Source organism: Centrocercus urophasianus, unplaced genomic scaffold (assembly GCF_019232065.1).
Source record: "Centrocercus urophasianus isolate 14NV4802_14NV808 unplaced genomic scaffold, USGS_Curo_1.0 seq_10, whole genome shotgun sequence".
Lineage (NCBI taxonomy): Eukaryota > Metazoa > Chordata > Aves > Galliformes > Phasianidae > Centrocercus > Centrocercus urophasianus.
In genome coordinates this window covers 3,328,722-3,472,900 of record NW_024884142.1, presented here as the reverse complement: position 1 = coordinate 3,472,900, position 144,179 = coordinate 3,328,722, and the positions used below count along the sequence as shown (strand labels likewise).

Below are 144,179 nucleotides of genomic sequence, written 5' to 3'. Positions count from 1 at the left end.
TCCAAACTTTGCAGCGGGTTGGTGCTTTAGAGCAACAGTAACACTCTTTGTCTAGCTTGGTTGAGTCATGCAATTATCTCAATAACAGTAAGCACCTAGCAACAGCCTCAATAAACACCCGTGTATTTGATTAATCAGCCATTTTGAAACAGGTTTGGTAAACATTACCCTTTCACTTCTGGATTACTTCATTAAGAAAGCTGCCCACTGAGGCTGCTCCCCGCATGATGAATAACCATCAATGTCCTGCCCAGCTTGGGCAGGTGGGCTGAGCTTCCCCAGACAGTTCCACAGTACAGAGAGCAGGTACAGGACAGGGAAGCATTTTCTGTGGGGTTTCTAGCTATGAGTTCACCATTAAACTGTTGATGGTTATGTGCATTCTCAGTAAGTGCACAAGAATCTGGTGCCTATGAGAGCAGGACAGGAAAAAAGAAGCAGCAGCAGCTTAGTTTCCATGAATGTAAACATTTGCACGTGATATTTAAGGATAGCTTACAGTGGCTGGTATGTACTTTAAGTACTGAAAGGTGCTCAGAGAGCTCACAGACTGCGAGAAGTGTTTGCCATGAATTGGAATCTGGGAACAAATGGGAATTTTTGTTATCATGAAAGATATCAAGACTATTTCCAAAGTAACCCTTGATGCAACCCTGTGAAAGGGAGGCTGTGAAGTCTAGTTAAAAAGCATATACATGCATATGCATAGAAAGAAATATGCATGTAAAACCATTGCTACCTATATGCATATACAGACTGGAGGTGCCCTCTTCATGAGAATGCTGAGAATGAAGCTGTTGCCCATTCTTTCCCAAGCTCTCCTGCATAGTGGTGAGAGAACTGAACCGAAGGAACAGGGAAACTTCATTTCACAGGAAAATGTCTCCACTGAACTGAACCTCTGTCCTCTTGCCCCCAGGTAAATGCTCCATCCAGCTATATGGTTGAATGGCCTTTGCTCAGCCTTTCCAGCTGACACTGTTCTGCTCTGCATGAAATAATTAAACATAGATCTCTACTTGTTTCAGTCATGATAAAAAACTACAGACCTGCTTTTGTATCCAGGTGCTTGGTGTTTCTTTTTTTTTCATCCTGCCGTCATAAAGCCACTTAAATATGCATTATTTATCATCAATATAGAGAGATTATCTCCAGTATTAAAGTACTGTATAGCAGCAGAGTTCACTCCCTTCCCCGTTGATTCTCAATATACAAAGAAATAAACTCCTTTTATGACTACGTTCACAGCCCAGGGATTGTGCCTGTCATTGAAGCAATACAGGCTACTTTCAGATAAGATCTAGACCTAGCCTTGCTCAGCAGAGAGGAAAGGCAGACGTAGACCTCTCTCCTGCAAAACACCATCGCCCGCCTGCTGCGGGGTGAGGCTCTCAGGTGCCTCCTGATCTTCCCGCTTATCTCAGCCCGTCATCACACCTCCTTGTGTTTCCCATGCGTCACCTTTGTGCAGCGTCAACAGAGAGCCATGAGAGCCATGCAGCGCGCTTCTGTAAAGGCACACAGAGAATAACGTAAAGGAAAAACCACGCATTAAAACACAAGTGCACGCTTCGGCCGTGTAAGTGTTAATTCATGATGCATTTTCTATTGCTGAATGGATCTTATCTTGCCTGGGACCGTCTCAGGATTTGAGTTTTCTTCAGAGCTTGCGAGCTGTGTACTGTGGAGGTGTGTTGGAGTCTCCGTCCTTCAGGATTTTCTAAAAGCTGGTGTGAAAGTGGGTAACTGGGGCAAGTTTTGTGGGGCACCTTAATCTTTTATTAGACCAACTGATAAGGGTGGAAAAACGCCTTGGGCAACCTCTCCTACATTTGAAGCTGATTCTGCTCCGAGGTTGTGCTTGATAGCTCCAGAGCTCCCTTCCAAATTATACTCTTTTTAAAATAATTTGATTAAAATCAGATTGCAAAACTGACACCTAAAATGCCACAGATGACAACGTGCATGCTGCAACATACAACATGTGCTGTGTTCTACCACAAAGAACAGTGCTGTGTAGGTTGGTTAGTTGTGGCTGGGGCCTGCGGGTCCCAGTGAGCCCCACCTGAGGCTCTGTTTTTGGCACTGAACACACCATCTTAGGACATACTTAGCAGGCACGGAGAGGATGGACTGATGGTTGGATCTGATGATTTTAGAGGTCTTTTCCAAACTTAATGATTCTGTGACTTTATGAGTGGGCACAACGGTGATGGGTTTGATGGTAGGACTGGATGATATTGAAGGTTGTTTCCAACCTTAATGATTCTATGATTCTAAAAGGAAGAAAGCAAAAAGCTTTTTGGAACCTGTGGTGTGGTTATTAGGGCTGTTTTCACAGCATACCACAACCAGAATAAACACACATAGTACCACAGCACATGCAGGAAAGCAAACACAGGTACATTCTGGTTGGGACAAAGAACAAAAAGCAGAAGCGAGGCTGTGCAGTGCAGGAATCTACTTGTTGCTACTGTTCCCCCCTGCAGAGGATGTCTGTAAAGGGATAGGCATAGAAACCTACAAAAGTAAAAAGAGGGGGATGGGTGTGTGATTGCTTTTCCTAAAAGAAGTTAGACATAAAGTACAAAACGTAAAAGATGAGGAAAGTCAATAGTAAATCAGAAGAAGCAAGACTTCTTTTAACATACACTGAAACACTGTTTCTTTTTGACTACACAAGTCATTAAGGACTGCTGTTTAACGTGTGGAGTGGCCTATGCAAGTCAGGGCAGATGCCAAGCGCAGTGCAGCTTTGAGGAGTAAAACTTGGGAGCTGCACTTCCATCATGTGATTTTTCAGTTGGAAAAAAAAAAAAAAGTCATACATCGCCCTGAAGTAAAAGCTCTGCATTGGTTTCTTTCCTTGGAGATGATGACAGAATCCAGATAAAGTCAAACTCGAAATAAAATTCTCCCAGGTAGTTTCAAAGCATCAAAATTGGAGGGTGAAAAGTTCCTAAATTGCAGGAACTAGCCAGAACTTGTTAGGTTCATGACTGATAGCCACAAAGTTCAGCTGATCTTCCAGGGAACAAATAAAGTAAATTTCCATTCTGGGGGTTATATTTACCTGACCTTTCAGACTGCATTATCGCCCACTGTAATGTATTTAACTTCCATTCATGAGTCACTCTCAGACTTACTGCTTTTCACCTAAACAAATAACAAATATTCCAAACTTCTAGCCACAAATAAAGAAGGAACTTTTAGAACAGAACACTTTTACCAATGAAACATGTCACACATGACTGTATTGATGTCAGTCATATTTCCATTGAAGCTGAAAGGCATAAGAGCAGGCCAATATTTGACGATCATTTTACTAAGGCTTGAACATCACTTGAACCCAGCAGATGGCATCAATTGTAGCATCTTTACTAATTGGCCATGATACAACTTCCTTCATAAAATGTGTATACTTATATATTAAAACATTTTAAAGATGAGAAGAGTGTATAGAGTATATGTGAAAGTAATATCTATCTGCTTATTAAAATGTTTGTTCTGATATTTAAAGTTAGAAGTTAAACAGCTGTGTACTGCTTACTTACTTTACAGAATTAGCATTATTACAAATGATTAACATTTTATTAAAGTGAAGCTATGAAGATGCAAACCACATTAAACTGAGAATTATGCTGAGGCACATTTATATATTAAAAAGTTAGTATATGGACTTTGAGATGGTGAAATCCCATTATCAGGGTCCTGTCCCATGAGGGATGTTTTTAAAAAGATGCGATCTTGGCATGTGAGTTTTCCTGAGAGAAGTCAAAGCTAACAAGTAATAGATGTGGTGATGATTTGGAGCCTAATATTCAGTATGATGCGAGCTGTAGAAATCCTAAGTTCTGTGACTGGAGGTGCTCATTTTTTGACCTTGAAGTTCCTTCCAGGAGATCAGACGGGTTTGCATGCAGCTCCAGCCTTCTGCAGGTCCAGGTAAATTAAGTATTGGTCACTTCTCCCGGACTGCTAGGAGCCTGATTGTACACTGCTAATGTTTGACCTCTTGTGTCAGGAGTTGGCTGCAACTCAGAAATAAATGTTATTTCTTGATGGTCTTTCTAATGGTATTTCTGCTGTCAATCTGTTGACACAGCTAGAAGCAGTACAGCAGCAAGGTGGAGGCTTCCTGTTGTGAAAATGAGATGGGAGCCTGGAAGTCCTACAGTATCCTCCATAATCTGTTACGTGGTATATAAAATAATGCAGTATATGCACTGATGTAATGCCACGACCTATGTACACAGCACTCTTTACTCTTGGAGGTCATTGAGAAAAAATCTCTGTGTAAACCTGTGCTAAGTAAAAATCACTGAGCAAGTTCCTTAGTAGCTCATCCTGGTGTCGCAGAAAAACAGTAGGCTGGCAATGGATGCAGTGTTCCTCACATAGCTCATTACTTGCTGTTTTGGCACCAGATGCCATTTCTAAGAGGTGTTTGGTGCATCAGATGAAAAGAGGAGCGGGACTTGCCCTCTGCTCTGCCTTTGAGCACAGAGGTGAGGAGCCCTCGGGGAGCCGGAACACTGCTCCAGGCCATGACAACATCTGGGCTGACCTGCATAACACCTCAATGCCCATAAAGTTTGGGTGTAGTCAGACTGTCAGACACTGCCGTACCCTCAGTAAAAACTCTCCAGTGACTTTCACAGGAGTAGACGAAGAGCTGGAGGTGAGCGGTTTGCAAAATCTCACGTTGTTCCACTTGTGGATTGACTCCAAAAGCCTTTTAAGGAAGCTCCTGGGCTGACTGAGGCTCAGGTACTTACCCATCTTCTTTGGCAGGTTTTGCAGCTTCCCGGGAACAAAATGTTTCCAAGGCTGGATGGTTGTTGGCAGCCATTCCCACCACTGGGCAAATGGCCTGGCAGCGACGACAGGGACTGCTTCAAGTGAAGGTCCTGCTGTGAAGGACCAAAAATATGTGAAAAGGAGAGTAAAGGACTTTCTTTCCTTTTCACTACTACAATAAAATCATCTGGGTTTATGGCTCATCCCTCAGGCTTTTTGTCACACCTTTTCTGATGCTCTCAGCCTTCCCACCTGCTAAATGCCTATCTGATGGCACACGACAGACTGACAGCACATCTTTTTGTAGTTGCTCACACTGGGGAAAAAAGCCTCCGCTTGCTGAAAGATGCTTTAATTGAATGTTGTGAAAGCAATCTTCTGAACAACTGTGCTGGAAAGATGGGGCTTGCATTTGTTGCAGAAGACAGAAAGGCAGATGAGTAGGCCCAGAATGTAAGCCATGTCTACTCAGTGCAAATCATTCACACTTCATACTTTTAAGTGCCTGATTTCACATTTTCAAATGACTTCAATTTTTAAATCACTTAACAGATTGCTTCCAGTTTTGGATTATCTCTTTAGTCTCTATTAATAAATAAACCAGGCCAGGGACCATGTGCTGGCCCTGAGGAACAGTGGGCAGCACAGCTCCCATCCATACGGCTGATCTCGCTGCCCCTTTGTGAAAAGCATTGGGAACAGTCCCCAGGCCCTGGTGTTCTCTGGGAGGAGCAATGTTTAAATACTTGTAATATATGTTCTCGGGACGACAGATGGAAAAAAAAGCTGAGATTTTTCATCTATTTACATGAAGAGTTAGCGTGCTAATTTTCCACTTGTGCACTTGAGGGGGTGGCAGTGCATATGCAGAGTACAAGGTCTAGGAAAACCCAACCAAGTATAAATAATCCTGAAATTTAACACCTGCACAGCCACTGATGCTTTCAGCCCACAGAATTGTTTTATGTATTTTAATTCTCCACGTGTGGTTTTGTTAGCATCTTCCAATGGTCAAGGACCAGGACAGCTTCTCCCACGGGACAAGATAATCCTGATAAAACATTAGGAAGAAATAAAGCCCAGAGAGACCATTATTTTGCTGTTGATTCTTCACTAAACACCATAATGAGTCAGACAACTTCATATGAATAGGGGTGTAGGCAGGCGCAATTGGTTAGGTTTTGCCAAGCAGGCTTACATGGCTAAAGTTCATGGGCAGGTTCTTGGGGTACCTGGCTCTCAGGAAGCACTTAGAAAAGCAGGAATGATACACTGTTCTGCTCAGAATCTTTTCCTCTAGATTTATCCATCAGTAGCCTGGAAAGCAATTAACAAGTTCCGTTACTCCTAAAGCAGGTAACAAACACTTGGAGCGCTGAGCACATCCCAACACTTAGTTCTCAGCTATAACCACTCTTAGGGCTTCACAAAGGCTGACAGCTTGGAAATGCACTACGTATCATAGAATGGCTTGAAATCAAACTCCATGGACAGGGCCGCCAACCACCAGATCACATTATTTGCTACTGCTTTGCATAATTCACCCCCAAAAAGCCTTACTGAACATACACAATTATACTTAATGGATTACACACTGGTGGCAGAAGCGGGTCTTAGAGTAGTTCAATAGGCAAGAAGAATGAAGAGTGAGATTACAATTCATGTCATTGACAGTACCTAATACAGGGCTGTATTAGGCAGTGTCTAATACAGGGCTTTCCACACGCCACAAAAGTAGGAGTTCTCTCTCACCTGGCCACACTAGCTTGAAGTGCAGAAAATCAGGATTTTGGCTCCAAAATTCAAGTTTAAATATTTTATGTATTAGCTAGAATAGGAGCTAGCACATCCGCCAAATGAGCTGAGGGAGAAGCTGCCCCTCATCTCCCCATGTGGGCTTGCCAAGAGTCCCAATATGAGCATCCCCTGTGTTCCTAACTATGCGTGTGGTCAGAAAGCAGCCAGAGGCTTCGGGCTGAGCTCTGCAGGCTGCTGCAGTCTGCCATAAACAGCCATGCGCCCTGCTCAGTGTGGGCAGAGACCCAGTCTCCATTGGGCTGTCCCTGCAAACAGTGCAGAAGCACAGCCTCTTGCCTGCAATGTAGCAGAGTTGTGAGACAGAGCAGTACTGGCTGAAGCTGCTTGAATCTCATCACTCTGCTCTTTTTATCTCATCCTTACAAGATCATTCCTGCCTATGTTAGAAGTATTCTGAGAGCTGACAGTGAATTTTATTGGTCTTTTCTAATGTACTAAGATCTATCCCTATTCAGTCATCTAACAGGGGCTATACTAAGATTGCAGCCTTCTGTCAGTATACGCACGAATGGGACCTGCTTTCTTTTCCTATAGCTATGAAATCTATGGGAAATAGAGATCTTTGCAACTGCTACCCACAAATGTTTCTTAGCTGGCCATATGAATATAAGGTTTTGTGTGGTTGTGCTACCTGACTCATCAACACTAAGTTACCATGTCAGTCAATATATATTCGCTAGGGTGGGAGTATTTCTTAATCATGTTCATTTAATTCACTTCACCGTATTTCTAATCTCTGTCAGCATAGTGTGCACGTGTGCATAACGAGTATATACAGTGCTCATGTGACATTGTAGCCAGGAGCGCATAGAAGAGATTTAAACCATACTAGGATCCTGGAAATGCTTGCAGTTGTCCTGCAAATCAGTGCAGATGAAATTTGTGTCAACCCTTCCCCCCCAACCTATGTTGCACAGTGTCCAACTTGTTCTTCCCCCAGATTGATTTCCCAGAAGAAGCAATGAAGGCAGCCATACGTGTGACTCCATCAGCCAAGCCTGTTCCCAAAGACAGAGGACAGGACTAAGGCACAGGTTTTAGTGATTAAGACATTTGGGACTGGTATTACATTTCTCCATAATTCTTGCTCTTTAAGGACTTCGGACAACCTTTTGGCCTTCCCCCCTTGGATAAGCAGAACCATGCAAGAAAAACAAGAACATGAGAACCTGCATAGCACAGACTGCCTCAGTCTGAACTCTCTGGACTTCAAAAACCTCACACTGCACAACAACCACAGGACAGACAGACGGGAAATGGTACTGGGCACAGTGGCTACTGGTGTGAGGTTGCTCTCCTGCCCCCTCAGCAGTTTTTTTTTCAGCCTTCCTCTGATTCATCAGAAAAAAAAAAGTCACATAACAGTTGAGGTTGGAAGGAACCACTTGGGATCATCTAGGCTATGTTCATAAGATCCTCTTTCATTCTTCTCTTCTCCAGGCTGAACAAGCACAGTTCTCTCGGCCTCTCTTTGCATTACAGATGCTCCAGGCCTTTAATCATGTTCATAGCCCTTTGCTGGGCACAGCAAGGTTATTCTTGTACTGGAGAGCCCAGAACTGAGCATAGTACTCCAGATGTGGCCTCACAAGGGAAGAGTACAGGGAGAAGATCACCTCCCTCAGCGTGTTGGCCACACTTCTCTTAACGTACCCCTAGACACCATTGGCCTTTTTGGCCACAAGAACACACTACAGGCTCACAGCCAACCTGTTACAACTAGATGTTGGCCCTAAGAAGCAGCAGAACTGCTACTGACAAGTTCTTTGCAATACCAGACAAAGTATCACAGAATCATAGAATGGCCTGGGTTGGAAAGGACCTCAAAGATCATCTAGTTTCAACCTCCTGCTGTGTGCAGGGTTACCAACCAGCAGACCAGGCTGCCTAGAGACACATCCAGCCTGGCATTGAATGCCTCCAGGGATGGGGCATCCACAGCCTCCTTGGGCAACCTGTTCCAGTGTGTCACCACCCTCTGTGTGAAAGACTTCCTCCCAATATCCAACCTAAACCTGCCCTGTCTCGGTTTAAGACCATTCCCCCTTGTCCTATCACTGTCCACCCTCCTAAACAGCCGTTCCCCCTCTGCTTTATACACTCCCTTCAACTATTGGAAGACCACAATGAGGTCTTCCTGGAACCTTCTCTTTTTTAAGCTAAACAAGCCTAGTTCCCTCAACCTTTCCTCACAGGAGAGGTGCTCCAGCCCTCTGATCATCTCAGTGCCCTCCTCTGGACCCGCTCCAAGAGCTCCACGTCCTTCCTGTAGTGGGGGCCTCAGGCCTGGACGCAGTGCTGCAGATGGTACTACTAGAAATATCAATAATCATACATTAAAAAAAAAGTTAACACATTCAGCTAGCTTTAAGGTTCTCTAGCTATAACACATCCCTTCTCAAGAAGTGACCTTCACCCAGGAAACGTTCTCCAGGAAGCTAGCCCTTAAATGAGCCCAGGAAGGGGTAGAGTCACAAGGGAAGCTCAGGTGAACTGCTCGCATTTCTGCTTCCTGGGCCAGCCACCCCTTCACCAGGTATTCAATCATCAGTTCAGGTCATGACATAAAAGTTCCCCTACACCAGGATGCCCAAGTCCTCTGCAGAGCTCCGCTACAGCAGGTCAACTTCTAATCTGTACTGATATACGCAGTTATTCCTCCTCCGGTGCAAGTTTCTACACTTGCTCTTGTGGAACTTCATGATGTTCTTTTCTGTCCAGTTCTCAGCCTGTCCAGGTCTCTCTGAATGGCAGCACAGCCCTCCAGAGTATTTGCCACTCCACCCAATTTGGTATCATCAATAAACATGCTGAGGGTACACTCTGTGCCATCACCACCAACCACTCATATCTTCATGCACTGTTCTGCTCTGTGGCACTGCTTAGCTTATTCCAGAGAAGAAGGAATCCCTAACATCATTATTCTTCTTTCTTTCTGTTCTAATCAGATACGCCTCGCTTTGCAAAGGCTGTTGTAAAAATATTTCACTTCTCAGCATCAAAGTCAGCAAGTGTGGGCAGATTTGTAATATATCATAATGGTGTGTGGTGTTTCCCAATGACAGGAAGAATCTGAAGTGCATATGTAGCAAAATGTGAAATTGAATTCCTCTATGTGGAAAAAATGGCACTTACTGATATTCATTGACACTTGCTGAACACTTCTGGAGACCTAACAGTGGATGTGAGCACAGTGAGGCGGTCGGCCGTGAGCTTTAGCAGTGGCGACAGCAACAGACTTTTATAAGCATGATATTCAGGCTCTTGTTCGTAGCCCGTGAAGATGCATAGCTAGTAGTAGTGCTTATATTGAAAAATAGTGTTTGGTAGCTGAGAATTTGCTCTATCAAACAGTGTTATTGTGCTATTTGAATCCATTGTATTTTCCATGGAAATAAATAGGAGGCATTACTTTCAGAGTAACCTACTTATTTCATATGTGACCCAAGACAAATCCTCTTCACTCAGAGCTGCACAGGCAAGCCAAAAAGTTGGACACCCGTGGTGCAGAGTATATTAGCGTTTTTTTTTCCTGAATAGAAATAGATCTTAGATACACACATGATGACCTTTGTGGAAAACAGTATTACACCCTATGAGATCTAGAATGGATTGGTCCCATGTACGGCCTGATAGACATATCTGTCTAAACCATGTTAATGAGCACCTTTACAGATTTCAGACTCCATTAAAATTGTTTAATGCCATAAAGACTACTATTAGCTAAATGACCTGTAAAAGCTACTAGTTAAATGAGCTCTAATGCTCTTTCAAGATGCTCAGTGATTAGGCTTTTGGATTGAACGCATATTTAAATTAAATTGCATTTTAAGTCCTGGCCCATTTAAATTTTAAACATTCAAAGGGCTGTTTTTTACTGTGTGGAGAAAACAGTAGCTGCACCTTAGGACCAATTCGCTGCACTTTGAACAGACAGATGAGGCTGTGCTGGGAGGGGAGGTTCTGCTGTCATTATTCTCTGCTGGAAGCCAATTAACAAATGTGATTTGAGATTCAGTAGGAGCCACCAGTTTATTGAGTGGTCAGGGGCTTAAAATTGTCTTTAAATCTGCGTTGAGTTGCTGTGTATTTTCCTTTCGTTAGTTTTGTTTGTGAGCATTTCCAGACCTCAGGGTGTCAGACATGACTAATTCATTTGACCAGGTGCCATAAGCAAACTGCCTGTTCTATTCAAACCTACTTCAGATCACATTTGTACTATTGCATGCTTCCACACGTGTTAGAGAAGATAATATCCAGTGCAACCATTTAAGCAATTTGCAAGGCAAGGGACAGGACTGCAGCAATCTGTTCTGTGAATTCCTCTTTACGAGGAATTTCTGAAGGGCCTGAAAGTCAACTCAGTCATGCTTGAAGTTCCTCCAAGAGAAAACAGGGCCATGCACTTCTAGACGTTTAAAGCACCAGCAAAATGCAGTATCCAATGTACAAAGGATAATCTCACTGATTTATGATACTTCTCATGAAATCACGCAGCTCTTCTATTTCCACTTTCTGGGAGCTTGCCACCAGCTGTGACAGTTGTGTGGTGATTGAACATCAGGGATCAGCCTCACAGCTCTCACTCGAGCATGGCTGGGCCCCACCCTCGGAATGTAAAACCCAAGGCTTCAAATATCAGGCTGAAGGGTTAATCACTGATCCAACTTTGTTAATACAGGGGACAGCAGGCAGATGGTTAATATTTCACCATCCATTGGACTCGCTGCTCAAAACAGCTGCTGAGTACATGAAAGCAACCTTGTTTTAGGGGAGTAAGATGGCCCAGGGCAAAACAACAGGCAGAACCTCTTCCTCCAAACTCCACTACTTTGTGCAGTAAGTTAAGAAGAGGATGATATGTGCAGAGGTGGTATCCCTGTGGATAGTAGAGAGCTGGTAAACGTTCTTAGTTGTGCTGCTTTGTCTAATTGAAGGCACTCAGGTGACAAGATGTCTAATTATTTGTTGTATTAACCAGGTCACACATTATCTGTCTCCTGCTAAGCATTTCTAACCAAACTACATGATTATTTTGTTTAGCCAAATTTTGTGAGTTGAATGAAACCCTTTCAACCTGTGAAGTCAGCAGAACTTATTTGGTTCTTTTAATCTGGTCAGTCTATCCAACAGTTATTACTACAGTGATAAAGGGAGTTTTCTCACGTGAATGAAGAATACATTAAGATATCTCTTAAATGCAAGGCACTTTTAGCTGTTCTGTATTTACTAGTGAGATACAGTTCTGGTGCACTGTCACCAGAGCTAAAGCAGCAGTCAGGCTTGCCAAGCCAAAAGGAAATACCATTAATGAATAGAAACAACTCATTGTAATAATCATAGAATCATAGAATGGCTTGGGTTGGAGGGGACCTCAGGGATCATCAAGTTCCTCCCCCCACACCCCAGGTGGGGTTGCCAACCATAGATCAAATACTAGATCTGATTGTCCAGAACCCCATCCAGCCTGGCCCTGAACACCTCCATGGCAGTGTGAACCATCAAGTTCACAAGGGCCCACCTTTCAAGTTTATCAAGGTCCCTCTGGATGGCACCCCTTCCTTCTGCTATATCAACCTCATTGCTCAGCTTGGTGTCACTAGCAAACTTGCTGAAGGTGCTCGCAGTCTCATCACCTGTGTCACTGATAAGATGTTAAAGAGTACCAGTCCCAAGACAGACTCCTGGGGGACAGAGCTTATTACTAGCTTCCACCTGGACACAGAGCCACTGACCACAATCCTGACTGTGAACTTCCAACCAATTCCTCATCCACTGAATAGTTCACCCTTCAAATCCGTATCTTCCCAATTTAGAGATAAGGATGTGGTGGGGGATCATGTCAAAAGGCCTTGCAGAAGTCCACATAGATGACATCAGTTGCCTTCCCTTTGTCCACTGATGCTGTCACTCCATCACAGAAGGCCACCAGATTGGTCAGGCATGAACTTCTCTTGGTAAAGCTATGCTGGCTGTCTCAGATCACTGCTCATCCCTCATGTGCCTTAATATGTTTTCCAGGAGGATCTGTTCCGTGATCTGTGAGATCTGTCTGTGATCTCAGACACAGAGGTGAGGCTCACTGGCCTGTAGTTCCTCAGGTCCTCTTTCCTCCCTTTCCTGAAAGTGGGAGTGATTTTTTCAGTCCCCTGGACTTTGCCTGACAGCCATGACTCTTCAAATAGGATGGAGAGCAGCTCAGCAGTCACATCAGCCAGCTCCCTTAGGACCCTGGATTCACACATCATCCAGCCCCATGGACTCATACACATTCAATCTCATGAATTGATGTCAAATTTGCTCCACCCTTACAGTGGTGGAGGATTTTGCTCCCCCAGTTCCCAACCAGAAGTTCAGGTTCAGAGATGTGAGAATCCTGGCTGCCAGTGAAGACTGAGGCAAAGAACTCATCGAGTACCTCAGCCTTCTCCATATCTGTTGCAGCCAATTCTCTTTTCTCATTTAGGAGAGGAGATACACTCTTTGGCCTGTGTCTTCCATACCTTCTTGTTGATTTAACATCCTTCACCAAGTTCCCCTTCATCTGTGCCTTGGCTTTCCTAATCCTATCTCCCCTGTATTCTTTGGAGATGGCATGTCCTTGCTTCCACTACCTGTACCTGCCCTTCTTTTCCCTCAGTTTGACCAGCAGGCCCTTGCCAGCCCATGCTAGATCAGATTGCCCTTTTCCTTCCTGCTTTCTTATTCTGAGGGATGGAGAACTCTTGCATTCTCATAAAAGCATCCTTAAAGAGTAACCAGCTTTGTTCCACTCCTCCTCTAAGGACTTCTTCCCAGGAAGAAGCAACAATTCCTTAACCTGAAGTTTGCTCTCCTGAAATTCAGGTTCCTGAATCTACTCTTCGCCAGGCTCACGTTCCTTGAGATCACAAACTCAAGCAGGGCACTGTTGCTGCAGCCCAGGCTGCCTCCAATCTTTATATCCTTAACGATCTCCTCCACATTGGTGAGCACCAGGTCCAGCAGCACTTCACCTCTGGTCAGTCAGTTCAGTATTTGAACCAGAAAGTTATCATCAATGGACTCAGAGTAAGACTCTTAGAGTAAGACTGCTTAACACAACTTTGGGAATGTCAGTTTGAGAACTTTATCTGCATGAAACACCCACAGGAGTCTTTGGAAGGCTATGTTCCTTGCTCTCTTCAGATGTGTGTAGAGCAGGAGAATTCCTCTGGATATCAGGGGTACAGCCTTGATTTGAAAGCGTTGGTAAAGTTCCAGAGTTTTCAGACAGCTTTGGGCAAGCAGACAGTCTGTTTTGAAATGACTTTTGTACAACTTTAATTCCTCTGATCTTTCTAAGTCACTCAAAACTTTGGTCTCTACCTTAGACATCTTTTCTTCTTTTTTAAATTTCTCCTAATATAGCAATATCCCTTCCAGCTTGAAGGTTTTCAAGACTGGACAAAGTGCTTTGGCTCAGAATTTCACTTCTTGATGCAAAACTGAACAGTGCCATGGCAAAAGGCGCCTTGACATCTGAAATGCATCTGCAGAGCAGAACACTGGAGCTGTTGCACACTGACATACGTGCACTCATAGACATGCACGTCTACATGTACGCATGCGTACTTCTTCTTTTGAAATGACATTTCTCCCATTTTCACCCTCTAGATCTCAGTTTTTTTCCAAGAAATCTTCAAGGACATTCTCCAAGCAATCCCCTGTCAAGGACTTGGCCAACTAGTTGGCTATTCAAAACAATGCCTTGCTGCCAAGATTTCCAGATGTTTGCATGGTGTGCTCAGTCTTTTAACAGCCCAAGTGTTTTGTACCAAGGGCTGAACATTTATCCTCAAAAAACGGGGTAAAAATGATCTACGAAGAATAGGGCAAGAGATGGAAGTAGTAAGAGGACACTAGAAAGAAATGGATGTACAAAATGAAAACAGCAGATTTGAAAACAAAGAAGATGTTTTATGTAACAAGAACCCCCATTTTAACCTTTTTGCTTAAACATATGTCTGATCTTTCTTGCTACCAGAGGAAGACTTACAAATTCCTGCAGAAAATTGGATCAAATATGGTATGATTCTGAAGAATAATTGTACAATAAACTGCACTCTTTTGCTTAACAGGTATGTTCAGTGTATATTCACTGTTAGGAAAATTTTTTGGTTATTGAAAACATTAAGTCTTATCAAACCAATACAGCAAAAGCAGAATGAAATAAATTCTATTCCATTTTTGTACACTATCAGCTCAGTTAGGTTGCTCATGCAAAGCCCAAGTACCACCGTGTAGATACATCAGTTAGGCATCTATTAGTTCTTCAATAATTGCACTACCTCTGAACATCCAGCTAAGCAAAGAGCTGGAACAGCTGAAGAACAGAGATAAGCAGTGCCAAAGTGAAGTTCAGATCAAGAGTTCTTCTTCCTAAATTAGTCAGCAGCTTGATGAGGTTAACCCTAAGGAGAGTTTTGGAAGAGGAAAATGACAAAATCAAGCTTAACGTGCTAGCAAATTTTTCTAGCCAGGCAGCTTCCAGCGTACATCGGTGCATGGGGTTGTTTTTCCACAGGTAAAGGACTTCACAGTTCCCTTGTTGAACTTCTAAAAGTTCCTGCCCCTCCAAATCTCCAGCCTGTCCTCGCTGGCAGCACAACCCCACAGTGTCTTAGCCGCTCCTCCCAGTTTATATCATCAGCAGAACTTGCTGAGAGTGCAGCAAGTAGTGTTTATTTAAGCAGAGACATCTCATCATTTTTGCTTTTCAAGTTAAAACATCGTCAATGACTTTCATGGTGTCCTTTCAGCATTACAAAATTGGATTCTTGGATCTGTAATGCCACAGATTATTTTTTTTGAGTTCTGAACAAGAGGTATGTCTGTGTCCAGCTGTTTGTCCTCAAGCTCCACTTGGCTCTCTTTATATGTGACAAACATGGCTGATTTCTGGGGAATGAGCTTCTTTCTCAGCCTGGAGGATGACGATATCTTCTATCCCATCCTCCGGATCATGCTGAACATAGCATTGTTTGCATTCATGACAGCCTTGTGGAACTGGAAGGTAGGAGTCAGGGCTGGTGCTGAGCCAGGCGCTGCAGCACAGGGAGGGGGGTCAGAGGGGTCAGGGCCATCCGCAGGGCTGGGCTGGGGCCCTGCCTGGGAGGAGAGGCCGTGTCCCAGCGGGGCTGGCCAGGCTCGGCTGGGAGTCCCGGGGCAGGCACGGGGCTGGGCCTGGCTGTGCCCTGGGTTGGGGGGTGCCGCTGAGGCTGCTGGGGATGCTCCCCTCTCACTTGCTGCTTTCTGTGCCCATACAGGAAGAGAGACAGAGGAAGTGCCAACACGGAGGTAACCGGGAAGATTCTAGAGGTGCTCCACATCCACTCGCTCTGTCTCCTTTGCCAACGGTTTGGGACTTCCACACGTCTTCACAGCATGCGAGGATGCAGTAAGTAAAATTGCCCCCTCTTGGAGCACAGCAGCCCCCTCCAGTCACCTCCCACCAAATGGAATCCCATTAATCTGCAGCCCCAGGTGCAAGAAAAGAGACAGTGAGAGAAGAATCCCCCCATGAGGACAGGGACAAGAGGCAGCAAGCCTGAAAAATGCTCCTGCAGACCAGCAGCCAGAGGAGCTCCTTTGGCTGAGGACATCAACCCACAGAACCCCTGTAATTGCAGGAGGGAGCCCACCAGGACACACAGTCAGTAAGCAGCAGATCCTGTCACACCCTTCCAGGGAGCAGGAGCTCTCCCAAGAAATCTCTCTCTGGAAGCAATGTCACAGGTGTTCGTCTCCTCTTTCCTGTGCAGGAGCAGCAGCTGCAGCTCCTCTTCTCACTACTCAGCCATCTTCTATGGAGAGAACACAGTGGCTGTGATCTCTCAGGGATCTGATCCCTGAGGGCAGGAACCTGAGCCTGACATTCCCAGAGGCTTTCAGCATGGGCTGGGAGCTGTGGCAGTCCTGCAGGGCAGCAAAGGGCAGAAAGCAATGAGGCTGGGTGTCCACAGTGGGACTAAGAAGATAGAGGCCCCAGCACCCATTCTGCTTGCTGCTGTAGGACAGGCAGCGACCTGCGAACGGCAGAGAGATGCTTCTGTGGGCACCACCTCTCCTAGCTGTGGTAATTGTCTTCTTCAAAACCCCTGCTTCACTTCCAAAGAAGGACCTATCCCCGTTACCCCCCACACTTGTGCCAGGCTCGGGCACTCCCTGCAGCCAGAGACCTGCACGGCCATGTGGGTACTCAGACGGGGTCACCACAGTGAGGTCAGGGACAGGAAGGGATAGATCCAGGTTGACAGCAGCCACAGGCACCTGAGATGCTGGCTCCTGTTGCCTGTAGGGAGCTGGCCCGTGTGCTGCTTCCAGGTCTGCCACAGCCTCCAAATCCCACTGGAGCCAACCCCCCCAGTCCCCCACATGCAAGAACTCACAGGGTACACAAGGTGGTGATTCTGGTCCCTACCCTTCCATCCAGAAGAACTAGCAGTGCCACAGGGCAAGGGAACTCCTTAAGACTGGACTGTGAAAGCCCTGGAGTAGCCATGTCCAACCCGCAGGCTGCTTGCAACCCAACCCAGCATGTTTTGCTGCCAACCCCTGTTGTGCACCATCATGGCAGCACTGAGCTGCCCTGCCTGGCCCTGCGTGTGCAACCATCACACCCATCACTCACAGCAACCACACAGCAGTGTGCTGTCAGTGCTGTGTAGGCTGGAAACAGGTGACATCGCAGTGTAGTGCCAACCAAAGTGGTGGCAAATAATTATATGCATTTTGATACACTGCCTGAACACTGTCCTGCAAAGACTGAAAAACATGCAGTTGTGCTTTTTGTTTTGATAAAGGAATTTTTATAACAGGTTTCAAGAGTGTCAGAAAAATCAATTTTTTTGTAAATTTGCAACTCCATTTTCAGTCACTATAAATACCTTACCTGCGATTTTTCAAATGGAATATATAGAGCTGCAATCAGATATTCAATGCAAAGAAAAGTGTGACCATGTCTCTTTACCAGATTTTTATAAGCCCTCTCTTACCAGATAAAGATATCTCACATTTCACAATCATTATTCATGTCATCATTTTTTTTGGCAGTATGTACATTTGTGAGCAACTGTTTTCAAGGATGAAGTACAAGAAGAGTAAGATTTCATCAAAAATCTCTGATAAGCACCATGAGAGCTCACTGAGAACTGCACCCACTGCCATCAAACCAGACTGATGCGTTAGTTTCACTAAAACAAGGTCACATATCCCACTAGTTAAATGGTTTTGTTGCTCTTTTTAAAAATGCTTTAATAAAAAACGTTTTAAATCTTTTTCATCATGTTTTCACCACTGACTTGGATATAGGATCTGAAGGTGTACTGTGCAAGTTTGTAGATGACACTAAATTGGGAGGAGCTGTTGATGTCCTCAAGGGCAGACAGACCTTGACAACAGACTCTTGGAGCCTCCAGCCTCTGCTCTTTCTGACCTCTTTCCTCTTCTCCTTACATGGGTCCAGGGGGGCACAGACCCAGCAAACAACAAATCTCAGCCCAAATTTTTTCACTGAGGAAGGAGACAGAGTGAGGACATGGCCTCAGCAAGTGGCCATGAAAGCTGCCTGAGGATTCCCATGTTCAGTCCCCATTTACAAGGACTTCAATTCCAGAAACACCAGCGAACTGCTCAACCTTTTTAGCAAGGTCAGTTATCCCTGGCATAGTCAACAAGCAGCTTGAGTCTTAAGGAGTCTTGCTCGTTTGTATGAAAGAGGCTTTGTTGGTTGCTGACTTGCAGTGGGCCATGTGATATGGGCCTGGAGCAAACCAGTAAATTCAGAAGCCAAGCTAATGTATGAAGAGAGAATTTTCTCTTGAGAAGGTAAGGGTGGGGCAGAGGACATGGTAATTACACGCTCTTCATGAGCCCTGCTTTTCTTTCTTTGCCCAAAGCAACTTTGGAGAAAGCGTTCCTATTTGTGTATCTCGCATCAGCTCTGCCCTCCCCCCACACAAGGAAAATTCCCATTAAGATCTGTTTTTCTTCGAAGGAAATTCAGCAGCAACGGGGGATAACATAATCCATGGTTGGTTAATAAAAATCTGGGATCCTCTGCTGGAAGCCCTGGAGCACAGACTGCAGTACTTGTAGCAGGGACAAGTGCTTGATGCACAGAATGGCCACGACAAGTCACAAGGTCCTGGGGGGGATGCAGTCCTCTTTCTCTTTCCACTCTGAGCTCTTCTGCTTTACTAGCTCTGGGAAGGTCTGGAGAGCAAGGACAACAGAAATGGGTGATAATTTTCTATTGAGTGAAGAATAAGAGATGCTTCAGGCTTCAGATGCCATCTTGGTTATGAGAAAGGGTGAACTTGCTCCTCAGGCCTAAATTCGTTACAACCACAGAACCCTAAGTCATCATTTGTCACCACCTGCTTTGCCTTAGGTAGCAATGCAACAGGGTGACTAACCAAGCACTTCAACTGTGAGTGCCCACCCCAGACCTCCTGGCTTAGAAACGTTGGCTGAGTCAGCTCCACCTGTAGGACCTCAGCAGACCGCAGCGTGTGGAAGTGAGGAAGGTAGAGCTCCAGAGGAAAAGCTATGATGCATCAGGATAGCAGAGTAAACAGCTCTGATGTATGTTGCACAACGCTGAGGAAAAATGATACAGAAACTCACCTCGTTCGGTAATAAGCGGCTGACTGAAAGGCCCTCCATGTTTGGATGTGATTTTCCCATAGACATGTTTTTACAGCTGCGGTTAATGTGTGACTAATCCTCACTGTGGAGTAACCACACAACCACTCCTTGGAGCACACAGCGCTGTGCCTCATCAGTAGGGCTTTTGCTTGAAAGGAGAAATGGTGACATCTGAAAAGACTATTTAAAGCCAACAACGCTTTTGAACAGAGCTCTAATCGTTTGCACCAGGCTCCAGAAACTCTCAGCTAGGTTTAGGTATGTAGCGAAGCAACAACAAAACAACAACAAACACATAATAAATAAATATAAACACCTCTCAAGAGCAATAAACAGCTCAAAGGCTTCTGGTGTTGGGCAGCTGCTATCAAACATTAACAGCAGTATTTCAGCAGGAAGAGCAGACTCAGTCAATATTTCCAAGAGCATATGCAAATTATCTTTCCTTCCAATATCATATTAACAGCAATAGCAATAGAACCACACTTTCAGCCCCCCCAAAATGCATGTACCATAGCCACAAACCCTCCATACTTATCCTGTGCCATGCTGAGAGCAATAAACCTCCAATGAGACCTTGACCCATTCCTTTGGGTCACGGCGATTTAACTCCCAACTGCTATTTTAAGTTATTCCTATAATGAACTTCAGGCCTGGCTGCACTGAATGGGGAAGGACTGGTTCCTCCACCAGCAGGGCTGCATGCAGCATGCCCAGTCCTGCTTGCTTCGTGTGACAGCCCCTGAAGGACTGGCCAAACCCTGCTCTCCATTCAGAAGCTGCATTTCTCAGCTGCATTTTTCCCCAGTCTTTGTGCCCCATCCTTGAGCTCCAAGCTCTGCATGCAGAAAGGATCTGGCTGGCTCCTGCTCGTCCCCTCCAGAGGAAAGGCAGATGGGACTGGCTTTGATGGTGGATTTCTTGAGGTTTGGTGGTGCATACAATTTGGGAATAGTTTATGCCTACCACAGTTTGAAGACCCTAGGACTGATGGCACATCTTAAGCACAGAGCTGTCCCCACTCGGGTTTCTGGGGTCAGAAATGCTTCGATGCTCAGCCCAGAAGGAGTTCGTGTTGAGGCCATTTCTACCCAACAAAGTCACAGAGCTTAGTTAAACTGCAGCAACAGCTGTGATGAGATCAAGCCAATTATCCGAGTGTTAACCTTTATTTTTAAGTCTTACCTGCATATTCTTTGCTTTACACCATTTACAAATAATGCAATTCTAAAAGCATTGCATGTTTTCTGTTTTAAGATCAGCAGTTGCAGTTCCTGATTTCTAGTTTACACATGTGCAAATATACGAGCGTATGTGCATACATATATGTGTGCTTACACACACAAAGCAGAGTGCATTATTCCTGATTTCAGTGCTTTCCTTGTTTCTTCTCAGCATGAATTAATCCTTGAGCATATACAGAAGGTCAGTGAAAAGCTTACTAGTGCTTTGTACAATGTCACCCATCATGATGGGTTGGTCGCTTCCAACCCAAGCCGTTCTGTGATATCCATGATGGTGAAAATTCCCTATATTTGCTGGAAATGCCTTTGCCAGTACATCCTGCTTGTCTCTTTCTTCCTTTTTTTTATGTGCATCACACAGATAATTATTCTAAAACCAGCTAATTGACAGTGCCCTTTCTTTCCCTCTCTTATTCCCAGCCCAGTGCAGAATTTCCTCTTGCTGGACTCCCTTGTCCCACTGAAGTTGATCCTATTTGTTACTTATCAGAACATTCAAGTACTCTTAGTACCCCATGCTATCGAAGCCTCCAGATTCCCAGCAGTGAGTATAACCCCATGTACTCCTTTCCTTTCCAGCTTAATAAAAACATTTCAAGAAAAGCCCCCAGAATGAGGTTTCCTCTCTCTGCTAACTCCTCCACAGCCCACTCCCCACACTTTCCAGTTCTGCCATTAATCCCTGCTTCAGCCTTCTGACTGTTCATTTTCTGCTTGACACTGATAATTGCTTTCCTGAAGGCCAATTTCACTGGACTGCCTGCAACTGGAAAAAAAAAAAAAAAAAAAGCTATCAAACAGCAAGAGATCTGATTAGCCAGGTTTCATCTACTTTCGGTGAATCTGTTTTATATTTTATCCCATGTGTCAGCACCCTATCTTTTAATTTTTCTGTTCTCTTGCAAGATCCTGCATACAATCAAGGCCAGACCTTTGATTTCCTTAGCAGACACTGGACTTCATATTCTGCAGTAAAATTGCTGTCCTCTGCTTTGACAAGCTTATGAAAAATGCTGTCCATCTGGCTTCCAGTTTCATGAGCTGAACACCACCCCAGACAGCCACTATTGGTTAGCAATACCCAAGCAACTATTTGGGTTACAGCACCTTTCTTTCATCTCTTGCCATACTTAAACTATTTTCTTTTGCCACTACCTCAAGTGGAGCAACTTTCACACTGCACTTTTATTCCACTACTTGTTTTCAGCATTATACTTTACATCTTAGTCATGATGGGGTCTCAGATAAGGCATTTATACAGATCACAGATCACACCTAAAATAGTTTTTCTTCTCTATATGTCCACAGAGTGGATCTTTTTTTTTTGGGAGGGGTCCCTGATTTTCTATTTCAATTACAAGATTATACAGCCTCTTAGATTTGCTTTAGTTTCCTTGAAAGGGCCTAATGCAACCTGACAAAGTGAGAACTGTGAGAAGTCCTTCGGCTCTCATCATTTGCCTGCCTTGACACTCGGCACATTTACACCCTCCAGCTCATTTTTCCAGAACAAAGAAGGGGTCAGATTTTCTGCCAGCCACATTCTTTGCATCTCACTTATGAACAAGATCAAATGTGATAATTGCTCCAGTATGGATGAAAAGGAGTCAGGAAGCACAGTGAATAGAAACACGACTCAGGAAAACCCAGGCTACCCTGTGCCAGAGCACAGAGGCTGTCTCTCCTTATTCTCTAACACAACAAAATTTCCTTCAAGTGTTCTCTGAGGATCAAACAGTTTCATTTGTAACGGTTGGGCACAGAATTCTTCCCCCTTTTCCTGACCAATTTTTCCCCTCCTTGCCACACTAACTTCCCATATGATCGCTGACAGAGGAAGTGGAAAGAGAGGTCTTGGGAATCCCCGAAGAAGGGAACCATTCTGTTAAGATATTTACCCAATACAGGAAACTGCACTGCTCCCAAAGTAGTTTTACTCAGTTTAAGAGCCTGGTGAAGTTGGCATGCAGCTAGAAAGTGCATTGTGGTTCTCTTTTGCTATGGAAGCAAGAATACAGTTCTGAACACAGTCCCACCATCCTTCGTCCTCATCTCAAAGCCTACCAACTACCAACACTCCTCCTGACACTTTCCGTTGTGAAATGAACAGCCAAAATGGCTCCTGTGCAAGCAAAGAGAGATTATAAATTAAAAATACAGTAGCTAGCTACAAAACAAAAGTTTCTTACACATCAGAGCACTGACAATGAAAGGTATTGCAAGGTATTCCAACTGATGGCCCAGCATAGCTCATAGTACAAGGTCAAATATCTCACTTGTTTCATGTTTTTGTTGCTCTCTTTTATATTTTAGTAAATTTGCATATATTAAAAAGTTTTGTTACTTATATGTGTTAACATTATTACATATTTTATATGCAACCCAAGACAATTCCTGCTCACTCAGTGCAGCCCAGGCAAGCCAAAAGCTTGGACAGCCACAGCATAGGTGCAGACCCACCCAGACAAGCAGGGGAACTTTTGACTTCTCCATTTTGTGAAGGACATTTTTCTCTACTTCACTGCTCCTTCATCTCCTCCAACACCCAGCTGCTGCACCCAGGAGCAATTGATCCTGAACTAAATACTTAGGCCTGCTCTGTTCTCCCTTCCTGAAGGTATGATCTCCAAATTTGTCCTGCAAAGTACGTTTTAGTAGAACCGTAAAATGATAGAGTGGTTTGGGTTGAAAAGGATCTTTAAGATCATCCAGTTCCAACCTCTGCTATATGCAGGGGCACCTCCCTATAGACCAGGTTGCTCACAGCCCCATCCAGCCTATCCTGGAATGCTTCCACGGAAGGAAGGAGTTGGTATTGCCCATACTGGAGTCTTCCCTGATCTCAAAATCCTAGAGGCAGAAGCCAGGTCATAAGAGCAAGCCTTGTGGAAGACTTGTAGCCTTTTCCACCCCGTCAGGAAAGCACAGTATGATCTGCCTTCACACTGGTCTCTGCTCCAGCCTATCTGTGTGTGCACAGTGAAGCGGCTTGCCACCAACCTGGCATCCAGAGCAGGGGAGAGCCTTCCCCATTCCAAGCTGAATCTCCTTATGTTCAGCACCACACCTCACATTTCGTACTTAGAATTCAAATTCTTTAAAGGCATGGAAAGTCTCACAAACCTCATCTACTTTGTGAAGCACAATACGGAGCAACACTCACAAGCTGGACACATTCTTGCCAAAATGCCATTTATTGCAGTATACCTTTACACGGCATACAGATATCCGAATGTTGCATCTTCTGTTAGAACTTGTATTTCATTTGTACCACTTAAATAACACAGAATGTCGTGTTTGTTTCACAAACTGTCAGTTTAGACTACCAAAATATACAGTTTTTCCTTTCCCTCAGCAAGGTTCTGAGGTACAACTGAAGTTTACCATTTCATCTTCCTGTGCTTTACAAGAATCTTTTCATAGATAAACCTATCAAACAACATTTCTACATTCCTATACAAAGCAAAGAATTACAGCTGAAATTAACACCGTCTGGTTGTTGCATTAACCTATAAAAAAAATCATTCAGTTAAAAAAAAAAAGACATAATGGACTTTGCAGCTTTACTTAAAAAACAGCCAGCTACATGTATGCACAAGTGTTTCTTAGGCATCAAGAAGAGTTTTGAATCAAAAAGTGTTTTTTCTTGGGCTTGTAGGGAAGGCACTGATTTTAGCTGCATAGCAGCTCAGGAGTGTTTTATACTTCATTTAATTGTACAGGTTTTTGAGTTTTAGTGTTAATGTGCAACATTTCTACCAGCTGTCGCAATGCTCTCCAGTATTCTCCAATCATTCCCTCTGGCTCACCAGCACAAAAACGTACATCAGCTGTAAATGCTCCTCCACCCCCCATGCCTTCTGTGCTGAGTGATGTCCAACTGACCTTGTGAGGTGCTAGGCGAAGGCAGAGCAGAAGTAAGGCTTGTGCAGAACACCACACTTCTCTTCCTGCTCGGTTTGAGATGCTCTGGAGAACTCCAAACCCTCAGTGAGGCTTCGGTGCCTTCCATGTGGCAATGCATTGACCACCAAGAGCGTCAGGCATCCAGACTTCCCTCAGGAGGTGCTTCTTAACCCTTGCTAGTCTGACATCCCAAGGGTTGCTTCTCTGCAAAGTGCAGGAACAGCCCCTGAAGAGAGGCATTCCAGAGTCACGAGAGTCAAGCACATCAACTTGTATATATTTAAGGTCATCTACACTAAGCCTTCATCAGGCTTGTGTCAGATGCTGCGTTTCTCTACTCCTTAGCTGCAAAATTACAATATGCTGCTTTCTACCTTACACCCCCTGTGCCAAGGTTTTCTGTACTGTAGGAGGCAGGCCACAATCGGAGACAACTCTGTAAGCAGTGCACAGAGTGGTATGTGCTACAACGTGACATCAGTCATCTGGCAACTACACAGCACAGGTTGGAGTATTTACAGCAGGGCAGCCAAGAAGACTCAGCTCTGAAGAAGAGGGAATATCTGAGATGAGATTGCTTAGAAAAATCCATTTCTTACCAAAGCCTAGAATAGGCAAGATGGTGATGAGACAGACCAATGCAACTGGCAAAATGAAATCTCTACTTAGTTTTTGGGTCTTTAGGTTGGTTTGGTTTTAGTATACGTGCCAGCTGCATAGGAGCTGGTTCAGCATATGGGATAACATTGTGATCTTTCCCAAATATAAGTTATTCTAAACCACTAAGTCATTTGCTTACCCCTCCCCTCACACCTCCTTTCACTAGCAATCATGTTCAGCATGATGTTTCATAGGCATTAAATGCTCCAAGTATGGCAGCTAGAAAGAGCTAGAGTATTGCAGTGTACCAAACTTCTGCCCAGTGCAGCCATTTGTTACACTTAAAAACACATCTATGAGTTAAATAGGAAGGATCCCTGCAATAGAGAATTTGAGCACTGTTAATCATTTATTCTTGCCATCCCTTTCCCTAAATATCAAACGGTTCATACATACAGTGCTCCTTTATCTTCTCCCCATCGCCTGCCCAAGCAGTCTTTAAGATAAACCAAAGCGAGTTTAGGAACTTGCAGTCCCACTTCTGTTTAAAAAAAAAAAAAAAAAAGTTGTGCAAGAAAGCAGGGAACGTTCAGTGAATCCAGATCTACTTTGTAGTTATAAAATTTCCAACGGCAAGGTGGTAAGGGCAAATAACCCAATGATCATATGGCTTAAGTTCAATGCAAAGCGCACTAAGAGGTCCATGTGCAGGGAGAGAAGAGTCCAAGAAAGATGTAACGAAGTGTCCTGAAGATCAGTGTTTATGCATAGAACTCCTCTTGTTTGTGTGGTTTTTGGTATCCTCCGTTAGACTGTTTCGGTTCGTCCAGTGAATAGCTTCCTTCGTCTTTTTTCTTCATTCTGTACAGCATAAATGCAACTAGAAACACTGCGAACACCAAGCCAACCAGTCCTCCAGCAATAACACCTAGAAGGGGGGAAAGACACAGATTACTCCAGACGCCATGCCAGCTAACACTGGTATGATTGTGTGCTTCCAGGCTGTTCCTTAAAGCGTGGTCCCTGAATTCATTATATGCAAATATGAATTTGTCCTTTTGCCCCGCCAAAACAGTCACTCCTCCATTGCCAAGAGCCCACTCATCTACATGAGGTAAATAATAGAATCATACACTGGGTTGGAAGGGACCTTAAGATCATGCAGTTCCAATCTCCTGCTATAGGCAGGGACACCTTCCTTCAGACCAGGTTGCTCACAACCCCATCCAGGCTGGCCTGGAATGCTTCCAGGGAGAGGGCATTCACAACCACACCAGGCAACCTCTTCCAATGTCTCACCATCCTCATCTACAAATCTACTAAAGATCTCCCACTGGGCCATGCTGCAGAGCACCAACAACAGAGCCAGACAGTGTGCAGAACTCTAGAAAATGGACCCAAGCAGCATTAGGGCAGTTTTACAGTAATTTTTCAGTGAAGGAACTTAGAATTTCAGATAACTAGTGGTGACTGCTTTGCTATTATCAGATTAATACGTTGTCCCCATCAGGGTTTTCAGCAACACAGAATCATGAACCACCCTCATTTCAGAGAGGTCTAGCATAAAAGCTTCACTCTCATGCTCTGAGACATACTTGTAGAGCTGCAGCTTCTGCTGCCTGGGAGGCTCCTATGAGAGCCAACTAGAAATCCAGAATATCAGGTACCTCCAAGAACTTCTTTTCTGTCCATAATTCCCGAGGCTCCCGCTGCTTTGGCATTCCTCCCAGAGTCAGCCGGCACTTCAGAGTCCTGGGTAGGGACCAAGTCCTCATCTTTAACCAAGATGAAGTCTCCCTGTTGGGATGTACAAAGCAGGTTATTCATGTTTTTCATCACGTCTATTTCTATAGCTACATTTTTTTTCTTCTCTAAACCCCCCTACCAATATAAAGGATAAAACTGATCATTTGTTTGCACAAATTATCAGCCCTTCCTGCAAACCAGCCTTACTACATACAACCAGAGCAATCTGCCTGGAAAGGGTACCAAAGCTACCAGTCCTCACCGGGTCTCCTGATCCATCTTCAGAAACCTCCTCATGTGTAGGAGCGAGGTCGCCTGGAGCTGTTGTGGGAGCAGCAGCGATGTCCCCCTCCGGACGGGTGGTAGAGTTGGTCTCAGGCACATCTTTAGTGCCTGGCATCTCAGAGCCAGGGGTTTTAGGTTTGAGCTCATGGACTGTGCCTGAGGCTTCTGAAGGAATTACATGAAGCACCGAAGGGAAGCGAGTAGTAGGACTTCTTGCCGTTGTTACAACTGTATTGTCTGTGGGCTTCTCATCAGGTGAGCCCAACAAGGGTGTTTCATCCTTCACAGCTACAACTGGCTCCTCTGTCACTACACGACTAGTTGCAGGTGGAGTTGTTACTTTCTTTTCAGTTCGGCTCTCAATCTCAGGAAACAGCTTTTCATTGAAAACCCCTGGTGTTGCCAGTAATGAGGAATTAGTCGGATCTGTTGCCGTTCTCCAGGTGAGAGACTGGTCAGGCAGGGGACCTGCAAAACAAAAAATATCCCCAGACAGCTTAGAGACCTGTTGATGCTATCTGCAGGATGCTGGTCTAAAGGAGGAAGCTCAACCTGCACAGCCAATTTCTGCAGTAACAGCTATTCACTTTTCTAACTCCTCTTTTTCAGCATAGTAAGAAAGGCACAGATCAATTCCATATAAAATACAAGCACGTAGCTGGAGGGAAGCAGAATGATACCATGGCTTAGTTTCCAATAGCTTGCTTTTTCCTCACTGGCATCTCCTCAACTTCAATCCAACACTGAATGTCAAAAGGTGCCTCTCATGCCTGTAAGTAATCATTCTGACAGACTTTTTCCCCACCCTAAAAACCTTTTATAACATTTAAAAAAAAACCAAAAAACTACAGCCCATAGGAAATATGATAAATATCAGAAATATGATGAAATCTGATGATAAAGTATGTGCTGGATGTATGCTGGCAAGTAGGTTCACACACCCTCAAACGGTATCTCCTTCCAGCTCGTGAGAGAGGCCAAACACCCTTCTTATAGTCTCCTGCCTCACAAGTGAAGAATTACTGCAGTTTCATACTTCTGCAAGCAATGTATCAGCAGGGACATATGGTATACCTGCTTCTGCTCCATTTCAATACTCCTACAATTCATTTTCTCCTAATTGTTTGTCTCTGGAGCAATACAAGACAAACAGGTCAGGCTCCTTTTCTGTTCCAAAGCCAATATGCTGGGATATGTGTGATTATTCTTCCCCCCAGCCTCCTTTTAGCCAGGATGTTCACGATGTTCATCCAGACCTTGGCTCACTGGAAGGATGAAAAAACTAACAGTGCAAATGCAAGTTACTCACCTGCACCTGAACCTGAGAATCCATCATCGTCGTCACCGGAAGAATCGAGATCTTCAGGAGGAAGGTTCAGATTTGTAGTTTGCTTTAAAGAGAAGGGGAAAAGATGTTGGTGATACAATTGCTTAAACTAACTGTGCTGTTTGTGTGAAGTCCTCTAAGGGCTCCTGAAGGTTGCACAAACTTTCTCTGCTCAGACTACATTTTCTTATCATTCTTCACTCCTCCTGCCCCAGAAAAGCAGTTTGTCAGTCTTGCTGTCTCCCTTCTCTGTGCTGCGTACAGGCGGCACTTACTTTGGGAAAGTAGAAAGCAAGGAATACGTTCAGAAAGCTTCATCTTGGCAGCAGCCAATGCTCAGTCCATACACAACATAACCATGCTGCTTTAAGTTCCAGCTCCTCACATCTTTGCTGTCTACCAACCTGTTCAACTGGTGATTTCCTGCATCACTTTTAAGGGAAGGAAAGGAAGGGGAAACAGAGTACTTTGGTTTCTCTGTCTTTCTGAGCCCTTCCAATGCTGTTGTGCTATCTGAAGCCAAAGCATTTAATGAAGTGGAATGAGATTTGCTTTTAAAAAGCGTGGACACTCGTATCAAGTTCTGAGATAGAAGCCAGTCTTACCTGTAGGAGAATACAGCCCTGAGCTCTCTCCCTGCGTTGTACAAGGAGCACAATAAACAGCAGCCAAACTTAGTGCCAAAGGAAGAGGCCAAACCCCTGCTTTGTTCCACCATTGAATTACCACAACCTAACCAGTCACTGCTTCTGAATTTCATCTTTCCTCATTTAACTACATTTCCAGTATCTTCACACACAAACACACGCCCTATTTCAGAATGGCTGAGGTGAGAAGGGATCTCTGGGTGGCCCAACCTGTGCTTAAGCAAGGAGCATGAAATCTATGCCCTGTGCTCTGTCACCCTCAGGGTAAGGAATTTTCCCCTATGCTCAGACAGGAACTTCTGTGTTCATTAGTGCCCTGTGCCTCCTGTCTTGTCACTGGGCACCACTGAAAAGAATCTGACCCTTCCTCTCAAAAAGCCCTCACCATCCCTTTCCAGCCCTGCCCAGTCTTCAAGTCTAGCAGGTACTGCACCATCTAACTAAGGTCTGTCTCCCATTTTGGCTTTAGAGGGACCGTGAAATCTGAGTTCATTTACACAAAAGCAGGAGCAGGTATCCTTACTGGCCTTGCACCAGGCCCACTGTAACTCCTGTATGCATCAATACAGTGTTGTTTAGAAACAAGGCTATTTCCATTCTAAGAAGTCATCCAGCAGCGGAATGATGTCACACAAAGCAACTGAATTTCCTCATTGTCAACTTTGTTACTTATACAGCTGTATTTATTCACTCCATTTCTTTTTAATGCATTGGGTTTGTACAGTTTTCTTTCCCTTCCTTTCTGCCTTACCCATTCCAGATGCTTCTATAGAACAATTCATTCCCAAGGTGGTTAACTAGCCCATTAGATGTTTAAAAGGCTTGACGTCTCAGAACACAAATAAGCAGGCAGCCTGTCAACAACTTATTCACATCCATGACCTCACCTCTTCAAAGCAATCACTACTGTTAGATAATTTAAGGACAAAAAATAAAAGAACAAGAACACACACATTGAGCCTTTTTAGCATCCTTCTTCGGTTGCCACTTCACTATTGGTAAAAAAATACATGTTTTCTTCAGGCTTCTAGCATACTTCTAGAACAACTTCTAAGTCGTCTTTCAATCTTTTGTTCAGCTGCACATCATGGGCTGATCTGGATTTTCAGATCTGCCCCTGCTTGTCTGCTCTGTGCTTTATGCACTCATCCATGGAAACCAGGTCAGAGAAGCACTTCCTGTATGCTTTCCTGCTCCGTCCAAGGCCAGTGACTCACCCGAGCTGATCTCACTGCACTTCAAGTATTGAGTACGAACTACTGGTGCTGAAAGAACATGGAAAGACTGCCAGGCTTCCCAAATTCCACTCCCTTGATCTTTCTTCCTTTCCAGTAAGTTCAGAAGCCAAGTCAGGCTTCATAAACAACACCACTGGGGCGGACTGGGGGACTGAGAGCGTTTTTCTCCAACTTCAGTTCCATCAGCACCAGAAATCACAATCCTTTGTTCTGTCAGCCAGCTTGGCTTTGGGTGCAAAAGGGGGATACAGTTCCCTCCAAGGTTTTAGCTGAAGAATGTGACTACCAAGACAGGCTAAGATCTGACACCACAGTCTTTATCTAGGATCAGCATTAACTTCCCTCCAAATCTGAACCTTCAGAGGTAGCTTATACAGGATTTCTAAGAAACCTCAGGAGACATTACAGAACCACTTGCATGTTTTACCAGTAGGAATGCCCACAAAGTGATGTAATTCACGACACCATCCAATTTCATGACACAAACATCAAGGCAAATCTATGTAACTGTTTACTTATACTCTTCTTACTCCATGAATTGTAGCTTCAGAAGGTGTGAAAAGCAATGTCCTTCTGACACCACAGAATTTAAGCACTGCAGGAAGGTCATGCTTCTGTAATGATTTGCTGTTGCTGAAGAACTTCAGACATAAGGCTAACGTAAGACTGTGACTCAAAGCAGCACTGGAAGAGATGGAACTAATCCAGGTTTGGATTAAAAATAGAAGAGGCACCGTGCTGTTCAGACAAACACACACCTCATGGTCAAGGTTCATCTGTGACCTTTCACTGCAAATGACTTTCACCAAAGGGAGAGGTCTGGGTTAGTCAAGAGGATGAGGAGTGAAGAACAGATAGAACTGCCAGGCTGTGTTATAGAAGTTGTTATAGAAGTGCTGGAAAGAAATCAAAGCTTCACTCTGCTGAAAACTCTGCATCACACCAGCTACTGTGTGTACAGCAGGTGTGCTTTTAGAAATCACTTCTATCATCACCCAGCTGAATTTTCAGACCCCTGGAATTACTCGCAGACGATTCACATTATGCAAGAGCTGCTCTGAAAGTAATGCTTGCTATTTCATTATGTTGGCCCATGAGGTCAGAGGTGGATGTCAGTGGCATGGCAGCAGAGATCCAACCTTCCCACCAATACATCCCCATTACATGTTATTGCCATGTGACAGACAGCAGCAGAGGGGCAGTCTGGAGTCTGGAGCATGGAGTCTGACATGGAAGTGTGGATGAAGCAAAGGTGAGCAAATGAATTCCTTCAGGCAGAAAAAAAAAACGTTCAGCAGACATCAATGAATGTCAGTGCATGCTATTTCTGGAGATCAAAGAGTGGTGTGAGCACAGTGAGGCAGTGGGTGCTGCTTTCCAGCAGTGGCAACAACAACATTAAAGATAAGCCACGCTCCAGGCAGCCATGCAGATTTCTACAAGTGTGGCATACATGCTCTTGCACATCACTAACAAAAATGCACAGCTCATGGCAGTAACTATGTTGAAAAATAGTGCTTTGTAGCAGAGAATTTCTTCTATCCACCAGCGTCACTGCACTCTTTGTATCTGTTGTATTTTCCACAGAAATAAAGAAAAGGCATGACTTTTGGAGTAGCCTACATAACTGATGAGACTGGATGAACACAGTTAAGTACAGCTGTGGATCCTTTATGGACAGAGCTCTGATGGCACTTCTTGTATTCTAGTTGAAGATTTGGTGATTTTGCTATTGCACTTACAATGTTTTTTACTTGAAGAAAATAGATAGAATTATAGAATCATTAAGGTCCAAGATGAAGAAAATCATCTCATCCAACTATCAACCCCATGATTCAAAAGCTTTTTTTTTTTTTTATTAATTATTTTTAATGCATCTCATACAACAGACCAGAAATACTTGCCAAGCACAGCAAAACCCTTTGTGATTTGGTGTCACTGATCTCACAGAATGGACAGGGTTGGAAGGGACCTCAAGGATCACAAATCTCCAACCCCCTGCCACATGCAGGGCCACCAACCTCCCCATTTAATACCAGACGAGGCTGCCCAGGGCCCCATCCAACCTGGCCTTGAGCACCTCCAGGGATGGACAAGGCATCCACAGCCTTTCCGGGCAGCTGTTCCAGCACCTCACCACTCTCCCTGTAAAGAACTTCTCCCTGACATCCAACCTAAATCTTCCCTCCCTCAACTTCAAACCATTTCCCCTTGTCCTGCAGTTGTCAACCCTATCAAAGAGTTGATTCCCCTCCTGTTTGTAGGCTCCCTTTAGGTACTGAAAGGCTGCAATGAGGTCACCCCGCAGCCTTCTTTTCTCCAGGCTGAACAAGCCCAGCTCCCTCAGCCTGTCCTCATAGGGGAGGTGCTCCAGTCCCCAGATCATCTTTGTGGCTCACCTCTGGACCCTCTCCAACAGCTCCCTGTCTTTTTTGTACTGGGGGCTCCAGACCTGGACACAGTACTCCAGATGGGGCCTCACAAGAGCAGAATAGAGGAGGACAACTACCTCCCTGTCCCTGCTGGCCACCCCTCTTTTGATGGAGCCCAGGATACCATTTGCCTTCCGAGCCACAAGGGCACAACTGCTGGCTCATGTTAAGTTTTTCATCCATGAAGACCCCCAGGTCCTTCTCTGCAGGGCTGCTCTCAAGGATCTCAGTTGCATAACACGACAGATAAGCATTTTACCAGCACTTCCGATAGCGCTGAGCAGTGCCTATTAAGCACTTCCTCAAGTCTCAAGCAGCCCGTCTAGGGGAAACCCTCGGGAAGCCGTTGGGTTCTGCTCTCACTGAGGGCTGCATTGTTACACAACAATAGCTATTCAGTTCTGCTGGGACAACCAGAAAGCTGCTCGGTGGCATCTTCAATTTAATCAAGAACTTTCACAATTCATTAGCAATATTATTGGCTCCAGAAGTCTGACACACACCAGACTTGGAAAGAAAAAAATCTAAAGCATCATTCCTACCCATTCTTCAGTCTTCATCTTGCTCCCAGTCTCTACCCAAGAATCCTCCTCAATCCCTGCTCAAGCAGGGATCTATCTCAAGCACTGTCTCACGATGCAGGGAAGATTTATAGTTTATTAGTTGATTTCACCCCACCCAAACTGGGAGCCACATTTCTTTAATTTCAAGTCGGGGTGTATGTAAAAGGAAGCAGCACATTTCAAACTGCTCTTTGAGGTAAGCAAAACCACTGGCTTTGCCACAAGCTGCTACAAGCCCTGAACTAGATTAGGGGTGATTTGTATCCCACTCACATTAATCCTAGTTAGTGATCAGCCAATTACAGCAGCGTCAAAAACACCTGAAATCCTCCATTACCTGAATAATGCTGTTAAATTTGCACATTTGTTTCTCTGAGTCGTAAATCCTCCTCACTGAGCTGAGAAGGAATGAGCTCTTCCAGCTCAAACACCTCCCTGAGCACCCTACAAGATTCTGCCAGCATTATGGGAAGCAAAACCAACAGCCTGCCATGCTGTTTGAAGAGATTTACACTAATAAGTATTTGCTTTCTAATTTGCCTACCACATATTACGCTGCAGACTTATACAAGGATTTGAGCAGCCCCAAAATAAACCCACGTGAAAAGGTCTCTTTGATCTTTTTCTACATATTGAAGGACAATTCTGTTAGGAGGGCTAGCTCTGCTATCTGAGGCAGGGCAGCCTGAAGAGCTTCTGGCCTCAAAATATTTATATTAGTGCGTGGGAAGATAAAACCTCCTGCTGAAAGAAACTTTAGCTTTGTTAAACCTTGATATTCTGCAGTTAATAACCCACACATGATTAACTCCAGTCCCAGCTCTCCAGAGTCTTCAGACAACCTCGACTGTTCAGCAAAAAGAAGGCAGAACCACCACCAACCTCACCTCTATCCTCCTCCCGCAGCCTGCTAGCACTGTCAGCCATGTGTACCCTTCATTTTAATGGACAGACTTAAATTTTGGGGTTGCTGAAATAGAACTGATACTCTTTATGTGACAAGTCTGAAGCGACACTGGTGTGCACATCTGACTCGTTAGAAGCCAACAGCAGCATGGCAATATCAGTATCTCAGCTAGCAGCTCTTCCAGATGTTCCTCCTGTCATTCCCCAGCTCAGGATAAGCAGCCTGGTGATGCTGCAGGTTAGTGAAATAGTTCTCACCTCAGAGGTGCCAAAGAAGCAGGCTAGCAGCAAAGGTCAGAGCAGAAAGCCAGCTACAGACTGTTCCCCAGGCAGCCCACAGACTGCACGGAATCACAGAACATCCCATAGGAACAGGCCCACAGGATCACCGAGTCCAACTCCTGGCTCCACACAGGACCACCCAAAATCCAGACCCTGTCTCTGAGAGCAGTGTCCACATGCTCCCCAAACTCTGGCAGCTCAGAGCCCACTGCCCTGGGGAGCAGTTCCAGGGCTCAAACACTCTTCATATAGCTATTCCATATGCACTGCAGCTACAGCTCTATTAGCTGCAGTGCCTCACCTGCTCGCTACCACACTGTTGCCCAACCACCATTACATCTCCTCCTTACTGTGACAGGGCAACTTTTGTAATTAAGTAGGGCCAAAACCCAGCAATCAACATGCCAAGAGTGAAAATGAGACAGCTTGTCACCATCAGCTTGGGTTTCACATTCTGCAGCACAACCCTTTCAACTGCAGTTCAACCCCACCGCCTCCTGCACAAGGAGTCACTCCCTGGACTGTCCCCCCGTATTCATGCAGTCTTGTGGTGACCCAGATCAGGGAACTGGTCTGGTTAAAGAAGGAAAAAAAACAACAAAGAAAACCAACACTGTCATGCAAATAATTTTCCAGCAAGACCAGTTCTCTGCTCAGCGCACGAATGCACGAGTGTTTGTCTTGGCACAGCACGGCAGCCAGGGCTGCTGCAGCAGTTCCTACAGCATCACAGCCCGGGTTCCTGGGATGCTGACACACACTCAGCACCCTGAGGCAGAGGGGCCATGAGATACCCTATTGCAGCTGTGCATTATGGAAATGTGCATCACCACCCTCCGACTGCAGGCAGCATGCACAGCAGAGGCTGACTCAAAGGACCGCACAGGCTTATATAAAAGGGAGCAAGCAGAGAGGTTGCTTCTCTTCTGGAGAGTTCCTTTGTTTGGTATGGATAAGGTTTGTTCTTAAGACTCAGTTCTGACACAGCTGAGCTGCCTCCCAACCATCTCTCAGCCAATTCTTCTACATGTTCAGCAGGTCCTTCAACAACACAGGGAAACAAGTCTGTGCTCCTGCTCTCTCACCTGGATGTATCAAACCAGAGAGTTAATACACTCTGCTTTTACTCACGTCAACCTGTTCTGTACAGCCAAGCAATACAGTTCAAGCCAACGATTGGATCTCAACATGCCTACAAACTAGCACCCAGCTTAACTGCACCAGTGGCAGGTGTGGCCTGTCACAATATAGCCCAAGTAGTCACAATCAGAGCTCAGTACCTCATTTCCCACATCCAAGGCAGCCTGTTTGGAAGATGCAGAGAAGCTCTTTCCCCTTAATCTAATCTCATGAGAAGCAGTCAGTTCAGTCTTGTGCTAGAACTGCTCTTCTTTAAGAAGCCTTCGCTACAGCTCTTTAACATACTTGATAGTTCAGTCATATGTTTCTTCAGATAGTACAAGAGAGCCACAGTCAATGCAAAGTCCTGAAGAGCTGCACCTAGCAGATGTAGCAAAAAAAGGCCCAGCAGCTGACAGCATCAGTTCATCCTGGGGAATGACTTACAGCTTCAGCTGGTCTGAGAGATGAGCAGCAAGGTGCAATAGCTGACACCTGGACATACCTAACGTGCCTTCAAATCCTTCCATTTAAGGTCACCAGCATTTCTTAGTTTGTGGTGTACAAGAACTAGCAGCAAAGGTTGAGTTTTGCAGCCAACAGCCTGTTCACTTACTGGATTGGAAAAGCACTGACACAGATTGGCCTAGTTCCACCCAAAGCCAGTGGTGGGCTGCCAGTCCCAGAAACCTTGAGCAATACAGACTGAAAGGCAAGTCTATACTGCAGGTCACATTCTATGAACTACAATCCCTTCCAATGAGGACTTCAGAATCTCAAAACCACTACCCATGCACACAGCACAGGCAAGCATGACCCTCCCGTACAACAATTGAAAGTGACAAGAGCTACAGCTCCTGACACATTTTTCACCCCATACATCCCAACATGCCTAGTTGCTGCAAAGACCAGACATATGACATTGGCAGCCACTTAAATGGAGACTTATCTTTGCAGTGCTACCCTCTAACACATACATACATGTTAACCTTAGGTCTCTAAAGCAGACCTAGCAAAACCAGTCCCTGCGCCCATCCATGTGCTCATCAATACTGCCATAAACAATCTGGTTTGCAACTGGGCACAAATTCCTCTCCTTGCACCATCTCCAGCTGTCCACACTTCCCGTGTTACAGACCATCACTGAAGTCCCAGCAAAGCAAATCAATTCGTTGCAGCTCTTATCTCAAACCCAGTTTTAGACTACATCTTGGCTGCATTAGGCAAACTATTGCCAGCAGGTCAAGAGAGGTGGTTCTTTCTCTCTACTCACTCAGCATTGGTAACGGTTAGGTCCAATTTTGGGCCCCCCCCCGTACGAGATAGACATGGGCATATTGGAGAGAATCCAGTGTAAGGACAAGATAAAGGACAGGAGCACTTCTCCTGTGATCAGTCATTCAGCCCAGGAAGTTCCAGCTCAGAAACTGGACAATGTCTGTGGGAAAGCACGACATGCTCTACAGCTTCTCAAAGTAGGCTGGTGGCACACTGCCTCTCAGCAGCACCAGGAAAATACGCATGTGCCCTGGTCTCTGGGAAGCCTATTTCCTGGGGGACAGATGCCACACAACTTGGCTGGTGGAACTGCTACCCATCTCAAATGAACTCTATTCTTTTGCATCAGCATGAGCAGGGCCACAACTGCACCAGTGTCCTGACCTGAAGAGACGCATTCCCGTAAGTCAGAGGAGACACCAAAACCATGCTACATGGTACTCTGAGAGGGAATAATGATCTGTTCACCTTATGAAGGGAAGTTAACATACAGTTAGGAATAACAACTGCTGGAGGCAGAAAGAAGATATGAGGCAAGAATGAATGCAACTGCAAGCTTGCATTTACTTCTACACCCCACCATTTCCAGCTTGAAGAAAACCAGCATGGATGTGAAGACATTACATCTTCCATTACATTCATGAGTCATGCCACGAGGCCTGTTTTATCCACAGCATCTCACAGCATTGACTAAGCACAGCCCGTTAAGAATGCAGACGCCCTCCCTACCAAACAGCTGCAGCAGCATTAGCATGACTAAGCCATGCACAAAAGGACTGAACATCACCATATACAGCAGTCACACCTCAGGTTGAGAAAACCTCCCTTCTCCAATTCCAAAAGTCCTTTTAAAGAGGCACTTTCAGCTTCACCCCTTCCCTCCACATAGCCTCAGTAGTTCCCAAGTGCTTCTGTGGCAAAGGAAAACAGAGTTGCCAGTATTTCAGGTATTACCAACTTCCTTGGAATCAAGAGCAGTAAGCTAGATGGTCTTTGGGCACAAGCTGGACCACATTTCAGCAAATTATTCTGATGTAGAACACTGGTCAAATTGGACACATTTCCTACAAGAAACACACACTCCCACAACCACTGGAGCATGCAGAAAGATGTGCCCACATAAATGGTGCTGAGATCACGCTCCCAGCACCAGGGCTTCTGCATTCAGGTTTACAGATGCATTGGCAATCCTGCTGGTTAAGACCAAGGTCTGACAGCAGTCACCACTGTCCCGTTCACAGTTAAGTTATGCAATGCCTATAGGAGATTATGGAAGCTGGCTGGTGTATTTCCAAACTGAATCATGAGGGTGTTCGAGTATCATTACAAAGCTGAAGCTTTGAATGAAATCCTCCCTTCAGAAATAGTTGCAGTAAACCTGCTGCTGCAGTTGCACACCAATCACCCATGCTTTCACTCCCTACAGAAAGGACATTAGGCATTTCTTGAGTAAACACCACGTTAAACAAATCGACTCTGATCCAGAGTAGCTCATTCAAACTGCTCAGTGTTGTACCTATAGAGCAGACGAGCGCAAAGCATTCAGTATCAAGTTAGTCTTAGCACAACAGCCCATAGGTCAGACAAGCTTCTGACAAGCAACACCTACAGAACAGTTAGATGCTGAGTAACAGGCTTGGTATAATATTAGATACAGAGGTCAGTGGCTCTGCCTGCCGCTGGGGTTTGGTGCTTGATGATCCTTGAGGTCCCTTCCAACCCAAGCCAACGCATTCTATGAAAACACTGTTCAAACAGCCGTAACTTAAAGATGCTTTGTAGAGAAATACAGTTCTAGGTCTACTCAATGACTACAAGCTCTAGTCGGCACAACAGACCTCTAAAGAAAGCAGAGCATAAAAGACTCCAGGACAGTCTTATGGGCTAACTCCAAAACTGCAGGCTGGGTACTACCAGCACCTTCACTACCACACTGAATGCTTTGCCATTCCAGGTTTGTATTATTTACTTCATGGGTGTCAGGACTGACTGCACAGAATTTCTCCAGCACCTTTTGCTGCTTATCCTGATACACCCTAAAAGGGTCAGTATTCAATGAGAGTCATCATATCCTACTAAGGGCTTTTTTTTTTTTTTTTTTTCCTTTTACTGTATACTGCAGTTTTCACAATTTCCTAATATTCTGGGCCCGCTGCCAGAGACCCTCTGGCTACATGCATACTCCTAAATTAAACAACATAAGTGAACATCCCCAGGCACTGGAATGCAATCTATACCATCAAATTATTAGGTGGATCTCAGGCACAGTTTCAAGCCTTGCCAACTGGTGTGCCCCCAGATGATGCATGGGAACACTCCCCAGCAGGCAACCTGGATGCAGAAGGGAACATGGGGTGTTGCTATGGGATGGGTGAAAAAATAAATAAGGTTTGCTCTGTGATCTGGAACTTAAGTTGGCTACGGGACAGAGTAGCTTCTGGCCCATTTAACTTACAGGAACCAGTATAACATGGAGTCACTTCCCCCTACCCCCACTTCTCCCTTTGGCTGCATGCTGGGGCAGTAGGGGGTAGTACTGAGCATTCAGTGCTTTCTGGCTGTGATAGCTCAGACTTCATATTACTCACTATCACATCTCCCAGCTTCTGTACTAAGAAGCTCCCCACCATTTTCCAGCTACAGAAGCAGGCCGAGGAACTTCTTACAAGTAATTTAAAGATGCTTCAGAGCAGAACTGATGCCACTGGAGGATTAAGCTTGCAGCTTCCCTGTTTGGGGCCATGAGTCAGTTGATGTAAGTGCCCGATAGCAGAGCACTCCTTTGCCACTGCCCAGACATGCCAGAGTCAGCCTCCTTTGTTAGTTAGGTGCTTTGTTTGCTGATGGGAAAGTAGTCACAATCTAGATGATTCCTCCATTAGGACCGAAAGAGATTTAGAAGTCAACGCTGTCTAGCTGCAGGCTGTTAGGCAAGTTTCGGTGCAAGCCTCACTACCACTCTTCCACTGCACACAGGTGCTACCTGAAACATGGCAGAGCCAGCAGGGTAGGTAAGTCTCATTCAGCCATCAAATCTGCCAGGAGAGAGGCTCTACTGCAGTTTCATTAGCACAGAGTACAGCTGAGCACTGGAAAAATACCACGTTACTGTTTGCGTCTGATATTAATTCAAGCAAAGTCTGTGGTTCCTTTGGTTTGAACTTTTACTCCTCTTACCTCTCAACCACATGACCAAAGACAGCCTGGGCTCTGTCACTAAAGAAAGTGCCTATTAGCTGGCCAGTGGGATAATAGGGCTTCTCTTCTGCTTGCTTTGTTAGACACAGGATGCCCTGAGCTCCTGTAGGAGTGCAGAGCACAAGCACACAAGCCTCCCACATCACCTATCCTGGGGTCAGGGCTACAGCCTACACATCCTGCTGTCAGCTGGTCAACAAACTGCACAAGACAGAGTAACCTGCATGTGTATGTACACCTCTTCCCCCGTTAGCCTCAGAAGTATACCACTAGGCATCATTTCCTGTTTTGGGGCAGGAAAGAGCCAGGTAATCTCTTCCTACAACACTAGAGCTGCTAGCTGACCCAAGAAAGCAGACAAAGGCTCTCACCAACACAGCCACAGCAGTACTGCCAGGACGCAGGGCTTCACAACAGCTCTCATCTGGAACCAGTTACACTAATCACTGCTTGCTCTCCAGATGGCAGCCTGACTCCACTTTCCTCTGCCCACCTCTGGCTTCAATATGCAGTCTGCTCCCCTAGTAACCCCTAGATGCAAATGGCTGGATGGAGCTGCTGACCGTGTACCACCACCATTAGAAACTAATTAGTAAAGCTTTTCTGTGTTCCACGTGGGACAGCCATGGTCTGCAGTTGCTGCTCAGGAAGCGTTTCTTGATGGCTCCTTACAACTGGAGCAGAGTTCAAGTTGCCTTCCAATTAAGAGGCAATCAGCCCCAGATCACGTGGCACAGGCAGACAAAGGAGCAACCCACTGTAGCATGGCACATATGAATTCAGCTGATGGAGCCAGAGCACCCAGAGAAGCTGTTGCATGAACCGGCTGTACCCTGCAGAAAGCTGCTTGGGTGCCACTGTGCCCAGCACTGCCTGCAGCCAAGCATCAACATATCAGCCTTTGCTCCATCAGAGGCTGAGGACACTGCCATTGCAGCACAGTGAAGTTACAGGGTGGAGCATGAGAGGAGCACAGTCTCCATGAAAAGCAAGACAGCCTGAGTATTTTCAGCTGGTTGGCAAGCGGGTTCCCATCTTTTATCACTGCCTTCAATTTAGCTGGGATTCATTCTGCAAAAGAGGTCCTTAAGGGCTTTCAGGTATCAGAAGAACCCCAAACACTAGGAGACAAAATGAATGGACATAAAAGTGAATCACACGGCAAAAATAAAGTCAATGGGGAAGAGAGTTCTGCCAGAGAGCATGGCAGCAAGATGCATGAGTCAAAACCCCAAGAAGGTTTCAAACTAGAAGCCTTGCAGGAACGCCATAGCTTACAACATCTCTGTGACTCAGTTGTAACTGCAGCTCCAGTGACTCAAGAGGAAGTTCTATTACCAGCTCCATCCAAAGCCCACTAACCCTCTTGGTTCCCATTCAGTGAAGCAGGCCTCACTGGTGAGACTGGTCTCAGCAGTGACACACAAACATTACAGCTGAGCATGGCAAGGAGCCCGAGCTAACAGACTGTTGGATCCAGGCCGGTTCCACGAAACCTAGAACATCAGCTGCAGCCAGGCACTGCTTGAGAAATGGAGGGGTTGGGAAACCACCGCATTAGCAGATGGACCTCCTACAAGCAACTCTTGTGGAGCAACAAATGTTATTTTGCCTTGAGGTGAGACTTCACAGCACAGTAACTTTTCCACCAGCATCTTCACAGCAGAAAGTGCACTACCAGGTTTCAGCCAGGCCAGATAAAGCTCATTGCTGCAGTACAACAGGAGCCCAGCAGAGCAGCAGTTCAAATGGAGCGTGCCAGTTGGCTCTAACTTAGGGACCCGTTAAGAATACTGACCTCAGTGCTCCAAAAGGGACAACCACACGACCTTGGCATTTCAGTGCATCTTCTCAGCACAGAGAAATGAATCTGTAAGACTTAGCAGAAGCCCTCGTGCCTCTGGTCACAACAATTTCCTCTTTGCACCTTCACGATTACGCTTGCATTTCTCCCATCAGAACAGATGGGAGAGGCCAAGATCCAGGGCCCAGCTGTAGTCCCCAACTCCAGCCTCCAGCAGGGCAAGGCTAGGGCATTGTTTGGGGGCACTGACCCAGTTGCACCAGAACAGGAGCGAGCTAAAAGCTGATGTTTCCCACCGCTTTGTTGGTTCTCTTGGCACAGCCACAGCACCTGTTTGGCCTGTTTGTTTATGCAGAGGGACACCAGGAAAGTTGCACAGAGTAGAGCAGCACTTTCAGCTTATCGCTCTCAGATACAGACATAAAGGCATCCATGCTCCCTTATGGTCAAAATGAGATCTAGTCAACAGAAGCCAGACAAGCCACTCACCCTGAAGCAGACACACGGGCTGGTCAAATAACCACTCCGGCTCACCGATTACACCACTGTGATTATAATAAGAGCTCTGCTACCTCGCACACACAAACTCACATTTAGGTGCCTGAGCACTGAGTGAACATTGTCCTGAGGGCTTGTGCCACCTGAGGCACCCCAGGTGTCAGCAGGCACGACAGGGTCTGGCTGTGCTGGAGTCCTGTATTAATAGCTGAAGAGATGTCTAAGGTGACATCTTAGAGGAAATTTAATTAGATGTCAGGGAGACATCTTTCACTGAAAGGCTGGCTGAGGTGCTGACACAGGCTGCTCAGAGAGGGTGTGGATGCCCCACCTCTGGAGACACTCAGGGCTGGGCTGGATGAGGCCCTGGGCAGCCTGATCTGGTGCCAGATTTAAGTGGTTGGCAACAATGCCCACAGCAGGGGGTTGGAACCCAATGGTCTGTGAGGTTCCTTTTGACCCAAACAGTTCTGTGATTCCATGAACTGCAAGCTGCAGTGACTTCACTGGCATCACCTCCTCAGGAAAGAGGTCACCTCTCCCCCAAGAGGATTCCTTCTCTATCTACTACAGCCGGCCCTGCTAAAGCCCCAGCTCCCTAGCTGTGCGATGGCATACACAGTTGTGGAACATCCATCTCAGAGGCATTGCTATGGTCCTTAAACACACAAGAGCCACATCAAACAAGGCTCTACTACACAGGCCACCTGAAGACATCTACACACTAGCAATGCAAAATACATACTTAAAACGGACCAATTTTGCTGCTAAAACAGCAGCCTACACTTCAGGTTAGTGCACTCACTTAATTTTAGAAGGCTTACAAGTTCCCAGCACTTGCTGTAACACGTCTCAGGTTGTTAAAGAGGATTGTTTGGTTTCCAGAAATTTCACAGTGCTGCCATTACAAATGTTAGCTCTTCCAGCCACTTAAAGCCGAGAGCAGCCTGGAACAAAAGGCTTGCACTGGAGCCCCTGCCCCATACCAACCATAGCTTACAGCTCTCTGCTTTGTCAGAGTTGAATCACTGTTTACTGGGAGGGAGCTACCAGCAAGCAAGCATTCACATAGAGAAGCAGTGTTTACAGCACTTGATAAATTATGTGACGCTGCTCTGTGTGTATTCCTGCAGAAGAAAGTGTTTCCTTCTCATCTGCTGCCTACATGTTTAATAAGCGAGCTGGGCTACCTAATTTCTTCTAATTAGCTTACGTTCAGATAGGAATGACATCACTCTTGGAAAAAAAGTTCTGCCTGCTCTGCTAAGGTTGCGTTAACCAACAGTGCACATCTACACCTGCTGGAACAATCCAAACTCTGTCTTCCTCAAGGCACAGGCTGGGTTATCCACTGTCCTGCAGCAGGTCATGCATCCCAGCTTGGCTGGATTCCCAACAAGACTACATCCTAGAGGAGTCTCCCATGAGAGAATAAACAGGCAAACCCATTAGGATGTGTCAACCTTCTTATTTCAAGAAAAGCAGTGCTTCTGTTATTCCAAAGAGGGAACTGAATGTCATACAGGATGTTTGAGCAAGGCAGTGTCATCTTGAGGACATAGTAGGAACCCCCTTATTATTCCTGCATGTAAGAGCAGCCAGAAAGAAAACTGCTGTTGTTTGGCTCCTTTCTTGTCCTGGCTGCTTAGCAAAGCCCCAGAGCAATAGTCAAGGCCAAGTGATATGCCAGAGGCAGACCACCAAGAGCCAGGCAGACCCATAAGAATGCAACCCAGCAAAAGACCAGCCCAGGTCACTCTGCTTCCCATGCCCAACACTGAGTCCTTCTGCCAGTATGACTACAGACTGGTGGGAAAGGCAGCTTCCTCACTGACATTTCAACATGGGAAGTCAGCCACGTGATCCCCAGGAGGGAAGCAGTGATGCTGAGTCACTGCTGGGCACCCAAGGACTTTTACTCCGTGCTCACGCCAGACACTCCTCAACTTGAAGCATCATCCAGCATCTCCCACACACTGGAAAACTCCATGTCAGTGTTCGCCTCATGCCTATATTATGCCTAATAAGAAACATTTATCATAGGGTAATTTTACCCACTCCACTCCAGAGTGGAGTGGGTAAAATCCACTCCAGAGGCCACAAGTAAACTGCAGGTTTTCCACTTTATTTCTTAAGATGCTCACTCAGAAGCAGTGAGTGAGGCCCTCTCCCACGACACAAGGCACCTACACTCACACGCCTGTCCTTTTTAGCCACCTCACAGCCTGACCACTCACCACCACGAGGACCAGACGTCCCAACCTACAGGCAGCATTCAGGCAGGGCAGCACAGCAGAGCTGCAGGTACTGGGCTCAGCTCAGGTCCTGATGTTCCACCACACCTCACCCAACCACTGCTGGAAAGCATCTCCAAAGCACTTCCAAATTACAGTATTGAGTTGGAAAGGACGCTTAATGGTCACCTGGTCCAACTCCCCTGCAGTGAACAGAGACACCTACAGCTCCAGCAGTGCTCAGAGCCCCATCCAGCCTGACCTTGAGTGTCCCCAGGGACGGGGCATCCGCCACCTCTGGGCAACCTGTGCCACTGCTCCCCTGCCCTTACTGTAAAAACTTTCTCCTTGCATTCAGCCTCCATTCGTTTGAAACCATTTCCCCTCGTCCTTTCTCGTGTCCTTTCTCTTCCTAGCCCCCCCGAGGGGCAGAAGACCCCACAAGCGATGCCCCACACGGAGCCCGGGAGCCGCAACAAGTGCCACGCTGCCGGGGAAAGGCAGAGCCGGCAGAGCCATCCTCTGTTCGTGGATGACATCTGGCGGCTGCAGTCGTACGGAAGCCCGGCTGCCGGTCTGACACGCTGCCCTCAGCCCTATGGAGGCTCCGGGCCGCTCCCCGGCAGCACTCCCGGAGCTGGGAGGAGCTCTCCGGCAGAGAAAGAGGGGCTGACGGGGCGGCCGGGACGGCGCACGCCTCGGGGAAGCGCCGAGCCGGGCTCCGGGAGCTCTACGCGAGGCACAGAAGCCCCGGGCGCAGCCTGCCCCACTCACAAAGGACCGCACGCGGGGCCGCGCTCCGGCTCTCCCCGCTTCCCGAGACGCGGCGCGCTCGCTGCCTCGCACTGGGGCGGGGCCGCCAGCAGGTCGCGAGCGGCAGCAGCGGGTCTGGTTTGAATTAAGACTCCCGGAGCACAAAAGGCCACGGGAGCCGCTCCCCCCGCGCTAACCCGTCGACGCGAGGAGCCGAACCCGCGGGGATCCGAACCCGCGCCTCCCGGATCCCCGCCGCCCACGTGCGCCGCTCCTCCCGCCCGCCCGCCGCTCACCGGGACGGCAGCGTGGAAGCAGAGCGCTGCCAGCAGCACGGCCACCGCACGAAGCATCGTCCTCCTCCTCGGCGGGCCTCGGGAGCGCGCAGCTTGCCCTCGCCTCGCTGCTCCTGTCCCGCTCCTCGGAGTGCGCTTTTAAGCGACCGCCGCCTCTCCCCCCGGAGTTTTCAATACATGAACTTCTATTTTCTATCGCTCTTCTCTTCCCCTTCTCGCACTGCCAAACCAGCCTCCCAGCAGCGCTCTGCGGCCGCGAGGAGTTGAACTCTGTCTTTTAATGAACCCACGGCAACAACCTTCACCTTACGGCCACCCCCCTCCGGCCCCGCCCCGCCCCGCCCCGCTCCCCTCGGCCCGGCCCCGCCGCCCGCCCCCGCTTCCTGCCGCCCCGTACCTGCGCGCCGCCCCGCTCCCCCCCGCCCGGAGCCCCGCTCCCCTCTGCCTGCATTCCCGCATTTCCTCTGCGGCGGCGTTGCTCCCGCCGAGCTTCCTTCCTCCTCGCTAAAAATAATGGGAACTTTATAGAGCTCCCTTCCCTTTCCACGGTGGGAACGTCCCGGGGAGGGGCCGCTCCGACCGGCGGGGGCTGCTCCCCAAAAGCGAGGGGGGAGCGCGGCTGTGCACCCGAGTCCGCATGGCACCAAGGACGGGCCTTCTAACGGGGTGACACGAGGTTAAACCACGCTGCCTTGGGTCTCTGCTTCCAGAGCAGCCCCTTCCTGCGTAACTTTGCCCTTTCGAGTTAAAAGCAGCCCGAGTGCGATGGATGATGCCCTCATGATGGGTGAGGGACAGCGGGCGCGGGGCTGTGCTGCCCTGTGTTGGGGGGCACCCAAGGAGAGCCGTAGTCGGCGTTTGCCATGGAGAGGCTTCAGGAGCGTGATGGCCGCCCTCCGCCAGGCCGAGGATCCCTTCCCACAAGGCTCAGTAGACCTAATGAGATATTCAGCGTGGCTGAAACTCATGACTGTATCACGTGTCTTTAATTAGCTCGCTTTCTCTCTTCAATTGCTTATGCAGCCTTCCTCCAAACAGCTCCCGCCACTGTGGGGCCGCCCTCCCACCCAGCCGCCTCACACCCAGCGCCATCTTGGCCGTGGGGCCGCCTGGGCGCCATGTTCTTGGCACTGGGGCTGCTGAGGGGAAAATGGCACCCATGCGGCTCCGTGGCCAAGACGGCTCTGAGTGGGAGGGGTGGGGGGACGAGGCAGAATGGAGGAAGGAGGTGAAATTAAAGCTGTGGGGGCATGCAGGTGTCACAGGGTAACCCATGCTCCAGGCGGGGCACTGAGGTGGCTGAGAAGATGTGAGGTGCGCTTCATGTGCAAGTAAAGAAATCCAAGCAAGGAGACATCCCAGCTGCCATGGTGATTGACAATCAGCACGCGGGGCCTCGTCAGCCTTCCTGGCTAATTGCAGCCTGGCAAAGGCCGGTTTGGCTGTGCTGGAAGCGCATGGCCATGAGGGCTGCCTCCAGGAGCTGCATGGATGTGCTGGCGGGGCCCGGCAACATATGGATCTCATGTGAGTGTGTGTGTTCAGAAAGACGGCAGATCAAATGTTCCTGTGGTACTGCTTGCTGGATTTGCTAGAAAACATTTAAAGCTTGCTCGGGATGTTCTGGTCAGGATCTGTGAATGGGGAAGGGGGAAGAACAATGATGTGTTTGGGAGCCAAGTGTTTGCTGTGACATTCCCGTGCCCTCTGCTTGATCATTGAAGCATGCTAAGTATTGTGGTTTCAGTCAAAAGAGCTCCATGCTGAAAAGCCAGATGAGACTTGTATGGAAAGGCGCTTCTTGGCAGCCCCACGCTCGGGGGATGATGCGAGCTGGTTGCCTCTGCCCAGTACAGTGGGGCTGTGGGGATTTCCCAGCATTGGATCAAGGGCTTCCAGCAGTGCAGCCCAATTGAACTCGCCCTCCCCGGGGACGAGGGGTTGGTTTGAACTGTGTCCTGCCATGGAAAGAGGGGGACGTGTCCAGCCCGCTGCTTCCGCCACCACCTCAGGCGTGGGGCAAGCAGGAATGGCGGCTGTTGCTGTTGGGCAGCCGCCACCATTCTTCGCAGCGCTCTGCATCATCCCTTTTGCCCCGTGGATGTGCCAAACAGCAAGCAGAGCTGCCTGCCTGGCTTTTCAGGTGCCAGACCCTCCCACAGCAGCATGTGAGGCTGTGGCTGCTGTCACCCTGTGTCCTCTGCTCCCTCACATGTGCCCACCAGCAGCTGTGGGCCTGCGGAGCAGATGACTGTCTCCTCCTTGGCTGAAGTCTGCTGCTGTGTCTCTTTAGATGGGTTATGAATGGAGTGTGACCACGTGGACTTGGGTTAGGAGAAGCTGAGCTCTACACCAAGGGCTGTGTTGTACCTATGGCTTCAAGCTGGTAGACTCACACGTCACGTCTCTGTGACTTCTGCCATAGACAAACTTGTTTGAGGATGTCACAGCCTGACAACTTGGGATGAAGAAGGAGAGTAGATTCCCTTACACATGGTGGGAGGTTAGAATGTATGCAGAGTGGTGTTGTCCTCAGTGCACAGGCAGCTGCCTCTCCCCTGGGGTTGTGGAGCTGACAGCTTGCCACTAATGGGTGCTGTCTCTCGTTGGCCTCCTTGCTGCTGATTGACAGTTTCTCTGTTGCTGCTTTTGTACCAGAGAAAAAACTTTTTATTTTTTTTCCACTACTGGGTAGCTCAGTTAACCTCTTCATGCGTTCCACTTCTCTCAGCTATAATATATGGATAAGACCTTGAATGAAAGCCTTGAAACCATTGTCCTTGACACTGGACAGAAGGTAGACGCACGGCACTCAGGGTATGCTAAATGCATCCAGATGGAGTCCTTGTTGGAATGGGGTGGAAGATGGGTCTGAAGCAAGTGGTGGTGGCTGGTAAGGGCTTGGAGCGCTGTCACTGCAGTTCCCTTTTGTGTCTGAGCTTTTCCTGTGGATGATGGTGCCTTAGAACAGTGTGCTGGCAATGAGACATTAGGAGCCTGAAGTCTGGGGATGGAAGAAAGATTTGTGTCCTGAAAGCACCAGGGGGACACTAGGGCAATGTGGCTGGTAGTCCTGCAGGGACCAGGAGGATCTGAGTTTTATTCCTTCTACCCTGCTGTTTCTCTGCTCTTTCCGATTTAAGCCCATCTGGCCAGCGCTGCTGTTAGCCATGGCTCACAACATCTTTCTAGCTCCCTGCAATAACAAAAGAGCAATCCGCCCATTTAATAAATCAATTTGGAATGCAAGAACAAGTCTGCAGAGGAAACAGCCTGCACTTTCAACCTTGTGTTACCAAAACTTGTCCCTGATGTGCAGCATTTTCATCCAGCCGCTGTGCTGGCTGCTTTCTGGGAGCCCAGGCACTGTGGTCCCACTTCCCAAGCCTGTTGCTTGTTCTTCGGGATGATGGTGCCAGCTGTGCTTACCTCTGTTCTGCCTCCTCTGATGCCTTGGTGAGTTTTGTGTGGCTGTCAATTTGCTCCAACATAGAAATAACTGATTCTGACCCTTTAAAATGCCAGTGGTAGTTTGCAGCCAGATCATGTGAAGCCACCCAGCGTGCTTGCACAGTGATATCTGATTGTGCTTGTTCTGTCCGGCCTTCTTTGCAGTGAGTCAGAGAGCTGTGAGCAGCTCCATCCGCCTCCCACCTTTCACTGCCAGGAAGTGAGAGCAAAGCCGTGCACCCCGAGGCAGGCAGCACAGAGCTGCCCAGGGCTTCTTTCTCCCCCATGTAACGCTCTAACAGAAGCAAAGGGATGGCATTGCTTATTTGGACAAGAAGCCTTCTTGCAAAAACTATTTCATTATTTTTTTTTTTTTCCAGCTTGAACAATGCAATGTTTAGTTGTCCAAGTGTCAGTGTAGCTGCCTTATAGAAATCAGCTGAGTCCCCTTGGCTGCCTCTCCCAAAAATATGTTGGCTTCTTTTCTTCTCCATCCCCTTTCCTTATGTCCTGCTTACTACAAGTTGTAGGTGGACACTGAAAATGATCTATCAGCATGTCTGTGCCACCAGCCAAACACTTCTCTTCCAAACTGAGCTTCCTTTGGCAAAATCCCAATTGGCGGTTGCATGCTACTATTGTGATAGTTTTCATAAGCAGCTGTAACAAAACCAGCTGCCTTTCTTTAACACTGTGTGTGGGGGTCTGGATCCTGCATTTTCGTTACTCAGTCTCAGGATGGGATTTTGGGGGCAGGTGCATGACAGTCTGCAGAGGGGCTCCCCATCGGCTCCGTGGGATTTGGCTGCAGTTAGGTGGCTGCTGCCCACAAACAGGCTCTCCCTTGGTGAGGCCCTTTAGGGACGCGGTTCGGTGGGCATGGACAAGCATGGGGATGGGCTGGCGGCTGGACTCTATGCTCTTAGAGGTCTTTTCCAACCTTAATGATTCTATGGTGTGCTGTTCTTTTGGCTGGTGCTTTCACTGTTCAGCTGTCTTGGCACAGCAGTCTCAGGGCTCGCGGCCTACACAGGCATTTCTCAGAGCACCCACCTGAATAACCACTTTTTAAAACTTACTATTCTTTGCCCAGGGAGCCTCCTTAATCTCTCCTGCATTTCTGTGACTCACTCACCTCTGTGGTTAGCTCAGGGCAACTCGCCACTCACCTGCAGTGACTAACACTGGCCTGCCATGTGTGATCCCTCAGCCTCTGTGACCCCAAATAATTTGAACACATAATGAGGTTTGCCCTGGCAAGAGAGCACAAGAAAGATGTGGTGGAGCTGTTGGAGTGGGTCCAGAGGAGGGCCATGAAGATGATCAGAGGGCTGGAGCACCTCCTCTGTGAGGCAAGGCTGGGGGAGCTGGGCTTGTTCAGCTTGGAGAAGGCTCTGGGGAGACCTCATTGCTGCCTTCCAGGTCTTAAAGGGAGCGTATAAACAGGAGGAAGAGTGACTTTGTACACAGTCTTATAGTGAAAGGAAAAGGGGGAATGGCTTTAAACTAAAAGTGAGGAAATTTAAATTTGATTAGATGTTCCGGGGAAACTTTTAACTCCAAGGGTGGTGAAGCTGTGCTTGTCCCATCTGTGGAGGCGTTCAAAGCCAGGTTGGATGGGGCCACGGGCAGCCTGAGCTGGCAGCCTGTGACACAGGTTGGAACGGGATGGACTTTGAGGTCCATTGCAAGCCAACCATTCTGTGATTCTGTGAAAATGAGCACAGAGAAGAAGCCATCATTCACAGCCCCTGCCATCCTGCAGAGGAGAGATGTGATTCTTAATGCCTCTTTAGTGCCTTGATGACTGCTGTGAGAATACAAAAGACACGTATGGCTGTAATCCTACAGCCACTTCTGGCAGCACCACAGAGAGCCATTATCTGCCTGAGAGAGGTGTGGGTTTCAGGTGGAATGAGGTACTTAATCTCTTATCAAAGGACTCCTGTATTTCCTCTGTGTATTCCTTTTTACTGTCTTGGTTTGTCACAGAGGCTGCTGGGTGCATAAAACTCACATAAAACTTTCGTGCAGGTTCTCCCCATGAGATGCTTCTGACCGTAGCAATTGTACCACGTGCTGTGGAAGGAAGCTATCAGCACTCGCATGAACCAGTGCAGTTCTGCTTGTTAAAAAGTTCCAGATTAAGGACAAAGACTTTTAACCAAAATGCAGCAGTACTCAGTCCTTAGAAACACATTCATGATACTCTCATGCTGTCACTGGCAGACAGGCTTGGCTCTGGTGTTTCTGCTGTAGAGGGAATGTGAGTAAGCACACAGAGCTGCAGGAGTTCTGCCAGAGCAGGTTTAGCACTCCTCTGGATGCTAAAGAGACGTGGTCCTGGAAGCAGCACATGCTGTAGCAGAGCAGTTACCAAGAGAAGGATTAGGCTGCAGCATCGTAACTGCCTGCTAGACAACATGTGCAGCACTGGGAAAATGCTGATCTTTTTGTTTTTTCTTTTTCAGTAAGCTGGTGTGATGTGGAGCCCATCCTTGCTGAGGATCTCTGAGGAATGCTGCTCCTGGGCCAGCATCAGTGTTTTTAATTTACGCCAGCTATCCGTCGTGACTATGCCGTGAATTTGGTGATGTAACGTACAGGTTTTCTTCCTGATTAGCTAAAAGGATGCATCTTGCTTTAATTATCATCCTTCATTTAGCATTTTGAGGCCGCTCGCACATTTCCGCAGATACCGGCTGTCCCGGAGCTGTGTGCAGTCACTCCTCTGCCACATCCCTGCAGGCAGTACCAGTGTCTCAGCCCTCACTGTCATAGCATTGATTCACCCATCGGTTCCCCACCCATCCTGTCTCTTCCTCCAACCTGGACCTTCTCACGCATTCAAGAGGCAACGCCTTTGCCCAGCTTCTGTTGTAACCTCACCTGGGAGCGGGCTCGGGACTGTGGTACCCCAGCCCTGGGTGGCATCGTGCTCCTGTGCCACAAGGATGAGCTGTGTTGGCAAGGCCCGTGCAGTGACAGCTCTGCTCGGGTTGTCTGTCAGCAAGTGCTCCTGGTGATTGACCACCACTGTGGGAACAGCTGCCCAGGTAGCAGGCAGGGCATACAGCCAGGTGGAGGAGAGCAGGGCCAAGGGGAGTATAGAGGGGGTGGGAAGGACTGGATGAAAGGGGAGAGGGGTTCGGGCTGGATATCAGGAAAAAGTTCTGCTCCAGAGGGTGGTGGGCATGGAACAGGCTGCCCAGGGCAGTGCAGACAGCCTCGAGGTGTGTGCAACTAGGAGCTGGACTTGATGATCTTTATGAGTCCGTTCCAGCCCAGGATGTTCTATGATTCTATGAAACAAGGGGAACAAAGGCTGTAATTCTGCCTGGGCAGTGGGGTGGGGTTCTGCAACACTGTCCTACTTATTTATCTGTGGATTTTTGTCTTTGCTTTAAGCTTTGCATGGCACGTGTGTGTGCTGCCTGCCCAACTCTGAGTAGTGCTTTGTCACGAACACAGGTATTTTAATTGCATTTTTTCCTCTTTCTGTATGTTTGAATTATTTTTAGTTGATTGTGGTATTAGCTATACTGCCCAGGGAGGCCTGGAGTGAAGGTTTTGCTGTGCCTTTTTATTACTTTTTAAATATATCAGTGGGTTCCCAGAATGCTCCTCCTCTCCCTCTCCCCTCTGCTCAGTATTCATAATCAAGAGCCATTATGGTTGTTTATTAGATGGTGGTTACAGCAGTTTTCAGTATGCATATGGGGATGCTTATGTTTTGTCTCTCCACTTCTCATCCCATCCTGATTGCAGAATAAAGCTGTTTTCACTACCACCCCTCTGGGCCCACCTCTACCTTTCTTTTCTCTCCCTCCTCTTTTTAACTTCTGATCTATGAAAAACTGCTCATTGATTTCAGGCTGCGGGGTGACCTCATTGCAGCCTATCAATACCTGAAGGGAACCTACACCCAGGAGGGGAGTAAACTCTTCAAAAGGGCTGACAACAGCAGGACTAGGGGAAATGGATCCAAGTTGAAGGAGGGAAGATTTAGGTTGGATGTTAGGGGGAAGTTCTTTACAAGGAGAGTGGTTAGGCCCTGGAACGGGCTGCCCAGGGAGGTTGTGGATGCCCCGTCCTTGGACGTGTTTAAGGCCAGGTTGGACGGGGTCCTGGGCAACCTGATCTGAATGTGTGTGTTTGGTGGCCCTGCTAGGCAGGGGGGTTGGAACTACATGATCCTTGAGGTCCCTTCCAACCCGGGTGATTCTGTGATTCTGTGATTCAGGTGCCTTCCAGCCGACGAGAACCTGTATGAAGTATGAAGGTTTGCAGTGCCATCTCAGCCTTCCTGGAGCAGATGTTGGAGGCTTGGCTGAGTGCTGCTTGCCAGGGACGCCTGCATGCCCTGTCCAGGTGTCTCAGATGCCTCAGGGTGCCTCAGGTGGCACCAGACAGACAAGCAGGCAACAGGGCCTGTTCCCAGTGCATGTGTCTGCATGGAAGTGTCCACAGAATCACAGAATCACAGAATCACCCGGGTTGGAAGGGACCTTAGGTGTTGTCCACACCTAAACAGAAATGACTTAACTGGGATGGCTTCCCCAGAGCCTTGCTGATAGTGCTGCTGTGTGATCCTATGTTCCTATCTACGGGGACAGCAAGAGCTGTGCAGCACCCAAGAAACATGCAGTGAGTGACCTTTAAGGCCCCCACCAGATCTCCAGGCTTTTGGTTGCCTGAATGTCCAAAGATGATGGGCAGGGCTGGGTAAGAGTCTCTTTCCCAACAGGATCCAAGCTTGTGGTGCTTCCAAAGTGGGATGAATAATCAAACCCCACACTCTCATGAGGCACATGACATTTCAAGGAAATAGGAGACGTCATGTGAAACCTGGAGTACTTAAGATAGTTGCTTTTCAAACAAAAAAGGCTTTTTAAGAGTTGAATGAGATCAGTGTGTAGCCTGGATCTGACAAGAGGAAACTCTGCTCCTTTCATCCCGGCTCTCCGTGCAGAAGTGGAAAATTGGTTCTGTGGTTGGCACTGAGTTTGTCCTCTGCTCTTCAGCTCAGTTCAGCCCTCTGTAACCCTTGCTTAACAAGTGACTGCTCTGAATGCTCTATCAGCCTCTGGAAGCCAGCTTGTATGCAGAGGGCTTCAACAGCCACATCAAAATTGAACCCTACGCAGAAAACAGCAAATCCTTGCTCAGGACTTCTCCTGGCACCAGCACACGCTCACCTGGATGCTCTCCTGGACTGATCCTGTGCAAGGGGGCACTGGGTACACTTTCTGATGCTGTACTGCAGCTCTGATAGAGGAAAGGGGATAAGAATTATCTGTGTGAACCTGCCCTGTGATCAGCAGCCAAGCAGCAAGTCCTCAACAGCCTCTGCACCTGAGCACTGCTGTGCCAGGGAAGGAGAATGGTCTCTTCTTGTCCCCCTTGGGCTTGGCTGGGATAAGCATGGCAACCGAGCTGGGAAAGGGCTGTGGTGCTGCCAGGAAATCTGAACCCTCTGGGCAGGTCTGGAGCTGAAATGAAGCTGGTTAGGGCCTCCAGAACTACTAACACTGGTGAAAGCATGTACATTATACTGACATTGGTTCTTCCTCACAAACTGAAGATCTTTAGAGACCAGTCTCCTTCCAACATTTCAGCTGCAACATAAAAAGCCTCAAGGAGCATTTCCAGTATGGCAATGATGGGAGCACGCCGCTCCCAAGATCTGTTTTACATGAACTGAGTCTGGGAGAATCAAGGTGGAGACAAGGATCTCAGGAGCAGAACCTGCCCACTCCCACCTGCGTGCTCGGGAGTCATGCTCCGTCTTGCGCTGCTTGTGATGCAACGAATGGCTCAAGCTGTGCTACAAGCTCAGCCCAAACTCGGGAGCAGAAAATGAACCTGCCCAACTCCTTGTGGTTAGCACATACTCCTGTGAAGTGAGAAAGGTGGGTTTGAAACCCCGAGGCTGATAAAAGGAAACTAATTCAGTCATCTTATTTGCAGGTGAATTCCCTAACTGCAGAGCTAGCATGCAAAGGAGCAGGCTGCATCCAAAGGGCTGGAGGAGGAAATGCTCCTGCCCCATAGATCAGCCCAATCAGCATGCTGCCACAACCAGTCACAAGGAAAACTGCCTGTTCTTTAGAGTGGAGGTAAGAGAGATTATCTGCCTCTTAACTGCCATCAGCACTCAAGAACATCGAGGCATTCCGGCCTCAAAAACTTCAGGGATCCGTGCACTGCACTGAAACAGTACATCTAGCAGTCTGTGATGGCAGTATGATGGCTGCTCTGTCCTAAAGGCACCACTTCAGAGGATTGGTTTAATACCACCAAGTGAACCCATTCCTCTGCAGTTAGACCCCTTCACTCCCCACCTTAAGCCACGATTGGTCCTTTGAAAAAAATCCTGGGCAGTAACTAAAGATTATGCATCCAGTAACGACAGAGCAGCCAACAATCATAGCCTTCCCAAATGCTCAAGAACTCACCGCGCTTTCACTGGTGTACGAAATACCATGAAGCTGTAGCCTTACCCATCCCTCGGTAACACTTTTTGTAGGATGATATGAAGGCTCTGCAGCTCAGAACTGACCTCTGGAAATGTAATGATCTCATACCGGGTTCTCAAATAATTGGCTGACTCTCATCCGATCGCAGAAACAGAATGGAGTGCCTGTGCAAAGTTTCCAAGCAGACAAGTCACATAACTGAGAACAAAAAGATTGGCTGCTTTCCTAGAGGAAAAACACAAGACCAGATGTATTTCACACAGTGTTATTAACACATTTTCATTTTGATTTTTACAATATATACACGTGAACATTACATTATTTAATACGAGCCGCCTGGAGTCAAACCTAATCAAACTGGTCCATGAACAGTCTGTATCAAATAGCGGTATTTTAGCAAAGAAAGAAGTCTAGTGGTTCTACCCAAAGCCTAAAAGAGCTGAAAGGAAACCCAGTGATTTTCACGTTCCTGGATAATAGTTTGTGCAAAATGGTAATTCAGGAGAGCAAGTGGAAGATTATTTTCAAGGTACTGAAAGCTCTAAGGGTGACAGTTACAGGACTGATTAACTTCAACTATGGCATGAGTGCTACAGGGACAAAGTACTCAGACATCACCAGTTTCTGCCTGGACATTCCCAAAAGCCTGATTTAACGTCTCACATGTCAGAGACAATGTCAGATAATAACAGACAGTTTGTACACAGGATAAAAATACTCACTGAGGAGAATTAATGCATTCAAGTAAGTTGCTCAAGTGCCATCCTTTGTGTGACTACGGGAAAGCTCTGGCTCCAATGGCAGGGCCTGTAGCTCTTGAAAGGAATGTTGTGAACTGCCATTCAAAAACTGCTTAGCAATTAAAGATGAGGTTATTAACAGTAACTCGGCCCCCTACATCACCTGATGCAGGCATTAAGTGACAGATGCAGACACTAACGCTAGGCCAGAACACGCTTTCCCGTCTGCTTATTCATGATTTAAACACTACCACTAAAAAAAAAAAGGTAGCAACTCAGATGTATGCTTTCAAAACTCACGTAAACCTTACACCAAGAGTAATACAACAGAATTCCTTACACGAGTTTATACCACCGCCACTTTCTTTCCTCAAGATCAGAGCCCTACAGCTGCAGCCTTTTATTTATCAATGCTCAACACTGCTTTCCATCCATCCTGGTGATCACAACTTCCGCTCATGCCCTCCGAATGAATGTTTTACACAAAATACTTACTTCAACAACATACAAAGCACTTTCTTTATCTTTCAGAAACTGAATATACAAAGCTTTTTTTTTTTTTTTTTTTTTTTTTTTCCAAAATATTTCCATAGGCAAAGGATTAAAAAGGATTTTAATTATACACATATGGTCACAACTCTGCCTTAAAAAGATCATTGGGAAATGTACATAAGGCCGCTTGTAAATGTACATCATCTCATGTTACTGTTACAATGTCGTATGTCCAGAGAAAAAAATTGACAGTATCATACATATTTGCTTTACGCTGGGAGAAGGCTATTCAAAAATACAGTACTCTTCTGTACAAAAAAATCATGCCACATTTATTAAGATGGAAGAAGCATTGGTTTCTGCGATAACCAAAGTTTTCAGTCCACTTCTTTCTCACTACGCTTATTATCCCAACTTAAAATTTGAACAGATTGATTTCCCCAAGTGTCCATATGAACAGAACCAACAGCTATGTTGTAAACAAAACATAATGTTTCTCACAATAGTTAAAAAAAAAGCCGGTTCATATTTCTGAAACCATATAAAGATAGAATTTAAAAAAATCACTCTTAATTTGCTGAAATAAATTTACATTATACAACACTATATGCCAGGGGAAGAAAGGGGGACGGGGATATGAATATACACTAAAATGCAAATTTTTGTCCCAAAAAAGGGTAAAACAAATTACATTTACAGCATGAAGGTTTACAAATGTACATCTGTACAACCAAGGTAAGCGTCACTACTAAATTAGCAAGGCTTGTAATAAACATCAAAACGAGATTTGTTTTCAAACTGTAAACTTACACCTATTAACTACACGTATACAATGCATATATTTATAGGAAGCAAAAAAGCTATCTGGATATTTAATCAATCATGCTTAAATGTTGAGCTATCGAGTTTACTTTTCAGTGGCCCCTCTTCTCTTCATCAATACCTATTTTTTTCTTTTTTTTTTTTTTTGCATCTACAGTGAGAAAGCAAAACAAATGCTCAATGCTTTCAAATCCTTACAATTCTATATGCAAAATAAAAAAATACAAATCTCTACTCTTCCTGCGTTGTAAAACTGACTGTAAAGTTAATACAGGGTTCACTCCTCTTCCAACAGCGTGCTCTGCTGAGTGGATGCACCGCCAGCACTCGATCCCTCTACCTTGTACAACAATTAAATATAGAAGTATATACAGCACTGTTGTTTTCAATACATCGCTAGAGAAAACCTAAGGGCACTAATTAAAAAAAGAAATAACTGTCCACACGAGTGGTGAAAATTGTCCTTTCAGGTTCCCGTGGTTTTGTTATTCTCTGCTTTCATTTGCTGTGCCCTGCTCGTTATTTGATAGCACTTTGTGAACCACCAAAATACAACTTAACTTTTCGACATGTTAAATAATGTTTATGCAGCTGATCAATTTTAATCTGGTATAAAAGACTTCACACGAAAGGGAAAAATAAGGATCAATTCTATATACAACTCTATAAATCTGTTGTGCTATGATGTTGGGTAGACCTACCAGATTGCAAGCCAGTGTATTAAAAGAATACTGTACTTTTTCCCTTTAAAAACTATTTCAGTGACTTTACAAGGTAAAAATTTACAAAATATGTGACAGCTATTTTGATACAATTACATCATATACAGGCATTCTGTGCTTTGCCAGCCATCCAATCTGATAGGTCTCCTGATCAGGGCTGGAGATTTTTTTATTTTTATTTTTTATAATTCACTCCCCAAAAATATACAAAAGAATAAAAATTTTACAAATGGATGAACAAAGTCAATAAATAGATTTAAAAAAATCAGAACATTTATAGTTAAGTTGTACGTTTTGATCATTCACAATAAAATTCTTCCATTTCCTTTCCTGCCTTTTACAGCATCCCGTTTGGTGGTCCACCAATTGGCCCCAGATCAGCACTGTTCTTCAGGTAATACTTTTCCAGCTTGGCCAGAATGTGTTTGCCGTAGGTGTATTTGCGCAGAGTTGTGATGTGGGGTCGAATCTGTAGGAAGAAACTCGTTATTTTTTTCCTCGCAAATTGCAAGTGGAGTCACTACACTTGTGAACCATTATATTAAAAAAACAAACAAGCAGCAGCCCATCGTTTCACATCTATGGGAGCTTCTTGGAAAGATGTAAAGTGGGTGATGTTGAATCACCAAGCAGCTGATGTACCTCTCATATTGTAAGCATTCAGTTGATGACTCCACTTTTGCTTTCAGATTTCGGGTCATGGATTTCTTCAACATCAACAAATGACTGAAGAAGCCAACAAAACATTATACTATGTGATGTAAACACAACAGACAATACTAGCAGTGCTATCCTAACACGTCACCTAATCCAGTGGCAGGTGAGGCTGGACTGTCCAACAATCACAGAATGGCCTGAGTTGAAAAGGACCACAGTGATCATCTGGTTCCAATCCCCTGCTCTGTTCAGGGTCGCCAAACCGGCAGACCAGGCTGCCCAGAACCACATCCAGCCTGGCCTTGAATGCCTCCAGGGATGGGGCATCCACAGCCTCCCTGGGCAACCTGTTCCAATGCATCACCACCCTCTGTGTGAAAAACTTCCTCCCAGTATCTAACCTAAACCTCCCCGTCTCAGTTTAAGACCATTCCCCCTTGTGCTATCACTGTCCATCCTCGTAAACAGCCATTCCCCCTCCTGTTTATACGCTCCCTTCAAGTACTGGAAGGCCACAATGAGGTCTCCCAGAGCCTTCTCTTCTCCAAGCTGAACAAGCCCAGTTCCTTCAACCTTTCCTCACAGGAGAGGTGCTCCAGCCCTCTGATCATCTCAGTGCCTCCTCTGGACCCGCTCCAAGAGCTCCACGTCCTTCCTGTACCAGGGGCCCCAGGCCTGGACGCAGTGCTGCAGATGGGGTCTCACAAGAGCTGAGTAGAGGTGGACGATCACCTCCCTCTCCCTGCTGGCCACCCCTTTTTTCATGCAGCCCAGAACACAGCTGGCCTTCCCGGCTGCAGGCACACACTGCTGGCTCATGTCCAGCTTCTTGTCCACCAGGACCCCCAAGTCCTTCTCCACAGGGATGCTCTCAAGGAGTTCTTCTAAGCAGCTGGGGACAGAGCAGTGCAGGAAAACAGCATAATGGAGAACCACCCCGAAAAATGAGCTTTCCCATGGGAGCAGCCTGCTGAGCTTGCAGGTGGAAAAGGGTGGCAGCTTGTTTTGTGGGAGTGCCCTGTCAGCAAAGGGGAAGCAGAACTCCTGCAGGAATATACCCTGTGTTAAACAGCCTAAAGCTAATGAGGCATTTTTGTTCCTCTCAGGACAATTCGTAACTAGAAAATGTGCCCAAATGTTAGGAATTATGAGGATTGTCTTTGGATTCTTTTTTTTTTGCAGGGGCAGAGAGAGGTGGGATAGGATGACAACTGCAGAGCTCTTTGTTACCAGCAACAAGAGAGACCTGTATTTCTTCTGCTACGTCAATGCAAGTGACAAATACTATTGATTTTTTTCAGTTTAAAATTATTTTCACAGAAAAGCTGAATAAAGAGAGGATACAAAATTCATCTTTGAAGACTATTCTTCTTAGAGACCTAAATATGTTATACCCCATTAAGTACCCCTGAATTTAATGTCTATGCACTAAGTTCTAGATCACGGATTTTAGTTTTAACTTCAAAAGGAAGAGAATTCTAACAGATAAAGCAGAATAATTGTGGAGAAATTTTCTGAATCAAGAGAACTATACAAAAACGTACCTTGTGCATTATTATCTTCCGCTGAGCAGGTTCAGCCATATCAATCATCTTCTGAACAACATAGTTGGCATACTGGTCCTTCATCATGGTGTATAAGGCACTGTGAGGACCATCATTCTGGCAGCAGACCTCATCAATAAGTAAAGCTCTTTCAGCACGAGAAGCATGAGTTACACATTTTTCGACCACGTTGCTGAAAAACAGGACAAATGGATTCTGTTACCTATATGTCACATCCTTCTGAGTAGCAATTTTAAGTTTATCTGAACACTTAAGTGCCTTAATACCCCTGGAGAATTCATTTTAAATACATGACATTCCAACTTCTAAATCTTTACTTTCTAATAGTTGAGTACGGTAAAAGATTATATCCAAAAGTCATCTTCTGATACTTAGAGAAGTGGTTGTACGAGGACTGCTCTGAAAGTTATGCCTCTTATTTTGTTATGTTAGCCATGACATCAGAGGCAGATGTTAGTGGAGCTGAACCTTCCCACCAACATCCCGTTACGTTTTGCTGCCGTGTGACAGATGGCAGCAGAGGGGCAGTCTGACAAAATGGCGTCTGACACGGAAGCACGGATGAAGCAAAGGCGTGTTGCTGAATTCCTCCATGCAGAAAAAATGGCACCCACTGATATTCATCCATATTTGCTGAACATTTCTGGAGACCAAACAGTGGATTTGAGCACCCTGAGACGATGGGTGGTACGTTTCAACAGCGGTGACAGCAACACAAAAGACAAGCCATGTTCCAGACAGCCATGCACAGGTTTCACACCAAGAAAATAAGAGCATCTCAATCAGCTCATCCATGGGAATCAGCGAATTACAAACAGGGAACTGTGTACGGAGCCAACTGTCAGCCTCAACGCGTTGGAAATGATGGTGGCCATGTTGGGACATGACAGAGTTTGCACCAGGTGGGCCCCATGACTGCACACAGAGGAACAGAAAGAACACCACATGCAAGTCTGTCAAAACTTCACACTGAACCAAAATGAGGCTGAAGGTGACAGCTCCCTGGATCACAACACTACTGGTGATGAGATGTGGTGTGACAACAGCAGTCTGTGGAGTGACGACACATGAATTCTCCACTGAAGAAAAACTTCCAGATGCACCCTCAGTGAGTAGTGATGGGTACTGTCTTTTGGGACAGGAAAGGGACGATCCTTCCACGTACCGTGGAACCTGGACAGACCATCAACTCTCACCACTACATCACAACGCTGACTAAGCTGAATACTTCAGCTTCCAGAGCGAGGCCAGAGAAGACGACAACCTTTCTATGGCCACATGATAACACCAGGTCCCACACCAGTCTGGAGATCATGGAGCACACTGCCAATCTTGGGTGGACTGCCCTACCTCACCATATAGTCTGCATTTGGCTCCTTTTCACTTCTGTATGTTTGGGCCAATGAAAGACAAACGTTGCCTGCTCGGGCAGCATTTTCCTAGCAATAGTGCCATCATAACAGCTGTGAAACAGTGGGTCACCACCACGTGTGCAGATTTTTATGAGCACAACATGCAGGCTCTTGTTCACCACTGGTGAAAATGCATAGCTACTGGTGGTGGATATGTTGAAAAATGCACTTTGTAGCTGAGAATATTCTATATCAAACAGTGTTATTATGCTCTTTGTATTGGTTGCAGCTTACATGGAAATAAATAGGAGGCATTACTTTCAGAGTGACCTACTCAGATACACTGGACTTAAAGCTGTATTTGTACTGTAGTATATGTGCTTTTATCTACGGATCCTTTTAGGATGTAACAGAGAAAGGTAGATATGAAACATTCTATTTTTTGAATAAAGAATCTCTTTAGGATCATGCCTAGATCAGAGAAGCTTTCAAATATTTAGTAATGAAGTCCATGACTTCCAGATATCTCAGAAGCTGAAAATACCATCAATGAATGTAAGTCACCAACAAAGTGATTCTTGTCCTAGATCTGTACTTTAGAAATTAAGCAAGTTCACAGAGAATCACAGAACGGCCCAGGCTGGAAGGGACCTCAAGGATTCCGAATCCCCAACCCCCTGCCACACACAGGGCCACCAACCTCCCCATTTAATACCAGACCAGGCTGCCCAGGGCCCCATCCAACCTGGCCTTGAACACCTCCAGGGACAGGGCAGCCACAACCTCTCTGGGCAGCCTGTTCCAGCACCTCACCACTCTGTAAAGAACTTAAGAACAATGAAGAACACGAATAGTTCAATGTAAGAAAATAATAAATAAGTAAATAAATAATCCAGATAAAGCTGCTACTTTGCATACAAGTGATTTTGAAGACAAATGCTTCCCTTCCCCCACCCCCCCTCAAACACTGCATTTCTGCTTAATGTTGATGACAAAGTTCATCTCACTGTGTCATCCAGGATCCAGTGTATTTTCCTCAGCAAAAGGCACATACATTGATGTTCTGATAAAAAACATTTAAGGATTATTCTTAGGCTCGAATTTTAGAGTAGTTCGTAGCCTTTGAGTCTTCCTAGCACATTAAATTCTTGTCAGGCTTAAGCAGCACTTTTACAGCTAGCCTTTTTATGCTTGGAAATTGTTTGACTGGACCCATAAGACAGTGAGGAATTCCCAGCTCATCGTCAGCAGATTATCACGCAGTTTCCAGGACAGCTTTTTCAGCTGCCTCTGGTCATCCTCATATGCCTCTCCTTGAGTCTGGGAGTCTCTTTCCTGCACTTACAGACGGTGAACGAAAGACACTCCAAAAACCCAGGAAATCTCATTTATCTTACTTCAGAACAGCATTTCCCCTTTCCCTTCCCCAGATCTGGAATTCTGCAGAGGATAAAGCACCACTACTTTCCCCCTTTATACAAACACAAAATATCAGAAAACACATTACACATGGGGTAAAACATCATATCCTTTTTGAAATACAATTAAAAAAGTCCAACACTACAACTTCAATATAAGAAAGCTGTGCAATACCTGGCAAATTTGTGCTGACTCAGAGCTAGAACTTTTCCTCTTATTTCTGAAACTATTTTACTCTTGTCTTCAGGACGACCATGCTCCAGTACGTGTTGAATAACGTAATTTCCATATTGATCCTGAAAATGAGATGACTTCAATTTTCTTTTGTGTTCACACCAAGTCATGCACATAGATTTTTATTTGTGTAAAGTTTCAACTAGCTAATTGCATGGATATATGGAAAAATGCAATAATATCATCATCATCATGGAAACAACGGGATGCAAAATATACTGGATCAAGAATTACTCTATGGATGACTAAATGTACATGGAAAACAGAAATAATCTGTAGAAATGGCATTTTGCTTGAGTATCTTAACTCCTCCTAAAGAAACAAGACTTCAAAATTAATACCATCCTTCTCTATCAGCTCTCGTATCTCCCTGAACTTTGGTTCCCCAAGACAATTACAGTTTAACACAGATTTCATACACAAAATACCACTGAGAAGTAAACTAGGCTGTGAATACAAAGCAAAAGGCAGTTCTTGTCTTTTCTCACGTAGGAATTCTTACTGAACAACATGAGTCCCTTCCAGCATTTGAAACTGATTCAATTTCAGATCCATTTATTTTGTTTGCTCAAAACCAAGACAGGAACTTACGATGTACGAGGTCTTTGGCCTGGCCTTCTTTTAGAAAAGATGCCCTATTTGTGTTTGAATATGCAGAACATGCATTTTTTACAACATATTTCTGTTTAGACGTTATCAGAAGTTATCTGAAGGACAGCAGTGAATCAAGATAAACTACAAAGAGGTGAACTTTGCAATTCAAAAAAAAACAACCACAAACACAACAAACTAAATCTGCGCATTTACAACGTATACTTGAAGCTACAGCCAAAAGTGAAAGAAAAAGGCTTTTTATATCTTCTTTGCCTCCCAACTTCCAAATTCATTTTCATTAAAACTATGGAAGGAAAGAAAGACAAAAATCATTATCTACAACACTAAAAAGAGGCAAACTCATTTAAGCTATTTCATACACTACGACACAAGAATTAATTACCATCATACAAATAAGCTCCACAAGGCACCAGAGAAAGGAATACACACGCTAACCTGCACTAGTTGTTCTGTGTGCTGATGTAGTTCTTCTAAGATTGGCAAAGTCTGCTCAGCAGTGCAGTGCTCCAGAATGCGCTGAATTACTCGACAGCCATACGGATGAGTTGAAAGCACGAATACCTTCCAACAGAATTGCAAACCAAAGTCAAACCCAGCTGAAGCTTACAGATGCACTAACAAGACCATGTTTAAAATGGAACCGAAATTTGCCAACTACTTCTATTGAAAACAGAAAAGCTTTCACTGCTAATATCACAATTCTACCTCCTTTTTTTTGGTGTCAAGTGCAAATCATACAACTACCAAAGAACACAAATTTTCCATACGACGCTCCTGGCCTACTTAGGTGCAAAGAAAATCTTGACACTGATCCTTAATTAAGCACTGCTCACTTCTCAAGTGTTCTTTTTAACTTTGTTTTTCATTTTAAAGTTGAAGATTCTCCTTCCCACAGAAAGAAGTGAGATCACTGCAGCTAATTTTCATGATTTTCATATTCCCCGCTACGTGTTTAACATTCACAAATGAGGCATTATAAACATATGGTCATAATCCTACTCACTGCTTTTTCCTTACTTCTCTCCAAGTCAGGTTTGTGTTTCTAGGAATTAATTCAAAATATTTAAGGTTCTTTATTGGTCAGAACTGAACAAGAAGAACCTTGTCTGATTAGACAAAGATTCAGATAATATGGGTGAGTGATAAAGGTGTGTCCTGCTATGGGACATGACTGAAGTGCAGTATTTTTCATTTGTCACTTGAGATTAGCTACTTTGTATGTGTGTATATATGTATATTTTAATATATTTGGGTTTTATGGACAGATGCCCAACAAAAGAACATTTCAGTCATTGGGACTCTATTTATATTTTAGAAACTGCATCTCACGTACTCGGTATACATTGTTTGATACAGAAAGACCCAACCCTACACACCTCAGTGTGCCACCTACCACCATGCACGACAGTGTTTCTGGTAGTGTGGTGGGAGAGAATCTTATCGTAGACTTTGTTAAGAAACACGTATGGCCAGCCATTAAAGTGGAATTTACTAACAGCCACATCAATACCATTTTTACAGTTCCTTGAGACCACAGAAGTACACGTTTGTCACACAGTGTTAAAATCTTCTTTAGCTGCAACGTGCTCTTTAGCCTGTGGCACAATACCAATCTTTTATGAATATAATTTTGTTGGAAAAAACAAACAAAACAACCTTGGTTAACAGATACCTTCTTCCTCCCCTGCCCTTAACACTACCCAAATACATAGGGAAAAGATTAATATTTTTTCAAAGGATTTTCCTTAATGGTAGATATTGATTGGCAAACTCTGGAAGACAGAATTACAAGGTAAGTAAAAGAAGAAAAAACTGAAAGGAAATTTTAATGAAAAGTGCATGTTAGAGATCAGATACACCAAAAATAGACACTAAAAGTTAGAAAGGAAATTTAAAGTGGCACATCACAAAACCCAAACAGCCTGGCCATCAGCCAAGTACTTCTACTGGCTTTTACAGAACACCCCAAGAAATTTTCTAGAGCTTCACATCCAACATTCATCTTTTTTAAAGCATCTTAACTATCTGTTAACAGCTTTTCCATTTTACCATCTCTTCCTTTACTCCAGCTTAATATCAGCTGGCTGTAAGTGAGCCAAACGCACAGCGCCAAAAGCAAATTGCAAATCAAAGCAACCCTACAGAAAAGGAAATGAACTGTTAACTACCTGTCCTTTGAATGCATCGATGATGAACTGCAGCGACTGGGGCTGAACACACTCAATACACTTTTGCACAACGTGATTCCCATTTTGATCTTTCACACATTTCAGAACGTGACCATCCAGCTCTTTCACCATTTCGTTCTGGAAGAGAAGATTAGCTTTGTCTTCACGGTGATTTTTTTTCTCAAAGGAGTATCTCTTCACAGTAATTGTTCACTTCTCCTATTTACCAGTGATCTACTTGTGTATCTCAACACTTTAGTTTAACTATTTTTGGTCTCTAGATCTTTTTATAGCGAAGGGAATGATCCGCAATTTAAGCAAGTAAAAAGGAAGGTGAAATTAAACTGAAACAAAATTAAAAAAATATTGTTCTAACTTACAATTACCTGCTGGTCAGGTGAGATAGACTCAAGTGCTTTCTGAATAACACGACAACCATACATCTGCAGGGCCAATGGCAGAACATGACCACGTATGCGTGTTGCCAGGGCTAACTTCTGATCCAGGCTTCCAAACTAGAAGAAAACAAATACGCTGTTAAAAATAAGAAGGCATGAAGCATGCTGGAATTCACATGACAGAGTAAGAATGTTCATGATGCGTTAAACATTTATCACGCCTTGGTTTTTCCTTTTACTTTTGATGGGTATATTTACCAGAAGCTTTTTTGTTATTATTATTTTCCCTTAAATTCAACATTTTGTAGTATTCTACATTCCAGTACAATGTGTGCTTTCAAATGCATGACTTTAAGGGCAGCAGAAAAAAATTAATTTGTACAAATTAGTTTGTACTTGACTAACTGTAGGAATACAGATTAACATTTAGAATGAAACGCCCTACTTATTGAGACAAATGTTACCAGCCAATTAATTACATCAGATTACTGTAACGTAGTAATTCAAACCACGTTATCTCCAGGATCTCAAATTTGTACTGGTCAGTTTACATTACAGTAAGCTGTAACAGGAGAAAGAGAAAACAACAGAAAAAAGAAGCAGCTGTCCCTACAGCAGCTACACGCTAACTTCAGGTGCCTTGAGGGATCATTCCTAACATGAGAATTTGGGAAAACTAAGAAATAACATGGGTTTTGCTTTGGGTTTTACACACTGGCTGTATTAGAGTATAATCCAACCAACACTTTTCAGCAGTACCTAGCTCTTGCCATCTTATTCCCTCCACAATGCCTCTACAACCTCCTGAGCTGCTCCACTTTTAACACAGAAGCCACCAATCCAGCTTCAGAATAATGTAAACCTATTGGAAATGTTGTTTCCAGCCTGGCCAGTTCCCACATCCCTCTGGCCAAGTCACACAAACTGCTGTGCTGCCACAAGGCAAGAGCACACACAGCAGTCATGGGCTGGGCTCCATCTCTAACTTTCATGCAGCACCGCCGAGATTTGTTAAACCCCACACTCGTAGTCACCTGAAGCCTTGAAAAAAGCTCAAACAACATCTACTTCCTGCTTAAATGATCATAACCTGACATCAGGGAGAAGAAAAAACAGCACACGAGCAATATCAAGGGCCTGCATACTGGGTGTCAGCCACACTTTCGAGAAGTTATTCTGATTTAGTAAAAAGAACATCAAGACAAAAGAATAAGCATGCTGTTTTGTAGATTAGTCATTACAAATTAATTCCTATCTACAGCAAGCACCTTATTTCTTACTGAACTTTTTTTTTTTATTAGACATCTCCCAGCTTCACCAAGTATTTGATACGGTCCTTGATGTAATGTACACTATGCTGCGTACCATTTCTGCATGTATTTCTTGTTCTATGAGCAGGCATTGCCTTTTCTTTTCTCCAAAGGCTGAATCTTGCAGCCCTTTGATAGCTTTTTTCTCCCCCACAGTTTTCAATTAAAAAAAAAAAGAAAAAAAAAAAAGAACAACCAACCAAACCTGTTTTAAATTCTTGTTGAATTAATACGTATTTTGTGATGTCTTCCTCAAAATGTTTCTCAATCTGAGTTCCTTCATATACAGCACCGGACAAAGTTCAACACATCTTTTTCCTTGGGTACAAGAGCATTTTCCAGACCTGCTCTATGCCAAGATGCAAGTATCCTTTAATACCAGTACAAATATCCTTCAAATCTCTGTGTTCCCCACCATCTGCTTAAAGCCTCTATAAATTAAGCTGAAAGACTTGGAAAGTTCAAGTGTGCATCCTACACTGTTCGTTAACACATGCATCACCAGGGCCAAGAATAAAACACGCCTATAATTTCCAGGTCTGCTATGAACAAAGCAGGGGGAACGGAACAGAAAACACATGCGACTCTCGGGTTCTATATTGAGAGGCCAGTAGAAACCTGCTATAAGGCTAAGAAAAAGAAAATTTAAATTTAATCAGACTTTACAGTTTTTCATTCATGTTTTTGTTCATACACTCAAGTGTTGCTCTTACCTCAAAGAACTTCTGAATTACATAGTTTCCAAACACATCAGTCATCAATTGATACGCTGCTTGCAAGATCTCGTTAAACACCATCTGGCGCTCAGCTGGAGTAGCTCGCTCCAGCTTCTGCTGTATAAATCTAAGTGCAAAAAAAATGTACGTTATGCTTTACGTGAACAACAGGAAAACCTCTCAAAACACTGCTTCAATGAGACACCTCAATGCTCTGAAGCACGTATAAAACATTATAAAACTTATTAAAACGAAAGTAGTGCCTCTGCGTATGAAAGAATGCATTTTTGTATAATGATCCTTAAAAACTTTCATTTGCAAAGCATTAAAAGATGAAAAGAATAACTAAGGACCTGATGATGTATTGCTGAAAAAATGGTTTTTTTTTTCAGCATTCCAGACGCCAGAGATTTTGTTTTCTTAATCAACACCTTTTTGATACTTATATACTAGAGTTTACAAGTTGAGTTATAAGGCTACTTCTAACCTGAGTACTTCTATGAGCAGCAACATTTACACTACCTGCATAATGAAATCCCCTAGAAAAGAAAAAGGTCAGCGTAAGAGCATGCATTCCAATTAATGGTACACTTTGTATTACGATGCCTCCCAGCTCACTCAAACGTTTCGTGTTAATATGACAATATCAAAGCAGTAAAACATTCTTAATTGATTAACTTTACTATGGTAATTACCTAGAGCCATGCTGATCTTGGGAAAATTCAACAATATGTCCAATAAGGTCTCTTAGTTGAAGATTTGGGAAGCGGTTATTTCGGAAATCTTCCAGCAATCGACTCCGTCCAGAAGGCATAATGTCAGACCTACTGTAACGAAGGCGTGAAGGAGGGAAGAGCTGACTGGTGGAGCTAAAAAGACTGGAGGTACTTGCTGCACTGCGATACTTGGCTTCTGCTCCAGGTGCTGCAGAAATATAGCGACCACTACCATTTGTGAGTCCTCCTACAAGGAAGCGGTTTTGTCAGTAGAAGCCACAAGGAAAGTAAACAACAGCAAACATCAAGTGTACTACAACTACAGATACCCTGGAGCCAAAGGAAACAACAGCGCTGTCTCGTTATTTGTATTTACCTCATTTTGAATTGAGGAATCGGATAGCTTTATCTTCCAAGAAATAAAGCCATTCTCCTCCTCTTTTTATGTGAGGGCCACCAGGAAAAGACATCTCATTAGAAAAGACATCTCATTAGGACATAATGAAGCAGGTCACGTGACCGCCCGCTCAGGCCTACAGACACATTAGAACTGGGTGGGCCTTAGCTTAGTGGCAAGGTTCCGCTTCACGACCAACAGTGATTCATACTCTTGTTAGTAGCAGTAGCCAATTGTGTCAAAACAGACCATGAAATCTGAACTACCCTTCAGTCCCTGCTGAGGTACCTTTCTGTCAGTTTATAGAGTGAAAGGAAATTTTGGGGAAGGCACATGTGATGCCTCTTGTCATGCTGTACCTGTTCTGCAGGAAATTTGATGACTTCAGCATCCCAGGCTTTCAATCTGGTACCTCTCTGTAAGCACTAAATACATCACATTTCAAAGCAGGTAAATAAGAACGCTCTACTTAATTCTAAAATGACCAAAGAGACATTAAACTCAAGTTCCTTTTAAAACACCAACTCCTTGCCTTGTTGTGAGAACATGCACCCCTCACTACGCCTTTGCTTTCCTAAGAAGTGAACTGCTCTGCTTAGGTCCCATTCCTTCACTTGCTGTCCCACCAGCAGCTGCCATCTCACAGCCCTGTGAATTTCTTCTCACATTCTGCTCTCCCATCAGTAAATTAGCTAGAATGCCACTCTCCCTTCTAAAGCAAGCAGCAATCATCATAATAACACAAAACAACTCATCTTTTGCAACTACACTATGATTTTTCAAAGAAATACTGCTACTATAAAACATGCAGAGTATAATATCCCAACTCTACTGCTGCAAAAAAGCCACCAAACTAGAATTATACAGTATGAATTGGAAAAAAGACTGTTTCACAACAAATTATCTAGAAAGTGCATCTTTTCAAACTCAACCTAAGTACCTGAACTTGAATTTCAAACAAATTGCAGTATGTGCTGTTCGAATGGTGCTCTAATACAAAATGGATTAAAAAAACCCTATCAGCTGACAGTGCCCTAGCCAAAGCCTTCTGTTGGCTCCAAGTATTCATAAGGCCAGGCTACAGTGCGCTGCTAACAGATTGATGATTGAAGTATCTTTTCTGAAAGGTCAGATCAGAATACCAGAATGCAGTACGTTAGCGTGCTGCAGGTAATACCAGGCATCACTTTATTGCCTTGTATGGGATTGTGCCCCAAAATGTTTTCATAATTCAGTGGTAAGAATCAATAAGCAGTAAATTATTCACGCCCCACACTAGTTGTTGTTTTTTTAATAAAACTATTAAAGCCTCTTAATTCCTTACAGCCAGAAAAATCAGCTGTAACTATCATATTTACTTTCTGATAATCACTATTTCCAGAAGAGATGACAATGACATCCTAACAGACAAAAATGAAAAAGAAACCCAACATTCTGCAGGTGAAGCAGGATGCAGACTGATGCTCTACAGTGGTTTTTCTAGGAAGGGTCTTCTAAACAGCAGGGAAATTATGCTGCTGATCTAGACTATAAGATATGTAAGAAATCTATCTTCTCTGCACATGCTGTGCAGTAACAGCACTTAATGCCAGGAGAGGGCAGCAAAGCCCCTTTCACAGGAAGTCCTGATAGGATGCTGTGATTTACCTATCGCTCCACTCATCGCATGCACTACTCTGTGCCAGAAATAGTAGGGCAGTTTCAACTGTCAGATCACAAACTGCATAGGTCCTAATTAGCATAAGCAATCAAACTGCACATGTGAATCAGGAGTTGTTTGACCATTTTATATATATATTAAAACCAAAACAGAAGTTATCAAACTCACTACCCTTTTAACAAATGCTGCGTGTGCAGTACAACTGCATGCGTGTTCTTGAACGTTCCACATTCAAGACTATCAAGTCTTTTCTTGGTTTAATTTGGGTAACTGTCCCTTTTTAAGGGTTAAGAAGACTATGCTGCAATTGAGAGACTCCTGTCTACCTTGAGACACTATCTGAAATGATCATAAGGCAGATCATAATATGGGATGGATAAAAACATTCACCATTCCTAGATGTATATTACACTCCAAAGACAAACAAGCTTAAGCTTGTAGAACCCTGGATGCTATTGTAAAAACTGTGATCTAATAGCTGATTAGTTTTTCTCGTATCATCTTTTATTACTGCAGTGGTGTTAAAGCTCAGTGACAACTTCACAGCACTGAAAAACAGTAAAACCCACAGATCACACCCCCACTGTCCCAGGTACTTCTGATATGCAGATACACTCTCGTATACAACAGACTAGTTTCTTTAATGTTCATCCTCGTTACAACGTCAGTCCAAAACCAGCAAAGCCATCGTGTGGACACTGAGGACAACCAGCTTCCTCCTTCCTGAAACATCTACTGGAAAGGGCTTAGAAACGAGAAACTGAAATCTGAGTCCCCATTACCCAACCTCTCCCGGTTAACCTACCACATTCTTGTGCTCTTCAAGAACTCCTAACGCTGTTCTACAGGCTCTAATTCCATACCAGGAAGGTAACACAGGTTAATTCTTACCAACCACTTGGGAAAAAAAAGTCGTATCCCACTGGATAAAACACCTGAGCTTCCCTGCAAATGCTGACATTTTAACGGACTGCTATCAGGAATCAGCACGTCCACATGATCACAGACCACTGGGGAACAACGCGTGTAGTTTGTTCTTCACATAATCACTTCGCTATCACTTCTGTTCTTGTAATAGGAAGACCTTGATGCAATGAATATTAAGTTGTTCTATAGTTTAACTGAAGCTAAATCCCAGTGGCTGGTCCGTTGGAAAGAAGAGGCACAGAGGCATGAAAGACACGTAAGCCGTCTAAAAAAGAGCCTTACTAAGGCTTTAAGGAGACAAATCATGTCAAATTACTAACTCCTCAGCTCAGGTAACATATTTAATATAAAAGACAACATTAAAAATATGAAAAACTGTATCTATGCAGGCTTCTTTTATAGCATTAGTCTGTTAGTACTTATTACCAAAGCATTTTTCAACCATTTCTAACCAAGATGTACAACAGATTTATTGCACAGGAACTGCAGTTTAAATCCAGTCAGCGTTATTTGCTAGTAAAATATACTGAAGCATATAAATATTTTCAACTGGACTTCTACAAAACATTTTTATAGCCATAAAATGAATCAGCTTCATCTCATCCTCAGCTAAAACAAGTCAACTTTTCCTTCTCACACTGGAAATAAACAGAACCACATACACATACACACAGGTGTACCTACAGTCGCATAGGTACTTTATGAAGCAATGCCAGTGCTTGCTGTGCCTGCTTTGCCCTACTCCTACAGGGCAGGTATGGAGCAGAGGCAATGAGAGGCTCCCATGCTGCTATGCCAAGGGCCTCAGCTCTCGAGCAACCAGCTCTCAAAAAGGCTGACCTGAACAACAGCACAAAATGAAAATAACTAACTCCCAAAGTCCTGATTTTAAGAATCCTGCTCCTACGATGTGGCAACGTACCATCCAACAAAGCAAGCACTATCAACCTAAGGGAATTTTTAGACCACTTCCATTCATATCTTTGCCCCTGGGAGTGAAAGGGTAGTTCAAATTCATGACCTTGCTGCTCCAACCGATTACAGTAAGGCAGCAGTTACAAACAACTGATATATCCCTTCACATAAAGGGAAACTGACACTAGACCAAGGAAATTAGTGCATTTCTAATTTAGGATGTTGGATAAGAGTTGATGAGAAGAGATAAAAACAGCAAAATATCACAGGTTTCTTGTAAAAGGGAAGCCTTTTTATTAAGCTACAAATTGCAGCAGTGTCTGACAAAGGGGTTATAAAACCATGCACCCTTCCCCAGTATTGTGCTCTAGTGTTTTGGTGGCTGAAACAGGAGCAACTGAGTTTGATGCCCATCTTAAAACAGGAGTGAAACTTAGCTGAACCTGTTCATATAAGCAGGCAGGACAAGTTTTGAAGGTGGAGGGAGAGCTGCGTTTGACAGGCATTATCAGGAGACCAATGGAAACTGCATGCAGACGTGAACTTACAACGTTGTTCTACTCTGAAAAGTGACTGCGTGATAATCGCACCCTTCTCAAAATATGCTCCCTGTTTGACTGCAGGTTTTGCTTCTTATTGGGTGAAATAGCTTTGGCTTTTTTTTCCCCCCCCCCCATGTGAGAACAAAACAAGAAATCTTCCCAGAGTGGCTGATGAACACAGCAGAACGAGCTGAGGACAGGCAGCAGCAGAAGGGCTGACCTTTTTGCAGTGGTTCCCCTTGGGTGCAACTGCACAACTAAGTAACAAAGGGGAGAGTCCAGAAAATGCTAAAAAATAAAAAAATAAAGCACTGCATTTTCGGTGAAAGTAAAAATCCAAGAGAGCCTCAATTTCAACACTTCAGATGGACTCAGTAAAAAGTGCACCAATTTATAATCAAGTCCACTGCGTGTGGAAAAGGCAGCAAGCACGGCAGCCAAAAATGCTGCGTCAATTTTCAGAGTACAACTGTACATTGTGGCCTTTAAACACCGATCTTGTAGATGACTTCATCAAACTGTTATACTTAGCTCACACTGCCAAACAGTCTGAAATGGATTCAAATCAGTATTTATCACCAATTTCTGCTGACAGAGGCAATCTTCCATACCGATTGCAGCTCACTTAGCATTTACCAGTTGTAAAGCAACACAACGTTCAACATTTTGAATTTTAGATAATGCCTTCCAAATTTTGTTCTGAGTATAGTTTTCAGTAATATGAAAACTATTGTGAGAGTACTTTGAAAAGAAAGAAAGAGAAAGATTTCCATGATAACCCCATTGTCAGATGTTCAGAACTTTCTCAAAAGCCTCCATTTGGGCTGAAACTTTCCATGCTTGGTCTCAGCCCAAAGGTGCACTTTGTAGACCTGGAAAAGGAAAAAAGGTAAGTAAAAAAAAATAAAACGTGCTGAAACATCCCCTTGCCCAGTTTTACTTCGGGTATTCAGCACATAACCATGAAGGGAATACTGAACTGCAAAGGTAATATATTTAAATTACTTTCAACATCGTTACAGAAATCACACATTTCTCACTTGAAGTGTATTTTTGGAGGTGGGCACTTTAGTTTTTTTTCCTGTTTTATTTGCAGTAAACTGAAGTACAGGGGTTCAGTTGCCTGCTACACGAACACAAGTGCACACTGGAGTGCACTTTAACGGAGCAACAGGCAACTCAGCTCATCATTTCATCCACTACAATTTTAGCATCCCAATTAAATGACCACATCTGCAGTGAAAAAAGGTAAAGTTTCATTAAGTTACCTCAGGGTAGAGGCGTTCTCTTCTAAAATTACAGTAGGCTGTGGTGGAGTTACTTTAGATTTTAGTTTTCTTATTTATTTTTAAGAGGTTGAGCTCCCACGTCATCGGACCGGCTGACAAATTTCTAAGATTACTGTCACCACACCTTGAAAATATCTCTGATAACCAAAGAGCCACCTCTGACAAAGCCTTTGCTATTTCTTTCATAAAAGCATTTTCTTTTCTTCCACCAGCTGGTGGGAAGCACTCATCTTCCTGGCACAGCGCGTGGGCCATAGAGCTCACCCATTCCAAATTAACACGTAGCACGTTGAGAACTTTACACACTGCCATGCTAAGGGGCAGCACTGAAAGTCACTTCACCATTCAACAAAAAAACTCGTCTTAAAATGTTCTCGAAGCGGTAATACACTGAAGTACAAATAAAATTGCTGCACCTTTGCCCATTATATTGCAGGAAGCAACAATACAAAAAGCTGTCAGTCTTACTGGGCTCTATCAGGCTTATGGAAGGGAACAAAAATCAGCTGTTGGCCCAACAGAGCACAAAAGCTGAGTGCCCTCCACTGTCAAACCAATGACCATTTGACTGCACTCTTCAACCCTCAGGAATGGGCCCTTTTCGATACAAAACTGTTTTAACAGCAAAGATAACGTGACATCTCTTATGCAACACATATTTTACACATAGAAATACATACACACATACAAACAAAACGTGTTTTGTTTTTTCGTTTTTGTTTTTGTTTTTTTTACCTAAATGCAAACTGGATGAGGATCCATGTGATGAAAGTGATGGCGGTGGCGTAAGTGAATGTCCTGGAGTTTGGCTTGGCAGAGGCATGCCTATTGGACTTGGAGAGGAGGAAAATCCCAGACTATTGTAAAATGGCTGCCCTATGGGTGCTAGGCTGCTACTAGATCTTTTGTACAAGTCAGAGCTAGTAGATAGAGAATCTCTCCTTGTGGCACTACTACTTGCAGAACTGCCAACTGAAGAAGAAATAAAAAGACCCTAATTACACAGTGTCAACTGAATAAAACCTAATCCCCAACTACAGCTGGGCAATAACAGATGCGATCACAATAATTACAGCAATCATTATGACAAAGACAATTACTGTGATAACCACACATGCTTTTAAGTAAATCTAAGTGGGTATAAACACACCACATTTCATTCTAGACTTCTCACGGTAATGTTGTAGTACTCCATTTCAATACCTTGGGCTTCAGGCTTTATGGGATTACAGAGCAATTGCATACAGTGAGCAGTTCTAAAGATATTTCCACTGAACTCTTCAAGCATTTTTTTCCATCAGAAATTAACAGACAGCAATACTCGAGTGCAGGAAAAAGGCTAAAAGCAACTTCTTTACTTATAAGGGTTCAGAAAATAACTTATGTTGCTGTTTGGTTGTTTCTGAACCTCCTCGTTTGTGATCCCCTCACCTGTAGGAAAAAACGGCTCCTAAAAATTCCCTGAGAGAATAATGATTCTTAAAAGAAGGGGTTTATAAAGATATTATAAAGACAGAGCAGGCTAAGAAGAAGAGAAGCAGAGCAGAGATAGGAAAACTAAAGTGAGAAATTCAAAACATAACTCTACTGCTAACACTACTTCTGAAAAACAAATGAGACTAGAAGCTGTGGCTAACAGAGCATTAATGAAGAAGTGGTTATCCTGCCAGCATCATTCAGCAAGGCGATGAGCAGTCTAGGACAAATTAGGAGAACAACAGAAAGTTTTTAGAAATGTTAAAGTCAATCTGTTGCATATTTGTGTAATAGTTAACTACAGTGCCTCTTTTAAACACTGGAACATTATTACATCAATGAACTGAGATTACGGCTATCTGGGTAACATAAGCTGAATCAGAAAGCTTCAGGTTCTGTGCTTCAACTTAAGGAAAACACCAAACTTCACTTCCATAATCTTTACCCATAGTAGGGTACCCTCATACTAAGCCAACAGCATGCTCCAACATAAAGGCCTCCTGATACTTTCCACTTGGAGGCACTGTGATTTCTTGTAACATCAGCAACTTCGCTAATGTTTTTCTTGGCAGTTTCAGCCTGGATCAAATTATTCAAAGAAGTTCTGCCCAACAACATGGCCATTCTAGGAAACTGGGAAAGATGCTTCACCTTTATGAAAATAATCCAGTCTCCTATTATTTGAGAAATTAATGCTTTAATGTACTGAGATAGCATGCTACCAATAGGATACCTTTACTTGCATGCTCTCTTTGAACTAGAAATCTTACTGAAATCACATTTCTCAGAAAACCAGCAGAGATCTGGTACAGATTCACAACTAAAAACTCTCCTGCCCATTCATGGCATGTCTGAGATGGTCAGTAATGGTTTTCTTGCAATTGCACTTCTAGGCTTGTGTACCATGCCAAAAATGGACTCCAACTGTTGTCCAAGATTCCACCTTGCTCTTGGAATACTCATCAGGCAGTGTGGAAAGCAAGTTATCTACTTCAAATGCAGAGGACACAAGAAACCAGACACAAGAAATAGACCAAGCAAAAAAAAGGAACCAGGAGGAGAGAAAGGTCAGACAAAGGAGCCAACAGGGAGACTGCAAGAAAACTGGCAAGCAATTTCAAAAGTAGCAGAATCGAGGATGAAAAAGAAAGGAGATCTGATGAAAAGTTAGGCTACAGAAGGTGTATGTGACTGTGGGTCAAAGAGACTGGAACAGTAAGCTGATAATGGGAACGTCACACAGTACAAGCAGAAACACACACATACTGAGGGCAGGAGGGGAGATAAATATTGCCTGAAAACTAGTAAGGCAGACATACTGGAGGAGAAGCAAGGAAGAAAAGATACTGGACTAGCTAGCAAGGAGATTAAGACATCAGAAGAGCAAATTAAGGTAACAGCTGAAAGAAATCTTAAGATTTGCGACTAGCCCTCCAGGTTCTGTCTCAGTTGATGAACCATGTGAGTGTTAATCCAGTACTACGGAATGGATTGTTAATTTTCTGACTGGCTATGGGGAAAAAAGCTAGACTTCAGTGTTTCTTATTCAGCTAGAATACTGCAGCTTAACAAGTTACCATGAACCAGCTGAACTGCATCTTGACACACACACAAGGCTCAAACAAACAAGACAAATTGAATTAACTCCATGCCCTCCTTACCACTAAGCTAATGCAGTCCCATCTGCTACGAGCCAAAGGTAGACAGACATCTGGGAAGCTGCCTTAGTTGATCCGATTCTCAGCTGCCTGTTAAGCTGCAGTACCTTATGTACCTGAATCTTTAAACTGGAGCATGAATAACTTTATAAAAAACAGAGGCTGGCAACACGCATACGGCCATTTACAGACGCTTGCCTCTTTCCATTTTCTGCTTTGTTCATCATTCAGCCAGCTACAACATGCTCCCCTTTACCTTTTTTTTTTTCCCCTCATAAGGCTATTTTTTTTTTTTTTCCCTGTGCAGGAACTGCAAACACATAAGGGGCAGAAGGACAAGATCTGTACTGCCACCTGTCAGTCTCCATGGACATCGTCTACCTGACATTCAACTCCTACAGCAACACTTAGCAGAGTTACAGGTAAGCCAAGGCTTTGGCAAATCAAAACTAAAGTTTGTTTTTCATTTGCTCAGCATGCGTTAAGATTTTTCCTCAATCTGTGCAATTCAATTCATACACACATTACAGCTCAGAAGCCTTTGTTGTTCTAAGAAAAACATGTTTAAGTGGCTGTTAAGGCAAATACAGTTTATACTTAGCAAGAGGGCACTTTCAATATACTTTTACTGCATTAATGCTTCTAACAGTAGTTAGGGTCTGGAGAGCACCTTTCATCAGCACTTCTCAACTGCAAAAGCACGAGCTTCCTGCTCCTCTGCTGAAACTACCATGTGGAAATCACCTAAAACACTGCTGCAAGATTCCAGTATGCGCCGTCTATGCTGAAGGCTTTGGACAAAGCTCTGGAGCTGAACTTTGCCACCAGATGACGGCATAATCTCTTGTGCCAGCAATAAATAACTTCTATACCTCTTCTTAGACAGATATACAACTAAAATCAGAATTGTATGGAGGTCTTGGTGATAATGCTGGATAAAGACTTCCATGGCTTACAAGTATACTACCCAGAGATCTGAAATGGGTGCACTGCATTAACGATGCAGATATTGTTATGACCACAGCTATCAATGAAATAAAAGTTTACCTAGAGCGGAATACAGCTGCCAAGAACTCACTGAAACCTACAAGTAGCTCAGGAAATAATCTGTATTACAAAACGCAGCACTTAGTGCCATTATTCTGGCAATAAAATTTACCTGCTGTGATACTATGGAAAATTATTAACCCTACACAGCTGAGTGGCTTTTGTGTTTAATTGAAAATGGCACTATTTGAATTCACAATTAGAGAGGACCGTAAGAAGTGTAAGAACTTGATTCTAGAATTTGTATCATTAGCTTTGTTAAAGCAAGTAAATGTTTGGATAATTTTGTGAAAAGCAATACTGAGAAAATCTCATGCTGGAATGCAGCCATGTGATGTCACCACTTTGGTACCCAATGAAAGGTATCACATTTTAGCACTGAAGGGTGTGGTTTTCTTTCTGTTTTTCCATACACTGAGCTATCTTGTAATAGCAGTTACTACTTCTACACTTCAACATTATTTTAATTTCCTGTGGGGCATTTTGCCTTGAAAAATACTGTTCAAGTACTATTTTTTTTCCTCCCAATTTCCACCTATCTGCAAGATGTGCAGGATTAAAAGTAGGGTTCACTTATATCAAAACAGTAAGAGCAGTAAGCAATTCAGTTCTGTAACTTAGAATGTAACATGAATAGGAAATGCTTAAGAAAGATTATTTCATTCCTCTTACTAAAACTGACTCTTAAATATAGGAAAACCTACCTTGCATATTTAAAAACTGTGAGAATAAAATCCTGCCACAGATTATACAACATTATGACTTTTTAAAATTCTTACTTTTGATAACACAGATGATAATATTGAGGGGGATTTGTTGCAAGAACGTAAGGCTCCCAACTCTGCTTAAATGTATCTAAGATTAAATCTACTGAGATTAACAAGGACTACTCCTAGATATCAAAGCTCTCCGTGATCACAGCCTAAACCTAGAAGCACTGCAATACTACATCAAATTTAGAATATCATGAGCAGTTTGTTAAATAAATAAAAGGGAAATTTTCCTAACATGAGAAATTTAACAAAAGAATGCAATTCTTAAAAGCAATCGGTTGTTACTTAAAACACAAAATGAAGGCTTCATTTGCAAATAAAGAACAAAAAATAACCTACTGGATGAACAAAGTTCTGGAGCAAAGCTCAATGCTCAGTAGAAAAAATTGTTTTAGAGATATCTACGACTAGAAGGTATTCTTCAAAAATTATTCTTGCATAGTGAATTTAAGCCCTTTTTTCTTCCCCTAAAATTTGCTTTCAATTTCCATACCCTTTTTTCAACATTGTTTTTGGAAATGTACGTGTATATCACGTATCTGGATACAAATACAGTTTTTTCCCTTAACACACAAGTCTCACAGTTTCCTCACTATATTACCAACCTACCTGATGAGCCAAATCCACCAAGTGCAGAGCCGATAGCTGCTCCTAAGGAGCTGCTACTTCCAAAGCCAAGAGATGTACTTCCTGGTTGGCCAGGACCATGTGAAAAAAGGGAACTGTTTGGGGAGTTATTGGTCAAAGAGTTACTGCCATAAAATGAATTGGACTGTAGGCTACTATTTGTTTGCTGTTGCTGTTGCTGTGGCTGGGCACCAAGTGGCCGAAATAGACCGTTCGTGGCTCCCGTGAGATTGTTTGCTGTTCCTCCAGCTGAAGCAGCTGCAGCTGTAAAACACACGTTTTCAATCATAATTACTCTCTCAAACATTTCTGACTGCAAATGGACTATTCAGGTCTAAATCTTATTCTTAAGAACCCCTCTTAAACAAACAAATTCACATATTAAGAAAGAAAATCTGTGGTATCATACAGTCTTAATTACCCAAGGAAATAGAAAAAGTAAGACAGCATATGTCAGAAGCTAATCAAGGCTGCAGGATAGGTAATGTAATGGAAGGAATTTTCAGTGTAAACCTATAAACATTACTGCTTACTGAACTGTGCTTTGATATTCAAATTCACAGTAGCAGAGTTGCAGCTAACATTCAAAGACATCTAATGTCAGAGCAAGAAGCTCACAGATCAACTTAAAATCTAATCTTCTGAATAATTTAATTTAAAATAATTTAAAATAATTTAATCCTGTGTCAATATTTTGGATTTTAATTTAATAAATACAATAAATACAGACGTTTTAATAAGGTCAGGCCAGGCTCTGCCCCAATAAAAAGAAAGCTAGAGACTTTCCATGTAACTAATACTCCTCTTCCGCTTATCCATTCTGTACATTTTTCCTTGCTATACTTCTCATTAAAAAACAAAACAGAAAACCAGCAACTTTCATAAGAAAAGCATAGCAAGACCCCAGAGTATTTCATCATCTTCTGCCAGGCCGAAGCAATGAAATGATGCTTCCTAGAGGACACCATTCTGAGGAGTGATGAGAAGTGCATGTTGTATGCATGGGGAGAGGAAAGGAGAAAATGATAAAACAGCAGACGTGACAATAATAAACAGCACATGGTATATCCTTCACAACTGGAAATCCTCACAGGGTGTGTATGAACCACATCAACAATATGAAATACTAGTCAACTAACACTGCTGCTAAGGTTCCATACAAACAAGGAAGAAATTTCCATGGAAGGTCAAATACTTACCTGCTTGTGCTGCTGCAGAACTGATTATAACAGGAGTTGAGGCCACCAGTCTGACTGGTGCTCCAAGGCCAGTTCTTGCTCCAGGGCCTACTACTAAGGCACCAGTCTGATCATAATAGGCAGTGGGAGCTAGTACTTGATAGCCTACACAATACAGAATACAAGAATTAGCAGTACGCACAGTCTTGAGCAGTCAACACTGAAATACCTTGTCAACAAACTGTAAGGGGGAAAACAGCATTTCTGCCATAGTCTCCCAGCACATCGACCAAACATCAAAAGAACAAAAACTATTAATATTGGAAAAGAGTGACAAAAGTCTTTTAAAATCTTAGGAACATTCTGTGTTGTTTAAAAAAAATCTAGAACGGTCACTGGATTTAGCAATTTCAAGTTGAATGTTTGCCTTCAAGGTTAATAAGTCAAGCTTCCAAATACTACAATTGAAAAGGTTCAGCAGCACTGCAAACTTGTCATGATCAGAGCATTACTGCTTCTTCGAGCAATTTAAAATATTCCACTACTGTACTCCTGAAAAGGTGCTGAAATCTATACAATTGAAGTGCTTAGCTAAATGCAAATTTGGTCACTCCTTATATTATCTGTCCCCATTTAAAAGTTTGTCTACAAAAGCACATTAGTGAAGGTGTATTCCACATGTAGGAATACTTCTGAACAGAACCAAAATGGTCTGGTCTAGGGCAGTGCAGCAGAACACAGACTGTAATCCAAGAATAACTGCACTCAGTTGAGTTGGAACTCGTAAAGAAAAAGGAAGAGTTTGAAAACAGAAAAACAAGAGCAATGGGAACAATAGAATACAAGACACAAATGAAGGAAAAGATAATAAAAAGTGAAAAAAAGCCAAAATTTTGCACACTGGTTGAAATCAGTATGCATGTTCAGCACTAGGCCTAACAGAGGGCATCGCTCCTCACATTCTATCTGAAACAAGTTCTCTCTGAACACGAAGACCTCTAATTTCTGGTGAGTACCTTCATCACCGGGCTCCTAAGTCATATTCTGTTCTCCTGAGTTTGTAAAACAAGATGTAAAATCTCTGCTGATCAGATGGCCTGCTTCAAAAACAGAGCTCAAAACAGCTGCCAACAGCACAGTGGAAACAAAATCTTCAAATCTGAAGACACAAAGAAATCTCAGGTATTAACCAAAGAGGAGAGGAACAGTGAAAATCCAGAACTTCAGGTTTGCTCTCACGTTCAAGATGAATGCACAGTACTGGCTATGAAAAGTTGTCATCACCAGCATTCTGAACATGTCTGTTCCCATTGCTCACCACCTACTTTGAATTTCAGGTGCATCTACAATCTCTTCCTCACCAGCAACACAGGAAAACAGTCTTTCTGCACAGTATGTCCAGAAGTTCAGCCAGTTGAGGAAGGGAAAATTTAGGGTGGATGTCAGGGGGAAGTTCTTTACTATGAGAGTGTTGAGGTGCTGGAACAGGCTGCCCAGAGAGGCTGTGGATGCCCCATTCCCTGGAGGTGCTCAAGGCCAGGTTGGATGGGGCCCTGGGCAGCCTGGTCTGGTATTAAATGGGGAGGTTGGTGGCCCTGTGTGGCAGGGGGGTTGGAGATTCATGATCCTTGAGGTCCCTTCCAACCCTGGCCATTCTGTGATTCTGTGATAGTTAAAAACGACCAAAGCAAGGTCCTACAATGAAATGGGTTAGGAAATTTAATTATAGGTGCCACCAACTGCTTTTGCCTAGAAAACTGAGTTGTGCAGCACTACCGTCTTCACCACTGAGGCTAATTTCCCAAGCTAGGGAAAAAATGAGACAGATAGCTACCTGGCTTAGTATAGTTCAGCAGAGAACTCAAAGGAGAGTGCTGGAAGATCACATGATATCAGGAAAAATATCACATACACCACAGCATACATTAGCAATATTTAATTACCTACTCCACTAATACTTCTACTCAAAGCGTGTTCAATTTGTATCATCATGTTGGTCCTGCTATTGATTATCACTGTATCACAGAAAATCACATTTTCAGAACTCACAATTGGTTAACACGCACCACGATTTGCTCAGCCCACCTACCCTCTCCTGGTGTTCAAATGCACAGATAATGCTACAGCTATATAAGAAAGGACTGAGCATGTCTTTACACCCTTCTGCTCATCTAAAACTAATACATGGCATTTTATACTACTTCAGGCCCAGATAATGTAAATGAACCTATCTTCCAATGTGAAATGCTTGGGGTGGGAGGAAGATAAAAAAAACAATTCAGAAAATTTACACTGTGTTACAGTAACTACGTGTCCTGGGATTGATGCTAACACAGTACATTAGTTTGAGTTTTTCTGAAGTAATTGACTAGATGACTGCTAATCCAATCAGTCAAATAACAAAAGCACCTTACATTATGTCCTTTGCATTACAAAACGCTTGACACTTCTCCTTATCTTATACCAGTCACAGACATTTAAAATCAATATGCTGGGTCATAGGTATGATGGTGATTTGCTAGGTCCTGTGTCCCATAATTCCCTTTCTCCTCATGTTTCATTTTGTATTACCTCTCCGTCAAATAATCTCCTCACATCTTTTATCTCAGAACTCAACTGCTCTATCTACATTTATTGTATCAAGATCAGTGGGGAATACTAAAACAAACTGGTTTACCAGTGTTCTGTTTTACTGAAATGATTTCCAAAGGTCTCCAAAATCACACTTTAAAAACTTTCTGCATTCTTTTCACACAAACTTTAAATGCTTTCGAAAAATGAGAAACCAAGAGGAAATCTGTTCTCCTGATCCTCGCAACCAATTCTGGGTAGCTCCTATCCATCCAGTAATTTCTTCAGTGTCTGCCACTGGAAAGCTCCTACTCCCTTCCCTCTGCAGCTTCTGTCACTGATTATTCAGGTTGAAGCCAAACATACGTCAGTTTTGTCACTTCTCTCTACTCAAGTTAACAGATAGGACACTTCCTACTGCCAACTCAATTGTCTGCCCCTTCTAACACTACCATCCTGACATTCTCTCCCTACTCTGGAGCATAACTTGCAAGTCATCATTGAGTCCTCTCTGTGTAGAAAATTTACAGCTTCTTCCTTCTAATGTACCCAACATCCGGCTGTTCTCTGCACACACAGTTGAAAATTCATTCAGCCCTTTGTCTTCTCTCTTTCCTTAAATCTTGCAGCCTTCACTCTCCCAAGTTCACCTGCTGTACTGCTAAAGGTTACTTTGTGCTGTCCCGACACAGATTTCTCTCTGCACTCTTCCTCTCACAAATCAAATTCAGAACCTATTTTCCTATCAGGAAATGATTTGGATATGCTATAACCTTTATCATTTTTTGCCAACCTCATAGCTCTCCGTAGATCTGCCACAATTAAATCTGACTTCTATTTAACACTACCTGGAGGTACAAGAAAGTACAACCCACCGCAATGGCACACTTTAAATTCTGGGTAACAGAACATGCAATGCCAATAAACAGAAACTGATGGTGTCAACGTTCTATGCATACAGTTCAGACAAATTAATATACATGTTCACCTGCATGCTACATCCATCCATGTCAACAGCTACATCCATCCATGTCAACAGCTACAGCTGTGTGGATGCAATATAACTGAAGTTACACTTGACCTAGCCTATTCAGGCAGTAATGCCTTCGGAGTGATTCACCTGGCCAGCTGCTAGGCATCTCTTTCAGGGTAAACTGCAACCTCTGTACAGCAAATGCTCGAGCTACATCCTCACAGAGCACAACAGCTCTTTATACAGCTGAGGTCCCAGGGAGATTCCCACGCCTGGATGCCTAAGCTCAGTGCAACCCTCCCCGTTTCTATTTGTAGAGACAAACAGGTACTAATCAGGTGAAATTGGGGTACCCTCTGACTTTGACTTGTGTATTCATTTAATGAGAACTGTCCAGTTTTGAAGGATTCCTTGCAATGAGTAATGTGTTGTAGTAGGATTGAAGAATTTGAAATGGAACTGCACGAGCCACTCCACAATCGTCAAGCTCCATGTGCAAAGCAGGAACTACTATAGCTAGGAACTACTAGCTATAAATAAACAAACAAAAATCAAATGACAAAATGCACACACAAAAACTGCACAGTTAAGCCTCTGAGGCTTTTGTAAAGATACCAACAGCAACTCTGGTAAGCTGAACTGTTTGCAGGCCTTCCCTGAGGCTTTGGTGAGGTGCAGAGATGCTACCAAGGGACAGAACCTGTACAAGCCAAATGCACTTGCAGCTACCATCAACTTCACCTGATTTAACTATGTAAAATCTCAATTTTGGTATTCAAGAAGGGCCGAATTATTTTTGCTCAGGTTAATGGTATTCAGCATTTAAAATGATCAGCTTCAACCTGACACATTTATTATATGGTACTGAAACACGTAATACTACCCTGATGTCAGAAGCCATGCCCACTAAAAAAAAAAAAAGCCTCTCAGCTTTGGTGTTATTTCACCTTAAGCACATTCTGATCTTCAGAGATAATTAATCAGTAATTTCCTTCTGAATTTCCCGATTTTGAATTCTGATTTTCAGATTTTAAATATTATCACACTCATAGGCAAAAAAAAAAAAAAAAAAATAAATTAAAAAAAAGAAATAATTATTTAATGGTGCATCAGACTATTCAGACAATTCACAGTGAAGTTTAACACAGTGAGCAGTTGCTTCATTATACGTGAAATCATCCTGTAAACTACGTGTGATACCTCCCGTGCATACACTTATGAACAGAGAAAACATGAGAGGAATTCCTTATGTTTGAAGAATCTGTGCAAATACATAAACAATGCATAACCACATACAACTCAATTCTAAACAGCTTACCAAAAGCATGGCAGGATTTTGATAGTTAATCTGGTATCTAACACCACCAGTATTTTAACTTTCAGGTCTATTTTCTCAACTCGTTGATAAACACACATACCTGGCATGCCTGTAGCAAGACCCTGACCAAAAGCCAAAGCTGGATTTGCTGCTGCAGCTGCTGCAAGTGACTCTGCCTGCTGCCCTTGCTGACCCTGACTGGGAGTAAGTGGGCGCTGAGTTGCTCCAGCACGCAGAACCTGAAAAAGACCATGTGATCCCCTTTACTTCAGAAAGCAAGTCCTTTATATGCTTCAACAGGCTTTGAATAGTTTCTTTGCATATCTGATGCTATTTCCTATTTGAATACTCCACCTTATCAGTTTCAAGAATATTTAAATACAAAGAATAAAAAACATAAACCAATCTGCTGATGGTCATGACAGTGCACGTGCCCTGCTCTGATCTCACTTATGTTCTGTCAATGGTATCAATGGGTAAAGGAAAGAAGAAAATCTGGAAGGCTGATAACATTTATGATTCAGATTATCTAGTGACTGAGCACCTGTCCTTCCCTTACAAATAATTTATTATTTGTTTACACTACTGATTATCAGTCAAACTGAGAAGTAATCTAAGTTCTTGCAACTACTTTGTTCCTCTAGGCTTTAATAGCCCTTTCCACGTCCAAAATAAGAGAAAACTATTTACAATATATCCCACACAATACATTATGTGAGATTTATTCCAAGTGGGTACTAATTTTACAGACAAGGCAGAAGGCCACAGGAGAGACAATACACATTATACTATGACCACGATCAGCAGGAAGACAGCTCCACCTGGACAGTATAACAGTGACCACTTCTTCATGGTAACTCAAAGTCACTTAGATATCAAATTCCTAATAACAGTACTGAAGTTAATTCCATTGCTAGTGATAATGGTCATTCAAGCATCTATCAAGCATAACATCATAATACATCCATGGATTTCATTTGTGGGCAGAAACACCACTTGTTTGTACAAGTGCCTCACAAAGCTTCAAAAACTGCATGTAGACTAACAGTAGAAAAGTGATAAATATATTTAAAACTCATTTAAAGAAAATTGCAATAAATTCTAGCAGCAATTGCTTAGTCATGATTACCAAGGCAAAAATAACATGGCATAGTGATGCTGTAACAAAAATAACCACTCCATCTCTTTTCCTGCAATCACGGCAGTTTCCTACACTAGTTTCAAATTTTGTTTTAAAATGTGAGCAACCACACACAGAATTACCTAGACAGGTAAAATCATAACAGTGCAGCAAACAGGACTACAATAATCGGCAACGTAAGGAAGTTGAGAAATTCTAAAGAACCAAGCACTTAGTTAATTAGTGATATATTAATATTGATACATAGAACAACACTTGAATTAAGTAACGTCTTCTGGAACCTCATCTCTATAGACTGAAAATGCTACAAGCAAGCTATAAAGGATGTCTCCTCTACACAAGCACGTACCGGCTGCTGTCCCTGTTGTGCCTGGGAAGCTGCTTGTTGATTTGCTGTGGTATTTGCTGCTGCAGCTTGCTGCTGAAATAAATTGGCTGGATACACCCCCCAAGGAACACCATAATACTGAGGCGGAACCACAGCAGGACCTAAAACCAGAACACTTGATTATTCCATCTAATGCAGCCAGTTAAAATAATTGTTTACACCGTTTGCAGCATCCCTCATTGATCTGTTTTCTAATGTCAAAATAGAAACTGGTATTTGAAAATTCAGATAGTCAAAATGATACATTAATATAAGGGTTAATTTAAAGGATTCATACGAAGCCATACTTTCCTTATGAAAAAATAACCCTGTGAGATTCAAGTGATAAAATGAAAAACATGGTGATCAAAGCTCAAAGCATGCTCAGAATTAATTTCCATGGTTGGAAGGAGGACATCACTGAAAGAGCCAAATTCATCCTCCAGCAGCACCTTACTAAGACTTGCTCACACACTGCTTCTGCCTCCCGGCCAACAAGGCACAACACTCTTCAGAGTGCTTGATCCTGTACTTACCTTTTAACCTCCTGATAAGTAGAACCCACAGAAGGATAATTTTATATCGTTGTGTTGCACACCATCAAAATAAACACAATACACTCTTTGTACTGCCTTCCCTGTGAAAACATTAACTGGAGATCTAGTATTTTGAGCACTAAGCTAGGACTTGAATACTCCACTGTGTTTCTCAGCAGCATCAACTTTAAAAGAGATTTTCCTGGTCTGGGGGCTCATGTGCAGTCTGGGCCTTGTTAGCACACCAGAGACCCATTTTATTCTCATGCTCACTGGGAAGGAGAAAATGTGGAATTAGAAAGCTAATGCACCAAGTAAAAACATGCAAGGAAACGCCAGCTGTCTCATCTTCTGAAAATAAGATTCTACTAATGTCTCTAACAATCTTATTGACAGTAAGCTTTTTCAGAACAGAGAAACCTAATTGTTGCACGCAGCAGTCCAGAGGAAATAAATGTTCAGAATGCAAATATAACAAGAACTGAATTCCTTTTATAAAGTGAAAAGCATCAAATAAACACAACAAATAAACTGTAAATGTCAGTTTCTCTACAAGTCCCTCCTTCCTAGAAATACATCTGCAAACAATATATAGGATGGATCTCAGCTTGTTTTCGGTTTTGTTTTTATTTTTTCTAATTTCATTCAGTGAAATTATCAAGACAAACACAAGAAAGTGTTCAGTTACCTGCTAGGGTGGCTGCTGCAGCTAATCCAGCTGCAGTGTACGGGTCAGTACCTGGAGGAGCAGCACTGATAATGTATGGGTTTGGCACAAAAGCAGCTGGAGCCAAGCCTGCTGAGAACACACCTGCTACAATAATAAACAGAGTTTAATTATAGCTAACAGACTTGGAAAGCATTATCATACTCAAACCAACCAAACCACAAAGCATACCCATTAAAATCAGTATTTGGAACTTTCTAACAGCAGATGCAGTATTATAAAAATCAATGCTTCTGCTTCTTGTCAGTCCTTTCTTGCTTTACAAAGCTGAACAGCTTTGTGCTGCTGACCTACAGACTTCCAAGAAATTGATCTCATTTATACCTACCCACCCTTACACAGAAGCCTTCCAAACAGGAAGCTTGCTGCTAAGTTTCTGCTGAAATGTGTACCAGAAGATGCTGCATTTCAAAGAATACAGCGGACTGCTCAGTCAGCACTTTTATACAAAGGAGCTTCTTTGCAGTTTAGAAGTCAAAGTAAGGCATGAGACAAGGCTTGTGGCCTCACACAAACATCTCCAGCTGACATGTTCATCTCCAAGACTGCATTAAGTTAGCTAGATAATGCTGAAAAGCTGCTATTTACAGACTGCCAATCCCTGTCCAGATCTGCCTGACATGATGGCATCTAGGTGAATGAGCTGATGAGGGAAACTTTATCACTGTACCACAAGAGAACAAAGACTTCACTCTGAGATGCAGCTTCCCCTCCTTTTTGCTCTTCTGCACAAGAACCCTTTATCCCCTCACAGCTAGTGCACAAATGCATACACCTCTGTCAACCTTATGGTGAAGCAGGAAGGGCAGAAGCTTTAAAACCTGTCCTACCACTGTGTCACATCCGGATGTGCTCCCATCCTCAAGGAATTGCACCCATGGAGGTGCCCACTCCTCTCTCCCCAAAGCACATCTCTGTAACAGTGGCTGTGAAACTGATACTGTGGTAACTGCCACACAGCCTGCTGGTGAGCTGCCAGCAGGCCTCATGCAAGAATTTGATGCATTGACTTCATTCACTGAGTTATTTTAGAAAGACAACCAAATTTCTTCCTACAGAGTAACTCTAAAAACAAAGAAGTTTTTCTATGCCATTAGAAGAAAGAGTTCATCAACCTGAACTAAAAGTTTTACTTCAAAATTCTACTACAAATAGTTGGGTTTTTTTTTACTAGAGTATGAAAAATATTAAACAGCGCAACAGAAGTGCACATTTTTGCAATTTTTAGTACTGAAATGTAGTGTTTCTGCCACTGCTTTCAGGAGAAAAGCCTTTTCTGTCTCTTTTTTTTAACATTTAATCCCATCAGAACTTAATTATGCTACATAAGCAAAAATAACTTTTATTTCTTTGCTTGCAACAGTTCTAGGCGAATAAAAACCCAAAACAGAACCAATCACAAAACAGCATTTTCTAAAAGCTGGCCAGTCATTCTGAGCCACTTTCAAGGGCACCACCAAAATGAGCCAACTGATCAATATCTATTTAAATTAGAATCTATTTAAATTAGGTGAAACAATTAGGAGAGCAACACACAGCTGTCTGCCACCAGCCCCTGCTGCACTTCACACAAAGCTCACCTATGTGAGGCTGCTGAGCCGCAGCCAGGGCGTACTGCTGCTGCTGGGCTGCTGTTAACTGCTGCACAGTCAGAGCATTAGTCCTCTGGAAAAGCTATTAGGAAAACGAAACAGAAAAGAAAAAAAAAAAGCAGCATTTTCAAGAGTCAGGACTACAATTTGCTAGGATTTACTTTACCAAAAGGATTTTTTTCAAAATTTTTGAGCTAAGCTTCTACCCTATGAAATTACTTCACTGGAAAATTACATGCCAATATTCTTCCCAGATTAACTGTACATTTATCTGCCTCTGACTATCTCATGGATATTTAATAAAACAGAGTACATATGTTTAAACGACTACTGAAGACAACAGCACTTAAAGGACCAATGTGACATGCTTTGAAATCCAACACTAACCTGCTGCTGAGAATTGTAGTCAAAAAGTCCTACAGTAGCTCCCGAAGAGTCCATCTGTACCTGATTGCCAGGATAATCAAATTGTAGAGAATCAAGACCAACTTGTTCCATGGCATCTAGATTCTGATTTTCTGGGTTGGAAAATTCTTCTACCAAGGGCTTGTGGGCTGTAGGATTGGGAAGTGGACCCAATCCTTCTGTGGTGCTGGGATTGGGGCCCAAGCGTTCAGCTACTTCTGTTGGGGAGGCTTGTCGACTTCCAGGGGTACGACTGTTCAGAAGAAATTCAAGACAGGCTCTTACAGTCTTAAATAACACTACCCACCAATAGAGTACAGTATTTCTATTTTATAGGGATCTCTGAGCTCTGAGATGTTACAAAGAAGTTACAAAGGAGAGCAGAGGGATTTTAAGCAGCATGCACTGATGGTTCAAGATAAAGGACACATTTCACTTCAAAGCATATTTTTTATTTTTAAACTTTAGAATATACAGCTCTCTAAAATCACTGTAAAATAAACAAAGTAATCACCGAAGCTAGTGATGGTGGAATGAAATAAACTGTAATAAGCTGTAACTTTTGGGATGGCTTTGTTATTGCATTTTGGGAGGGACAGAATTACTAAAAAACAACTCAAAAAGAAATAATTAGAAAAAGAAACAAAAGGACACAGCTGTGTATTCATGCCAAAGGAGAGAAAGCAACAATAAAACTTCAACAGGAAAAGACACACACAATATAGCAAGTATCTTTCACATCTCAAAAGCAAATAATGCATTTTCCACCTCTACGTAAAGCAGACTCAGAACTCCCTCACATTTAGCATTTGATCAAAACATTTAATTTCCCCACACGAGTCATTTAACAGACCACACCAATGACTGATTATGGAAAAAAGTGTTCCTCATATAATCTCATCAGTTCCATCTTAAGTTCCTTAAGAATGAACACAGCCCGTTGTCTGTAAGAAGATCTTCAGGATGGAGTAAAATGGGAGTGTTTGATTCCTTTTGGCAATACATCAGAGATATGCACCTGGAAATTGTATACTATGCCAAAACCTTGAGGTTTGTCTTTCTATAAGAAAAGAGCTGGTGGTGGCTGATATTTAGCCACCTGCACTTGCACTGTAAGTTCACACATCTTAAAATGCTGTTAGGAGGATGGAAATTTAGAGAGTAGCAACTGACCAGTCACTGTCATTCTCACATCTCCACAGGCTGCACTGACTACATCTCCACTGACTACAGGTGAATCTCTCAGTGCATGCAAACACCTGCAATGAGATGTCAACTGATTGATGCTCTGATAAGATTCCCACTCCTGTATTTGGTCTGGATGATGCTCTCAGACACACATTTGGTCCTGTTGGAGACAGGAGTTGGTCTTGGTGGTCCTAGTGGGTGTCCTCCAGCTCAGGATATTCTATGATTCTACGACTCTACCCTAATTTGGACTTGCATCCTATGCTGTGTGCCATGCCATACGATTTAGACTAGCATTTTTTTTCTGACAAAAGTCTAAAATAAAATACTGGGAGTGAGTTCTGTGAGGAAATTTGTAATCCCTTAACAGCATTAGTTGTCTTGGCAGAGCACTATAATTACATGTATTTATGGTTCTTCAAGAAAAATGCAAATTACATTTAAGATCACTTTACTTGTGAAGATGGGGTTCACAACCACAAAAATCAATCTTGCAGGATCAACCTGTATCTATTCCAAGAGTCCACTGACAGAAGACTAATTCTAGGATAGAGGCACAGCCTCTGTAGTACCTGCTCTCCTTCCTCTTCAGGGCTCCAAAGCTATCCCCTCTTACTCACCAAGGCAAAGAAACATGCTAGAATTTAAATGTTTGCTAGTATCAATTCTGCAGACTGCACAGCTAGAAATCACTTAGTAAGTTCAGTCAGCAATACTTTATGGCCTTTTTCTTAGGACAAAATCCTTCAGGTGAAAGCACAGTTACATTGGGCATTTTTGAATGTAAGGAACAACCTACAACAATCATCTATCTATAAGGTACTGCACATCTATGTATCCTAGCTTGCAACTATATTTAGCTCAATGAATAAAACCGAGTTTGAAGCTCTTTAACATTCCTTATTCTTCCCAAGGGACGTACAGTATCAACAAAGCAAAGAACAACAAGAAAAGAAGCAGTTATTTCAGTACATATTTTAGTTCAAAAAAATGTCCTAAGTACAATAAAAATACAAGGAGGAGCACAGGACAAAGTTTTGTTTTACTGTGTATGTTTACTTAGTAAAGGATGCTCCTTACATCAGTACTGTTCTGTTGCTATAGTTAAAGTTGTGTCAATACTTCAATTATAAACCTCTGTTTGAGAGCCTTATAGCATCACTTCCTATGGGCCATTTCAATTAGATGGCCTTATTTTTTGAGAGGTTTTCTGGCTTTGGATGCTTCTTTGCTCTAGCTTTTAATCATTTCCTACTTTAAATAATACAAAAGGTACTTCTGTACTGGGCAGCCTGGTCTAGGGGTCGGTGACCCTGCCCACAGCAGGGGGGTTGAAAACAGATGATCTCTGAGGTCCTTTTCAACCCAGGCCATTCTATGAGTTTATGATTCTCTGAATTGCAAACTGTTATTTCAAAACTGAAATAGATCCTGGCGAAAGCAGGACAAAATATATATATATATATATATAAAATAGAAAGTAACTTCATTTATTTCACATATTGCAGAATGCATCCGAAAGGAGGTAATTAGTTTGAGCTCTCTAATATGTGTGCTATTATTCTCAGTAACAGATCCTGAAAAATAGGTCTGAAGAATCCTTCCTTAGCCTTAGGTAATTACATTTTTAAGGGGTAGAAAATACTTAAATACGAGATTCAAACATGCATTTTAATATACATGCTTAATTATAAACTAATGAAAGCACAACTATTAGGTCACGTTCATCACATTAATACGAATTAATGAGCAGTACTCTAGTTTTCTAATCCTGCTAATTCTTTTCTATGACAATTATAAATGCACTAGTCACCTAAAAACAAGGATTAGTCCTTCAAAAACATCCAATTTGAAATGCATTTTAGCATTATTAAAAAAGCAGGCTGGCTGTGCTATCATACAGGAACGTATCATTCAAAAACCTTGAGTTTGTTCCATTTTTTTTTTCCCTAGGAAAAGAATGAAACAGTAACACCACTCCATGCAGTGAACTGGGACACTTAGCTCTGCGAACTCTCATCCAAGTACATAATTCCCACAAAAACTTTTGCGGAGAAATAACTGTGTGAGGCTGAGGTGCTGACCAGCAAAATCACAAGGTACATTGTAATTCCGTAGGATTATCTCTCTACAACAGTCAGGTGCAAAAGTGAGAAATATCAAAAGGAAGCAGAGAGAGAAAAGGATTGACTTTGTAATCAAAAGGGTGAAAGCTTTCATCCCCCTTTAATTCACCACATTGTGAAGGTACTCGTTTGCTTGAAGAAATACTTCATTAAAATGAATTTGTCTCATGAGAAGTGACACACACACTAATGACATCCCAAGAAACACGTGGCACAGTGGGAAAGGAAGGACGTGAGGCAGCAAGAATCAATCTGCATCTGGATAATGTTTGAAGCTGACACACAAACCAGAACTGTAATAATGCCTAAAGAGACATGTTCGCCTTCTCGAGAAACAGTTAAAAGCTTACTTAAAATCTTTGCAATCGGCATCCATTCCATTTGGCAAACCTCTGCCATTTATTTTAGTAACATCCTCATCATCTCCTTGTTTAAGATCTCTGTTTTTGTCCTCCTCAAATGGAGAAGCCTTGCCTTTCTGATCTCCTTTCTCAGGTCCATCTGTTTCAGCATCTCTAGTGCCCTGAGGAAAAAGAATCTGTTTGATTCTGAATATTGAACAGAACACAACAGGAGCACCACAAGGTGACCTAATTCTGCACTACAGCGCACGTAAACAATACAAACAGTTTGTTTTCAATACAATTGCATCTGGTGGGTAACTTGGTCACCAAGTTTTGACCACATGCAATTAAAAACTGCCAATATGTGAAAAGGAATGCCAGGATTTATAATGGAAGAGCTAACTCAACCTTAACTATAGCGGTGCTGTTGAAGCAGTAACACTTAGTTTATACAGATAAAACATCCAGTACATCAAACCCCCTTAGTGAAACACAGAACAGGAAGACCTAGGAAAAAAAGAACAATATGCATTTTCAATTATTTGAGACCTTTTCCCTCCTCTCCTTCAAGGCATTAGGAAAGCACTGTTTTTAAGGCAGCTGTTTAGTCAAGATTCCCAAAGTACTTCCCTCTGACCTCCTTAGCCCCCTCCAACCAAGGAAGACAGGCAGACAGCAACTTTACACCCTTCCTAAAGAGAAGAGGAAAAAAACAACTGGACAAACCACATAGAAAAAATAACCCTGTACATCACTAAGACCATAGCACGTAACTACATAAGCTTAACACGCTGTGTTACTTACAAAAGCTCCTTTCCTAAACCGGGAATCCAATTTATCAGCTGGAGAGGAACTTAACACATATTCTACCATGCTCACTCCAAGGCCACCACTTTCTGATCGTGGAGACAATACAGCATTTACTTCACTGTTTCCATGAAAACCCTGTCCAGGCTTTCTCTGTACCATAATAGGCTGGGACATAGAATGGTCTGTTAAAACAAACAAAAATATCACAATTGTACTTTCTGCATACAACTTGCAATATTTGTGCATTTCATTACAGGTGAGGTATCAAACAAGCTGAAAAATAAATTAATTCAAAATCCCACTTTCCAAAGGTGTTATTAGCATACAATCACCAGGGCTATGCACAATTAAAACAAAAGTAAAACCAAATTCATTGCATGGATATCTAACAGTATACTGCTTTACTTTAAAATAACACATACTAAGTAATCAATTTTTCAGTACGTATCTGTTTATCACTTACGAGGAGTTCCCCATGCAGTCTCTCTCCACTCATCACCAAGGAATATCCCTTTTTGTCCATCTTTTGCTGAATCATCAGGTTCCCAAAACTTTTTGGCAGGTAAAAGCTGTGTGAGAAAATTGTCTTTTTAATAAAATGATTACAAATAGGCAAAAATTAACAACACAACTAAGATGATGGGCAATTTGTTTTAGAGATACCAAAGTCAGCTTTACATGAGAAAGCATACAGTCTGAATAATTAAAACACCTGAAGTTGTTACTGAAGCTGATGATGCATTAAGAATTTGCTCCAATGACTGCAACAAGGCTGATCCTGAAGTTACAAGGAAGAGATATAGAATACATAACCAGTTATGATAAAAAGCTGAACTAATAATCCTCTCAGAAACCTGGAACTTTGCATGGTCTCATTTTGGCTCAGAAGCTGGGCCTTTAACCAGCACCACTGTGAGAGACAGAAAGAAAGGAGTTATGTTCCAGATTTCAACAAACAACTGACCTGCACTGTGACCAGTCAGCTCCTTTAGACCACATGGATCTCCTGATTATAAACTGGTGACCATCAAATTTGAAGTTTCAAGTGCCAGTCATTTAATATAGCTGTATGATTCTATTCATCACTATTACTATTCATTACTAAGCAAAGTTTCAGGTCAAATCAGTAACAGAATAATTTCTTTCAAGATATAATAATATCTTGATAATAATTTCAAGACCAGAAGACAGTCCAAAACTATAGAAGTACCACACAAGAATCTCTCCTGTTATTTAACTGACAGATAAAAATCATCCAACATCACAGCTGCTTAATACGAGCCCTGATGAAGCTACTAACAAGATTTTTTTTCCTAGGTTTTTATTAATGTAGCTTTGAGAGAGTTTGTAAAAACTGCTTAAAAGAAGAGGGTAAGACTGCCATTAGCAGGCCACAAAACCAAGAGAGGTGAAGGAAGCAGGGATTGCTGATTGATGTCTCCTAGTTTACAAGAAATGATCCCCAGAAAAATGTTTAGCTAAACTAGATACTGAAATCCCTGTGTTCCTTACATAAAGAATTCAGTCACACCGAAGAACTGGTGGATGGAAGAAGATCAACAGTCAATACTTCACAAAACCACCTATGGAAGAGTTCTATGCTTGCAGTACTGCAGCAATGACACAGGTGCTTTTTCTCAGTACCTGGGAGAACCACCAGCAGCTGTCAAACAAACATGCCCTGGGAGCACCAGAATATTGAGTTTACCACAAATTTAAGAACTGGGTGAAGTCTGCCATCAGAGGATTTCAAAGAAGATTCATGGAATCTTAAAACTACAGTTCAACTACAAAGCAACAGATGACATATTACAGATAAACTGAGAAAATCTATTAATATTTCTCAGCTCTGCGTAGCACCAATTCTGCAGTAGTGCTACTTTTTCACTTTGTCCTACAGAGGTAGACAAAAAGCATTTTCTGTTATCTGCAGAGCCTTTTATAGGGAAACAGAACCACACCTCATATTAAGCACAGTCCATCAGAAGTTCAAGGGTACTTCCAGCTGAGGTGAGAGAGATGAGAAACACGGAAGTGAAGGTCAGAACAAAAATACCTTGGGTCTCATCAAATCATCATGTAGCTTCCAGTATGCTTACCTTCAATTAGAGTTTACATATATATATATATATATTTTTTTTTTTCTTAATTCCACTATCAGACAGATGTTCAGATGAAGCAGTGGAAAGCAATAAGCAGACGGAAGTAGAACACACTGCAATTCTGATTTCAAAATTCATTTTCAGAGTTCCTATCACAGGAAGAAATTGTTCACTGATAAAAAGGCACAATAGTGACCACTGGCAAAAGGTTGTGTACTTCCTTTTCTGTTGTATTTTATGTATGTGTTTTTTTCTGTTCTAAATTGAATGCTTTTAACTTCCAAACATATGCATTCAACTTCTTGTTGTCTTATGTTTTCTGGTTGACAGTAAAGCTTCCAAATAAACATAATGCATCACCTATATCTCTGGAGGCTACAGTGAAAGCTGAACAGATTCATGGAGACATTTTTGATTAAATTTTACGTAACAAAAAGTCCCTCAACTATCTAGAGAAACTGACATTCTTGAAGATTATAATCTGTGCCTTCCCGTGGAGGAGTGACCTGGATTTTTAAGCTTTTGTTTGTTTTTTTAGAGAGAGAGTGTTGATGGGTTGACATACTATGTCCATTCAAAGGGATTTTTTAGCTATTGGATTGCCATATAAAGAAGCAGCTGTGGCAGCTGTCAATTACCTCATTGTAGACTCAAAAAATGTGTTTTTCAAACACAAGAACTGTGGTCTTCTCCAACAGAGAAGAAAAAAATCAACAGTAACTACATCTTGCTCTGATAACATGCCTTGTGCTCAATACTTCCTACATTTAATCTAGTAACCTGCAGTTCAAAAGACACTTTACAAAAATGCATCCATTTCTAACTCAAAAGAAAGAGTGCCGTATTTCTTACTAAGCTCTTCCAACAGTATGCTCAAGTGTCTTCTTCAGTATGAGCCTTGCTCCCTTTCATTCTCTGATGGATGAACAAAGCTCTTTTCTAGGCACAGATAATAACCAATTATGTTAAAGGTCACTCTTAACCAGCTCTAATAAGTAACTACACAGTCTCAATTATGGGGTCTTAACAACTTTTCCTCCCCAAGATCAGAAGTTATTACTATGTAGCTCACTACAAATTCTCCAAATGAAGTTTTGAGACCAGAAATGGATACTCTGTCCCTAAAATAAAACCAATATGCAATTTGTTCCCCACTTGTACCATTTCCTGAAGGGTTTGGCTTCTTCCAGGCAACAAACAGGACCCAAGAAAATGGCTGCAAGTTGTATCAGAGGAGGTTTAGACATAAGGAAGGACTTTTTCTCTCAGAGAGTGGTCAGGAACTTGAATGGCTGCCAGGGAAGTGGTGGAGTCGCCATCCCTGGCAGCGTTCAAGAGGCACCTGGATGAGGAGCTACGAGATACGGTTTGGTGCATGTGGTAGCAATGGTAACGGGAAGATGGCTGGACCAGATGACCTTGTAGGTCCTTTCCAACCTTGTGATTCCATGATTCTAAGAACAGATGTTACCAAATAAAATTATTTTACATTCCAAATAAAATTAATTTTACATATGGCCGTATGAGGTCAAACAAAGGGTCCTGGAGCCCTGAAAGCCAGCCCTGAAATAGGAAACAGCAGACGCCTGAAGAAGCGAAATAGCAACACGTGCCAGTATGTCTTCAGAATATCACCCTGACCTTGAGAGCCATGACTGCTGTTGAAAGCTGGAGCCAGAAGCAGCATCTGCATTTAACCATCTAAGAGCTACAACTGCAGGTGATATTTTCAAAGAGATGCCTGCAGAACAGCAGATCTCCTGCTAACAGAGCTCTGGTTCGCTTCTTTACAAAAGAATTACAAGATGGAAAGAGATCAAGGATGACTGTGGAACAACACGTCTGGCTCACGTTCTGCAGTCCCAGTCCTGCTACTGACTCACAGCAGGCTCAGTTCAGACAAAGACTTTAACAGAAAGATTTCCAGTATGCATCCTTCCCAAAATACTTGCATTAGGATTCATGTGCAGTCTTCATTTCAGCAATGATGTGGGAAATAAGACCTAACAGCCTCTTGACGTCAAGAAATGTTGAATCCCACTGGGGGAAAAAAACAGACCAAGAAGGGTAAAAGAATTACATGGACAAGAAATTAATTTCAGTTCAGAAAAAAAAAAAAAATTAACAGAGAAGAAAAATTGAGGAAGAAGTCTATTTCCCAATAGCTAGAAGCACATCATTTCAAATGATCCCTTCAAACCTTCTGAAACCTAGGCAGATGGAAGCAGTTAAGAATGCACAACTACCAATTCAGTTTACACGGGTATGTGTGAGGGTATTTTCTCTAGTATTTTGGAAGGCTATTAATATATCCAAAAAGAAGGTCAAAACAGTTTGCATTAGGTTCCATGCAGTGCAGCACTGCGGTGAAACACTAAGTAACACAAAAATTACAATGTCAACGCAGCTATCTGAACATGCAACTAAATCAAGATACTTGAAAGACAAGGGGAAATGGTTTTAAGTTGAAAGAGGGAAGAGTTAGGTCGGATGTCAGGGGAAGTTCTATACTAATGAGTGGTGAGGTGCTGGAACAGGCTGCCCAAAGAGGCTGTGGATGCCCCATCCCTGGAGGTGCTCAAGGCCAGGTTGGATGGGGCCCTGGGCAGCCTGGTCTGGCATTAAATGGGGAGGCTGGTGGCTCTGCATGTGGCAGGGGGTTGGGGATTCATGATCCTTGAGGTCTCTTCCAACCTGGGCCATTCTATGATTCTATGAAAGACGTTACTGAAAGGTGTAACAGGCTCATCAGGGTCACAATACAGTGACAATCAGATTCCTGATACAAGATGACTGCAACAGAACTCCTCTTCCAAAAAAAAAAAAAAAAAATTAAAATTATTTAAAGCAAAGTCTTCACAGCTCTGCAGAATTCGTTAAATGCTTCATTTAAGTAAAAAAGATCAAACACAAATAGCAACTTGTCAGCCAACAAGTGTTGAGCAACCAGAACACATTTGTTTTCTGTCAGTGAGTTACAGTTTCCCTTGAGCATGCAGTCTTGTAATTACCTTTTAAAAATTAAGAAGAAATATTGTCAGCAGTTCCATTATCAAAAACTTTATTAACATCCAGCAAAAGAAATAGACCATCATTTGAAATTTTTGTTTAATGTGAATTTATTTCATTATTATGTGCTGCCAAGGCAAGTAACGGATGTTGATTACTTTTAAAAGTTCAAGTCTTTCAAAGACAGTTTCCAAAGTCACTGTCTATGATGCCCAGATCTTCAGAAGTACACTGACAATGGGAATGAATCAAAAAACTCCTCCCCATCGTTATAACTGTACAATAGTCCTTCTACTCCTGGTTAGAATGTTATTTTAAGGAGTAATTACCAATAAAGGCATCATAAATTACCACATTTCTGTTAAGCTGTGCCAATATCTTTCACGGAGCCAAAACCCTTTGCAGTTCTTAGCATCCTTGGCTTGTTAGGGGTGGCAGCTGTTTCACTAGTTTAGACAATGAAAACATGCCTCATTTCATAGAATTGCACAAGATTTTAACGAAATTACACGGTTGCTTCCCCTAGAGTATCAGTCATCTGACCAGACTACAGTAACACCACAGTCACCGAGCATCCCATGTTCTCACAAGACACTCAGATCCTCAGTGGCCTGAAAAATCGATTTGCTCTTACAAGAAACTCTTCAGTCAGCTTGGTATCATTTACAACTCTTAAACTGCATCAAAACTTTCACAACTCCAACTGGATTTTCAGTCCTCAGTAATTACCTCTCCCATTCCCCGAGATTCTAGGGCAAGAGCTTGAAACTCATGATTCATCTCATCCACAGATCGAACCTGTAGGAGGGAAAACAAAACAGTGATCTGCTACGTAGTCCAACATATTTTCCAGAAGTTTGTAATATCCCATATTTTTAACAATTGAGAGCATAAAGAAAATTGCTAATGAATCTAGGTCAAACATGAGTTTGGGGCATGGACACATTTGTTAATTACCAAGTTAGTGAACCTTTCTAATACAGTAACGAGCAAGAAATCCCATGACAAAAATTAAAAATGATCTACTTTGTATATCCAGATAGAGGCCACTCATCATGGAAGCAATGACCTATGTCCTATTGTCAGTAAATACAAACAAAGTGAGATGCAAGAACTGAACACACACTTGAGGAAGCAGACGAGCGATGGCGCAGTGTTACAGAGCACACGTAGCTGCAGGCCAAGAAAAGCTCACTGGACAAGTCACAAAAGCCCCCCATAGCAGTACTGGGCTGCTATCACAACTTAGCTACTGACTGCAACATCACCATTTCTCTCACCTTCTGCCAGGAAACATTTGTTTGAATACAGAAGTTACGTTATAAAAGCAGGGGTTGCTGCAAAAAGCATCCTGCTTTTCCACGGCATGCATAATTAAGATGGGTACGAAGCCAATTCAAAACAGTTTCAATGAGAGTAAATTTAGTTTCGCAGCAAATTATGAAAAAAAAATCAGCCTTGTGACCTTTTTTCCAAGATGCTGCTGTTTAGGTCAATCAAGGTTGATTTTATTCATTTGAACACCGCGATCAGATTGTTGCGTATCTTTAATAAAGCTGGATACGTTTTTCACGTGAATTAAAAATCAGGTTGAAATCCATGTGAAACACACTCTTACTTCATTTAGCTCAGTGGGGTTAATCCAATTTTTTGTGCAAGAGCACGGGACAATTACCTGCAGAAGAACATTTTAGAAAGAAAAACTGGAAACTGAAGTGTTGAAGTACTTCTGAATTTAGGCATTCCAGTTTCTGAAAGGAGAACTCCCGTACGGACGGCTGACAGACCCGAGCACCTCACCACCACCAACGCCCCAGAACATCAGGCACTGCAGTTCCAACTGCAATTCAGGAGTACATTTGGGATTTGTCCAAGTTGTCTTTTTTGTTTTACAGGACCCAATAGCAAATACTTTTCCAACACACAACAAACCTCAAAAATGTGCCCGCACACTGCCAAATCTCCACAAAAAGACAAACCAGGAAGCAGGGAAATGGCACAGCTAACTCTTCTCCTCCTAGCTTTTAAGTCAACTTCAAGAAATTGGAAATCTTCTTTCTTATAAATACATTTCAGTATGCTGAACTTTCATTTTGCTCACTCTCTCCTTTCTTGCAAGCATGAAATGTAAGTTAGTGTTATCTACTGCTACCAGCAGCAAAAAACATAACAGTCCTACAGCTGCAGCAAAGAGGGTCTCCATTTCGTCTCCCAACAAACAGAGCAGCCCACAAAACACTCTCCTGGATCATGAATACAGGCTTCACAGATGAGCTTACAGCCTGAAGAAAATACAGGCAGCACTGCTAGCTGCAGAAGCCTTACTTTCCTCGGCTTTACCCTGATCCCTACAACAGAAGCAAACACCTGTGGTGCCAACATCCCAGCACGATGCTCCACTACACAGGCAGCCCTGTCCCCCACCATCACTCTGAACATCACTCTCTGTCCATCTGCCAGCTACCTGCTTTTGGAATCAGCTGCTAGATGTAATCTTCGTTTTCAGAAGCTGAAAGCAAATAAGCACTTCCTACTATGGTTCCATTTTCAAGGCCAGGCTGGATGGAGCTTCAAGCAACCTGGTCTAGCAGGACGTGTCCATGCCTACAGCAGAGGGCTGGAACGACATGATCTTAAAGGTCCCTTCCAACCCAAACCCTTCTATGACTCTGTGCTATTTCCAGTAATGCACAAACACACGCACTGTGGGGAATATCAGCTCTCACGTGCTGCTGTCACAAGGCTACATCGTGAAAGGGGGAAAAGTTCAGGGATACTCTTCAACAGCTCCCTTTCCCCTGCCACAGAAACTCGATACAACATACAAGCACACACTAGTCCATTATTCATCACAGTATTAAGCATGAGGTTCTGACAGAGACCAAAAATAGCAGTGTTGTTTTTTTGGAATACAGACTTAATACTCCCTTTATCTTCCATGCACAACATGTTTTACATCTAAACACCTATACAAAAGTTTTTCTTTACTCTGTATCAGGACTCCCAGAGCAGGTATCTCATTCTGCTGGTCCTCTGCTGCCTTGCTCTGCATCCACCAGACAGCCCTCAGACCTGAAAGCCACAAGCTTCAAGCAGTAAGCCGAGCTGATGCTAGAGGTAAAAAGGTCAAGAGAGCTCCTGCTTTAAGTAATTGCCACTTCTGGAATCCAGGCACCTGAATCTCCGTGCAGGGAGAGGTACCTGCTCCAACAGCCCACACTCCTGCTGCCAGTGAGCACCTCTGCATTTTTCAAGCTAATGCAAGCGAAGATCACCTCTCCCTTCCCAAGCAAACACCCGAACACCACGACAAAGGGATGGCGGCACTGTGCAGCTGCAGGTACAGCAGCAGGCCAGGGGCACAGCACACACGTCTGCTGGCTGACTGACAAAGCTGGCACTGAAAAAAACAGAAGCCGCTAGCTGCTCTGCAAATGCTACAGCCTCTTTCTGTGTCCTCCTCAATAAGCTCAATGCAAAACACCTTTCCAGCAGCTTCCTCCAGGTGGTGGCTCTTCTGCAGCTTTTATCATCTCATGTGTAATACATCCTTACGGTGGCCTTCCCATCACTAACAAATTAAACTAGTTCAAGAACACAGCAATGGCTGTACTTTGAAACACAGCGTGCCACAGTTCTGCCAGCCCTCCAGGTGGGTTCAGCACAGCCCAGTCACCTTGGGCAGACACTTGACTACAGACACAGAAAGTTCATTTAACATTTCAGAGGGGTAGTAGGCTTGAAATTAATACAGAAAAATATTTTACTAGAAATGAAAACTTTAGACAAGTCTAGTAGAGGTTTATAATGAAGAATAAGGGAAAAGGATGCAAGGAGCCTAAACTGCAAATCTAATGGCCTTTATTATCACATACTGCAGTTCAGAGCTGTACATAGTTTTCTAATCCAGAACATTTTGTCAAATTTCCTACTTTCCTTATTCAGAGACCAGCCAGTCATGTGTCCGGATACCAAAAGCTGTGCAGCAGCCGAATACACAACCAATGCAGTCAGTAAGGGAACACTGCATATAAGTTAATTACAACCTGCATTTTAAGAACACGTGGTGCTCGTTTGCTTAAAGCAACCTTTGGCTGGATGCATCTTCCCACACCTCTGAGACACCGAACACCCAGAAGCTCGCTTACTACCAAGCTGCCCAATAGAAGTTCATATTTCTGTGCTATGAATATCTACTTGAAAATCAGTAACACTTTTTGAGCAACATCAACGTCAATATTGAACTGCAGGACTAATTAAGTGCTCCAAAAAGAATTACAGGACAGCTGAAAGAAGCAGTCCAAGTAAACAGTACATGCTAAAGATGCTTAAGACAACCAATTTTGAAGTTTTACTGTGATCCCACAGTTCAAATCTAAAAAGAACACTATTTTCTTCCAGCACATCCTTAAAAATTTTCACTGCATTAGCATCCTTAAAAATAATTTTTTGCAGGCAAATACATTATTTAATCTATTTCAGGTTTCTGAACGAATACTCTGAGATCTAAGTTTTATTCTACGTTATCATTAACATTCTCAGATGCTCTATCAAAAACAAATTTGTCAGCCACCACTGGCTCACAGTGCTCCTCAGAGCACAAGTTTCAGAACTGATGAGAGCAGCAGAGTGAAAAAACACAGAAGGCTACAAAGCAGCAGTTCTGTCTCATGTAGTAAAGCGATCAGTGCTGTTCAACACCCTTACCATGACCTAGGCAATGGGATCAAGGACACCCTCAGCAAGTTCACAGAGGATCCAAGTGGAGTGGTGGAGTGGTCCAGTTGATACAACAGAAGGAAAATACATCATTCAGAGGGACCTGGACAGACTTGCAAAGCAAGCCCACGTGAACATAAGGAGGTCTGACAAGGCCAAGTGCAAGGTGCTGTACTTGAATTGGAGCAATCCTAAGTATACGTGTAGAGAGAAGTCCTGCAGAGAACTTGTGTTTTCTGGACAACTAAAATCTTGATGCAAGCCAGCAGTGTGTGCCTCCATCCCATAATGCCAACAGTACCCTGGGCTGCACCAACAGAGGAGGTAGCAGCAGGGAGAGGGATGGGATTGTCCCACTGACCCTCTATTCTGCCTCTGTGAAGCTTCATCAGAAGAACTGTGTCCATGCCTGGGACCCCCAGTACAGTAAGGATGCAGAGCTGTTGGAGTGGGTCCAGGAGAGCCACAAGGATGAACATATGGCTGGAGCATCTCTCTTACAAAGTTGGGAGAGCTGGCTTGTTCAGTTTGGAGAAGGTTCTGGGGAGACCTCATTGAGACCTTGTACCTGATGGAAGCTCACCAACAGGAGGGAGAGCAATTCTTTACATGGTCTAAGGGATAAGACAAAGAGAGATGTCCACAAAAGAGAAGAGACTGAGATGAAATACTAGGAGGAATCTTTTTTTCAGAGGTTGGTGAGATGGTGGCACAGCTGCCCAGAGAAGCTGTGGGTGCCCCATTCTGGAGGAGCTCAAGGCCAGGTTGGGGGGCCTCGGGCAGCCTGAGCTGGTGAGGGGCAATGAGCCCACAGCAGGGGTTGGAACTGGGTGATCTTAAAGGTCCCTTCCAACCCAAGCAACAGTGTGTTACTGCAAAGAAGAAATATTCAACAAAAGCACTTTCCAATCTGCTGAAGGCAAGTCACAAAAGAGTATGGTGACCATAACACATGGCACGTGTATACGCAGTTATTCACTTGCCTGGTAGTCCTTCTAGTCAACAGGAGTGTCTATAAGATGGAACCATGCGTGTTGGAAAAAGGAACTTCCTGGATTTGTACAAGCAGGAAATAAAAATATACCAAAGTACTCAAGGCCTGCTCCAAAAGAAATACCTCCTATTTTATTATGGTGGCCCGTGACAGCAGAGACGGATGATGCTGGTATGGCAGCAGAGATTCAACCTTCCCACCAATATGCCATTACATTTATTGCCCTGTGACAGATGGCAGCAGAGGGGCAGTCTGACAAAATGGGGACTGAAGCAGAGGCATGTCACTGAATTCCTCCAAGGCTCTTGTTCAGGGCTGGTGAAAATGTCCAGCTAAGGGTGGTGACTGCGTTGAGAAACAGTGTTTCACAGCTGAGAATGTGGTCCAAGTTGAAGGAGGGAAGATTTAGGTTGGATGTTAGGGGGAAGTTCTTTACAAGGAGAGTGGTTAGGCCCTGGAACGGGCTGCCCAGGGAGGTTGTGGATGCCCCGTCCTTGGACGTGTTTAAGGCCAGGTTGGACGGGGTCCTGGGCAACCTGATCTGAATGTGCATGTTTGGTGGCCCTGCTAGGCAGGGGGGTTGGAACTACATGATCCTTGCGGTCTCTTCCAACCCGGGTGATTCTGTGATTCTGTAATGTGCTCTATCAAATCATGTTACTGTGCTCTCTGTAGCCATTGTTGTTTTCATGGAAATAAATAGGAGGCACTATTTTCAGAGCACCCCACATATCTAAGCCAGTTGTTATCTCAGAAGGCACTGCCAAAGTTGGCAATCACCAACCTGTTTCCCTGTCCTCTACCAACAGAGCACACAAACCCAGTCTAACAGGACAGCACTCCCAGCAAGAGAGGCAGAGGAAAATGAAACATCTCTGCACCCACTTCAGTCCCATCTGGTGGCTGCAGAGGCCAGCACCATCCAGAAACCTTGGTTCTCTTCCTGGCTGCAAAGTGAAACACGCTTCATGAAACACAAAACAGCATTCAGTCCTCACAAACTCTTCTGCCACTAAGAAACTGCTCTCCCCCTTGCACAGACTTTTATATCCATCTTCCCATCCAGGAAGTATTGGTCAGAAAATGGCACAACTGCGTGGTACAAGATTTTCTAAACTACTTTCATATGTCCTAAAGCCCAGAACTGTAACGTCCACAGTCAAAAACAGGCAGAACTACCAGCCTAACCAATAAATAACATGGCACGATTTATTACTATTTGTTTACTGCTTGCTCCATTTGAAGTGATATATTCCAATGTATGCAAGCACGTGTTATAAATGACCAAATCTGAACTGCACCTGCACCTCTGTCTAACCCTGCTTGTTACTTAATTGGTGTTGATTGCTTAATAGATGCATGCTACAAGTTTAAGTTTTCTCATTTTGAGTATCAGCACTTTTCTTGGTAGCATCACCTTTCCATAACACAGCAGCGAGTGCCACAAGTGATGCAACAGCAACTGCAGGGAACTCAGATGTTTCCAATCATCAGTATTTAATTTTAAAAAGCTCTGCTAGTGCAAATTAACACTATGCAGCTCCCTCTCTCAGAAGTGTGATATTACATTGCTGCTCTTCATTATTTTATAGTTCGCTTTTCTCTTAAAAAGGTTAAAAAGTGAACTGCATGCTACAGAAAACTTAAAATTCGCCTTTTCTGAAAATGAAAACGAGACAGAAGAAGTGGTCTGTGTAAGAAGTAGAGACAATTTACACAAAATAGCATTGTATTTCAGTAATTGTTACTCCTTCCTTCTAACAAAGAGACCTTTATTAAATATGTTAACGGTTGATAATCACAGAATGGCCAGGGTTGGAAGGGACCTCAAGGATCATGAAGCTCCAATTCCCTGCCACACGCAGGGCCACCAACCTCCCCATTTAATACCAGACCAGGCTGCCCAGGGCCCCATCCAGTCTGGCTTTGAACACCTCTAGGGATGGACAGAGCACCCACAGCCTCTCTGGGCAGCCTGTTCCAGCAGCTCACCACTCTCTGTAAAGAACTTCTCCCTGACATCCAATGCCTGCATTGCACAGGAATCAAGCTCTCAGTACTTTGCTGTGTGGTGTGGGCTGTGCTGGATGCAGATGCTAGGCCGGATGCTAAAAGCCCATCGGGTGGCTTGGTTCCAGAAGGAGCTCAGATCTCTCCTCCCATCAGGACACTGCTGAGTATGGACGTGCTCCACTGCTCTCTGAAGTACTGTAGAAGCAAGAGGCATCAGGAGGTCTGGAAAGCAATTTGGAGCTTGGGTGCATGGTGGGGCTTTGTGGTGGGAAGGAAGGGCAGGAGGGACACTTCCATCCTACGCTGGCAGAAACATTCTGCCACTGGGTTGATGGTTGGATTCGATGATCGGATTTCCAACCTGAATGATTCCATAATTCTTTTTTTTAAGCTAAGTTTAGAGGCTCCTTCTCAAGCTCATTTCTCACCGATTGAGAAAATTTCACATTTTTGTGTTGATCTGGCAACTTGGGTGGAGAGGTATTAAAAACATGCAAATCATACATCGAGTATTAAACTGCCTAATCCTACAGCCATCCACACCACATGGGAATGTCCTGACCTTAACAGTGAGGTTTGTAAAGGTTTACAGCTTCTTCACCACACCTGAGGAAGGCAGTGCTGTTTCACAGGGCTTCCCCTTGGGAAGAAGACCAGGAGAGGGGCAGGTGAATTACATGCACTTCAGTGAGAGCAGCTGGGGAAGCTCTAAAAGGCTGTCTGTCCTTATCATTTTAGTACAACTTCTATTTAAGAAGAACGAAAAGAAATAGATGAGAACATTCAAGATTTTTAAAATTAACTTAATCTTCCCATGGAATTTGATGGCGAAACGTGGTTCAAGATACCAAAACAACAGTACTTTCTGACTGCATGGTTTTGACAAGCTGTGAATAAACAGGACTCGGTTGGCAAAGATTTTGTCCTTGGATGTACAAACATCCACAGGAGAGCTTGGAGCCCTCAGACATCTCCCTTACCTAGGCATTCTTCCTTCTAGCTGGTCTCCTGTTCTGTTAACCTTGTGTCTGTGTGCTTTGTGGCTGGAGGACCTGGCTGTGACTTTGGTTCCCTTGCAGCCACCTCTGCCTTTTTGGGGCTGCTAAGCACTGAGCAAGCTGTGTATCCAGAGCATGTCTGTTTCTCCATTGGGTGGTCAAAGGTAATGTTTTGTGATCCTGTTTCTTAAAAAGGAGGTAGGACTGTAATGCCAGCCAACAGGCTCTCCTTCTCCCATGTTCTCTTCTGATGGGGGTTACTGACCCATACTTAGCAGTATGGTTTAGTGGGCAACACTGGTGGTAGGTGGATGGTTGGACTAAGTGATCTTAGAGGTCTTTCCCAACCCTAATGATTCTAGGATTCTAAACCTTCCCTCCCTCAACTTAAAACCATTTCTCCTTGTCCTGCCATTATCTACCCTTGTGAAGAGTTGGCTGCCCTCTTGTTTGTAGGCTCCCTTTAAGTACTGAAAGGCTGCAATGAGGTCTATATAATGAGGTCAATAATGAATCAGAACAAATAAAACAAACAAGATGTACACACTTAGAATAAAGTAAAACTTCCCATAAATTAACCTTCTGCATTGCAAGCAAGACATCCATTTGTTGATGTGTTAACACAGCTAACAGAAAAATGAAAATAACCCAGATACAAGGGAATGAGGAACAGGAAAAATACTGAAAAATAATAACCAATGCACCCAAAGGAGAAAAGAAAAAAAAAACAAACCATGCAAAGCCTGGTCATTTCTCCATCAAGCCAACACCAATGAAATCCAACCTTCTGTTTGGGGTTTACACAGCAAGGGGACACAGGGTGGCGTGCTCCTTCTCATCACATTTTCTCTCCCTGTTCATTTCAGGAGGAGAATTGAGAGAGCAGCGTGACTGAGAAGAGTTCCAGCGGTGTGGAACCCCGCATGCTCTCCAGGAGGGTGCTAAAGCCAGAGGTGAAGAAAGGGAACTGCCCAGTTCTCAGACAGTGACTTGAATCACACAAGAGCACAAAGAGAAGGTTAAGCAGAAAACACAAAACCACGTTTGTTCCAATGCATTTTAAGAGTTACTATAGGCAAGAGCACGTTTTCTACTTTATCTGTCCACAGCAGAGAAACGCAGAGTTAAAGACATTGCTGTTATCAATCTCCTCAGCTGTTTTCTAAGGATGTTCTTTTCGGACAACACACCCACTGAAGCGAGCAATAGTTCTACAGTCACAGGGTATTTACAGGATACCCTGCATTAGAAGGGACCCTCAGTGATCACTGTGCCCAACTCTTGGCTCCACACAGGTCCACCCAAAATTCAAACCCTGTGTCTGAGTGTGCTGTCGCACTGCTTGTTGAAGCTAGCTGCTCTGCCCTGGGGAGACTTCCAGCACCCAAACACTCCCTCCTTTACCTAACATCCAACTGGAGGCTCCTCTGATGCAGCTCTACGCCATTCCCTCCTAGTTAAGGTGCCTGTTCCACACACTACATGCTCAAGACTGCTCAAAATACAAGTCATTTATCTGCAAATTCAGAACTCTTGTTTTCCTCTCTCTAGCTAAGGAAATACACAACGAGTTCTGAATGCCTTTCTGTTTGATTTTGTGTCATAAAACACACCATTTTAGCTACTTCCAACGAAAGAGCTGGGAACACCAGTTACCTCTTTCCTACTGGGAAAGTTTCAAGGCTGCTGCCAGAACTGTGGCAGTCACAAGCCACTGATCTGGTGAGGTCTCCAGTGCGAGACACAGGACATCTGGTGTCTTTTTCTTCTTTTTGAGTGCACAAAAAATCAACACCTGAAAACTCGCCCCCAAGAACCTCAGATTTGCTGCAAATTACACAGCAATAACAGGGTGAGAAGTTCTGCAAGAAACTTATTAAACCAGCTTTAACAAGAGTAGACGTTTTCCAATCAAATGCCCTTACCACAGCAAAGCAAAAGGAAAAATGCTTTCAATCTAACATTTCTCTCCCTAATTGGTACGGTTTGGAGAGTTGTATTAGCTGGCAGATCTGAGCAGCTGCTTAAAACATGCGTTTGACGTTCATTTACCTGGCCTCTAATTACGTGGATCTAAAGGTTACCGTGGTATGTATCTACTAAATATAAACACTGAGAAATGCAGAAAGACAGCACTTGTAATGAAGTTATCAGAGTCTGTTAACTGCAGAAACAGAAATCAATGAAGTCCAGAGCAGCTCCGTCGACTGATGGACACTTTGTGGGGAGAAGGCAGCGTCGATGAGCTAACACCCAGCCTGGGCTTCAAACATGATGGTATTTATGTGCTTTGCAGTTGTTCAGCACTCGAAAAACTCTTCAATATCCGTTCATGAAAACCTTTTGAAAAGGTTTAGATGCATATTGAAAAACTTTATTTTGAAATGAAAGTCACAAAGTTAGGAAATGCAAAAATACGATCTGCAAGATCACTTAAGATTTCTAGGGATGCTTTATGTGGATTCTATAAATGGACCAACAAATGATTCAGGAAATGTGACTCCCACTCTAAGGTCAGGAAATGGATTATGTTGTTCCCAACTGGAACGATGAGATGGTGCTCATTGTTCCTAGGGATGCCTACATGACTGTAAAGTCTCATACGGGAACATTATTTCCCAATTTCCATTGCACAAAAGTATCTTATTTGAACAACAAAAACAATTTTATTGTTTAAAATCAAGCAAAGTTTTTGCTAGCAATTGTCTGTTTTATACCAGAGGCAACAATGCTAAACATCTGCATATTTTATTAATTTAATAACACCCAGGCACTTATTTTGTGGCTGCATGAATTCTAACAGATTCCCACGCGAGTCACACTGAATACTTGCACAAACTGATCTATTGATTTCCTCCTCTGTACCACAGCAATGCTAAAAAGCTCCTGAACTCAGTGAACTTCTAAACTCTCTGCATCCTTCTCCCCAAAGGACTGTGTGTCAGCAGCTACTCACAGAACTGCTCTGTAAGTCCATACATTGCACCAGAAATGAGTTGCAGCAACCAAAGCCTAAATAGTTAAGTGAAAGCAGTTATGTTCCATTGTGCACAGCACCACTGTCCTCAAGAAGGGTCAAACAGGCTGCGACAGTCCCAGCATTTCTCAAAGAGCTTCCAGCAGACCAAGCTGCAGGATTTTCAAGGTTCTCACCATCAGTTCTCACCTTCTTTCCCCTCCTTTACTGGGGGAAGAGAGAGCAGTATTCAGACTCATAACTCTACGTAACTAAATTTAGGAACTGCTTATCAACCTTTGCTATGAGGAATGGTAGTAGATAGTAGCATCACAGAATGGCCAGGGTTGAAAAGGAGCACAATGATCATCTGGTTTCAGCCCCCCTGCTGTGTGCAGGGTCACCAACCAGCAGACCAGGCTGCCCAGAGCCACATCCAGCCTGGCCTTGAATGCCTCCAGGGATGGGGCATCCACAGCCTCCTTGGGCAAGGACAGACGAGGAAGACAGAACAAACACTGAGGACAGTGTCGCCCTGATGTTCCTCTTCACTTCAGCATGCAGCAAGAACACCTGCAAGTGTTCTGACATCCAAGAAAGCATACCCTGAACTTCACAAAACCCACATTGCCGTCGTAAATCCAAGCACTACTGACTGCTGATCACTAAACCTATTTACCCTGGGCAATCCTTCACACTGAAGCAAGGTGAACTACTGATGAACAGATCGCTAGCTGATCTGCAGCCCCATAGGGATGTCAGTGAAAGGACGATGCCACAGCAGCTAGTGGTCTTCCCAGATGCAGTGCAATCAAAGAGCCTGCAGTGCTTTTGGGGTCTTGAGGGAGAGAAAAATAAGTCAAAAGCCTGAGTGAGTCAGTGTGAAGGCCAAACCAGCATTCATTAAACCTCAGCACTGCCATGGAATTCCCACATAATCCACTCCATCCTTCCCTGTGAGCAGCCTCTAAAACACCCATCCATGCTCATTTCTCCATTATCTCTTACCAAGGACTCTGACAAAAATTCTTCAGCATCAACAAAAACAAACATTAAATACCCTACACCAGACAATGTTGCTCTGCCTTCTGCTTACCAAGATGTTCAGCTCATCCGCAGACGTTTCAGATGGCTTTCAAAAGACCCAAATAATTTCCCTAGTCTTCACAGGAATTACTGTCTTGGAACTAATCAAGTGTATTTATTAACTTATTCTGACTCACTTAGAAAGGATTTCTCAACTTCCACCAACTAATAGGAAGATTACTCAAAATCCACCAGTAATTGCAACCAAGCTGACATTCCTCTCAAAAACAAACTGCACACAACCATGCACTCACTTCCACGTACCCCTCAGTCAGTCAGAACTCACCCATCTTCTGTTACAAAGGGAAAACATGGCTCTTCCACACTCTGCATTTCCTTTAGCCTCCTCCTGAAGTCCTCAGGCTTACATCACTTTCTTGCCACAAAACCAGCAGGGTTTCACACAAGCTAATCCCAAAAAGCAAGAAGTTATCATTTGCTGGAAATAAGGATGGCTTCAGCTATTTTTACATGAAAAATCCCTGCTGTATTTGCAAACTTACACTTTTTGCTTTACTTTCTATATAGATTAAGCTCCTAATGGAATTCAAAGTAATGATTCACTATTCCTATTTATATCTGAAATGCATTTTTAAGTCGTTTTGGTAGTCTCACATTATGCGAGTTCATTGCAGCCTGCTAAAAAATAACACCAAATCCACAGTTTGAAGATACACTTCAGATGATTTATTCTGAACAACATTTCAGCATCTCCATTTTTACTTCTTAAAGAACTTTTGTTCACCTTTTTGTTCCTTCCCAAGAGAGTGGTGAGCTGCTGGAACAGCTGCCCAGTGAGGTTGTGAATTCCCTGTCCGTCCCTGGAGGTGTTCAAGGCCAGGTTGGATGGGGCCCTGGGCAGCCTGGTGTGGTGGGGGAATTGGAGCTTCATGATCCTTGAGGTCCCTTCCAGCCCAAGCCATTCTATGATTCTATGATCTAGTATGATTATTTCTATTAATGTTCTTTGCCATCTGTCTAAAAGGACAAAAAAACTGCATGCATTCATCTATAGAGCCGTTGCCCATGCAATACTTAGTGAGCACAACAGCGAGTGGTTCAGCTCCTAACACAACCTGCATAAATCACTGCAACAAAACATTCAGTCAGTACTTCTGACACTGCTGAAACACTACAAAAAGATACTGAGTGGCTGCCCTGCACTCCCTACCCAAGTTACCAGAAAATACACATTCATGGTATTCTCTGCTGGAGAAATGCACCCGTGTTTTGAGGGACCCAGGCAGTAATTAAACAAGGGCTCTGCTTACAATGCACCTCTGCCTCCCTCTGGGGAGGGGAAGCAGGTGGAAGAGAGAAGTGTGAAAACCTGTGCAGTTGCCTGTGATGGCAAGAGAAAAACACACCAACGTTTCTGCACATTCCAGTGGAGGAGTAGAACGCTGCAGCAATTTGTATTTACAGGACTGCTCTCATTTCAGCAGTAATGTAATAGAGAATGTGATACAGCAGAAAGCTGGACGTGGGCAAGAACGGAAGGAAAAACTGGAATAGTAAAAGTAGAAAAGTCAAAAGTAGCTCAAGAGTGAGGAAAAAAAAAACAAAACAGATTAAGGAAAAACACAACAAGAAAACAGACAACAGAGATCCCTGCGTTTAAGAGCCAGCTTCTTTGTATTATGCTTGCTCCTGTATTTACTACATTCTTGCAACACCCCCCAAGCTCCCCACAGCATCACAGGGGTCACGGGGAATAAAGCCATTCCCAGCTGAGATTGAAGACAAACGAGGAAGTTGTACCAATGGAACACCTGGAGATAAAAGCTTAACACTGGATTTTCTCCCCCAGATTACTGTTTCCAACAGAAGCTCTAATCTACAACAAAATCTCTGTTCTATTTTACCTTAATCATTTTTTTTTTTTTTTTAGGCTGCAACTGTAACAAGCAAAACTGGGTGCAAAACCCATAGCATTTCTCATAGGTCTGCTTTGCATAAACTCAAACCCAACTGTACGACAGACTTCTGATGGAAACCAGGCACTCACAGCACTGTGAAATGCTTATATATGTTACAGGGCCAAACAGAGCACTGGGAGGCTACTGCACGCAGTTTGATTTCTAACTGCTACAAGCAAAGGAACATTTTTTGACTTTGGATTACTGCAGGCTTTGAAAAAGTATCTCAGCTCACACGCATCCTTACAGCTACAGAGTCAATGCAAAGTGCAAGTGGTTCCATGAAAAACAAACAGGCCAACTATCCAACCATCGACAGGAACGCTGTGTCCCGCTGGGTCTGTGGAAGCAATACCCACCTGCAGCGTGATCCTGAGCGGTGGGGATGGAGTCAGCAGTGCTCCCACCTGCACCAGGCCCTGCTTTTTTTTTTACATTGCTACTCAGCACAATCTGTGAAGCTGTTTAGTCTGATCTTCTACATCTGCAGACTATGAAATGAAACAGCCCAGAAAACACATTATCTGAAATGCATCTCATTCTTGCATGTCAGCTTCAGTTTTTCTTACAAACTCGGTGCACTACAGAAGATCCTAACGAAGGAATGGACATAAAACTTCTGCAGCTTGTGCTGATGCATTTTTGGGTTTTCATGAAACAAAGATCTCAGGCTCAGATTAAAATGAACTTTGCCAAGTTATTTTCAAAGCATTCAACTTATGGCTCGAAACAAGCAGAGATGACAACCAGAAAAATCTCCCTGCGATATTCAGAACTTCTGCAGGTAAAAACTGCTTCTCCCTGGATACGCGGTGATCTGCACACATGTCCACTGTAACCAATGTGCTATCAATCTTTCAGTATGTCCTGAGGAACTAAATAACTGCAAACACAAAACCCCAAGTCTCCTCCGCAGTTTTAACTATGTACTTTCTGTGCTAACAAGCTGTATGACTTCCATTTTCAAGGCCGAGAAACCTCTCGCTTTTTGTGCTAAGCAGGAGTGCCACATCCAAACAATAAGGACTGACTTATGTGGAAAGCTGCTGAATCAGAACAAGGACACCTAGATGAGAAGATGCAGACAAAAGAAGTACAGCCCTCTAATCCCTCCACACCTAGTTTTCCACTGCTGTATGGCCAACCATTAGGGAATGTGTGTGTGTGCAAGTGCAGACAGATGGAGGAGGATGCACGTTAATAAAGTGGAATAAAAGTGTCTCTGTAACACAAGAACTGCTTTCACTGCTGCGGTACATATGCACCTTATTGACAAAACAAAGCTCCTGAAATCACTTCTGCAACTTCTGTACACCACACAACAAGCTCATCCAGCATCCACAGAACTGCCTTAAGCAATGCATATCACAGAGGACATGAACAGCAAGATACTTGAAAAAAAATTCCTCAAAATAACGTGGATGAAAACTAAAGAATGAAGTCCAAGAAGGCAGCCTGATATTGCCTTCATTTCCATCAGGACTTACATGCAGGCAGCTCTGCAGCAGAAAGACAACTGAGGTTCTACCACCTGTAACTGACAGCTCTGCCAGTGCAAAAGGAAGCCTACCTTAAAACTATATGGTAACTTCAAAGAAAAAGTACAAAATTGGATTACTTGCAGCAATTTACACACAAATACACACTGGAAAAACAGCACAGCCTGTACAGGACAGATCCATGCATTGACACTCCGAAGTTTGGGACTTAAATGCAGAACTAGATGCAGAAATCTGAAGTTTGGGTTACTACAGAGATACTTGTTCTCATTTTGGAGATTGTCACTGTAACACCTTCAGACACATTTCTTCTGTAAGCGTACAGCTGCTCTTAAACCAGCACATTCAGGAGAAGAATCTGTTCACCACTAATGAAATTAAATCTTCACAGATACACCCAGAGGTAACACCTGGCCCTCATCTGTAGGGCAAACATTTTCCAAAGCAACTCAGAAAGCACTTGCCTGTTAACCTGAAAGGCACAGCATGTATTCTGAGTGGGATTTAAACTAAACCTGGCTATCATGCTTCCCTATCCAAGCCATTACTGTAAAGCAACTGAATGCAACGTGTTTGAAATTACATCGCAGACAGTAGAACTGAATACATTTTCATCTTCTGATGCCATTTAAAACTCCTTCCTACCAAAGGAAGGTGAAGTGCCTTTGACTTCATGGTTAGAAGCACCAGAAATGACTGCACAGCTGTATTTGTTCTTATGGGAGCAGAAAAGGAACCTTACACGAAAAGACTTCTCGTGCCACTTCAGGACGACAATCTTGTCACTGGCTGTGTGACAGTGCTGCAACTGTGCACAACAGTCACTAGTGCTATGTCATGGGTGGGGAAAATCCACATCAGGCTAAGTATGCATTTCCAACTACATTTGCCAAAGAGAAGAGAAAGCAACAGCTTGATAAAGTTTTCACATACCTATACGTATGATACATGCAATGAGAAGCATTTATAAAGCCTGAAGAAACTCCAGTGCATTAACGCTCATTTCACAGGAGGGCTCAACCCAGAAAGAACACGAGAGAATTCAAGGTTCTCTTCAGTGCAATGGGCAGTGCAGTGTTTTGCCCTTCCACGATCAAAGAAGGCGTGAAGACATACAGGCAGGTATTTAAACCATCTCCTGGGTCACCTGCCTCTGTTTACAATAACTTGCTCTAATCATGCTGGAGACTTATAAACCACTGTACAAAGAATGGAAATCATCAAGGAGAAAGCTTTTACGAAACTCCCTATTGCAGATGTTTCTGTGTGCAGTCATATATCATTTCAGCAAGCAAAAAAAGTCTAAGAGCAAAGTAGAAAATGCTTTCACAAACCCCATCCAGCCCCCTGTACTCAACAAGGGGACGCCCTGCTCGTATGCTCACCCCAAGCACCTGCCCTAAGGAACTTCCCCAAGGGCAAACTACGAGGCAAACACACATGCAGCATTTCATGTCATCACAATCCTACATAACATTTCATACAGGCTGCCACAGTAAGAGACAACTTCTCACTGCAATACAGGCAAGTCCAACTTTTTAGTCAACAGCCTCGTGTGGTGGCAACCACGACATCAGATATGGTTACAGCTGTGTCGACACCCCGAACGCTGGAGAAAAATATTAAGTAGCGAAATGATACTACAGAAATTAATTAGAAAAGCTGTTTCCAATTAATGCTGGAAAAACAACAACAACCCTATTCAAATCCTATATTACTTCCCTAGATGCAACCTCCACATACTAAACTACAGAACTATCAGCACTATCAAGCAGTTTCTCACACGCATTTGCCTTCTAACCACTTTGCTGGGCCAAATTCCAGATTCAGAACTCTTTGCACACTTGGGAGAGCCATCAGCTGATTCAGCGCCGTTCCTACACACACAACCGAAGCACATCGCCGAATTCCCATCTCCCTTCCGCTCCGCGCCTCCTTCTCCCACCAACAGAACGCATCCGCTCTCGCACGGCCACGAACTGAGCTGCGGGTCACGGGGAAGTAGAAAATAATTCTGTTTCTCGGCACAGCCGCACGTGTCGGAAACGCTTTCGCCCCAGAGACGCCGATCGTACAGAAACGGCGCTTTTTATCTACGAAAACGGGGACGCGAGGCGGTAAATACACACGAAACGCGTCGGTATCCCGCACAACCGAAGCACAGAGCCGGGAGGCAACAAAGAAAAGAGAAACTAAAAGAGATCTCCGTGCGCTTTGTTCGCACGCCACACGTAAAGCCACAACGATAAGGCGGCCAGGAAAAGTTTCGCTCGTTCGGCAGCGGCTCACACAGCGCTCCGGGAACGGCGGACAAAGCCCTGCCGGCACCGTCCGTCAGAGCGCGGCGCCGCGGGGGCGGGCAGGAGTGCGGCAAGGCGCAGAGCCGCCCCGGGCGCGCAGCAAAACGCCGCGCAGCCCCGCACGACGGCGGCCGCCCGCCCCGACTTCTGTTACCGCCGCCGGTTTCGAAGCACGATTACAGCCCGAGCCCTCGCGGCGCGGAAGCGGCGGCAGCCCTCTCGTCCCGCCCTCCCCACAGCCGCGCTCATCACAAAGCCCCGAGCCGCCGGCGCTGCCTCGGCCCGAACAAAGCCCCCGCCCCGCTCCCGCCCCGCCACCCCTCCCGCCGCCGCCGCCGCCGCCGCCGCCCGCTCCCACCTCGGCGCCGCGAGCACACAAAGGCGGCCAGCCCGCCGCGCAGGCCCCGCACCGCCCCGCCGCAACATGGCCCCCTCCCGCCCTCTCTCCCCTCCCTCGCCGCAGACAAAAGGGGGCTGGAAGAAAGAAGGGGGGCGGCCCGCCCGCTCCGCCCGCCCGCGGCCTACCCCGCGCGGCCCCGCCGCTACTCACGGGCTGGCTGGCGGCGCCGCTCGCCGCGACGGAGCCGGAGCGGGCCCTGGGACGCCGCCGCCCGCCCGCCGCCCCCCGCTCCTCTCGGCGCCTCTCCTTCCGGCCTCCCCTCCCCCCCCCTCGGCCGCGAGGGGCTCACAACAACATGGCGGGAGGGCGCGCGCGGAGGGAGAGGGAGAGCGAGAGCGCGGCAAAGCTCCCCCCGCCGCCACCGCCGCCGCTCGCCCCTGCCGCCGCCACAGCGCATGCGCGCCCCACGCCGGGAGGAGGCGGGGAGGCGGCCCCCGGCCCCTTCCGCCGCTCACCGCGCGTGCGCCGCCCGCTGGCGTCCCTCCTCCCCTCGGAGCGGCCCTCGCCGCTCTGCCCTCGGATTGTGCGGCCGTCGCTTCTCCCGGGAGGTTTTCGACGTTATCGGCTTCCCAAAGGAAGGCCACGGAGCGGGGGAAAGGCGCGTTGTTCGTACAGTAAACAGTACACGCGTGGCCGGAGCTACTAATTGGCTGATGTGCCTGTGTGTGATGGCCGTGGGAGGATTTAGTTCTTTCCTTCCCCGAGAACGTGAAATGCGCGACCTCAGATACAGCTGTTGATAAATACATCATTACCTTGCAGTCAGTAAGCGCTGCTAGAACCACAGAATGGCAGGGTTGGAAGGGACCTCTGGGGTTTATGGACTCCGGCCCCCTGCTACTACAGGTTCCCAACAGCAGCTCACTGTGGGGTTTGTCGGCTACGCTGAATTACATCCCCAATTATTCCCAGCAGCATTTCTCTTGTAGGACACAGAGCCCAGCCTGTCAGTGTCACTTCAAAACGCAGATTCCACAAGGAAATTCCACACTGTCTGCCTCCTCAGCAGGTCTGCTAAGCCTGGCTGGCTGCAGGGCACTCGAGAAGCCATCTTTAGATCACACCTTAGGGTGGGACCCCATTATCAGTCCTAGCAGGCTGCACAGCGCTGCTGCCCCAGTTCCTCCTGCACACAGCAGGCCTGTCCACCAGCCTGGGGCTCGTGTGGTGCCCAACAGGACAGCAGCGCATTGATGGGGAGCAAGGACTTTGGGGTGGCCTGCTGGGGAGCAGAGGTCTGCCTGCCAACTGCCTCCTTAGAGGCATCCTGAAGGAAAAACTCACTGTTGGGGGCATAAAAGTTCCCATTTCCTGATAAATGTCTTCCTAAGAAATGAAAATGATTTCTTCAGCTTAACGCTAAGCAGCCAGATGCCCGGCTAATCCCTGTGATCCCGTGTCCTGTCCCACTGCCACCTTTGTCTGCAGGGCTGCAGAGCCATTTCCTCTGCTCTCTGGAGGAGAGAAGGCCTCTGAGTCGGCCTCCGAGTCACAGCCTGTGCTGCAAGCAGGGGCTGTTCTTGCTGTCCCAGGCAGCAACAGCTGGTCTGTATTATACCAACTCAGACCCTTCTGGAGGCCCGGTCTATCCTGGGTAATTCTGATCAGCAGCAAAGCGCGTGTATGAAGCATTCAGTGTTCAGGAGGAATTCGACATGTATATATATGATAAGCTTGAAGGACTTCTGCATCAGTCTGCTCCTCAGTACTGGAAAACACTGTTTAAGTGTAAACGGTTCAGGATTTGATCTGAGAAATATTGCTTTGTTATTTTCTTAATAATTTTTCTAGAGAGTAAATTGCATAACCACACATATCACAGTCTAATGGTATCACTGAAGTTCTGTCTCACTTTAAAAAAGTTCAAGAATAGTCTTTCTCTTTTCCTCTGAGTGGAAAATTTAAAATTACTTAATGCTTGACATACTTTAACTTAGTGTTGCTCCATTACAAAATGCTTTTCTTATCTATTTCTTTTTTGTTAAGGAGATATTAACAGCCGACTGGGCTCTGCTCACACTCCAGATGTTTCTGATAAGCACTGATAAACATAGTCTGGCTGTGGTTGGTGTTTTGTTTTTGGTTTTTTTTTTTCCTGTGAATGGGCATCCTCAATGCCATCCAAATATATGGCCCACAGTTTAGAGAAGTAGCCAAGGATATGGAAAATCAGGGTGCTGCTGCCTTCCTCCAGAGTCTTGCTGTGCAACTTGGGCAAGTTCCCTAATCAAGGAGCTGCAGTCCTAACTATCCCACTCAGCTGGTGTTTAATCCGACTGGTGCCTACATTTTCCAAAACCACAAACGTCAGGACCCAAAGCTCTCCATGTGAACAAAATTTCTCTTGGTGTGCCAGGAGGTGCACGTCCTCCAGCATCTCTGACGTATCATGCTGTTAGACCTAGCATGGCGGCAAATAATTAACCAGGCTTAATTAAATCAAAGGCATTTCTCCATGGAAATTAAATAAATTGATATGGTAGACCTTCTCAAAGCATCTCTAGAAAAGATGCAAGTCCCTACGTGAAGTTGTGCTATTTTAAGCCAATGTTAACCCCGCTACATCTCAAGGACTGGGGACCCCTAGATTTGATTTCTTCGCTCGAGACCTGCAGGTCCGATTTCCTTGCAGAGTCATGAAAATCAGACACAGCTTTGTCTGTCCTCTGCTGCAGGGAAGAACTCAAGAACCTCTGTCTCAGCCCTGCTTGCAGTCTAATCACCATCCTGCTGCCCATGAGGAGCAGTCATAAAAGGGTGAGCCTTGCTCAGCCTCTGAAATAAGAGCCACAGTTCACTACCTACCACCTTCAGGCTGCACAGCACTGCAGATCCAAATTGATTAGAGCTATCTGTCCACATTCCAGAGCAGGGCCTTGGAGTGGCAGGACATCCCCCGAGCACATCCCTTGTTACCTACATCTCCACGAGAGAAGTGCTGACTCAGATGAATGCTTTGTGCGTTCACAGGAGCAGCTCCTGTTTTGATGAAGTTATTAATTATCCCACACGCCGCATAGTACATCTGGCAGCTCATGCACAGTTCTGGATTCCACTTTGTCAACAGGCATACTCTTAATTAATTAAAAAAGAAACCTGAGATACCACCTGCACAAGATTCGTTGCTAAATGCATGGCTGTGGGAATCCATTGGCATTTCACATTTTAGACCAGCAGTGGCTGTGATATTTAGGAGCGTGTACTGAGATAAGAGCTGTAGCCCAGTGCCCCAGCATCCCTTTGGGCCAGCCTCTCCCTGGGGCCTCACGCATTACTTACACACTGTAGATTTTGCACAGAGGGACTTTCCCACCCACGCATCCTTTTTCCTCACCTTTGCTTTACAAACACAGACTTTCCATGGCCATTCACCACATTCAGAGCTGCTTTTGCCTACGCAGCCTGTTCATTAATGCAGCTTCTGCTGCAGCTTCTCCTTGCACTGATACTGCCTGAAGCTTCATAGGCTACTCCTGCCTCAAACCTTCTGATACAGAGACATTTGACCCAATGTATGCAAGTACTTGATTTTAATGTTGAAATGCACACACCTTTGAGCTATTTTCCGTGAATGTAACGGGAAGAACTCTTCTGAGTTACTTTAGCATCCTTCAAATTTTCCATTTAACAGCACAAAAACTGGCACAGAAAGGCTTTCCTTTAGTGTGTTTCCTGTAAACCATTTGACAGCAGCCGCGCTATCAGTTTTCTGAAAGCCCCATTCTGCTGTGCTTCTCAAAATGGTTCCATTTGTTTCCCTTGCAGGTGCAACATTAAATTTCTTCAATGAAGACCACCTTGGATTACTTATTTGTTTTTTGTACTAGCTTTCAACTGGCATGGCACAGTAGGCCAGTACAAATGAGAATGCTTCATGTTAGAACCAACAGAAATGCTCAGCTGAATTATGACAATTTTTGCTGCTAGTCACAATTTTGGACTTTCTCGTTGCTATCCTGTTGTTTCAAAATGTAGGGAGGCTGACTTGCCATTAGATGGTTATGTACGGTTGGACTAGATGACCTTAGAGCTCTTTTCTAACCTTAGTGATGCTATGGTTCTACGATTCTATGGCAATTGCTTCTGAAAACATTTCCAACCTTCCCAAAAGCTTTTCTTCCAGAGGTTTAAAGGAAATGCACAAAAGGTGTCGGTGAATTGAATGCACAACCCTGCAGCATGTCTTTGTGAACTTGTTAGGAGAAAGAAGTGTATCTCGCGGAGCTGCTTTGCCAAGTCTGTGCCAACACTGCCCAGAAGTCAGCTGAACGCTCGTTTCACCAGTAAGGCAGCTTTTGTCCCTGAGTCATTCACCTCCTCCTAATTGGCTGGGCTATAAACAAGGCTCATAAACATACCTCAGAGTTGCAACAACCAGAGACAGCCATTGTAACAGGAGTGACTAATGACATCACTACATGTACATAAATGGGGATGGCTGTGGAGTGGCAAAGTCAGAGATAACGCCAGCTGTTTTTTAGTTCCACGTTCATCTCATCCTCAGCAGAGTGGCTGTTGGCCCTTATCTTAAGAAAAAAAGCTTTATTGTCTCAACAGAAGAATGTTTTTCTTTCCTTTGGAAAAATAAGTTCCAGAAACTCTACATGTGAAGTGAAGATTATGGCTCTTAAAACCAAGGATCGCCTATTGTATTCAGTACAAAGAATGAAACCACAGAGATATGCATTACATTGATTCTCACTCATTTCATATATTACACTGTAATGAGTAAACACTCTTATTTCTAATAGAAGATAAAGAAGTTCAAAGAACTATCCTGAGCAGTGAAGTAATCACATGAGCACTTGAAAAAAAAAGGCAGTGACAGTAATTAGTTTTGTGCAAGTAGATGAGGAAGATGGGTCATTCAGCCATATCCAAACAAAGGATGGGGGCAAGAATGTTTTTTTTTTTTTCTTCTCCTAAGCAAAACCATTATAGGAATCCTCAGAGCACATCTGGAAATTGTAATTAGGTTGCATAAACCTAATTACCAGTTTAAATGATCTAGAATCTGCATCCTAACAAATTAGGAGCCGTAATACCAAGCATAAACTAGAACAAATATCTGCAGCAGTACTTTGTGCTTCTATCACTTTTTCTTCTCAGGCTCATCAGTGCCCCTGCACCTATTGCTGACTGCAACATCAACACCTCCAGCAAGTTCTTCTGATAAGGACCGAAAGAAGCAGCTCTGCACTACGTGGAACTTACTTAAGGTAACATGTGGGGACTTCTGTTCTCATCTTTGCTCTTGTGTTGTGATTTCTAGATTATTCTTCTTACAGCGTAAAGAGGGCTGACCACAAGCAACTCACTGTGTCTGTATGACTGAACTCATCACTTGAATACCAAAATGCAGCACAAGTGTATTATCTCAGAGCTGATAAAAGCCACCCTTCTGGCCTGCTGTTTTGCTGCAAAGACATACCCACTGGCACACCAAGAAAACAAAATATATGCTATGTCAAACATGCCTTCAGAGCAACAAGGCACAGCACAGTGAGTATTCCATGCCAGAAAGAGACTCAAGAAGGACAATACTTGCTTGCTTCCTGAGCATAAACAAAATGGTTGAGTGCTGTAACACTGAAAAGTAGGTGTCAAAGCTATGCATGTATTGCATCAAGTGTTGCATAAATAGTGCTCATGCATATCTGGGCTTATCTTTAACTACATCTGCAGGTTTTACAGACTTTTAAAGTACCTCTGCTGTTTCAAATGTGTTCCTCTTCCTAGGCAGTTACTTAAACAGAGCAAAACAAAACAAAAACAAAAAAAAGCCACTGAGATTAAATAATGTACTTTCTGATGTTGCAAAATGCTGTTTTGGAATCAGCTCTTCCCCTCTTGCAGTACAGGACCCCTGCCTTCAGCTAATCTCCTATCTGGGCCCAACAGCCACTGCTGCATCCACACCCCCAGCACAGGGGTGGGAGCCCAAAGGGTGAGCCTGTGTCTGTAGCAGAAGGAAAAGGCAGGGTGAGAAGAGCAGCTCTTTGTTCTTCTGTGAATGTGGGGAGAAGCCACCTGGCTATGCTTTTGCTGTTCTGTCACACTGGGGGCAAAGAGCTTTGCAAGAGGGAAGCAGAGATTAGCTGTTCAAAGTGGTGTCATTAATTCCCTTTCCCCTGGAACAGGAAAAATAGGTACCAGCCCACACACCCCAGAGCCAGAGGCTTGCTGTGCCTACTGGCTTCAGCTGGCTCCAAACAGGAATCCAGTTCAGCTGGAAAACTTCTTCCTTCCCTCCCAATACATCCTATTTATGGACTGCAGAACAGGCAGTTTGTATGCACCGATAAAAGAACGTATCCACTCATTTTGGCTATGGGGTAAAAACTGGGAGACAGCATCTATAGATTTATCAAATACCGTCTAAGAGAGCAGTATTACTTCAGAGGAATTCTTGGACATCATTGTTATGTCATGAATTTGTCAGCTGACTGTATCACCAACAAGGGCAATTAGGAAGCTGTAATCTGGGCCCAGAACGAATCCTGCAAATCTTTAAGCACAGTCATTTTCTTCATCCTATCTTAAATTAAAAAACCAAATGGAATTATAAGTTGATAGGATTCTTTTCCCCTCTCCCACACATGCTTCCCCTGTAAGGCTCAAGAAGAGATGTGTAATTCATTTCATCCTTTTATTCCTATCTATTTATAACTTTAACTGAAGCTACAGATGGGAGCAATTACACTATCAACACATCACTATCTTCCCAAGATCTTTAGTTTTTCTATTGGTAAAGCTGTACAAGATGTAACAGTAACTGCAAAATATGTTTGTTACAATTTCATAAAGCATCAGTCAGAGATGTTAGCACAGCATCATCACCTATGTGATTTTTCCAGGCAAACGTGTTGTTTTTTGTTTTTTGGGTTTTTTTTCTCTTGACATTTGGCAGAGTGAAAGTGAGGTTATAATTAAATAGGCTGTTAAAATTAAACCCTTATCTTGGCTCTTGGAGGAGGTAGGCAGTAACAGACATGGAGACAGGATGTCCCTTGTCCCTGCCTAAGCTTATCCTAGGAAGTCACCTCCTCGGTGCCCAGGTACAGCCTGGAGCCCTGGCACACCCATGCCCACCCCACGCATGAAATGTTCTGGGCACGTGGGGACAAAGTCTGCCCTTGTGCCATGCCTGGCTCCGTGGACACCCCACTCGGTGCTGGGGAAGTGCAGTATGGACCTGCCCCACATGTTGATGGCAGAAAGTGTGATGTAGGGATAAGCCTACCCAGCCCCACCCTGCTCTTAGAGCGTGACCAAAAGAAAGTAAACAGGCAGGGAGGCAGCCCACAGCATTTCCACGAGCTGCTGCAAGCCTCGTTACCCTACTTTTCTTCCTGGCTGCGTTTCTCCGAGTGTCTTTCCAGATGGGCAAGCAGCTCTTCAGCCACTTGGGCTGCTGGGAGGAAGATGCTCCTCTGGCTGCAGCTGACCAGAGGAGCAGGCACAAAGTGCAGGGGTTGCACTGAGTGCAGGAATGGTCTTTACATGGGTGTAAAGCACAGGGCTGTAATTCATTTAACAGGCTGCACTTCAGCCAGTCCTCTGTTCTATTTTCTAACAGCCAGTATGACCTGGAATGTCTCTTGTGATACAGGGTAGGTTTTGGGAAAGTCTTTAAGACTTTGGGTTACATGCACATGGTCACTATGTTGCCTTTGGAGCTAAGAGAAGCTGGCATGATTTGGACCAGCAACATTATGATATTTTTAATAAGAACTGTAGAGATGACACTGTTTTATTACAGAATGGTACCTAACACAGTGAATATGAAGTTATAGATTAAACTACAAGCGAGTGTTGTAAAAGTTTGTTTTGGAAATAACAAACCATTTAGTATTAGGGAAAGGGCAATCTGTTCATAAATGTAGGAATGCATTTTTGCCCCCTAGAGCTGGTGGAGTCACTGTCCCTGGAGATGATCTGGAAATGTAGATATGGCACTGAGGGACGTGGGCAGTGGGCAGTGCTGGTAGGTGGATGGCTGGACGAGGTGATTCTTCAAAACAGACTTCATGTAGGAGAAGTTAAAGCTAATAAGTAATAATAATAATAAAAAAAGAGTTTCAAGATTTAAAAGGAATTCTTCAGTGCACAAAGAGATGCAAAGAGATTATAAAGGCAAATGTAAAAGTGTTCTAAGGCGTGAAAAAGAGAACAGGACAGGTTTGGAATATTCGGTGTCTATATGTGCATAGGTAGATAAAATCGGGAAATGTGGATGTGAACAGGTGAAAGAAAATACAGCAACAGCACAGTATTGGTACAGTAACTGTCTGTAGTGCCAAAGTGGGGAACCTTGGAGCCAGCATCAGTCTAGAGCTGTTGGTTTTTTTCTATTTGTTTTGTTGAAGTTATATTCCCCCAGGTTGGGGAATGAACACTTACACACGGCCTCTCCTGCTGCGTCTGTGCATCTCTTGGGATCTTCTGTGGTTGTACTGCTTTCCAATGTATGCAGCACCTATTGGCAAAAACATATTCTTTATTTGCCTGTTTACCTTCAGAATGCTACTCTAATCATATTAGAAGCAGAATTCTCCTTTCTAATTTTATTATAAACCTTCTTAATTAAATTGTCTATTTTTATTTGATATTTATAAAATAAACTTTAAGTAACAAGTCCTGACCTTTGCATGCAGCAGTGGGACCAGTACTGATGCAAGTGGTTATTATTTCCTTTTCATGTATGAGCCTTGTTTTGTGTTGCTCCATTACTATTTTCTATATGAGTTCTTCTACTGAAGTGTCCTTCCATGCAGCATGGAGGGGTTGGACTGTTACTGCCCAACGTACAGCTCCATAGGGCAGCACAGAACATACAGTACAACGCTAACAGCTTCCTCCTGAACACAATAAGACAACGAAACAAAATGCCCAGTATCTGATTGGCAGAACGTGCGACACTTCATCATGCAAAACAAAACCCAGTATTTCAGTTCAGCAGCTGCAGAACCAGAATGTGCTGGGGTCTTACCAAGCGACAGCAGCAGCCTGGAGCTCACCTGTCTGCCCCTGGGTGAGTGCAGGTCAGCTCTGGTAGCTGGAAGCCAGCAGTGGTGCTGGCTGGGCTCGTGGAAGGCGAGTTCCTGGAGCCCAGCACCACAGGGCACCCCCTGCCCAGGCAAACACCTCTGAGTGAGTCAACTTTTCCTTCTATTTTCACATAGCGCACATGTGACATGTTTTCTCTCTGCCCCATTTTTTCTTATGGGCTCAAAACCTATTTCAGAGCTCCAGTTTCCTAGTGTTTGTTGCCTCCCTCCTTTCAACAGATACCTCTGCTTATATCACAAGTACAGGTGGTGCTGAGGCACTGGCACAGGTTGCCCAGAGGTGGCAGATGCCCTGTCCTGGAGAAACTCAAGGTCAGGCTGGATGGGGCTCTGAGCACCTGATGGAGCTGTAGGTGCCCCTGTGCAATTGCAGGTGAATTGGACTAGATGGTCTCTAAGGATCCCTTCTAACTCAAATGATTCTTTGATTCTGCACCAAGATCTGCCTGCAAACACAGCTCCAAGCCTACATTTTGGAGAAGAGGGCATTCTTGGATTTATGGCTTCCCACATTCTCAAGTAGAGAAGGCGATGAAACCCACATCGGAAGTCCTGGATGAGTTCTCTATCCTGGAGGAGTTCTCTGTTAGCTCATCCCAGACAACTTGATTTGTTTGTTTGTCTTCTAAAAATAGAAAATCTTGATCTTTGTACATTTTTAGTAGGCATAAAGAAATGCCTGCCTCAGAGGAAAGCTGTAGGCTTTGGCCACTGATCTCAGGTTGTAGGTTGTTTTTACTTTCTGTTCTGAGAATGGTAACTCTTTCCAAAGTATAGCATAGTGAGAAGGTGAACCTATAACTGTGTTCCAAATGCAGCTCCCAGGGCCCAAAATTAAGCACTGCAAATTATTTGTGCACTTTTTTTCTGCTTTTTACTAACTGACATCAGCTTTTATGTTAAATTATTTTTCTGTAGTGCTTGTAGTTATTGCTGGGATAAAAACAGTCCTAATGACATAAAGGGCAATTTTCATTCATGAGTTCAACATACTTTCAATTTATGTTACATTAATGCTCAAGAACTAATACTTGTTGCATATTTCCTTTTTAATCAATAATGCAAGATATCAATCCCTGAAGTAGAGCAAGCCCGAATTCACTGGACAAAGCTGCTTTATTGCTTAGAGACCAGTAGATGGCAACCAGCCACTGCTGGTCAATGTCAAATGGCCAGTGAGAGCTGCTTCGGTTGCAGACCTATACATGGCAGCCTGAATAACAAAGTTTTGCTATTCCCCGGAAGGGGAAAGCAGTGCTTTATTTTTACTCCTGCTCATACACAGTTTTTGAAGTGGAGCAGTGAGATACATCTTTACATATCCAATCTTGACAAACGCTTTGATAATGGTGCCAATCCACTTGACTAAAGTATCTGTGGTTGCCTGCTCCCCACTGCTGACACCGGTCAAAAAAAGAATGAAGTCAATGGAAAAAAAAATCCAGAGAAGTCAGACCATCTTAACTTCAACAGGAGTAGCCTCAGGTTCTTATCTGATTAATTAGAGTTATTATTACCTTGGGTAGGAGTTAGAACTGAGTGACAATGATCAGAGGAATAGAAATAGACTCCCTTTAGAAACTGACTGAGGCTTTGACTCACCAGTTAATTAATCCTCGCTATCTGAGTGGTCTTACAGAAATTTTTAAGACATGATCAAGTTTGAACAAATTCTGATTCTACAGTATTAGATCAGGAGTTCTTTATTTCTTAGAATCATTGAATGGCTTGGGTTGGCAGGGACCTCAACGATCATCTAGTTCTATTTCTAGGAGCCAAAACTGTAAAGGTTTGAAAAGATCCTCTCAGCTCCTCCACAGAGCCTTACATTTACACTTGAGAAAAGAAACTTCTTTATTACAATGGAATAGTTACTGAAATACTTCTGTGACCTGACCAGAATGCTCAACTACCTGCAGTCACAGTAAGTTTTCTTTTAGTATTGATTTAGCTGTGTTCTGTGAATACATTTTCAAATATGACTGGTTTACATAATGTATGTATAATTGTGCACAGAAGTCTGTAGTCTACAGTGCAGAAAAAAACCCTCATATCCTTAGACCTCTGAAGGATTCTAGTGTTGCCTAATTGTAAAACGATTATGCTACAGATAGTTAAACCAGTTAACAAGACAAGCACTGTCACTTAGTAGCAGTAATCCAAAATATTCTGCATTACTGGGATGCCTGCTTTCAACTTTTCAAGCACTTTAGAAACCATTAACTCAAAATGAATTAATTTGCACCCTAGCAGTACAAGGAGCATGTGTTTATTGTTAGAACTCACACCTTTACTAAGGAGACTTAAAAAAACTTCTTTGATACAGACAAAATAACCATTCATTTTTGTGAAAGTCATGCATTGATCAGCTGTGAATGTTTATAACTGTCTTTGAGAATCAAGCTGGGATCCATTTCCTAGTGAATACTAGTGAGTTGGTACAGCAGACAAGTGGGAAACACCTTATCTGTGGTATGCCTGGAAATGCCTCAAACACTTGCAAGATAGGATGGTCACCATGACAATAGGTGAGCTGCTCAAGGATGAGGTGAGGGAGCTGGGACGGCCTTGCTCTGGCCCAAACTCCCTGTTCAGTGATAACGCAGCTTTACCTGTGGATGTGCTGCTTGAACCCCCACATCTAGCGGGCATAAAAGGTGCTCAGGAGCAGCTCAGGTGGCACCTCTGGATGAACACTTTCAGACCGAGGACCCTCCCTGGATGGAGCAGGGCTGCAACCCGACCGGTGCTCTCTACTTCTGTCCGTCTCTCTCTCTTTTTCCTTCTCTTCAAGTTGCTAAGTAACACAAAGCTTATTTCGATTTCCTATAGTGTCACATAGGTTAGCAGAACAGCTTAGACATAATTGTAAGAGTGCCGATACTCGTAATTGTATTACAGGAATCCTCATTAAAATTGATGACTGTGTTTGGACCTTGAACGTCATTTCACCTTAATCTAACCGAGGGGATTTGCAAGTCTGGCCGTTGCTCTCTCTCTTAATGGCTGGGACATGGCAGTTAGTGTCAGGAATGACTCCCAGCATACCTTACCAAAAGAAAAAGCTTTTCTAATGATCTCCTTTGTCTGGTAATAAGATTTATACTTTTAAATGAGATCTCTTTTTTATCCACCTTTGAAGAAACTAGAACTTGATGTTAAAATCTGTTCTGCTTTACTTGCTTTACCACGAGAAACTGGACAACTTGTTTACCTTCTTTTTCTTATGGGTGCTAAGAATTTTGCTAAGAGCTCAAGACTCATCCATAGGAAAGCTAAGAAGATAATTTAAAATAATAAAAAACAAAACAGGGAAAGAGAAGAAATTAGAAATAACAATAATTGTTTATATTCATGCTTTTTTTTTTTTTTTTATAGCTCAAATGGTTCAGGAGGACAGATTGTTGTAAAGAATCAAGGTCTGCCGTGTCTAGGAAGTCCTGAGGAAGGTCCCAACCCTGTTTTCTGGTATTCATCACAGCAGAAGGCTGACAGAGACCACCAGGGACAGTAAGTCTCCTCCTTCACAGTTGCAGTCGGTAAAGTTTACTTTATGTCGAAAGAAATCTGTGCAGACATCCCCTTCTCAGTGCTTCACACGTATCACAGATCACAAAATGCACCCTCATGCATTGTAACAATCTTCTGATTCCCTGCAGAGGCCTCCCCAAATCCTGAATTTTGTTAGATCAGTAGGAAGTAGAGGCATTGCCAAAAGCGTGTGCCTCCGCATTTCTCCTCACTGTGCGCATTTCAGTGTATATGAAGAGCAGTGACAGCATCCTCTGAACACTGCGGTCTGCTATGAATCTGTGTACCTCACAGACACTGACAAAAAGGGCCCATAAAATGCATTTGTTGCCTCTTCACTCTTCTCCTCCTGTGCTTCCTGAAATTTGAAAAAGCCAGAATTTCCCCCCACTGTTCCACAAGAAAGCAGAACCTGGGCTGTTTTTAGCAGAACGCTTCTGTGTCTTTGGTGAAGGAACTGGAGATATTCCTTGTTGAGCAGGGCTGGTTGACAGGCTGGTTTGATCCCTTTATAGTGGGGAGTGAAAATATAATTCAGCACTAAAGCAGATGCTTGATCTTTGACTTTAAACCAAAGAATAAAGTACAGATTTGCATGGGGATTTTTCTTATCTTAAGTCTGCTTCAGGTGCCATTAGAAGCGTAATTCAAAGATGTGACCAGGGGCACAATCTGGTAAGGTGCTGCACGACTCAAGTACTGCTAAGCACAATCCATTGCCATTATTGTAATGACAGTCAAAGATAATCAAACTTGGCAGGACCTGAACAATTATAGATTAGCAAGAGAAGACAGGGCATGGAAGAATGCAAAACAGGGGAAGAGCATGTCCATTTCTTAACAGTGTGACTCTTATAATTATTAACCTTCAAGACCTTAGGTGGTTCTTATTCAAATGACTCAGTCTTATTCCGTATTGCCTCTGAAGAAACATCTCCTAACAGGTCCACAATGAGGAGAAGGCAAACATCAGATTCGCCTCATTCATCCGCAGATCCGAGTGAAGGAAGGGAGAAATTAAGGCTGAAAAAAGAGGTTGGCCTGATTAGCGGAGTGTCATTAATTGCAGGCACCATGATAGGCTCGGGAATCTTTATGTCCCCTGAGTGGGTGCTGCATCACATGGGGAGCCCCGCCAGCAGCCTGCTCATGTGGGCAGCGTGTGGTCTGCTGGCCATGTTCGGAGCCCTGTCTTACGCTGAGCTTGGAACCGTGATCAAAGAGTCTGGAGGCGAATATATTTACATCTTGAGGATTTTTGGTTCCTTTCCTGCTTTTCTTTTCGCCTACACTTCTGTCATCCTGATAAGACCAGCTGGGTTGGCAGCTGTCTGTCTGAGCTTTGCCGAATACGCCGTCGCGCCGTTCTACCAAGGATGCTCATCCCCGCAGGTTGTCATCAAATGTACAGCTGCTGCCTGCATCCTGGTCCTAACCATCATCAACTGCCTCAACGTGAGGCTGGCGATGTCTATTATGAATGTTTTTACAGCTGCCAAACTCTTGGCTTTGCTGGTGATTGTGGTGGGCGGATTGGTGCTGCTTGCCAACGGGCAGACTCAGAGCTTTCAGAACGCTTTTCAAGGCACAAATGCAGGTATTGGGACGATCGGAGTGGCATTTTATCAGGGGCTCTGGTCCTACGATGGCTGGAACAACCTGAACTACGTCACTGAGGAACTGAAGAACCCTGAGGTGAGTGAGCTGCATTGTATTTGCCCAGTGGTTATGCAAATTTGCTGCTATGGGTAACTGAAGAATAGGGCATCAAGGGAAAAACTGCTGTTTCGTTGTTGCTGTTGTAGTGGGGCAGGACACCTATGGATGTGTCTGGAAACGTGACAGGACAAACAAAAATGAGGCTCAAAGGAAAAGTGCAGGCTACCCAGAAGAAAGCACTACCAGATCTCACTGGCTGGAGAAAGAGCTTCTAGGTGGTTGAGCGTTGAAGTTTCCTCAGAGTTCAGAGCATCTCACACCAGATATCCAGATTTATGCAGAAAAGTGCTGCAGCCACCCTACTGCTAATGGTTTCTCAATACCACATATTCCTCAAAAGATCTAATCTGTAATGTGTGCTTCAGAAAAACACTTGTCCCTCCTCACTGCATGGAGGGGAACCAGAGCAGGCCAACCCTCACTGATAAGGGAATCTAAGCCTCTGAACAACTCTTGTCTTTAATCATTTATTTTCTAGGCATTGTTTGGTCCATGCAGTAGGCACTGAAGTAGCTCACTTGCATCTCACATCAGCCCTCCCTGTGCCGTGCAGATCACAGATGGGACACCACAGCAACGTCATGCTGTGTGAGCACAGCATTGATACCTTGCACTTTCTGCCAGTGCAGTGTGCAAGATTTTACAGTTTAAATGGAAATGCACAGTTGAATATTAATCTAAATGGAAGCAAAGATCCTAGAATCACGTGGCACTCTCTCCCACAGGACTGTGTGTACTGATTTTCAGACCTGGACAGGGTGGAGGTAACAACATAAGGAATTGCCTTATCTTGTCCTACAGTAAGAGTGGGGAATACAGAAATGGATATCTCATGTTTTTTAAATACAAAATGGCTCTGAGATGACTACTAGGTGCTCTTTTCTTGTTCTTTCAATTGCACGAAGCAGTAGTTACTGATTTTGATGCAGCTTAAAGTAGTCTGTGGGCACACAGGTGGTATTCTGTCATTAAGAACACAATAATTCCTTCCTGGAGCAGATCTCCCTTGTGCTGTTACACAGGATGCAGCACACACTGGGTTTTCACCCATTTCCATCAGATGTTCGTGCAGAGATGCAGCACATCAGGAGCCATACGCAGTAAATAAACCAATATGAAAATAATCAGCAAGTGTGCAGCAGACTTCTTGGGCATCTCTGAAGCAAAATGTTTTGAATATGATTTGTTTTATTTTGAGGAACAGCTTTTGAAATGTACAGCCTAATAGTACAGGAGATTGGTGTAAAAACTTCCTTATGAATCTGGGTATAAGTCTGGGAAAAGTATTGTGAGCAAATGTGTTTCAGTTCAATGTGGGCAGTAGCAAAGACAAAACAACAGCGTAAACATGCTGCATCTAACACTCTTGTCATCCCTTTCCCAGGTGACCCTTCCCAGAGCTGTGATGTTTGCTATTCCTTTGGTTACATGCCTGTATTTGCTGGTAAACATCAGCTACTTTGCGGCCATGGCTCCATCTGAGCTGCTGACTTCAGGAGCTGTGGCTGTCACTTGGGGGTGAGCTCTGCCTGTGGTAACACAGCCCATGTGGTTCAGCAAAACACAGGTTCTCCCCTGAATATTGGGAGATTTAGGTGCTGTTCTCACGTAAGCCCAGCTCAAATACATATCCAGATACATATCCATACATATATCCTATGTTTTGCAGAGAAGTGGAGAGGACAGCGTGCTGCCCCACAAATGCAGTGGCGGTGATTTGGGGCTGAGACAAAAGCGCGTTGGGTCAGTTTCCCCATCTGCTTACAAACTATTTGCACCTTCCATCAGCCTGAGCTGTTCCACAGAATCAGTGTGGTGGTATTGAACACCAAGGATTTTAGGATAGGAAGGAAAGGACCTTCGTGAGAAATATAGGCAGCAATGGCTTTGAACCAGGTGCTCTTCCACCAGAACACCCAACTTCAGCCTAAGTATTTCTAAGACACAGAATCCATGATCTCCCCAGTGAGTTGTCTGGCAGAAACCATGACACGTTATATCCAGAGATATGTTGCTGCTCATTCTCTCCCTGAAAAGTCAGCAGCAGCTTTGCCGCTGTGTGCATTTCACAACACCTTCAGCTTGAAGATCTGAACGAGCTCTTGCTAGGTATGTTCTCTAACAGCATTTCATGTAATTACAAAGACTTTTAAAGGTCTGATGCTTTGTTTGAAGAGGTTACAAAGCCTCACTAAACTGCAGCCTCATGAACTTTCTCTGCACTTCCTTTCTTACCACTCCCAATTAACAACTGATCTGTGAGCTCCCTCCTTTTTGACATATCTCCTTTTCTTTCCTGATTCATCTTTTCACCCCAAAAACACAACTAAGGAGAAGCACTGAAGTAGCAATCAGGAATCTCAGCAGCACCCTGAAGCCCTGAGGACAGGTGGATGGCCATGGGCTGAGGAGGGTGTGCTCCCTGTGTTTGGTGACAGGAGGTGCAGCCATTTCAGCCATTAGGGAGGGAAATGAGAGGCATAAAGAAGCCAGAGGAGGACACATCGCACTGAAGTGCATTTATTCCTCCATAAGCATCACAGAATCCTTAGAGTTGGAAGGAGCCTTTAAAGGCCATCTAGTTCAACTCCCCTGCAATTAACAGGGACATTCACAGCTAGAACAGGTTGCTCAGAGGCTGGTCCAGTCTGATCCTGAACATCTCCAAGGATGGGGCATCAACCACATCTCTGGGCAATCTGTTCCAGTGCCTCATCACCCTCACTGTAAAAGATTTTTCCTTATGTACAACATAAATCTACCTTCTTTAAGCTTGAAACCATTTTCCTTAGTCCTGTAACCACAGACCCTGCTAAAGAGTCTGTCCCCTTCTTTCTTGTAGCTGCCCTTTAGATAATGAAAGACTGCTATCAGGTGACCTCAGAAACTTCTCCAGGTTGAACAGCCCTAACTCCCAGCCTGTTCTCATAGGAGAATTGTTCCATCCCTCGGATCACTGTGGCCCTCCTCTGGATGCGCTCCAGCAGGTCTATGTCTTTTGTATACTGAGGACTCCGCATCTGGATGCAGTACTTCAGGAGAGACCTCACCAGTGCAGAGTAGAGGGGTAGGATCTGTTGGCCACGCTTCTTTGGATGCAGCCCAGGATACAGTTGGCTTTCTGTGCTGTGAGGGCTCATGTCCAGCTTCCTATCCACCAGTACCCCCAGGTCTTTTTCAGCAGGGCTGCTCTCAATCCTTTAATCTCCCAGTTTGTATTGGTAGTGGAGGTTGCCTCGACCTGGGTGCAAGACTTTGCACTTGGATTTGTTGAATCTCCTGAGCTCACTTTTGGGGTGAAAAGATGAATCAGGAAGGAAAAGAAGATGCGTCAAAAAGGAGGGGGCTCACAAATTAGGTGTTAATTGGGAGTGGTGAGAAAGGAAGTGCAGAGAAAGCTCATGAGTCAGTTTAGTGAGGCTCTGTAACCTGTTCAAACAAAGAAGATTGCTAGGGAGAAACACTGCTGACTTGAGGCGATGGAGTCCTGCAATCATGAGAGGTGCTCAGATTCCATCATTTCGAGACAAGGAAATGTTCAGTTCTGACTGTGGCAAACGGCTTAATAACCCAAATCCAGAAGGCCTGTAACCTGGACAGTAAACTTCTAAACTATATGTGTAAACTATTAACTATAAACTTGTAAACTGTGAAGTGACTGTGGCACGGGAGCAACTGCCATAATTTTGGGAAGCCCAGCTGTTGATTTTTGAATATTTGGGATAAGTGATACTGAAAAGGCGTACGTATGGCTTAATGCCACACAATTCTAATGGTGATAACAGTCTTTCTGCATTTTCCATTCTTATACTGTTGGCTGTAAATGCAGTATCTGCTGGAGTCATGCAGCATAAATGCACATAAAACAGTGAGTTTTGTGTGTCCACCATTACGGTGTGGACAGATTTAGGTGGAAATATACCAGGCAGGAAGAAAAGCTTGCTTGTTCTGGACAAGACAAAGTTCCTAGCAACTAAATATTACGGGAGTGAGCAGAAGGCTTTCAATCAGTGGAAAAGCTTGGAAAAAAACGTTCAATGAGAATAATGGAGTAAAGAGAGCTGTTGGGTTCTAGGATGAATATTCGGTGCACTCGCGAGCTGGATGTTGTGCCATAAATTCTTTCTCACCTCAGGAACAAAGTCCTGGGTAACTGGGCATGGATCATCTCCCTGTCAGTGGCACTGTCTACGTTTGGCTCATCCAATGGCACGTTCTTTAGTGGAGGCCGCGTGTGCTACATCGCTGCAAGGGAAGGTCATATGGTAAGAAATCAGAAAGGAGATCTGGTTTGCTTTGAGCAACTTTATATTCTTCACAGCTATTGCAAGGTGACACTGATGTTTGGAACTTCCCTAGATTTGTTTTTTAAATAGTCTTGTTAGGCAGGGCTGAATCCATTGGCCTAACAGTGGCCAGGCTGCCACAGCCCCACGGCCCAGGTCCAGCTGAAAGTGAGGTTGAGCTGTGTTCCCAGTAGGTGCACACATACACAAACACATGTATACAACATATGAGGTGCACATATACACACGTCTGGATGCTTCTGCTACATCTGGAAGTTGGCTCCACTTTTGGCACTTGAGCTGCGCTGCATTCAACCTCCTCTGCTTTGAGATGTGTTGTGTTCCTCATGGAGCTTGCTGCTGCTTTGCTTCTCCCTCCCCACACCATCCAGCATTTCTACTCAGGGGGAAAGTGTAGCACTCTGCATCAGCTCCACTCCTTTGGCACTGCAGGGAATACTCCACGTACATAAATGACAAGATTGGTGGAGGTGACTGAATTGGTGTCTTCCTTTAGTGGTGATGCTCTCTGGAATTGTTCAGTCAGGAGAAGAGGAGGCTCATGAGAGACCTTATGGCTCTCCATAACTCCCTGAAAGGAGGCTGTGGTGAGGCGGGGTTCGGTCTCTCCTCCCAGGTAACAGCTATAGGTCAAGATGGAATGGCCTCAAATTGTGCCAGGAGAGGTTCAGGTTGGGTATTAGGAAACATTTATTCTCAGAAGGAGTGGTGATGCGTTGGCACAGGCTGCCCAGGGAGGTGGAGGAGTCTCTGTCCCTGGGGGTGTTCAAGAAGCAGATAGCAGTGTTTAGGGACATGGTTTTGTGGGTCATACTGGTGCTGGGTGGGCAGTTGGACTGGATGATCTTAGCAGTTTTTCCCAACCTTAAGTATTCTATGATTCTATGACAGCATCTGTTATTGTGGCAAGCTCTGTGCTGAGCAGTTCACAGTCTGAGTTTCACCATATTGGACTTAAGAGCTGACCTCTTGCTCAGTCTTTTTCTCAGACTGAGCCTAGCAGAACAACTTGCATGATAGTAAAAGTAAAATAAGAATAAAAATTGGAAAAAATCAACAGACTTTCTATTTAGCATTCCCAATAAACTGAGAAGTAAAGAAGCCTACCATTCTCTCCATATTCTGGAACCAATCTTCCCTTGCATTGGTTGCAAGTTGGAAATGGTCATCCCGTTTTCCAGTTGGACCAGGAAAGGTCTCAGAGCAATGTGACAGAGGGCAGGAGAGTGGGACTGTGAGAAGGCCAGGCTGCTTTTCTGGTGATGGTCAGGAAAGCTCTGATTTGACTCAGCCTTCATCTGTCACACTGGTAGCTTGAAGACCTCATCTTGTCTGCCTAAACCCAGCAAATCTATTGCGAAATCAGAGAGACTCAAAATGTCCTTGCTGGGAGGGTTCATGTTTACATTCCTCACAGCTGAACAGCTTTTAGATCATGGTGCTTATTTGATGAGCCGGAGTGGATGTGGCTGCAGGCAGAACTGCCCCCAGCGGCTGCGGGGATGTCCCCACATCCACAGCATGACAACAACGTGACAACGAGTGTTCTGCTTTGGCTTGCAGCCTGACATCTTGTCCATGGCCCACGTGCGATGCCTCACGCCTTCTCCTGCGCTGCTGTTCACCTCTGCAATGTCTTTAATAATGATAATCTCAGGAAACTTCACCAGCATTGTGACCTATTTCAGGTGAGCACGGCCTTTCTCTTTGCACCCCCTGCAGTGCTGGGTGATGACGTTCTGCGGAAGTATTTTCTTTTAATACTTATTTGAACATGGCTTATTGCTTCTTGACCGATGCTGACGAGGGAGGAGGAGAGAAGAAAGATCTTATAAACCAGGATCTCTGCAACGCGTGAACGCTTTTGAATGAATACTTAACTGGCTGTGATTCATCCTCATATTGAAATGAATCTGTCATATTCAGACCATTCTGAGGTTGTCATTATTTGTGCTGGAAAAGAAACGAATGCAAGAATGACTAAATTTATATCAATATTATCCTTTTTAATTGAAGATATGTGTACTTGGGACATGCAAAGCAGGACTGACGTTGTTGACTGATCTCACCCCAAATTTAATGTTGTTTTTTTTTCCAGTTTTATAGCATGGTTTTTCTATGGCATGACTATTTCTGGTCTCCTGTATTTAAAAATCAAGAAACAAGACCTGCCAAGATCTTACAAGGTGAAGTAATAACATGGAGCCCCCTAGCCCTTTTCCTTGACCATCCAAACGAATAAGATAGCTTTCTGAGGAATGAGAAAGCACTGGGGTTTGTTGCTTACAGATTTGGCGTGATTTTCCTTTTTTAATTGCATGTTCTATCCCATAATGTGCACTGGCTCAGGCTGCCTGGGGAAGCGATGGAGCCACCATCCCTGGAGATATTCAAGAAAAGGGTCGGTGTGGTACTGAGGGATGTGGTTAGTGGGCATTGGTGGTGGGGGGCTGATGGTTGGACTAGATGGCCCAGGTATGAGAGCCTTCCCTAAGAGAAAAAAAGCTGGCCAGAACAGCCCAAGTCCTCTGTCATGGCCAGGGGAGAGGTTTGCTCCCCACTAATTAGTTCAGTGGAAAGAAATCGGGAGTTATCTGCTTTTTCTCCTGATGCCATGAGTGAGCTGAGGCTTCCTCTTGGGTTTCATGGTGTTCCTCCAGGCAGCAGGCGATTCTGTAATTGTATTTAATCGTCTCTGAGGTTCCTTGTCCACCTGTCTATGAACACTTCAAGAAACCTTTTGGCTCCAGGGTGCTAAGATTCAATCTGGGCACATCGATGTGGGTGGGTGCTAAGATTCAATCTGGGCACATCGATGTGGGTGTTGTCTATTGCTCAGGTTTTGGATGCAAAGTAGTCTGGACAGCAAGGGCAGATCTGGAACTAAAACAGCTGTCTGCATCTTCAGGTCTGGGTGGGCAGGGAAGACCAGGGGTTATGGCACGTGGTGTAGCTCTTGAAGGGCTGTTCAGCTTTAGAGGAGGAGTGATCTGGGAAACAGGAAGCCTGGATTAACTGTGATTTCTGGATAATACATCAGGCTGCGGCAGTCGTTCGTCTAAAAAGCTTTCTGCACAAGATTCAGGGCTGTCTTTACGTTCTGTTTTCACAGGTCCCCATTGTCATCCCCATAGTTGTGCTGATGGCAGCCGTGTACCTGGTGTTAGCTCCAATCATCGACCAACCCCAGATTGAGATTCTCTACGTAGCCCTGTTCGTTTTTAGCGGTGTTGTCCTTTACTTCCCCCTGGTTCGCTTCAAGTGCCAGCCCCGCTTCTTACAGAGGGTCACTTTGCATCTCCAGCTGTTCCTGGAAGTTGCTCCGACCTCTAGAGATGTGAACTGAGTTAACATCCTCCTGGTCCTTCCTCACTTATTGCAACACTTTGGTTTTTCAAGGTTCAGAAAATAGTATTCTGGAAGGGAGAATGAATAGAATTAAAGTATGACCGAAAGGTTTCAGCTGGGAGGGACTGGAGCCAGGACTTCTCACAATTCCTTAGAATTTGGGGCATTTGTTTTTCTCATTTTCAGCTTTCACTCAGCAGATTTCCCAAAGAAATGTGTGTTTTTCAGCTGTCCATCCTGAGCAGATCTAAATTTTAGCTCTCGTATTTCAAGCCGTAAGGCAATAGAAGACTGACAGTGAAGTATTAATCCCACAGCAGGCTGTGACCTTAAGCCATCCTTGGCAGTGCCCTTCACTATTTCCACCTAGCTCTGCCCCCTGCGACCATGCTGCTTCTCCAGTAAATAAATCATGGGCACACATGCTCACAGCAAAACATCCCTGTCTGCTCAGGTATCATCTCTGGGAGTGTGGCTTTCCCTTGTTCCTTCCAACCTCAGGTGCACAGTCACAGCAGTCCTTTCTCTGTCTCAGAACATACCTGCACCACATTTCAAACTAAATCACCCTACATGTGCCATAGAAAGACCTCTGACATGAGATGGGAAGTGCCCAAAAACACTATTCCACTTCCCTCTATTAGTTGAGGAAACTAATAGCCTAAAAAGGTCCGAGTGTTTGGCCCTAAAATATCTTGTTGTCTCTCAAAATACCGATTATTGAGGTCACCTTTCTGTCAGTGTTTGTTCTGCAGACCTGTACTTAACACTCCATTCCTGGAAGAGGGTCACTCGATCCTCCAGCTGTCTCAGAGCGGTGCAACTGACTGCAATCTCACTCTGCTGTGTCACTCCTCCTCCCAAGTGGTGACACAGCAGCTGCACAGATGCAGGAAGTCTTTTTGTCCAAGCATAGGCACAATGATAGCTGGCAGTTATCATCCTTTTGGAAATAATTTCTGTTTCTTAGGGGTTTTTTTTTTATGGAACCTATGGCATGGGGCTATGCTTTGTTGAGAATCCACAGTCCATATCCAAAAAAATAAGAATTTTAAGGCTTAGTTAAAGCTTAGATATATACAAGATACATGGGTTTGGCCAGTTATCATTGCACACTTCAGTAAAATTAGGGTTGTCTTGTCTGCATGGAGTTCTTGTGGGAGAGGAGTGATTGCCACTGTTGTGTATTGTAGATGCGTAGCATCCTGCAGGTGATGAACAGATCAAAGGATGGATTGGGTGGCTTCCTCAAGGTCGCTCAGGAGATGTGAATGTTTCTCCCAAGGTCCAGTCAAATATCATTTCGCCCATCCTTTCTCTCTGTGCAAATACTGAAGAGCAGATTCAGCACTTTGGATAGACAGCCTTCACATATTACTGGATTGTGTACGGATGCAGGGAAGCTGAGAAGATGCAGGTATCATATTTTGCACCAAGTTCATTTTCTGTAGATACTACTGTAATAAGATTTTATTTATGTTACCTAGTGTTTACAAGCACGGGTGCTTAGTGCCAGAACAAGATGCTGAAAGCTCACCAACAGCGAATTGATTACAATAAAACGGACATTGAAATGAAGTGAGTTGATGTGGTTGATTCTGTTTTTCACCCCAGAAAAATAATTTCATAGAATTCTTACTGCACGAACATAAACAACCAACATCAGGCTCATCTCTCCTTGGATGGGAGGTTTCAATGTATGCGTGGGTGGCTATGCATACGTACACTCACTTTCCAAAATGTTTGCTTATTTACTTCGATCCCAGCGTATGCAAATCAGAATTTCTTTTTCCTTCGTTGGATATTTACAATAGAAGTGTCAGAAAGAGGCAGCGCATCCCTACTGTTCAATAGCACAGCCTGAGACAAACGAGATGCCAGGCTTCATCTGTGTGTATGCTGTGAGATCGTGGTGGTCTGCCCAGGAGCACCAGGTCCCTGGGATCTGTGCTTAGCCCTTTCCTTCCTGGGCTCTGAGGAAAACAAGAGTGTCAGCATTGCCCTCCGTTTCCCTCTGGATTGAAGTTCTGGTGTTTGGCATGCCAGCCACCCTGTAACCCACTGCCATCCACAGATTTGCTAAGAGCACATGCTGTCACATCAGTCAGGCTCAACTCCTGCAG

At 44.0% G+C, this 144,179-nt stretch overlaps 3 protein-coding genes and 1 long non-coding RNA gene across 10 annotated transcripts; 2 read left to right on the top strand and 2 right to left on the bottom strand.

Annotated features, from left to right (window-relative positions):
• The first annotated feature begins 1,451 nt into the window (after nt 1-1,451).
• Nucleotides 1,452-17,918, top strand: LOC122162785. Its single transcript, XR_006169699.1, has 3 exons — nt 1,452-1,579; nt 15,906-16,036; nt 16,117-17,918. It is a non-coding gene; the product is annotated as an uncharacterized LOC122162785 (long non-coding RNA).
• A 5,791-nt stretch (nt 17,919-23,709) lies between these two features.
• On the bottom strand, nt 23,710-45,958 carry SDC1 (syndecan 1). Its single transcript, XM_042825630.1, has 5 exons — nt 45,644-45,958; nt 28,378-28,459; nt 27,046-27,536; nt 26,705-26,834; nt 23,710-25,965 (listed from the first exon to the last, which is right to left on the bottom strand). Exons 1-5 carry the CDS (start codon nt 45,698-45,700, stop codon nt 25,799-25,801), a joined length of 927 nt encoding a protein of 308 aa, XP_042681564.1. The 5' UTR covers nt 45,701-45,958; the 3' UTR covers nt 23,710-25,798.
• A 9,863-nt stretch (nt 45,959-55,821) lies between these two features.
• Nucleotides 55,822-120,283, bottom strand: PUM2 (pumilio RNA binding family member 2). 7 transcript variants are annotated; one of them, XM_042828352.1, is made up of 21 exons: nt 120,231-120,283; nt 101,926-101,994; nt 96,549-96,654; nt 96,080-96,267; nt 95,282-95,454; nt 91,600-91,870; nt 91,201-91,294; nt 89,582-89,707; nt 88,340-88,479; nt 86,950-87,088; nt 82,009-82,152; nt 80,792-81,073; nt 75,964-76,200; nt 69,478-69,745; nt 68,780-68,909; nt 66,739-66,873; nt 66,359-66,496; nt 64,626-64,751; nt 63,516-63,637; nt 60,550-60,742; nt 55,822-58,817 (listed from the first exon to the last, which is right to left on the bottom strand). In XM_042828352.1, the coding sequence occupies exons 2-21, from the start codon at nt 101,974-101,976 to the stop codon at nt 58,686-58,688; spliced, it is 3,195 nt and encodes a 1,064-aa protein (XP_042684286.1). In that variant the 5' UTR covers nt 101,977-101,994; nt 120,231-120,283; the 3' UTR covers nt 55,822-58,685. The 7 variants fall into 7 exon arrangements, with proteins under 7 accessions (XP_042684286.1, XP_042684314.1, XP_042684306.1 ...); XM_042828380.1 differs by having other exon boundaries at nt 66,745-66,873; XM_042828372.1 differs by having other exon boundaries at nt 89,582-89,704.
• Nucleotides 120,284-132,209: 11,926 nt separating this feature from the next.
• LOC122165720 (b(0,+)-type amino acid transporter 1-like) lies at nt 132,210-143,634 on the top strand. Its single transcript, XM_042828999.1, has 8 exons — nt 132,210-132,241; nt 132,530-132,661; nt 133,627-134,377; nt 135,786-135,919; nt 138,537-138,666; nt 140,272-140,396; nt 140,807-140,894; nt 141,821-143,634. Exons 1-8 carry the CDS (start codon nt 132,225-132,227, stop codon nt 142,052-142,054), a joined length of 1,611 nt encoding a protein of 536 aa, XP_042684933.1. The 5' UTR covers nt 132,210-132,224; the 3' UTR covers nt 142,055-143,634.
• The last annotated feature ends 545 nt before the right edge of the window (nt 143,635-144,179 follow it).

Coding starts and splice junctions, on each gene's coding strand:
- SDC1 (XM_042825630.1), bottom strand. CDS start 45,700: ATGCTTCGTGCGGTGGCCGTGCTGCTGGCAGCGCTCTGCTTCCACGCT. Junction 28,460..45,643: donor GCTTCCACGCTGCCGTCCCG/GTGAGCGGCGGG, acceptor TTCTCTTTAAAG/CAAACTACAAATCTGAACCT. Junction 26,835..27,045: donor AAGATGGATCAGGAGACCCG/GTGAGGACTGGT, acceptor ACATCCCAACAG/GGAGACTTCATCTTGGTTAA.
- PUM2 (XM_042828352.1), bottom strand. CDS start 101,976: ATGAATCATGAGTTTCAAGCTCTTGCCCTAGAATCTCGGGGAATGGGA. Junction 96,655..101,925: donor AATCTCGGGGAATGGGAGAG/GTAATTACTGAG, acceptor TTTCTCACACAG/CTTTTACCTGCCAAAAAGTT. Junction 76,201..80,791: donor TGGTGGATTTGGCTCATCAG/GTAGGTTGGTAA, acceptor TTTCTTCTTCAG/TTGGCAGTTCTGCAAGTAGT.
- LOC122165720 (XM_042828999.1), top strand. Junction 134,378..135,785: donor AGGAACTGAAGAACCCTGAG/GTGAGTGAGCTG, acceptor TCCCTTTCCCAG/GTGACCCTTCCCAGAGCTGT. Junction 138,667..140,271: donor CTGCAAGGGAAGGTCATATG/GTAAGAAATCAG, acceptor TTTGGCTTGCAG/CCTGACATCTTGTCCATGGC.